The sequence below is a fragment of the Atractosteus spatula genome, chromosome 4, assembly GCF_055471065.1.
Source record: "Atractosteus spatula isolate fAtrSpa1 chromosome 4, fAtrSpa1.hap1, whole genome shotgun sequence".
Lineage (NCBI taxonomy): Eukaryota > Metazoa > Chordata > Actinopteri > Semionotiformes > Lepisosteidae > Atractosteus > Atractosteus spatula.
Genome location: NC_142709.1, coordinates 16,884,871 through 17,020,442, shown reverse-complemented (window position 1 = coordinate 17,020,442; position 135,572 = coordinate 16,884,871). Strand labels below are relative to the sequence as shown.

The following is a 135,572-nucleotide window of genomic DNA, read 5'->3' as shown; positions in this document are numbered from 1 at the left end:
TTGTGAAGATTTTTTTTTCACAATGCCAGAATGTTTTTTCTTTTTTCCATTGTGCTTCTGTACTCTGTGAAAACAGACACTCTGAAAACAGAAAAAAAACACACCAGGAAACATAAGGCACCAGATTTATTTTTATTTTTTTTCACAAGAATCCAGTCACAGAAGATAAGTAAAATGTATAAAGTAAAAGTGGTGACTGTGTATTAAACATACACAATAGGCAATGTCCCAGTTTTTGCCCCCATCATATATTCTTTGCCTGCAATTTGTTCTTAACTTTAAACATTCATCTTGGCTACATACTGTACAAGAACACTGCAACTGTTGGCATCAATCAATTAAACATTTTCTGAATCCTGGGTTTGAGGAATTCCAGCAAAATGTGTTTACTCAATCCAAGTAAATCAAAATCAGTGCACAATTGCTACAGTAACTTCAGTTGTAATATCCTTTTTTATCTCTGGATCCTTTATTAATAAGTGGTTGTACAGAACATACAATGTATCTTTGAAAAGTCTTTACTCACAATTTAAGGAAAAAGTCAATGTCTAGAAAATCATAAAACCATGCGTGAGGTACACTAATGTTCTGCCAGGACAATATTCCTTTTGTTCCTATATTTCTTTATTTGTTTCATTATCAAGCTCAAATCTTTTCTTTATTGGTAATCCTAGTGAATCATATGAGAAATAAAAATAGTAATATTAAGCTACTATTAATATAATTATTTAGTATTAGAGATCAGCACTAGTGTTTTGTTGCAATTTATTATATATTACAAACTGAGCAATCAATAAAATAATATTTTAACATTTAAAAATATTCTTATAATAATATTTATGTGAACACCAGAATTAGTTAGAAGGACTATGGAAAATCTGTAGCATTTGATCTGTGTAGCAAGCAGCAATCTACACTGTCTGATATATTTTTTTAATTGAACAGTAGCTCACATCTGGGAGGCAGACAGACAAAATGTCTCCTTAAAAGACTCCTTATTCTCCGGTATGGTGTAAACTCATTTAAACCTGTTTTTCGTATTTCTTATATCCAAACTTTCCCCAAAAATGTTGACTAACACCTGCAAAGGAAAAACTACAATAACAGGTCCTTTTACTTTATAACATAAAACTCCTTTATTCTTTATCGAGTATTTTTAGCAGATACTGCCGTGGTAAGATTTGACACTTAAGGGGCTTTTTTTCAATTATCTTCTAGAAATTTTGATCAATTATTCAAAATGTAACAAAGCCAATGGCATTACAGATTTCAAAACATTTATTCTATCTCAACTAATCAACACTGCAACTTTCAGATTAAATCATACGTTAAAAACTCTGGTCTCACCAAGTTGACACCAAAAAAATGTGGAAAGTAGCATGCATACATGAAACTTAACAGAAAAATAAAAGGATGGTCAAAGTAGGAGTGAGCATCCTGCCTTGCACTGAAGCAGATATGTCAATGACTCTACAGTTCTTTTTTTTATACAATGTGTCATTCACTCCAGAAAACAGAATTATATGTTTCAGCTCATAACAAAGACTTTGAAACCAATCCCTGCAAAGAAAAAATATCTAGTTGTTTGACTATGATTGGAATATAACACTGAGGGTAAACTGTTTAATTTACCATTTGACTTTTTTTCATTTATTTTATCACTTTAATAAATTATACTTTAACCTCATTGGAAAAAAAATGAGGATAAAACAGAACCAAAATGAGCTAAGTAAATTTTATGTGTATTTATTTAAGCACTGAATTGGAACATGAGTTCCATTTTGCTAGTGTTACTCATTAAATTCATAATTTCATTTGTTTCTTTAAAAGGGATATAACATTTAGTTGTAAGCATTTGGATTGACTGCAGTAAAAAAGGCTGTCCTGATTTCCATGAAGCCCTTTGGAAGAGGCAGCTGGGTTCACTTTGGCAAAGAAAGATTTGGACTCTGAGCCCTGAACTTAAACATGTAGGACAAGGCACACATTTTTGATAAGAGGACTTGTTGCTACTACAGTATTGCACCATGCTTGTACCTGATAAAAATCCAAAATGAACAAAACCCCATTCTTGGAAAAAAGTAGCTGCTGCTTATACACATTTTTTTAAAAGATGTACAGCTTCTACTTCAGCCCCAGAAAATGTAGAAAAAACATTTTCTTTACTTGAAAATGTCCAATACAAGTGAAAACAATTTCTTCAGTTTTTCAATAAATGCTTCTTTGTACTGAATAGGTGAGGAGAAGGTAACAGTCAGCTGTTTTGAACTTGAGTACATCCACAGGCATGTCTGACAATGACACATCTTCCCCTGTGGTGCACTTCAAAGCCGTTTTTCCGCTGGATTTCAGTGGTGAAGGTACTGAATGTTATTCACAGTTGGCTGGACGTTTTCAAGTGTGCTGTGAGACTTCAGGTATGGATAAAACACAACTCAGCATGGACACCTTATGTAAGGGGATTCACTGAGAATCTGGGACTAATCACTTTCCTGAACACAGGCGCTGGTTTGTCAAGACTGAAAACTTACAACAGCACATTCCAGCACATCCCAGCCTCAGTCACATGTCCTACTGAAATTGGAGCAAAACCACATGGGCTCCAGGGAATCTGGGAACTGGAAAGCCATTCATCCTCCACATCAACAGATGCCTCACATGATACCACAGGCTTGGTCCTCACACAAGAACAACCGGCACTGAAGAAGTCATAGCTTATGCCAGTCATGTCCTCACTGTCACAGATAGCAACTGGTCCACCTTTGACCAAGAGTGGTGGGCAATAGTATGGTAGGTCAGACTTTTCTCATATTATTTAATGGGTAGTGCTTTTGTTATTATTACTGACTACCGTCCCTTACTGTGCTCGAAGAAATTGCCTATTGAGCATGACCTGACAGGACAGAGGACACGCTGGGCTTTAGAGCTTGATGTGTATGATTGGGTCATCAAACACAGAAATGGTAAGAGGAATGGAATTGCTGATGCTCTGTCAAACGTTAACCTGACAGTTGCACCGTCGTTAGTATTGACTGTAATGAGCAAACTATAACTAACTACAATGAATCCTCCAAAGTAAAGTACACCAAACCACTACATACAGTAACCGACCGTAAATGTCATCTCAGTTCTTGACTTGTCACAGGCACTGTCATTTGACTTGCTCCAGTGTCAAAAGGATGATGTTACACTATGCACGGTGCAAAAGTGGTTAGTACAAGCAAGGAGACCACCAGTTTGGGCAGTGAAAAAAAGTTCTAATGCTCTTACAGTGTTCTGGCAACAGTTTTACAAATTGCGTTTAGAGAATAACCTGATTTACTGCTGTTAACGTAACCAACCTACGTGCTACAGCTCCTACAAGGAAACCAGACAGTTAACCACCTTGGTTACAGAAAGACACTTCTTCAAGCTCGAGAGCAGTTTTACTGGCCTTTTATGGCTAGGGACATTGGAAACTATTGTCACCACAGTGTAGCATGTCAATCCAGAGCTATGTCAGTAACCAGTATTCTTGCTCCTCTTCAGAAGCCAGTTGACATCTACCATTCCATGAAGTGGCTGCAGATATACAGTAACTGAACTCCCTAAATCACCAGTGGGTACAGGTATGTTCTTGTTATCCAGGACTCTTTTACTAAATATGTGAACCTGTATCCCAAGAAAAACCAGTGTGCCGTCACAGTTGCTCACTTTATTTTTGAGCAATACATAAGTGAGCATGGAGTTCCAGAATACAGTATACATGAATCAAGGATGGCTGTTTGAGGCAGATTTAGTAAAAGAACTGTGCTCTAAGTTAGGAGTAACAAAAACCAGAACATCCTCCTATCATCCAGCAGGTAATGGGTTAATCAATAGATTTAACCAGTTCCCAAAGGACCAGCTGGCCAAATGTCTATATCAACAACATCAGGCTTGGGGTACATTGCTGCGCTCCATTCAGCTTGCCTACAATACAAGCGTACTCGCCAGCACCAGGTATAAGCCATTCTATCTGGCGTATGGTCGTGAGACTTGGTTGCTAGTTCATTTACTGTTTTCTCCTCCAACTGGACTATCATCTACATCTCCAGAAACACCAGCCAAATGTGCTGCATCCATTTGTTGTAAACTTCAGCTCATTTATAAGTCAAGCCAGAAACACCCAAAAGCTGCACATTTAATACAAAAGACCCAGTATGACAAAAGAAAGTAAAGCACCTACCACTTGGGGGAGTTAATTGGGTTGAACGATCCAGCTCATTCTCAGTGTAAAGTGGTGCCACGTTGGAAAGGGCTGTATTGTATCGTACATTTAATACTGTACATCCTGCTGATGTAGATGGGGTTCTGTATGTCATTAGATAGAAAGATCCCCCTGATGGACCTAGCCAAGTAGTTTTAAAACCATTTAAACAACTGTTAAAAATCCTGACACCTACTTACAGTACCCACAAACAAGAATGTCTCCCTCCAACTAAACCTGCCCCAATTCAACTGACCGACAGGGTACCACCCCAGAGTGAAAACCGTGATGTTCAGGTACTGTACCTGTTGCTACCCCTGAGTTGCCTTCAATCATCTTTTCTAGAGTGAAGCAGTGCCACTTTGCTACCAGACATATGAATAATGGACAATCCTTTGTACAATCTGATCAACAGTCTGAGCTTCCAAGGAAATTAGACCAAAGTGCAACCCAGGTAGCATCTCAAAAGGACAATATCTTCTGCTCCCCTGAGAACTCAAGACTGCCTGGTCGCAGGCTGGTTGAATTGCCTGTCCATTTCAGGGATTAGATGATTATATTAAATGAATTTGAAATGAAAACAAAGAATTTCAGTGGTTTCCTGTTAACTGAATAGCAAAAACATGTTCTTTTTCAGCAAGAAAACGTAGCCTGGATAAGGTTGTCCAGAGCCATGTTTGGTTTGTTTATTCTCTATTTGAAAATGTTATCTGTTCTCTTTACAGTGAAAGTAGCTTAATGATACATACTTTTGGTTTATTGAGAGTGGCTGAAATAATAAAAGTAACTGACAGTCAATGTTGTTGATAAGGTGAACACAAGAATATTCTGAAAAGCATCAAGCCATGAAAATGGCTAAAAACTGATATGGTGATATCTGTGCTCATCTGAATGATGTCTTGGGTCTTCGTAAAGTTAAATTCAAAGTTAAAAGTCATCACCTTGTTTACTTTTCTGCTAACTGCATGCTAAAGACATGGTGCTGCGAATGTGGAACAGCTGTTAGGAAATGCATGAGGCCAGGACTTCATCATCATCTGGCTATCCTGCCTTGTTTTTTCCTTCATTACTCCTTCCTGTTCTCCTTCTAAAATGAAAATCTTGAAATCATTTCCTTTTGTGTAATGAGGCCATTGTTGAGTACAGACACTGTAAATATTTGGACAGGACTTTTGTAGTGTAAACTGTGGATTTGAATAATTTAATCACACTGATTTGGATGCTGAGAGTTATTAAAATACTGGAACAATGGGTGTTGTACAGTATCTTTTATATACTGTACCTACTGTAAATAAAAATTAATAGATTATTGGCATTCAGATTATTCACATCTTTAAACCCTTATTTAAAACAAAAAGAAGAAAAAATAAGCAAAAATGAAATGTTTAAAAATGTTGCCTTTTATTTTTCCTAATGGAAGTTGGCAGGTTTCTCATGCTTTCTCATGCAGGACTTTAATATACTGAAAAAGTTTATTCCCGAACATAGTCGGCTCCAAAATAAAATCCATGCCTGTACGCCTGGCGGAGCTCCGTGCCGAGGCCTCGTTTCCTGTTGGGATTGTGGACATAAGTGAAAACTTTGAGTCTTATAGGACAATTCTTGAATAGCACAGTGTAAATATACGTACGTGACGTCTTAATAAATTTGAATGAAGAGGGGAGAGAGTGTGGAGTGGCACCGCCTTCCTTGCAGCAAGAGACTATTCGTTTCTTTCCCTTGACTGGATTTCTTCTGGTTTAACCCCCTACGGGCCGGGTTCCCTGTAAGAAGCCTCGGAATTTCCTAACAAACATCTGCGGGGAAAGTAGTCTCACACCTTGTACAGAACTATTCTGTTTCACCGGCACCATCTTTAGACATTCAGGTAGTAATGATTCCGATTTTTTTTTTGCCATTATGAAAATAATGTCAAACAGAAGTGTAATCGATTCAAGTGATTGGAGAAATGGGAGCTCTGGCATGTCGGCATTTTAACGATGCATTGAGCATTATTGAACACACAAGTTAGCACAGCACCTGTAGCCAGTCTGACTAAAAAAAAATAAGTTGGAATCGCATATGTATATGTCAGCGCTACATAATATCAGTCATGTTTTTCTAATGAGCATGGAGCTGATTTTTTATTTGCATTCAAGGCGAAATATATGTTCGATGCATGCCTGCCGGTGAATACGAAAGTTTTCAACGACGAGTGAAACGATTTAAAAAATGCATAAAATTTTAGGAAGCACGAGTGCGGGGACACTGCTTGCACTGCGTTATGTATTTATAGATCTTTTCTGTAAATGTATTACTGTATGGCGAAATGTCATGTACCGAAGGTACCGAATATCGCAGTTACTGTACCATTGATCAATTTATCATCAATTCCAACTCTTTTTTTTCTCTTTGATTACTATAAGCCTAAGGTAATATAGTAATTACGGCGATTTAAGTTTAATCTGAAGCTGCTGATAGGCAGCTTCGATTTAGGTTGAAGAAAAGGGGAAACGATTTTACTTATTTATTGGGGGAGAATACTTTCATACAGGGCTGTTCCTTCTCTCTCAAAATAACCAAAAAAGTGGCCATTCCAGTTTCAAGAAAATCGGGTGGTTGCATGAGAATCAAACTTGTGATTTTAAAAATCCATTGCGATATATTTGAAGGAAGCACCGTAAGGTCTTAAAGGAGCTTAGACTCATAACTTGACATGAAGCAAATAAAAATATTTTGGCTGCCTCCCATTTTTAAAGCCGGAACCGGAGGCGTACTGAAATGTGAAGAAATTGTGCTTCTGAATGTGAACTTTAACCCTGCGCGTTCTGGTTATTCACGTTATCTGGCTCACTCCATCCATATGATCTGTTAGGTCTCACCAGTGCATGTCCTGACATGCTTTGCTGCAGGAGAAGGACAGGGCTGGAACCGAGAGAGGAAGAAGGAGGACCTCGCACAGAGAGAACAGGAGAAGGAATTCCGTCTTGGCAGATCCCAAAGACTTATAGGGAAGAAAATCTGGGAGAGGAGCGCAGTGCGAGGAGTGTACAGTGAGCTGTACACAACAAGGGGAAAGATAAATGTTAGTGGTAATCAAGTGCTTGCCAGGACTTCCTGGATGAGGTTAAAAGAAGAAACACAGAGTCAGGCGGGACTTTTCCAAAAGCTTTTCTCAAGAGGAGATCAGGAAGATTTTGCCCCAAGAGCACAATTAGGTGTGGCAACTCAAATTCCTTAGTTGTTTGTGATTGCCAGGGGACAGAAGACTCACAGGGATGGGTGTATTCTCTGATTTTTTTTAGTACAGTTTTTATGAGGAATGTCCAGAGAGGTTACATTGCTTGGACAACAAAAAGTGATGCCACAGTGAAAAGCTTGTGAGAATTGTTTCTGGCTCTTCACTTTTAGCAGCCTGTTTTAAAGACGCCTATCCCAGACCCTCTCCTTCCCCAGAAATGGGTACGCCTGTGTGCACCCCTTGCTTCCTTCAGGGATGAGTACCAGTCTTCTGCAGGGTCGGTCCTTCTATTGCCGGGAATGGGCCCTGAACAAGATCCAGCACTGGCTAGAGAGCCGGGCTGTGGGTCGGACTCAGGGGGTCGTGATCACTGGGGGCCCGGGCAGTGGGAAGACTGCCCTGTGCACCGAGCTGCTCTGGCCAACTTCCGAGGCCTGGGCCCGCGCTAACCTGGCATCCCGGTGCCTGGCTGCCCACTTTTGCCAGTGGGAAGACAAAAGGACGGTGTCAGTGTCCGGCTTTATCCTGGGATTGGTGGAGCAGCTCCAGAAGAGCCCCCAGCTCTTGGGCTACAGTGAAAGAGTGGCAGACCCCGCAGTCCAGACAGCTTTGGAGCCACTGCAATGTGAGAGGGACCCCGACGAGGCTTTCAAAAGGTACTATATGCTCAATGAGAAAGTCTTGAAATGATTTAGAATGAATGTTACCATGTTGTGCTAAAGACACAATTTCCCAGTCGGTTGTTGTATATTTAGGAACAGATATACATCACCACATATGTGTTGTGCAAACTTGCCTCTACCGGTAACCCATCCAGTAACAGTTTTACTGTTATTAAGGACCAGTGTGTGTTAGAAATACCCCAACATCAGATGTAGTTTTATTTAACTTTTGATAACGCTAATCAGATATGTGTTCTAAATAGTATTGTTATTTAGTTTTGTTTTCCTTCAGATGAAGTTATTTGCATATATTTTACTAAATGTGTAAGGAAGCATGTATTTTTGCAAAAATGCCCAGGAGGTTAGATTAACTGGTAGAATTCTCTGTCCATCATTCGTCTCACAAAATGTGACTTAAGAAAACCTCTTGATGCACTCTCACATGATAACATGTTCATCATTCAGACTGTAAAACTGCTTGTCAGATTGATGTTTATTTGGCATTTTCTAAGGCTTAACGTGCAGTGACAATGTTTCACGGCTCTTGAAGATCAGAGATTGGTTATTCCCAATGAATGGGCAGAAAAGATTTAAAAATAAATTGAAATGGGCACTTTTGTTTGGATTGGTTTGGAAATACAAATCCAAACTAAGCCATTGTTACTTTAAATGTGTGATAGATTTGTAAGTATTTCTAGTTGTGTAGTGGTTTCTTCAACCTTTACTCTTATCTAACCCTTGCTGACTGAGCTCTAAAATACTTTCTTCATGAAACTGCAGCATCTTAAACATAAAATAATTATTACTTTATATTGTGCTTTCAAAAGCAATAATCAAAATTTGATTGTCAATCGAAGATAGCTAAGCTTCTGAACTCCATAAAATGTGTTTGACTTAACATAAAACTGTAGTGAACTTTCAAATGTTAAGCGTCTCAATATAGAAATGAACTCTTCCTGAACAGCCCTCTCATACTGTATAGGATCAGGAGTAGCTGGTAAGAGAGAACAATTAGCCTAAGTCAGTGGTTTCCGGTACAGCTCCTAAGGGACCTAACTGAGTCCTTAATTACAAGGTACTTGATAGGTATTTGCTATTTGACGTGCACTTTAATAAATGTAATCAGCTTTTATAGTGTATCTTTCAAGTCACAACACAATAAAACAATCAAAAGAGCTATACACAAATTTAACAGAATTAAAAGATTATGTACAAAAGTGAGTATTAAGACAGAATTTGAAAGTGGTGACTTGCAAGATCTGATACAGTAAATACAATCTCCCCGAGCTCAGATCCTCGTATTGAGATCTGATAGAAGAGTCCAAATAATGAGCGGGTGTGTACGGAGTTAGGGGCTTTGAGTGCTGATATAGTCATGACTAAAGATAGGGAGCAGAATTTTGGATTATTTCCTTACACTTACTGTATATAGTGCTTTCAGCTATCAGTGGGGAGGAGAATTGAGTGACAAACCCAATTGATAGATAAGGATTATAAGGTTAGCTTCAGTAGGTTGCCATTTGTGAGTTGGAGTGTGAAATGGCTGCTGAAATCTGATATTGAAATTCACAGGAAGGCCTTGCAAGGACGCTAAAATAGGAGGGATGTGCCCAAGCATTTTACTGTGGTTAAAAGATGCAATTTAAGAACATACAGTATTTGGATATACCAGCAAGCACTGCAATACAGTAATCAAACCTGAAAAAGATGGACTGGACTACTACTTTTCTGTACTGTTCTACTAGAACACTACTAGCTTTTCTGGATTGGATTTGGAGAGATGTGTTTGAATACGCACAATATTAATTAAAACATGAAACCAAACAGGTTTAAGCAGTGGTGGAATGGATAAAAAAATTGGAAAATATTTTGTAACTCAAAAAAACGTTTTCAGGCGTAACTTATTTGCATATAAGTAAGCTTGTAACGTAAGAGAAACTAGCACTCTAGAATCCAAAAGCTGGATAATAATTAATAATAATTGAGCACGCTGGAGTCTAAATCCATTTTTTTTAACAGAGGGGTAATAACTACAAATTTAAGGGCCCTTTTGAATTTCCTTCAGGGCAACAGAGCTTCCCTCATTCAGGTGTGTTCACAATTGGACCTTTGGAGAAGGAAACAATTAACTCATTTTGGGAGACTGACGCCATGCCATGCCTACCTGCATCTGGAAATTGTAAATCAATCACATTTGAACAATTTTTAAGACTGAAACAACGTGGCATGGGCATAGTCATCCAAGCCGAGGAGAGACTGCTTAAAGTTCTGTGCGATGAGCACAGTCAATATCTATTAGTACAAAAGACTGAGCTCAGATGGCATGAAAATTAGCGGACCCAGGATCCCCCAGGAACTGGGCTGAGAACAGTGGCCTATGTTATATGCATCGCTAGAGCCTCGCAAGACCTATTGTGCAATATGAAAGTTTAATCGAGTTTCAAATATGGCAATAAATTGCAGGCAATCCAGTTTTGTTGAAATGAGTTAGAAAAATGCTTCATTTTTTCTGTATTTTTCAGCAAATGTTTCAAACATTTTGTGTTTGAGTTTTATGGAGATCTCCAGCTGAGATGAAATCAGAATTGTCATAGCTAGGATGGACATTATGCGACCCTGAGGATGGTATAGACCACATTCCTGCATTAAATTTACATCTTGAATTCTAAGCCTTTAGCCACTGTTTCTTAGTTTCTCTTGAGTAGAGGCTTTTGTTGGTTCTTAAAAGAGTCACGCAGACCTGATGTTTTTCTGAGCAAGACATATCCCTGTTGTGTCTTGCGACATGGCCTCAGGCTGTCAGTAAACCCCGAGAACACCGACTGATAAGACTGGACACAACACAGGCTGATTGATGGATAAGAATGGACAGAAAAAAAATCCTACCCTACACATTTTTTTTCAGAATCAATACCTAGTTCAATACTTTTTTTTCCTGGAAGATACATTTCAGCTAAAAATGATCTCTTTTGGGTTTAAAATCAGATGCTTATTGTCTGGGGAAGTCTGGAGAACATAGCCTAGACTCATTGCAGTGTACTGTCGTTGTTCACTATATGATACTCAGCACACAAAGGGTTCAAATTCATATTCATTATATGCATCCCCTCAATCTGAGATGAATCCACACCAATTTAAACGGCAAATTAATCGTGGTCCTGAATTGCAATGAGTCTAATTAAAATACACAGAGCAGAACGAAACTGTGCTGAAACGCTCTCCCTTAAGCAATAGGCTATGATAGATATATATATGATATATGACAGTTTAAATCGTGTTTAAAATGGTCGATATTCTGAAATCCTGCACTCCTTGTCAGAGGTTTTCCAGCATCTCTTGGCTGTGTGATATGATCACATTGGCAGTACAGTTCCCGTAGGAGGAGTGAGAGGCGTACCAAGACCTGTAAGGCAGGGTACAACAGCCAAGAATGCTGTGATCTGATAAGATTATTAGTAAGGAATGGTTAAACCTGGCCTCTTGTAACATGTTTAATATACAGTACAGTCAAGTTCAGGATTTTCACAAGTAGGGGTCTTGAGCTTTAGAATTCATGAGGTACTGGAGAACATCACAGTAGATGTGGAGCAAATAAACATTTATTCATCTTCCGTTTCCCCACATACTCTTTTGAGAAAAAACTCTCTTTTCAAAACTTGACAAATCAGTTTAGCAAAAGACAGGAGAAAGATGGCATAGGAATGGCAAAAATAATATATAATGTATGTACATCTTATATGAAATCAAGACAGATTTCTGTTAGAGCAGGTGAATACAGTGTACAGGGAACTATTTCTGTTTCTAATTCTTCTGCCAAAGCAAACACAGCTTAAGAAATGTTGAAGCAAACCTTCTCCTCAGATGTTTGTATCATGATCAGAAGGTAATTAAACAAGGCACCGAAGGGTTTCAAGTTATGTTTATACATTACTCCTTTGTTGGACTTTTTTTCTTTTAAAATAGATTTTATCATTTTTCCCTAGAATAAAAACACATATCTTTCACACCTGTGTTGGAACAGCTACACTGGCTCACAGTAGGTTATAGGATTGAAATGATATTTATTAATTATAGGAATATAATGTCTTGTGTCCACATCTGAAGTAGGGGTTATATTTGCATAAATGAAAAGCAGCACTGTAAGCAGATAATGAGATTTTGGTAAATTAGCTCCTGTTTATTCTACGAAATTAAAGGCCTTTGTGAGGCTGAAGGAAAATTGGGACATACAATTTTGAAAGAACAAAGAAACTATGCATTTTACAGGGCCTGATTACCTAGACTAATTTAAGAATAGTGTTGTATGTTCTGCTGTTTCTACAATTATTTCATTTTGTGTTCATGGGATGGTTTATGTTCATATTACTATATGTTGCATTACAACTTTGTGCCTTTCATGCAGTGTACTTTCTTGTTTTTTATGCAGCACTCAGGTGCACTTAGTTAAAATGCTGCTTGCACAACAGACAAAGATATTTATATATAAATTTTCAGTTTTCTGTTTGCTGCCAAGCCATAAACAAAGTCTGGGTGCTGTACTTCTTTGAGGCAGAATTGCTGTTTTGTTTCTAAACAGATGTACTTTCCTGTGCATGAAAGTTGCCAAACTCGATTTAAGGATCATTGAGAATAAAACGTAGTCCTTTGCAAAGAAAAATATTTAAAATACTGTAAAGAGAAAATACTGCGATAGCCTGGTGTCCCATCCAGAGTGTTTTCCGCCTTGTGTCCATTGCTTGCTGGGATAGTCTTAGGCTTCCCTGTGAGCCTTTATTTTTATAAAGTGGTTAGAAAATGCATGGATGGATGGGAAGATATAATAAAGAGATTCCATTTTTAGAAGTATGTGCCTTAGGTTTTTATTCAAAAATTGCCACCACAGAGGCATTTATTACAAAGGATGACAGTGGGTTCTTCAGTCTTGGAGCATTATACCAGCCTGTCCTTTTTCTATTGTGTTTTACTCTTGGAGCTCAGAGTATGCCCATGTTTACTCACCTTATTAACTTTACTGTACATGTAGGCTGATATGGAGTATTCTTCTCAGTTAAATAGTCTGGTGCCTGACTAATATCGTATAAAGCACTTCATATAATTTAATATAATTTCAATCCTATAACCTACCGTAAGCCAGTGTAGCAGTTCCAACACAGGTGTGAAACATTTTCATTTCAAAACATTTCGCAGTAACAGCAGCATTCAATACAAGCTGTAAATGAGACAGAGCAACATTTGTACCACTGGAAAACAAGAGACCCGAGTTTGAAATGGTTACAAAGTATTAACGCTTTTTTCAGATCTTAAGAAAGTTATCAGTAAATTGTTTAATAAGCGGGTAAGAGCTTAGAACAAAATCAATTTTCTCCCTCCACCCAAGTTTCTCAGGTTGGACTTTAAACTTAAAGTCAAATTATCCAAATTTGTTTCTGTCAATACTTGTTTCAAGATCCTACTATTAAGACCAAACTGCCTTTGCAAATAACTGCGGCATGATTTTAAGACGTCTTAACTTTTAATGTCGGAAACATATTGTAACGCTTACGGCCGACAGGTACTGTGTAAGAGCCGGCGTACCAGAGCAGGTGACGTCACCGCCCTTCCCTGTGATAGCAGGACTACAGCTACTGGGCTGTAGGGAGATCTCTCTTTAGCTCACGGGGCTAGGTCGCTGCAGAGAGACGCGGAAGTCCCGGGTTCGAGCCCCGGACAGTGTGGGGCCGACCTGATGCGGCAAGGGCGCCCGCCTGAGCCCCCGTTGCGTTACAATATCAAATAAAGCTGAAGTAGTCTTGATGTCCCTTGTTTTCTGTTGTGTCATCAGCATAACACTGCATGTTGATTCCATGTTTCAGAATAATCTATTCTACCTAATGAAAACATGTATGAAGAAAATAACAGAGGACAATGAACAGATCCCTGAGGCATAATACATATAATATGAGCCCGTTTTAATGCAGGTCTTTCACAATATGACAAAATACTTTTTGTTGGTTAGGTATTATTTAAACCAATTCAGAACAGTTCTCTATAGGCCCACCTATTCTTTTAGACCATTCAAAAAACATGTATGTTCTACAGTATCAGATGTAGCACAGGATTAAAATAGAAAAAAATTGAAACTGTACACATACATAGGTTATTTGTCACTTTTACCAGAGCAGCCTCTGTGCAGAGTGGATCTGCATGCCTGCATATTTTTAAACATTTTTTCATAAACTCTTGTTTTTCTATTAGATGCCTTCTCAGTTGAGATTTGGTGGTTGTCAACTATGCTTACTGCAGCAATCTTTCACTGGCATGTGGAGAGCTGGCCCTGTGAATCCTTTCTTCCAGAACCTCTTCTTGAGCCATTTGACACTGTAAGCACTGGTTTCTTGCAGGACAGCAGGAGCATTATGTCTCTCAGAGTTAACATACAGTACCAGGCTCTTGACTGTCCAGTCAAGTCACAGAGGTCAATGCAAACCCACCTAATCCAGAAATGCAAAACCTAAGATAAAACTCAGAGATACAGTAGGTGATTTACCCTTAGTCATGTCCTCCTTTTGCTCAGTCAGGGTTATGCACCACCCAGAACGGTGGATGCCATAGGAAACAAACTAGGTAGATCAGACATTAGAGAAACTTTGTTCAGTTTACCCTGTCGTATCAAATATAGGAATTATGGGAATTTAGACTAAAAAAGGCAAAATGTTAATATTATCTGCCCTCAGTCTAACATTAATACCCTCTACCTAAGTGTTTAGTGAACTAAATTAACATACATTTTTACCGTGCCCTGTTTTTCCGAATAAAAAGTTGAGATACATTCATGCTCTTCCTGCAATGCAGAGGACATCACGACAAGTGCACCAGCATGACATCTGATGAAATACAGATACATGATTTCCACTAGTGTTCTCAGGAAGCACCTAATGAAAAGAAGCATATGGAAAGTTAAAAGTGTGGTCTCTGAAATCTTTAACAGTTATTAAATGGCTAGCAGAGATTCCATGCTGACATGTCATTCTCATTCTGTACAAGGAATATACAGTAGCTGTCTTGTGTTCACACCTGAAGTAGAGGTTATATCTAAAGAGTCCTGTCACTCCATTTACAGTGCCAAGCAAACATCTTCACCCCCTACCAATAACGTCACATTTTAATAATATTTTAAAAATACAAATAATTTACACACAATGTTTCAAGTGCCCATGGTAAAAATCATAACCAGGACCCAAAAGCTGAGAGCAGTGGTGTTAACTGACAAGTGCATTTACATGGTTTAGTTCACCAACTCAGGAGTAAAATAAGCTCTTACACAGAGCAACTAATCCTCTCGTTTGTATTTATCGGTGTCAATAAATGGTGTAGTTGGCAGTAGACATTCATATTTTCAGTCTGGACAACTTCCCTACCCACACAGACAAAGGATTTAGCTGCTGTATCCCTGGCCATCAGCCCTCTCCAGACACACCCTATGCTTTAGATCTCTGGGTTTTCTCTCACTGAAATCAGGTGTGTTAAATTATGTTCTAACTCACTGAAGACCTAATCTTTCTCAACCACTTTTGGGCTGTTTTGCCTGGACCATATACAGTATGTTCATAGCTCTAGGTGGTGCAGTGTGATTTCTTAAAATGTCTTTTAGTATGGAAATGGATAGCTTAGGTATTCAGTTTATGTTCCTGCGAGCTGCATACTGTATGTCTGTCGACAAGTCCTGCTGGCTTCTTGAGTGCAGTGTTACAGGAAATCCCATAGCTTCTTAAGCCCTGACTCATAAAGCCACTGAAGAACCGCCCTCCTGCCTGAACAAGACCAGGGGTGGGACCACAGCTCTGATAGGGTGAAAGAGAAACTGTTTTGCAATATTCCTAATTTAATGTCTTGTTTGAAAATCAGATAATCAGACTTGTTATGGCAGAAGTCTGTAATTTCTTAGCTCAGGTGTTTAGTTTTGTCTTATTCTCCTTGTATTGCATTATTGTTATCAAGGTGTATGGAAATCTTTTTAAGTGCTTGGTTTCAAATGTTATTTGAATACGTTGTTTTAGCTTAAAAGATGTATTTAAAAACGCCAAACTGAATGATCGCGTGATTTAAGTATCAGTTCTGATATGATCTGTAGTTAGAATTAATTTATTGACCTGCAGTAGTTATTGGAGGACATCTGCTGTAACTTTTTATTGACACTGTGCAACATTTTATTAAATCCAGGTTAATATTAATATCCAATGGTACAATGCTATACAGTTCGTAATTGGGACACATTATGTAGTACTTGGTATAGGTGCCTGCAGGTAGCACTGGGGCTGGCACTCTTCCTGCAGTGGCACTGACTCCCCTTCACTTGTGATGTGTTCTACTCTTAGGGCCTCTGTAAGGTGACTTTGGCCTTCCTTTCCCCTTAGGGCAGTGCTGCTGCCTCTGCTGGACGTACCCGCTCCATCCCAGACCCTGCTTCTCCTGGTGGATGGTCTCGACTCCGGGTGGATGGAGGTGGCTGGAGATAGCCAGGCTGTGGAGAAGAGCAGCTCCATCGCGGAGCTTCTGTCCAGTCACCAGCAGCTCCTCCCAGGGTGGCTTCTGCTCATCTGCTCCACACGCCGCCAGAACAAAGCAATAAGCAAAATGTTTTCAGGTAGGGGTCCATGGGTCGAAAGCACCTCATGCTTAGTTGTACACATTGAAATATTACTAGAAAGATTTTTGTTTTTGGTTGGGGCAATCTGGAGACAAATGCCAATATTAATGTTTTAGAGAACATGTGTCAAATTGTTAGTCACCCGACTAGTCACTTTTATTCTGTTCTTCTTCAGTCAGGGCAACATTGAATGGAGCTGCAATCTTAGCAGCCCACGATGTACAAAATTAGCCTCCTTTTTTCGAGATGTACATCCCACACAGTCATTACCACTGAATAGCTGATGGCTGGTGTTTCAGTATCTTATCATGTGAAGCAGCTTGCTGTATGAAATACAGTACCTCAGCTCTCCAAGCAAACTATCTTTGGTATTTACTGTTCTTTTAGAACATGACATCTTTGTAAAAGCTAAGTGGGGGGCTAGTAGAAATTAATTCCATGCTAAGAAAGTGTCTATATACCTAAAAATGGCTCAGCAGCTGAAATATTGTGTTTCTTCTTTCTGCTGTTGGAATTATTCTTTACATTTTTCTTTGTTAAAAATGCTACTGCTATTAAATGTTATCATCAAAAAATCAGACTACATAGAAGGTTGAACCGGATCACCTACCTGTAGAGGACCTGGTGCTAAAATTGGTGTTTGGTCTTATCTGTGTAGTGTGCTGTTATGTATTCATTCTGATATCTGCGATGATGGCTGACAATTTTCCTTTCCCTTTTTGCAGGTTTCCGGAAGCTGTGTCTTGATGACCTTCGCAAGGCTCACACTGTGCGAGATGTGCAGCAGTACATCCTGTTGCGGCTGGATAAGGAGGGATCCCTTCGTAGGCATCTCACGCCTGAGACGGCCGACATGCTCAACCAGTTGCACATTAAGAGCAATGGGTGCTTCCTTTTCCTGGAGCGAGTCCTAGATGGGGTGGTGGAGAACTTTGTGGCCATAAGAGAGATTCGAGACATCCCGGGCACACTGAATGGGCTGTACCTGTGGCTCTGCCAGAGGCTTTTCCCCAGAAAGCTTTTCTCCCGGGTGCAACCCATGTTGAATGTCCTACTGGCCACTCCCCATCCCCTTACGCTGAATGAACTTTATACTGCAGTCTGGACAAAAGATATGGATCTAACCCTTCCTGATTTTCAGCACAAACTGGATGCCCTTTCTATGGTCTTGATTGATGGACCCCATGGCACCAAGCTCCTGTTTCATGCCAGCTTTGCTGAGTGGCTGACAGATGTCAAGTATTGCACACAGAAGTACCTCTGCAACCTGGCTGAGGGCCATGCCATGCTTGCTATGTCTCTCACCCTCCGGGGACCACAGCTTTCCTCAGAGGAAGTGTATCGACTTGCCTTTCACTTGGTCAGCTCTAACTTGCATTCAGACAACCTGACTCTTTTGGCATTGTGGATGGTTTGGAATGATGTGCCTTCTTTCACAGGTAATTCCCTGGATCCGGACTCTTTACCCCTTACTGCAGTTCAACAGGAAGTTCTGCAATTGCTAATGAAAACTGGTCTTTGCTCACCTTTGTTCTCAGATTCCAATAATTTGTGCATCGGATGTGTATCAAATGGAAGAGTAATTAGAAAAGCCCTGGAGAGAGAGGACTCTGTTCGAGTTTTATTGGAAAATGGTGCAAGTGTAAACCAGACTGATCCCAGTGATGGACGGTCTTTGCTAGCTAGTGCAGCCCATGCAGGTTCAGCAGATGTGGTGGCCCTACTTCTCTCTAGAGGAGCTGATCCAGAGATCACTGATAACCATGGACAGACACCTTTGACTTTGGCAGCTCGTCAGGGTCATGCCAAGGTGGTGCAGTGCTTGCTGGGGTGGGCCCGATGTGAGAATGGTGCCTTACGAATGATTGACCATGCTGATATTGAAGGCTGGACTGCTCTACGCTCTGCAGCATGGGGTGGCCACGGAGAGGTTGTTCGTCTTCTTCTAGATGCTGGTGCAGATGTGGATGGATGTGACTCCGAGGGACGGACAGCCCTGCGGGCTGCAGCCTGGGGGGGACATGAGGAAATAATCTGTACTTTACTAGATCATGGTGCACAGGTTGACCTCCCAGACCGGGAAAGACGCACTCCTCTCATTGCAGCAGCCTACATGGGTCATCGGGATGCAGTAGAGATATTGTTAGACCATAATGCCCAGGTAGACCTGCGGGACAAAGATGGACGTACAGCCCTGTCAGTGGCTGCCCTGTGTGTGCCCTCAGCTGCTGGACGAGGCTATGGGGACGTAGTGAGTTTGCTTTTAGACCGAGGAGCTGATCCTGGCCACAAGGACCAAGATGGGATGACTCCTTTGCTGCTGGCTGCCTATGAAGGCCACGAGGAGGTGGTGGAGTTGCTTTTAGAAGCTGGTGCAGATGTGGATGAAGGGGCAGGGCTTCATGGTGGTTCTGCTGCAGTGACACCATTGCTTGCTGCTGCCTCTATGGGTCACATTTTGGTAGTGAACATGCTGCTCTTTTGGGGGGCTGCTGTTGATGCTATTGATGGTGAGGGACGCACAGCTCTGAGCCTGGCAGCAACCCGTGGTAGTGTGGAGGTAGTGCGAACACTACTGGACCGTGGGCTGGATGAGAACCACAGAGATGATTTGGGCTGGACTCCCCTGCATGCGGCTGCCTGTGAAGGGCACAGAGGAGTATGTGCAGCCTTAACTGAGCGGGGCAGCATGGCCAGAGTGAATGAGCTAGACAATGATGGGAGAACACCACTCATCTTGGCTGCCCAGGAAGGACACTGTGACACTGTGAAACTGCTGCTTGACAGGCGTTCCCCCATCAGCCACAGGGCTTATGATGGGCATTCTGCACTAAGTGCAGCTGCCCTTGAAAACCACAGAGAAGTGGTGGAACATTTGTTGAGACGAGGAGCTGATCCAGATGTTAGGGATGCTGAAGGCAGGCCTTTGCTTTACCTCCTAGTGCTTGAAGGGTGTCTTGATATGGCATCCCTGTTCCTTGAAAAAGCGAAAGTTCCATTGGAATCTCAAGATGCTGAAGGTAGGACAGCTCTGCATGTGGCTTCTTGGCATGGACAGCTAGAGGCCATCAGGCTGCTTCTTCAACATGGCGCTAATGCGAATGCTCAGGATGTAGAGGGTCGTCCTCCTTTACATTCTGCTGCATGGCAGGGCCATGCAAGTGCTGCAAGCCTCCTTATTGAATCTGGGGGTGCAAATGTGGACCAAACTTGTCACCAGCAAGCAGCCACTGCCCTCTGCATTGCTGCCCAGGAGGGTCACACAGAGGTAGTAGAGGTCTTGTTGGCAAAAGGAGCTAACCCAACCCATGCAGACAAGTATGGACGTACCCCTGTTAAAGTAGCTGGCAAGAGAGGTCATACCAAGATTGTACGACTTTTGGAGAGCTATGGGGCACCACACTATGTGGGATTATTGCCCTCCTCCCCTTGTATGCAGCAGTCAGAGACATGCACCATGAAGACTCAATCCTCTGGGATTACGTCTGCCAGCTCAGGAAGCACAGGAGAAAACTATAGGGATCAAGGGCTGCCTTCTCTTCAGCACAATCAGACAGCCAGCTCCTCGTCCTGTTCTCCTGGATCTACCACTGAAAGGTACAAATCTTTAGTTGCTTCAGAAAACTCTGCCCAGAGCTCCAAGAACTCATCTTCCACTTGCCACTCCCTGGCAACTACACAGACGGTGCCGGTGGATAGCTTGAGCTTCACACAGCAGATCCAGCAGCACTCACTTCCACGGAGCAGAAGCAGGCCCTCCACTGTGGTGTCCCCAAACTCCACACTGCGCAGCAATGGCAACAAACACAAAGTCAGTCCACTTTTACCACAGCCCATTTTTGACTCTGCTGTTCCAGGCAAGCCCATTGTGGTCTCAGGCTCTGTGGTGGCAATGGGAGACTGTCTGAAGCCCAAGATTCCTGCTCCTCCTCAAAAGGCTGAGGGTCTTGGGATGAAAGTCCTGGAAAAGACCCAGAGTCCCCAGCTCACTGGTGGGGGAAAGTGGAACTCTGTCATGGCTTCTCTTGGGGTGACACCTGGGCAAGAAAGTCCTACACGATCCCTAAAGACAAGGGACAGCCCACCTCTTGGATATCCTATCACAGGGAGTCCAACGAAGGGCTCTCAGCAGGAAGAGAGGGATGTTACTCTGAAAACGGCTGAACCCCCTCTCTGCATTCCAGCTGGACCCAGTCCCAGTGCCTTACCAGCTGAGCCTCTGTTTTCCTTAACCACCATGGACCCACAACTACACCTTAAACAAGCCATCAAGCTGCAGTTTGAGGGACCAACTAGTGCTGTGCTCTACAAGAGGGAAACCCCTTTGTAAGGTAAGGAAGGTGGTTGGATGGGGAAAGTTAATGAAAGAAAAAAATTAGAAGATCAGAGATAACCATCTTCAACAGCAACAACACATTTAATATGGCAACTCTTCAAATATAATGTAAAACAAAGCACTTTAAAAGTGAGGCTGAACATTAATGTTCTGATAACACAGGCATTACATTAGATTTCTATGAATATCAATGTTACTGATTTCTTATAGTCCACTCAAACTTTGAGAACAGTAGTTCCTTAAGCAGTATAGCTCTGATGAATTGCTTCAGGAATACAGGTATAGAGTTGAAGTTTGGACTGAGAGAACTGCTTGTCCTTGTAGAATGTGAATCGGAAACAAGCAATTCACAATCCTGGAATTTATTTGCAATAATCCTTATTTAATACTGTACTGCTTTGAACATACAGGTTTCATTATTTCCTTTAAAGGAATGCTAACAACTTAAGAGCATTAACATAAAGATTTCCCCTTGATCTGATTTCTCTGTTGGTTTTGCTGAAAAACAAATTTGCTGTCATGCCTTTTCTCACAGCTGCATTACTTGGAGCAGATATTTTTTTTTGCTATTTTGTATTTTTTTATTTCTAATTTCTGTTTTTTTTAAAAAATAACAAAATGCTCTGTACACTAAAAACGAACCTTGTGTGAATTGTATTTTGGGGTAGGTTTGGGGCAGCCAAGGGTGACAGTTTTTTTGAGAGTGTTTTTTTTTTATATAGGTCAATGTGGGGATGTGGAATGGCTGGAAAACAGTGATTTTAAGACTTCCTGTGAAGAGGAGAGGAAATTACCACTGACATTGTGAGCCTTCTTTTGATAAGCACCCTGAAATACTTCAAAGACCCCATGTTTACATCCTATTATATAGTTGCTACTACTAGCACCTTGTAAAATACAATAATTTGTTCATTTTCAGGTCTCTTAACATTCTAATGAATAGGTAACAGCGCAGCCATCTCTTGATGCTATCCAGGTTGGGATAAGCTGGTTGAACAAGGACAGATCGGAGAGAATTTAAATGTAAGTGCATGGACTCATAAATGGAGGCACACGAATGTACTGTACCTGGCTACAATGAGGGCTTTCTTTTAAACCGGAACTGAATGCAAAAGAAAGTGTTTTTGAACATTAGTAGGGTCAGAAGATTGCCTAGAGCTTGTCCTAACTGGTTCTGAGTATGCCTGTAGGCAAATACAATACAAACAACATGGTATATATTTTACAGGATCCCTGAAGGTTAGAGATGTTGGTGGTTTGGACCAAGATAGGCAAAGGTGACTGCAACACACTAGAGTAGGTCCAGCCTCTGGTCATTATGGTTATATTTCCTATTATGCAGTGTAAATACATGGATGTAGGGGGTTTGTGTACATAGATCCAATTCTGCCACACTACTGTTAAGGAGGACCTGCCACAATGACATACCTGAGAGATGTTCCATGAAGGAGCAGTTAAATGAGCACTTTCTATAAAGCACCAGGCTTTAAGTTGGAAACTGGAGGTAGAGAAGAAACCTGCTGTGGTGTGCTAACTATTTATCAGGAAACATCACCAGTGTGTTTCCACTTCCAGAAAGGTTTGCTGAAAAATGTGCCTGGGTGTAATTGATGGCAGTGTTCAGCAGAGCTGTGTGAAATGACGATTTCATTGTCCCAGTGGCGGAGATCTAGACTGGTGTACTTGACTCTTTAATTTGAATAACAACTGCAAGAATGTCAGCACTGTGTGACTGTATGTGTGGATAAGAGCGGTTCATCTACTGAAAGAGGGTCAGAATTTCTCAAGTCTATATGTTTTCAGAAATACTTTTATTGATCCTAATCAGAAATAAAACAGTTTTAATTGTTTTATTCATTGATTGCAAAGATTAACCTAAAAATCCTGGTACAGGATATTCTAATCTGAATTCAAAAGGAAATCAGTCCATTAATTTTAATTACCTGTAAATCTTTTCTAAGAAATAAATTAGAATCATTTCATGCATCTCTAGTGTTATGCAGTCTGGCAGCTGAATTTCACAAGTTCTCACTGATTGAAGCAATAAAGCTATTGAGATATGTAAAAGGAAATTAAAATATAATTGTAAGTAGTAATTAAAGCTTGTTTTTTAATCTAAGTTGAAATCTACTTCAATACAAGAAGATCTTATAATTCACTTTCCAATTCCAGCAGTCACTGTTGACAGTGTTTTCAGACGCAGTATTGTTTGACTGAAGTGAGCAGATATTTACGTTTGTATCAGAAAGAGTTTAAATGACACTAAAGCAGTATTTAGTCTGGCTGCAGTTTTTTCTGTCAATGTATGCCTTTTAAGAAAAGCAATATCATATATAAATAGTCAGGAGGATTGTCCTGGGGATCTGTAAATCTTTGCTAATTGCATAATACTGTAGTGCAAATTGGAGGGAAAACAACGTCATGTGAAAGCAGGACTTTTCGGCAATTTGTGGTGTGTTTTAAGATTTGAAGGAGTTAAAAATGGATGCTATTCGAGGTTTAAAAGCACTCCGGGACTGAGTCTTGAGATGTTGGAACCTTGCTTTTTAGGATGTGAGAGGTTCTGGGAAGAGGATAGCATCCTTATGGAATTTGACAGTGAGTCTACAGCAGTGTTTAACACTTCAGCACGCGGGAAATATTTTCTTACAGGAGATGGTACCCTATGGCAGAATGAGGTGTCTGAATCATAGAGGATCAACAAGAGTGAATCGGGGGAGTGAATTGCACTACTGTTTAAAGATTACATTGGTTAGCAATGTTTCTCCACATTCACTGGATAAGGTGGCACACAGATTTGAGCTGAACCTGCAGGAGTGAAAACGCCCCACATGCCTGAACACGGGTGGCTCAGATGACACAACTCCTTGTGGTAATAGTAATGGGCAGACAGTGTGGCAGCGAGACAAAGAGTTGTGCTTCTCACCCACCTTCACTCTAGATCCACTAGCCCCTGCCTGGACAGTCGTCTGACTGGTTCTGACTGAGCTTCTCTGGTGAACACAAAAGAGAGAGGGCTGCAGAGCTGTACAGCCGCGACTACCCAGTCTCCACAGTCTCCTCAGCTGCTGCTTTTCCAGCCACACCATCAGTGTGATGAGAATGCGGCCTGGATTGGGCCCAGTCAGGCCAGACTGGAGGGTCACTTAGGAGGGCCTATTAAGTCTGACAGCCAGTTCTCAGTTTGCCTCCCTGTTGCTCACGGGGAGAGCTGAGCAGTTGGTCTTTGGATTGTGGAGGTGCGTGCGTAGTCCTGACTGTTGCCCTGTCTTCACAAGTTTTGCTGCTGTGCAGCAGTGTCTTCGACGCATGAGGGTTTAGTACAAGAGGTTTGTGGGAGGGCAGAGGCCAAGACTGATCCTTGAGTACTGTTTTAAAGCACTGGCATCAGCTCGGGATGGAAAAGATTAAATATTTAACTATACAGTTGTGTTCAAAAGTGTAGGCACCCCTGGTCAAATTATTTTTTTTTTTTCGGTTAAAATCGGCAAATAAATAGTAATTGTGCATTAAAATTAGCAGAATCATGTCACGTTTAAGTTTGAACCATGCAGAGGTTGTGCCAACTTCTTTTCACTTAGAGATTCTCTGAAACATGCAATTTAACCAGGGGTGCCTAGACTTTGGCACACAACTATGAATATATAAATATGTTCCTAAAACCAATTAAACATTAAATTCATATTTTTTTACATAAAACTTAACATTTAATATGTGTACATGATACGGCTGATGTGACCGCCTGTGATGAAGATCACGCAACATAAACTGTACATTACTCTTTGGACTTACTAGGGCACTTTTAATAGAGGCCGGTAAGCCAGGACTCAAATTTCACTTCGCATCTGTTTTTTTACTTGTGATATCATGGGAAGTGCATTAGTCCATGCAGAAAAACGAAAGCTGCAGAACATGAACGTTAGTATTTTCAACAAAACAGCAGGGGCTTTCTGGCAAAAGAATGTTTTGAAAACACCAAACAGAATTTCACTGCAACACATAACACTTTTAAGATATTTTCAATGGGGTGTTATAACATTAAGTATTATCTATGAAACAAATTATATAAAGTAGTTTAAAAACATTTTTCATTAAATGTTATTTGCATCAGATCAAGATTAATATTAAACAGCAGTACAGTTTTGAAGAGCCCCGAAAGGGAAAAATGAATGAGTCTGTGTAGCTGGAGTATAAATAAGGGATGGTGCACAGCATTAATGCAAATTTACCTTTTCCAGTAACATCCATATTTTCAGAAACAAATATAATATTTGTTTTCAGAAACAAGTATGAATGTGGTAGAGAGTTTAGAGAGTTGTTTTAACTTTTTGTTAACCATGGATGGCTTATGCAGTAGATGATCTCATGAGCAATGTCCTTAAATACAATTTTGCCAATGGGGTCTTTTTTGAATATTTTGAATGCCTGTCTTTTCTGGTACTTAATAGTTTTATGTGAAATTAAGTTATAGTGCACTCTTATGAACCACTGTCACCTCTTAGGAATTTAGTTTGATTTCACCAAAGTATTCCTTTTCTAATAAGAGCATGTGCACTTACCTTTTCTAAAAGACACAAATGTATTATTCCAAATTGTTTGTTTTTCACCTTTTGAAAGAATGAGGCTTTTCAAATGTTCTATAACTCTATTTAAAAAACTGCCTTGAATTTTAAATGGGCATATCAGTGTTCTTATTGGAAGACACCTGAAGGCAAGAACACAGACTCCTTGGAGATGAACATGATGAATGAGGTGTAAGTAACTGCACTTTGTCATGGGCTACATACAGTATATGAAACAATATCACAATATCAAGATGAAGTGATAATGTTGTGTCAAGCAAGAAAAACAAGGAAAAGGTTTTTTATTGTTTTAGCTTTGCTTAAAAGTGTATCTAAAGCTTTTGAAAACTAGGAGGTGAAAACTGTTTTTAGGACATTTTGAACTCAGTGAAACACTTAATCTTGTATTTTTTCTTCCATGTCTAAGAAATGTGTTGCCTTTGTAATTGATGCTAACACAGACAAGAGCCATGTTGTGTCATGAAGGGCACTATATAAAATAATGATTAGAATCATAGGTATTGGTCAGAAACCCTGAAAATGGAGATCAAGAGGAAGTGCTACTGAAGCATTATTGCATAAGGCTGTGCACAGGCCTGCATTCCTCAGTTTGAACAGGTAAATCGAAAACAGGTCTGTCCTGTCAGTTGCTTATTCTTTCTATGGGGTGTGTACAGTTTGGGGTTATGATTCTAATGCACATTTCTCTTTTTAAAAGCTACTGTTTGTGTTTACTATTGTACAACACAGAGGTTTGTTATTTTTCTAAAGGGTGCTTAATGTATTCTGCATCAGTGGTGAATTTTGATCATAAATTCTTCTTTTGTAACATGTCGGTGAATATATCATTGACGTACAGTAGTATCTGTTTAAATACTTGTCCAAAGAGAAAATTTGCTAACGTGAAGCACTTTACAAATAAATTAACTTTTCCAAAATTTAAACAAAAATATATTGGCTCTATGATATGTTTCAGGTTTGTTGTATTTATTTTAAATCACCTTTTTGCCGAAAGTACTTGAGTTATTTTTTCAGACTTGTTACTTATTGACTTGTAAATGACAGTGATGACTCTTTGCATACGAGTGGGTCCCACACTGCCAGTCAGGCGGTGTTCTGAGAGACCAGCTCCAGGTCAAGGCCTGAAATGAACGAGTTCTTGCACGGTTTTCTGTAAAGAACCTAGAATGTTATCTGGATTCTAGAGGATGTCTACATTGGATTAAAGTAACTGTGGGTGGTTCATGTTGCACCAGTGATCCAGTATCTGCTTGAACAACACTGTCATTTCAAAGTCATAAGAAACACTGTATACCATACCAGTCACCCACTATGAACAAACACAATGGAAAACTCTGTGAATGTCTTGTTTCATTTTTTTTAATAAAAACTTTTATTGTAAATTATGGAATCTGAAACTTTTTGCTTTGTTTTATCTCTGCATCTGGGTGAAGGTGCTGTGTTTTGAGCTGCAAGGATAGGTCTTCAATAAAAACATTAAATAAAAAAGCTGTCTGGATAGGAGGAACTCCTAATTGAGTGTTTCATGACATTTACATATATCACACACTCCGTTCTCATTTATATGGAGTTTTTAGCAAAGGGCATATCTAGCATTGGTATTTTTAAATGGCATTTAAAAAACATCTCAGATGTAATTTGAGTAAAGCATTGTTATACACATACACAAAGTTTTTGTCACTATGGAGTGTTTGGTTCCTAAGGTGGCTCTCACTAACAAAGGTATTACAGGAATGAGGAGAGGTAATCACACCTTTGTTCTTCAGTTCATAGATTTATTTCATGCAGCAAGGAAATTTAATAAAACTCAAACAGACTATAGTTTGTGGTGTTCCATGTGTTGTATGTGCCAGCTCCTGCTGGCAATATTGCAGATGTACCCCTGGTTAGTGAGCTACAGTCTATATTTTCATAACATCTTTTTTACAGACTTTTAACTTGTGTCCAACAAGAGGAAAAAAGACAATTGAAGATGCCAAATAGTCATCCACAGTGAGGGTCTCGAAACTAATCCAGGGAAATACATCTTTCAAATGACAGTATGTCTGTATAGGTAATGTTTAGCCTTAAATTGTAACTCTCCAACTTAAAAAGGCATTGCAGAAATACAGAATACTTCAATTTGACCTAGATGAGTTACATGGGACGTAAATGTAAGAAAGCTGGAAGATCCTAAGCATCTGCAGGAGCCGAGTTCATTTATATGATTACCTTTATTAGTCTTCTGTTGTATAGGTTTGTTTTGTTGGCCTCTAGAGAAAGGAGGATGCCTCACTTCTAGTCAAAACAGGTGGGATGATCATAATATTCAGGCAAATGAAATTAAAATACAGAACCTGCAGAACAAGTAGGACATGTGTTGCTTATTACTAATTATTACAATGCAAATATTGACTAGACAAATCGAGAAGGCAACAGTAACAGCTGGGTCAAGTTCAATTATCATAAGGGGACCAGAAGCCTTCATAGTATTTAACCCATTGTACTCTTCACTTGTATTTATCTCCTGCTGAAATCGATCAGCAGGAAGAGAAATTTACCCGGCACCTAGCCATTTCCTGAACGTTCCTAGAGTCAGATTCACAACATGAATGAGTAATTTGCTGTAGACAAACCCTACTAGATAAACTTCACCACTGGGCAAACACCAGACAGATGATGTTTAATGTAGACAAGTTCAGGGTTATGGATGCAGGTAGTAAAAACGGAAACTAAATATGAAATAGGATTTACAAAAAGGGCTGAGGTGTTGTGGGGAAACAATTCAAAAGGTAAACAAAATGCTGTAGAATTGAAAGGTTGGAATTTAAATCAAAGCATGTTCATGTTAAAATTGTATAATGCAGGGTAAGGCTTCATTTACAATATTGTGTACAATTGTGCTCAACGTGTTATCAAAGTAATTTTTCTGCTCTAGCCTCCTGGTGCTCAAAGAAGAGTACATTCAGTGGCTTAAGGGAATGTCCTACACTGACACACTGAAGGAACTGAACCTTTTAAGCCTTGAGCAGAGCAGACATTCAAGTATACAAGTATTCAAATATTTAAAGTATTCGTGCAAGTACAAGATACAAATATTCATGTTAATCCTTTGGCTTTGTTTCTAAAGAGAAAAATAACAGAGGACACAAGTGGAAACTACAGTACATAGAAATACTTTTCTGACTAAGAACAGGAGGCACATTGTTGCCCAAAAGCTTGTGGAATTATAGAACAAGCTACACAGCCAAGTTGTTGACCCTGTACCCTGGTTTCTTTCAAGAAGTGGCTTGATGAATCATTGGATAAATTAATGAATAACAACTAAAATGACTAGATCGGGCGGATGGCCTCCCCTCATGCTTTTTGAGTCTGCTCACGGCTTGAGGCAGGCATTTCCTCGCATTTTTGAAACTCACTAAAATGCATTGCATTCAGTCCTTGTGCTGGGGTATCCTGTGTCTACTAATTTTCATTCCAACTGAGTTATTAATTAAGCTATTAAACTATGCTCTTGGGATCTCCAATCTCCTTTATATGAGTCATTTCCAAGAAATGTAATGAGCAAAAATGAGTTTCAGCTTTATCTAAACTTGTTGATCTCCTGCAGCTTTCTAAGCAACTCACTGTTCAATTAGTGATGCATAAAGAGTTCATAATGACACTGAAACACACATAAAAAGTGTTCCAATTGTTGCATGGACCATTCCATTCAACTTCACTGAAACAATAAACCTAAGAAAAGCCAACCTTGGGTCACAAAGTTTATGATAAATTAAAACAGAGCTCTAGAAATTTCAATTAAATGTTTTTTTAATAATACAACTTTCAGCTGTTCATGTCATTAGTATTACTGCTAAAATTTCCTCATCACCATTATACTGTACAGACTAGGTTAATGAAAAGCAGTTAATAATTCCATTCAATCATACAGTTCCTTTAACCCTAGAGGGTCCCAGAGTGCTTTATATACAGTATAGGAGAGAAGACACTTCATCCACTACTGAAGTGCAGCCCCACCTGCATGACACCCAACAGCCATTCTACACCAGCATCCCCACTGCACAGCAGATCACATAAAGAAGTGAGAAATTGCTTCACTAAGTGATTTAAGGGGGACTTTTTTAAAGAAAGCCACTATGTACAATCCCAGAGTGGCACTTAGCCATAACACTGGGAGGGGTGAGTATCCCTACTATTTTAAAAGTACTCTGGGATCTTTAATGATCAAGTAGTCAGGACCTCGGTTAACGTCCCATCCAAAGGAAAGCACCTTCTACCTCACCATACTGAGGCATGGGTAGTAACTGATCTAGAAGGAAAAGCGCTACTTACACATTATCTAGAAAACTCGCAGATTTCTTTAGAGGTTTCCCCGACCTAACCAGCTTCCGAGATCTGACAAGACCAGGCTGCAAGATAGAAGCACTGCTTACAGTTTATCTATTTATAGTTCTGTTAGTAACATTTATCATTTATAATTACAGATTTCAATTTGATTGATGATAAAATTAGGAATCCTTAATTTCAGGGATTTCTTGAAAAGGGATCTTCCACCCCTGTTAGAGGTAAAACAAAGCCAACAACATCCTGGCAGATTTGATGTGCCAACAAAAAGCCTGCAAAAATAATTATTTGTACTGAAAGATCTTGATGCAGTTGTGCATGCTGTCTGCCACCACTAGATGTCCATCTGGCAATAGAGCCAGACCCCTGGGGCTGCTCAGTCCCTCTGTGATGATGGATCTTCCTGTCCCCTGAGAAGGATACAGCAAAACCTTGTGCTCCTTGGCCCAGTCTGCCACAAGTATATCACCGTCTGTGTCGATGCACACTCCCCAGGGGCAGGAGAGCACCGGTCCCAGACCAGCATTAATGCCCAGGATCCTGATGGTGCTCCAGCTGGGATCCAGGACTTTAACACAGGGTGCTCTACTAGTCTCACTTCCCCTCTCCGAGACGGCAACCAACCCTGTGGTCAGGCTGGCTGCCACAAGATATGGTTTACAGAATCCAGGGACCACAGTGCGCTCCAGCTTCCGGCCTGTTTTGGGTTCCAGCTGGAAAGCAGTCAGGGTGCCACGTCGGGTGTCAGCAACTACGAACTCATCCCTTTGATTGACAGCAACCCCCCTTGGGGCCTCTAGCTCATCTCCACCTCCACCGAAGGCCTGCAAGCGACGCCCGTGTCGATTGAAAATGAGAAGAGCACGCTCCGCCGCGCAGCTCAGTGCGATTAGACCCTTTCCATTTACAGCAATGTCAAAATAGTTGTGGTGGCGGCGGGCCGTAGAGCCCTCAGTACCCTGGGTGGACACTTGCTGCAGTATGTTGCCACGTGCATCTGTCACTTGCACCCTGGCATTCCCACAATCCACTACATAAAGCTGGCCCTGGGGCATGGCATGAAGCCCGCTGGGTAGACTAAGTTCTGCCCTCCCAGAGCCAAACTTTCCAAACTGTCTGACCAGGCGCCCTTGCTTCTGTCCTTCTCTGCCTTCTTCTTTAATCACAGTCTGCTCCACCTTATCCCCCTTGCCACCCATTCCTGATCCCTGCTGCTGCTCTCTGGCAGAATGAAAGGCTCTCAACTTTAGCCCTGCACTCCCACGTTTAGAGGGAGCAGATGACACATCTATAACTGACATTGAGACTGACCTAGAAACACGACCAGGACTGTTTTTCGTACTCTGGAAAGAGTGAGTGCTCTTACTTTTAAAGCCAGTGCTACAGAGGTCCTTGGTTTCATTCCCATTCGAAAGCCGTCTGAGAGATGAAGAAGCGCTTGATAAACACTTCCTGTTAACCCGTCTCTGTCCTACCTCGTCTCTCCCTGACCCTTCAATGAGGGGAGGTCCTCTTCTAGACAGATCAAATGTAGATTTTGAAAGGCGCAAGTCTACACCACTGCTGCGAATGGGGATAGTGTAATCTCTAGGGGAACTTACGATGAAAGTGTAAGACGAGTCAATGCTGTCCGCTGGTGAAGCAGGCCTTCCTGTATCTCCATATGCACCAACTGCAGGATCCTCAAGGGACAAACTAACATGTGAGGGGGACCTATATCTGGGAGAGAGATCAAGACAGCTCCGGCTAATTGCAGAATCTCGAATGCCTGTCTTGGGGTCTTGTTCATCTTCAAGACTCTGCTTGGAGCCCCTGTTTGACGACTGTGAGGCTGGCAGACTTTTACTATTTATAGCGAATCCTTGAGTGATTGCATTTTCATTCCAAAAGGTGCTTTCCGCATGTTTTCTTGTCTTGCCTATGTGATCTGGATGGCTTTTACTGGCTGCGGAGAACTCTTTTTGTGTGCTGGATTGAGCACTGTGCTGGTTAGCCATCAAGACCTGATCTTTAGGCGGTCCTGCATACGTTCCCGGATCAGTAGATCCCGGGTGATGTACCACACACTCTAGCGCTCCCTCCTGGCGGGCAGAGGGACAACGGCTAGACAACAGAACAAGAGCTCTGCTGGAATGGGGGCTGCTTTTGATGTGATTACCTTCTGTACCTTTCTCAATTACAGTCTCCTCTTCCCCATTCTCCGATTCCCCATCACTCAGGAAAGCAGGAACAGCCTGAAAGAGGTCTCTCTCTGAATCTAAACTCATTGCCAAGTCACGTTCCCCATCATCAACTTCTAACTCAGGTTTCTGTGAATGAATACGGGAGTCTGCCAGAGAGGACAGGTCTAGGGCAGGAACCTCTGCGAGCTGTGGCATTTGTATACCGCTGTTTGTCTCCTGTTCGTTTTTTATGTCACTGATGAGTTTAGCTTCCTGAGACCCCATTCCGTCACCTGTTTCTGCAACCCTGGGAGAGAGACGAATCTTCCTCACTACTCGTACACCCCCACACTCCGCCACAGATGTCTTAGGAGACCATTCTATGACTTTTTCATCTGCAGTTTTTACCACCGCTCCATTCACTCTCTGCACTCGGTTTTCACCCCCACAGGCTTGTATTTGATTTCGGTTCACCCCTTTGGAGTGACAGCTGTCACCCTGCCCCCTGCTCTGACCCTCATGTGGAGTGCGGAGACGCAGGCTGTGCTCCTGGACCCTGATCTCCCCGAACAGGACCAGCTGATGGGGAGGGGGGTGAAAGCTGACCCTTTTCAGCGAGAAGGGTGGCTCCCAAAGCAGCAGCTCTGAGATCCTGTGCTGGAGATTCTTCTCCAGGTTTGTCCGTCCCCCTCTCTGGATTTGATCACGGAGCTGAGCCAGAGACTGCAGCCTCTCCTCGATGGAGGCCTGGATGGCTTGTGCCGCAGCTGTGTTCTCCTTCTGCAGCTGCTCCAGCTGGAGCCGGGTGTCCCGGTGCTCCTGCCCCACCCTGTCTATCAGTCGCTGCTCTTCCCTCTGGGCTCCCAGCAGGGCACATTCAACAGACCTGGACACATTCTCCATGTCCTGAATCTGCTGTTCCCTCAGGTGCAGAAGTGCCTGTTGACTCCTTTCCAGCTCCAACAGCACCTGGGGGGCCCACATGGGAAGGGCCCCCCCTTGCTCATCAGTTTGCATTGCTCCTCCTGGCGCTTTAGAGAGTACCAGCACTGCTCCACTCTACGGCAATTGTCATTCTTTGCTGCCTGAGAAAAAAATGAGAATGGATTACATCTCAGCTTGCTTTTGCTCAATACAGCATTTTGGATTTTATACTTCTCCCTGCATTTCTTCTACAGCTACTCAAGATACCTCTCCATGTTTTTTTTTCAAGAAACAGCTAAACGAGGTCCCTGGATCAATTGGCTTCTAACTACTGAATGGCCTAGAAAGGCAGCATGACTCCCATTCTCTCCCATTTGCGATTTTTCCCATGATCTGATGTACAGAGAGACACTGACCCTGCAAGATCATTTAAAGTGTATTTCCAGTCATGAACTAGGCACTGATGTACAGTATTGCTGCAGATTTCCTGTCCTCCAGTCCTCCAGTTAAGAAACTAAAGCTGTGATCTACAACTTTTCCCCTCTCTCAAAGAGCTTAGCAAGCCATCTGGACAACATTACTCACGTTCTTACTTACTGTAAATATGGCATAAACGCAAATTAAGCAGAAGAAAGGAAGCAAAGATAAAGGTAAATGAAATCTGATGATTGAAGATGAATGTAATACTTTTTCCCTCCTATTTAAGTGCAGTTACTACTGTATATGACACTATAATAGTCTTCATTTCAAATTTTAATCTTTAGAAATATTCCTAGATTACCTTGGATGTTGCAGCTACAGTATCAACAGATTTAACATAGTAAGACAGTTGACATGAGGACTTTATAAATAAAGATTATATTTTAAAACTGAAAAGCAGACTAGTTCAGCTTGTTTGCTCAACTTCGTGATGCCAGTAAAATAGGATACTTTACAATGTAAATAGATTACACCTCTTAAGGCTATTGAGCAACACAGAGAATGATAACAGCCTCCAGCAGAACCTGATAAAAACAGGGCCTGTAACCCAAGGTGGCAGAATGATCAGAATGAAAAATGTATGAATGGAAGACTGGGAGATGCAATGCAGTGACTAGCCCAGTGTGGCATATTTTACCTGTGAGGAAATGTTTGCATTTGCTGTCAATTCTGTGCCAGGTGTTTTATTGCCATTATATTCTAAGACATGTGGGTTCATTAAAACAGGGCAGGGATCTTTATTTGCCTAAGTAAATACATAATTGCTTTACAGTGCACTGAAAAATAATCCTTACTATATTGCCTTGAGGAATTTATCACCTCATGATAATTCATTTCCTGGCATCTCTGTATAGATTATCTCTATTTAAAATCAGTAAATATATTGATTAGGAAGCTGTCTCATACGTTTAATGGTAAAGTCCAAGTTTTGGGTGAATATGACATGGAAATGAAAAATGCTGGTTTCTCTGTTACACCATTTTCTTATTTATTTAACCAAATGTTGCAATACCTTTATCATCATCAAGACATTTTCTGAACACCACTTGACCTTGGTAAGGGCAGTGGCCACTCACAGCCTGTTCTGACACCCTGGATGAGACCAGTCTATCACTGGTCGCACGCCCACAGGCACCAGAGAAAAAAGCCCGTTAACTAGCTGGTACTGTATGTCTTTGGAAAGCGGGAAGAATTAGAGCACCTGGAAAAACCACAAGACCAAGGAGAAATCAAGCAAATTCCACACAAAGCACCCAGTCTAGAATTAAACCGAGGACCCCCGACCTATGGGATGGGAGTGCTATCCACCGTACTGCTTTATCATCCTGTTTGTTTTTTTTGGCCAGGATGTATTACTGCATATTCTGAGAAAACAAATAGAATGGACAGAAAAGTGACAGTGCTTTTTCCAGAGGTAATCAACCGGTTTTGTTTTGGTATTGGTATTTGGTTACAGAACTTCCAGTTATTTCAAGCAAGCCTTTTTATTTTTTTTAGTACAATTATCTCTATTATTTTATTGTTCGTGACACTTGGGAGAGCTTAAAAGTAAAGCACAGGAAAATTATATTAACAATTAAATAATATTAAAATTATATTACATTCCGGCAATTCCAAAACACACGGAGAAGAGGTAGACAAGCTGCTGATGCACATTAGATTGCAGTTCAGGCTCTACAGTACATTAAAGGGCCATAGCTTCAATCACTGGAAAGCTGCTGATACTTAGACAGAACTATGCTCTTTCTCAGTGGGAGATAATGTGTTCATGAGCAAAGTGTGGGAGTGCTGTTTCTGGAGCTGCTTTGGTTACGGAAAGAGGAATATCGCTCCTGTCTCTTCTAAGTGCAGCAGAACTGACTTCTGTTGGCTGTAGCTAAAAGCTTTTTGAACAGGAAAATAAGAGGGTCATCAGTATAGTATTCAATGAGAAGAATTTAACCACTAGTTAGAGCATTTATTATAGTCAATACACTACAGGTAAATGCTTACATTTTTGTAAACGCTGACATTTCTGATGGTCTACAGAAAATTAAAGGATCGATGTAGTCAGTTTTGAACCATGTTGTTTGTGCGGAATATGCTAGCTTCCTTATGTATTTACTTCAGTACAGAAACAAGACAAGTGACTGATGGGGTGATTAAACAATAGAGGTGAAATTGACAGCAATTGCATAAGCATTTCTTTTGTTTTAATTAAAATATTTTGTTATAAACATTAAGTTATGGAAACCAAGCTTCTCTGTGCTTTGTGTGTTAGATTTTGGCACTGTTGAAAAACTTAAACCTAGATGAATCACAGAATAACGGAATCCGAATGAGTTGGACCTCACATTCCTCACATAGAAAGGAATATCAAGTTGCAGAATCATGGCTAATCATGGCTTACGGTTGCTTTCTCACACACTTCAGCAGAGCACCCACTAGAGACAATTACTGTATTCTTTTTCAAAGAATCAGAGTAAAGAAAACAGATCTGAGAGAAACGTTAGAGAACTGTTATCATACAATGGTGTCAATCACATGTCAAGCAATTAAAATCCTCAAAGTCAACTTCAGAATTTGTAGTGACGCATCAACCAGAGAACACAAGAGAACAAAGAGGTACTTTTTTACACAGAGGATTGTGAGAGTCTGGAACCAACTGCCCAGTAATGTTGTGGAAGCTGATACACGGACTTCTTTCAAGAACAGCTGGACAAAAAGCTTACAAAGGAGAGGAGGCCATCCGGTTTAACTAGCCTGTTCGGTTAGATAATTGAGGATGAGCAACTCAATTAGGTACAGGCAAACAAATGGGAAGATTTGACTCTTGCCTTTGACATTTCATGTTTTTAAGCTACACAACACAAAGGCTCGATTCACCATAAACTGAACTAACAATAAGGATTCTCTGCGATTTTAACTCCCATCAATGACATAAATAAATGCTGATATATGGAAATCATTCTCATAATTGCTCCTGCTGCTGTTCCAGTCTGTCAATGTAGGGTACAATATGATTTCAAGCCACCTGCCATATAGAGCAACACTATTTAAAAAAGATGAATAAACGGAATTAAAGCATTCTGATTGCTGTGTCAGTAAACACTTACAGCAACATATTCAAGCAAAATACTGTAGTTGTAGTATGCAGTCAAAAAGAATTCTACATATAATTTCACCACTACAGTGTACAGTATATACAGCAGAAAGGTCTTAAGCATCAACCAGGGGATTCAAACTTCAAAGACAGACTTCAGAGAGAGGGAAAGAAGTGTGCGTTCCTTTTTGTGTCCGTAATTTTAAAATGAATTATAATTACGAGGTTCTGTTTCTCATTAAAACACTGCATAAGAACATAGAGGTTGAAAACTAGAGACCATTGGGACCATGTAGCTCAGTACTCGTATTTCTCACATTTACGTGACATGAGGAACCCATCCAGCAATTTCTTGAATGAAGCCAGATTATTGACTTCAACAACATGGCTGGGAAGATTGTTCTAACCTGTACCTACAACCATTTGTGTAAAGAAATGCTTCCTGTTCGGAGTATTGGCAACTGCTAACAGAGAATGATGATCATTGTTTTAAACAATGTTTAAACAACATTTTGATAAGTAAAAGGGTTAACAGAACTTTTCAACAATATAATAAAAAGCTTATTTTATTAATCTACAAAAAAATATCTGAATAGCTGAATACTTCTTTTGTTATGCATTTAAATCTAGAACAATGAAGACACTTTTTATTACACTTTTGAAAATTAGGAGAGAAAGTCTTATGTAAAACTTTTACATAAATGCACAGATTTGTTGGTAACAATTTCAATCTGCTTTTGTGTGCCCTTAAAACCTCACTATTTCTGGACCTGTGGACACTAAACAAACACTGATATAAAAGTGGATATATAAAATCTACCTCATAAAAGTAAATGACAAAACATTTCACACCTCCTTTTAACAAAGACAATGGAGACAAATATTTAAAAAAACAATGAAGATCTGAAGGAATGTGTAATATACAATTAACAAGAATATCTTAAATCATACTGTTTAAATGTAATGGGCCCTAATGATGGTGAAATACCATTCTCACCAAAGGGTTCTTGTTATCTTGGAGGTGTTTTGTGAAGCAATCCTTACATAGCAGACACTAACACCCACTCCTCTCTCACATTTCCCTCTTCAATGTTTCATGAGAGGCTACTGTTACTTTGTCACTGTGAGTCCACCAGGTCTGCATCTCATTACCTGTCACTCATGGGGAGCAAGTCCCCGTGATGATGAAGCACCGAGCATGCAGAATGGGACTTGGACAGCTCTGAATGATTTTTAAAGCAAACTGATAAGCATGACCCCCATGACATGACCAGAACTCTTCTCAATAAGCTCGATAAGTGTCTACCCACGTACAGTAAAAAGTCCATTTCAACAGACAAAAAGAAGGACATATTCTGAATGAATTTTAAAGAAAGGCTAGCTGTAGAAAATGTGCAGGGCTAATTCTAAGTTGCAAAATTAAACTAAAAGGCTGCTTTAATTTTATATGGCACCAGCGTGAATCTGTTTCAAAACAGGATCATATCCGTCACAAAATTCTACAATGTGACCCACATGGAAAATGTTATCATTTTCTAATTATTCATAAATGATTGATTATATTATCAATGTATATGGAAGGAATGTTGATATACTATTATTTGTTCAAGCGTTTCTTGTCTGCTTTTAGTAAATGATCTTACCTGTGCGCAGGTATCTTGAGCCTGTACTCTCCCCTGCTGTCACTGGAGCTGCTGCATGCTGCTGAGCTCCGTGCTGAACTGTCACACACTCAGGGCTCACGCTCGTTTGTTAGCACTCGCACGGTTGTCATGGGCAACCAAGCCAGTGTCAGCCCCCCCTGCTGGCTGACAGGTACCTAGCGCACACCTTCACAGCACCCCTGTCTTCTGCTCTCTCACTCACGAGACACAAGCCTGCACATTGGCCTGAAAGGGCACAGAGGTCTTTGAAACTTTTTTCAATCTAACACAGAGAAATTGGGAATAAGAGTCATAACTTGGTGGAGGGATTCAAAACATAGTTCAGATTAAATGAAATGGTCCTGGGTTGGCAATGGCTGACAATAAAACAAATGAATCCCTTGCTTAAAATGACAGTATTGGTTGGTGTACGTAATGTTATAAACATTTTCACAATATCTTAACTATGTGAAACTTTTGACAGTTCTATTAATTGGGTTTCTAATGTAGACTCACCTTAGATAAGGGCATTGGCTACATTGAAGAAAACAATAATAATGGCAATTACCCAGTTGTATTTGGGTATGGACAGGGATATTTGACACTGGGAAATGTCTGATAGCTGAACCTTTATGGCATCATTGTGTTGTCATGCCACACACACAATGATCACAACAACTTATTGCCTACATTCTCATGTAGCTATGGAAACAGAACAATTTGCTTTGACAAGACATCTAAACTCTCCCCCTGCCTAGCTGTAGCCTGTCTTCATCTGTTTCCATACAATGGCCGGCTTAAGGGTCTCACAACTAGATATTAAAGAAGCGGATGATGCTTGGGAGTGTGTAAAGGAAAAGGTAAGGTTATCATGGATAACTTCAGAAAGATGGATGTCATTCAGAGGCCATTATTATGCCTAGAATATCATCAGAATGACACAAAAACAAACAAACACGGTGCTAAGTTGCAGATCAGCTTCTTGCTATGCAATTATAAAAAATAAACAGGTCTTCTTGAACCAAAACAACCAATCAAAACAGTGGGTAGAGCTCTGTACTGATGTGAGGTGAGTACCACACGGCTGCCTTACAAATGTTTGCAGGACGCCTTGGTGGAAGAGCTGACTGTCATGCCGTGCAGTCTGTACTGACTGATCTCCTATTATAAAGTGATTCTACAATACAGTCTTATTAGTTCACACTTGTTTTCATCTATTGTGAATTATGCTATTTTAAACAATGAGGAACTATATGTACAACAAATATATTAATGCAGTCTGAATTTTTACGATTAAAGGAAGAGTCAAGATAAGAGTTTGGAATTATCTAAACATTCCTAGTTACACAGTAGTGGACCTGACAAAGACCCTGTGCTGTTTGTTGCTCTAGGGAATTATATTTGTCCTGTAACAGAAGTACAGTATAAACACCAAAAAGCAAACCTAGCACAGCAACACAAACTGAATGGGCCACATGGCCTCCATCATTTGTAAGCTGTCTTATCACACTGACAGTCTTAAGTGCCCCTGCTATGGCACAATGAGACAACACAGAGCCAGGATTCAGCACAAAGTCCACCCTTTGTCAGTTTACTTGGGGTTTTTTTCAGTCATGAAGCCAAAACTGAACCAAGTCGTGCAGCCACAGTTCAGGACTATGGATCTAGCTGCTCTCTCCAGTGTAATTTCTGGGTCACTGCCTGCTATACCCGATATTACTTCCAGGTCACTGGCTGCTTTCTGGTATTACCTCCAGGTCATTGCCGCACTATATGGCCCCCAGATGGCGCCAGTGCCCTCTCTCCAGGATGCCAAGCTCTACCAGCCCTTCTGTGCCATCGTCGAGCGCTACCACCGGGCTGCTGGCTCCCTGAGGAGGACCCGCCGGCTGTTCCCAGTTGGGCCCCTGGAAGAGCTGCTGCAGGAGCAGCACCAGAGCCTGGTGAAGATGGAGATACAGCACACAGTCCCCGTCAGCACCAACTTCCACTGGGAGGAGGTGGTAAAGGGCATCGGCCACGTGCAGGTGACTATACCCAATATGGAATGGCGGTCAGGCCTGGTCCTCTTGTCCCCTCGCACTATCCCTCTCCGGACTGACCTGCGGTGGTGGAGGTCCGCACAGTGCCTCTATGTGGTGAGTGAGGTGTACTGCAGTTCGTCACTGTGGCTGGGGGTTCGGAGGGACTGGGAACAAGCGGAGCTGCAGTTTAAGGAGGACACCCCCCTGGCCTTCTCCTGCCTGAGGTTTCCTCTGTCCAGCTCAGGGTTCCTGGAGGCCCACACGCTACCGGAAAACGGCCTCCCACACGCTAAGGCACAGTGGGTAAAAACCTTCTGCTCGGAATACGCCTTTCTCCACTCCGACCTGCCTGTGCAGTCCCCCAGCCTGAAAGCCAGACTCTCGCAGATTGTAAGCGACTGTAAGTCCACAGACATTAAAAATCACAAACGTTCGCATAAATCACACGCCCACCATGGAGATGTAATGGTTATGAGGTGTTAAAAGCTTTATGTCCAAAACTGTTGCCACTGAGAGCTTGTACACTTAAAAAATGTCATAGTTTAGAAGTTCCTTTGCTTTTATTACCTTGCTTCCCCCTGGTTTCTCATTGCTTGTAAAATTTAACCTGTCTGTGCTGTAATCAATAATGCTTTTATTATACTTACTGCTCTTTACTTTTCTGTTTCACCACAGCCTGTTGTGTACTCACTCTCCTGACACATCATGGGCATCAGAACTAATAAAAAACTGGCCTAACATAGAGCATACTGCACAGAAGAAATCTGATTTGCTTCAATGAAGTTATTACAACACTGAAAAAGCAGTGTTCATTTTAACTTCATGTTTACTTTAGAAGCCATATGAACATATTCTTTTTTATTTTTCAGTTCATTCTCACCTTTTTAATACATCAGCAGCTTTCAGATTTTCTTCTAAAGAAGCACCACTTGTTATTAATGAATTTTATCTTAATTAACCTTCAATTAGAACACCACACACAACGGATTCAACTGACAAATGCTCCTAATACAGCGCAGAGAACTATATTCCGGGGCAAGGTTAGTTAGATTGTAAATCAATATCTCCAAGCTGTCAAACAACTGCAGTTACAATGTGGGGGCTGCGAAACCTCTTTGAGCTCTGCAGTAGCATCTCTTTTCCACGGGTGCACCAGATTCAAGCCGATGCCGAACCGGTCTATTTGAGCCTGCCCAGTGTGACCTGGGCAACTGTGCTCCACACTCCTGTAGCTGACGGCTATTGATGAAGCACAGGAGAGAAGACCTTGCAGGGTTACGCCAGTTTGCTTCAGCCAAAGAAAGATATGCAGTCATAAACATTTAAAAAACATTTAAAACATTTTTCCTTTTGTTGTGTTTTTTTATGGCATGGCTTCAGGTTTCATCTTATGCTTATTTCAAACTAATTCGCAAATACACCTTCTAATGGTTCTTTGGCAGACCAGGGCTGAGCCTTTTTTTCTATAGTACTTCTAGATTCTTTTTTCTGTGGCGACAGAAGTTAACAAATTCTGCTGTCACATCACAGTGCCCTCTGGCCCAGTTACTACTGAGTCACTTCTAGATTGGTTGTGGGGTTGGAATTTTTAGGGAGCATTTTGGAGGAATTAACACACTGATGAAACAAAAATGCTGTACAGGACCCTGAGGGTGCAGGTGACTCAGTAGAAAAGTCACCTGTCTATTGAATTCTTTCTCTTTCGCTATGTGTGAACCTGCACAGGCCGCCTTTCATTCTCCTGGCACCCTGAGGGCACCGGCAAGGATCAGCGGGACATGGAGGAGCTGCGCTCTGCTTCCAAGCCGCTCCTGTCCGTGTCGGGCGACTCTGATGAGGACGTGGGCTGAACTGGGCAGCCACAACGGGCTCCCAGCTGGTCTCGCCAAGGCTGCCTCTTGTCGAGTGCACACCTGCACAGTGACGAAACGACTAATAAACCAGTGCCCAGTGGGGACTGTTCGGTTGTGTATCTCTTTTTGCAGCAGGAGTCATTTTAAGGGTTTTGGAATTGCTTACCTTCAGAGGTGTGGGAACCAGATACCCAAACAACCCGATGCAGCTGCTGGGTCCGTATTTAAGCCATGGGGATCTGTCCTCCAGTGTCGCTGGGTTATTACATACACTGACATAGTGAGAGTTGAAAAAAAGCATTCAGGGAAGGAAAAACTTTCTCATAAAATAGGTTTTCCAAGGTGATGTTCCTGGAATAAGAAAAATGTGGTGTTTGGAACACAATTATCAGGGATGATTGTCTGTATTGAGCATCCAAACATTCATGGAGCTTGTGTTGAAATTAGTCTTACTTAAAGAGTCATTTTACTGTATGCAGTGCTTCATGGGTGGTACAGTATGTACTGTAAATGTGTACATTTGGTTTTTCCTTTTGAAAAATGACCATGAATATAACATTATTCTAGCTTGATGAATAACCCTTTTCATATCTTTCTAGAGTAGAAACACATTTGCATCCCCATTTGTGTTCTCCAAAACATGAGGAAGGACAGGCTCCAATATTCCTTTTCCCCACTTCAGGAGTCTTAGCCATTGTTCTTAACAGAGTGAATTCTCAGAAGCCTTGTGAACAAAGGCATTTGAGATGATGGGGGATGATTATTATATTACCTTGTGCAAAAGTTTTATTTAAGCCCCAATTCCATATATGTTAGTGGAATCAGCAAATTTACCAGACAACAGACACCCCCCCTCAGCTGTGCAGGTGTCATAGCAAAAAAAAAACACAGTGGGCTGCCTCACACTTTCACAACTTCCTAGTCAAAGTCTTCAGTATATTATAGATGAGCAGTTGTTTGTTGAAGATTACAAAGACAGATTACAGTAAATCAGAATGGACAATATTATTGCCAATTATTGGCATTGCATGCTATTTCCAAATATGAGAAGCACTCTGTATATACTGTACTGTATCTTAGCAACAGCAATGAGCCAATCCTCCCTCTGCTGGTGATGCATTAGTACAACAGGCCACCTATGACAGTCCAAATGTATACAGAGAGAACCTGCAACCTGTTCTATCTATGAAGCTCCTAGGTGAATGGCATACAGATTGCAGATGACAATGTAACAGTGTTGTTTCAACATGGAATGGTACTTGGCTCTCATTTTAATGCTACACTGAACACAAATCACTGAGATTGTGCAGACTTTATTTCCAAAATCCATTGTCAAGCAAGACTGTAAGGAGCTCAGAGGGGGACTGTGGGGCATTCTAGAGCAGAAATCAGAGCAAGCAGAGCGAGCAAAAATGATGACAGACCAGACACGGCACACACTGACATATGCTATACGACAAACCTGACATCTGTCCTGAGAGTCAGCAGGTGTTGTTCATGGGATGAGGGGAAGGAAATGTTCAAGGATTTCGTGGCAGGGCAGATTCTCATACAGTATGTCAATAATCAGGGTCTCTCTGACGATAGCAGCCATTAAGGCATGCCCTCGTATAAATAATCCTATAAATGGTAAATAGCTAACTGTTTTTATCAAGTCATGTTGTAATACTTATACCACTGTGGCTGTGATCAGATGCTCCGACATCACTTCTGAACCTGGCAATCTGCTGACATTCCCCATACAAGAGATCAATTCCTCCAAATTGCTTCCTCATGGAATAAATGGAATAAATAAGCAAGCCATTCTGGGAAGGCTAAATGGGATCTTTCCAAACCGTTTGATGCTGACAGAAGCGGTCAGAATGCAGCTGTCCTGAACGGAATAGCTGATCATTTCTGGAAAGAGTTTGGTGTTAATGTGTAAAGGTATGATGACCAACAAGACTGGTCATAGTCACTACTGCTCTGAAGGTCACAACACCCTACAGTCAGCCCAGAGCCCCCAGAATGAAGTCTGGAAAGACATGCTCTGAGGCTTCCACTGTCTGGGGTGCACTATTCCAAATACGATGAAGAGAATGGAGCAGTACTTTAGATGGCATTTACATTAGTTCATTATACAGAATGAGCTTGATTGGAAATCAAAAGCTTTAAAAAGTATCCAGATATTTCAGGTATTTTTAAAAACAGTTGGGATATGAAAAAAGAAAACTTGCAATCAAACCCACTTTACCTTAAACACAGAGCCAGATTTTAATTATGATAACACAAGCTGAAACGGGTATTAAAATTTACCCCTTATAACGTTTTTTCAACTAAGGTGAGTTTTTCTTATTACAGGTATTAATAAAGAACCAGGTGAAAGTCCACTGCAGGTGATTCTGGGGGAGATAACAGTTTTTAATTAGCTTTAATTGACACATGTCAGGCCAGCCTCACTGTTCCCAGTGTCACGCTGACAGAATGGTAGAGGAAATGAGAGGAAATTCTGGGGGCCACAACAGAACAAAAAAAACCCACCAAACACTTTCAAAGCTGGGAGCAGCGATAGAGACCCACACACAGAATTATTGCTAAGTCAAACATTTATAAATTAATAAAAACATTCCCTTTGTTTCTTACAGCTTTTCACATCAGAATTGTTTAAAATTTTAAATATAAAAATACTTCTAGCAACATTCATTTTTTCTTGTTTTTCTTTTCATTTGTATACATTATTTACAGGTTACACAAAACGCACCGTGAAATGTCAGCATGAGCAGATACATGATCAAGACACCCAGTTGCATAGATTCCAGGAGAAAGACCCCGACCAGCAATTTTAAGAAAAAAACTGCGACTAAAAAAAAAAAATGTGCAAATCAAACCAACAAGCCCAGCTCTCCTTCCCAACAATGCAAGTCTTAACAGTTATGATCACAATTCAGAATGACGCAGCAGTCTGATCCCACAGTGAATCTTGTCTGAACACAAGAAGCAGTGTTGCAGTGTTGTCCTCTCTGGTTTTATGTTTGTGCCCCACTGCAGCTCAGGACAGACAATAAAACCCTTCGAGAGGCTGGAAGGTGCCGAACAGGGAAATATGCAGACAAAGATTAACATTATTCTGATTGGATGTTCTCTCTTTCTACAGCATATCCAATTTGCAAAACAAAGTGATACTACAGGGGTATTATGTACTCCCATTGATAGCTGTAATGGTATGGAGACACGAAACTAAGTATAAGGAGATAAATATGTTCAATTTCGGTTCTCACCGAAAGCATCACCCACCTCCTGGCTTTAATGACAAGAGTCACTGGGCATTACACTGGGAAAATCAAGACTAAACAACCAGGGATGCCCATTCCCTCAGCTCAGACACACCTATAGCACTCTCCCGAACCAAGACTGGACGCCTCTGTAATAGGTTTTTCAGAACCTTCTTTCATCAAAGCATCCTTAATGCTAGTACTCCATTTGTTCTGCCCAGCGCCTGTTTCGCGTGCTTCTAGAACTCAACTGGTCAATGAGACTTCAATAGGACTTCCTGGATTTTAACAGTAACTGGAAGGTGCTCTTGAAACATCTTGTGGTATTACTGAGCTTACTTCCAGGTCTGGTAAGGGGAAAAAATCCAGAAAGCGTAGACTGGTTTTCTGGTATGTCAACCAGTGAAGCCATTGCAGTGTTCTGCCATCTCAATCTATCTTTAATCTATTTGTTCTGTTTGCAAGTCTTTTCTGATACAGTAACCTTGTTTCAGTCGTGGGTGTAACTTAATTTGGACCAGAGGCTTTGGTTTGAAGATGTTACTGGAATTGATCGCCACACCTAGTGCTCTTTTCACATCCCAGGTTCGAGCTGTTTTCTACCACATTTCAATCTGAACTCACTTTACAACTTTCAGACATTTCTATTTCAGATGTGCATTATATACCTGAACAAAATACCAATCCTTAAAATCAAAAGCGGTCAGCCAAACCCAGTCTGAGTGCTGAACAATTTACAATTTGAATTTCACCCGCTGAAAGCTAACAGCACTGTTCCAAAGAAAAAACAATTTCATTTAGGAAATTTGATTGTCGTCATCTTCCTTTTCTTGTGATGTCAGAGAGCAAATCAGAACGATTACAAAGACACCCCTGTCTCCTGATCTGGGGCCACAGAGGACAATAAAATGACAGTAATCCCTTCATTTACAGAAACACAAGTTGCTGATTTTCAAAATACAAAAACTGAGTCAAATTTAAAAATTTAAAGTAAAATTTGTCATGACAGAAACCTGCTTATTCAAAAACCCACATGTACTGTATATTTTAAAATATATACAATACAAAAATGCATGATATGTTTAACTTTATTAAAAAAAACTTTAACCTTTTTTTAATCTTTAACTTCACTCCATGCATTTATTTATATATATATAAGTGTAGCAATGCAAGACATGCACAATGACTTATTAAATGTAAACAAAATAAATCCAGAACCGTCTATTGATCTGCATGTCCAGAATTTTATAATCATGAGCAGCCGACGTTAACGTATTGGTATAAATTCTAACCACCGCAGTAGATGTATAAATAGTTCTTCTAAATACACAAAACATGGAAGAGGCAATACGGTTGGATGCTAAACAGTTTTGCACCGGAGAGGCATCAAGACTTTAGATGTGGTCAAAAGCAAACAAATGACAGAGGACTATGATAAAAGAAAAATCTGTGGTAAGAATCTCTTTTCAGTGCTTGAGCCCCAAGATGTCTGGTGTGTACAGTTTGATAAGAGGTGAAAAGCTAAATGACATTGCAATAGTTTAGGTCTTACAACAGCAATAAAGAAATGTAGTTCAGGTGGGTAGCTGCGTCAGCATGCGTAGTCTGCAAAGGAACAAGTAATACTGTAGGTTTACTCCATGCTTTTATCATTTCGGCTGTGAAGCCTTCTTCAGGTGTGAGCCTCACACCTGAAGAAGGCTTCACAGCCGAAACATTGTGTTTTCTCTCTTCTCTTTTCAGCATGAAGTAAATCTATTACTTGTTCCATAAAGAAATGCAGTATACATTGCATATTATGTGTATATAGTACATCACAGGGCTATGATATTGTTCTGTACAGGCATCCCTACCATTTACAATGATAGAGATTTTGTCCCGCAGAAACATATCCAGTTAATATACAACGGGGATTTAATGTAAGAAGGGTATTTTTTAAAAATGCAACGCTTCCAGAAATTGAGGGTTTTCTGTAGCTGATCACGGACGCCTGCACAAAACAGAACAGAAGTGGAGTGCTGGACAGCGTTCACTGCCAGATCATGCCCGGCTGGTTACAGCACAGCCGTCTGCGAGAAGCCGGATAGACAATGAGACCCTGAGTGAAGCTCAATGAGAGATCCGTGAAAATAATATTTACTGTAAATAGCCATAAAAAAAAACACTGATTGCACACATTTAAAGTCAGCAAAGAAATTGATTCATTTCTAGAATCATTTTTAATATATATATATTTACAGAACCAACAGAAATGTTCTTGCCTTCTCTGGGCAGATCCATACATATGAGTTGTGGGCAGCTAGGGTCACACGGGGGTTTGGTGGAGCAAACAAAGTGTTCCCGTCACAAAGCCCATTTTACCAGGATATACTAATAAGCGTGAAGGAGAAATCTCAGTACGGTAATTGTTCCGTGCATCCATCAGGTTGATTCATGAGCACCTTTCTCTAAACTCCCCAGTACAATCGCCTGTACTTTCAATCCTCTGCATTATAACTGTTCGCAACATTTTACTGTACTGAGTGTCTGGTTAACTGCACCCACCCCCACAGTCTACTGCACATGCTAACTAAAGGAGTGAACGTGTAATCTCCAGAAAACAGCATGGTCCACGGCTTCATGTAAAATCAGTGTGAAAATGTTTGTTTCTTCCTTATTCTGCGGGCTATATTACAGCCAGAGCCACGTACTGCTGCTGGGCTTTAAAACTTTAAAACGAAATCTCTCAAATAAAATATTGCACCTGCAAGCACATAATAACAAGCACTTTATCACAAGCAGTGGGTGACAAGGGAAACAAGCGAACCCATGACTCAAACTTTAATCAGATCATCTGCACTGGCAAACCCATTTCTCTATCCATGCGGCACCAGCAGCATCTTTCCCTTCCTGCCCACGAGAGGAAAACAGGCAGACACGCGTCTCTGATGTCTCCCTCTCGCCCACTGATTCATCAACATCTTCTCGAGAGCATGGCCGTCGCTTACTTTTGGTTGCTTTGGCCTCATTCAAGTCTAGTTCGTATCAATCTGTCTTTACCCTGAGATGCTAAACTACACTTCCCTGGGAAAAACACTACAAGCTATAGTAATAAAGGATGCCAAGCAACGTCCTCTGGGTACCCAGCCTGTTAAATGTACCATTCCAAAAACAGAGTAAGGAATAACAAAGTGAAGCAGAAAAAAACTCTGGGGCAAAATCCTTTCTCCGCATGAACAAGCTTTAACATGTTTAAAAAAAAAGAAAGCAATCTTTGAAAGCTATTGCCCGAGAATGGTTTACGAAAGAGGACATTGAGTTTAACTTTTAATCTAGATGGCCTCTATTAACACTTACGTATCTTGAGTAGATTAATGAAATAGTATAAGACCATTTGATGCTGTTTAACTTTGGGGAAAAATTGCACAAAATAGAGAGAATTAATGTAATCTATTAAATCATTTGATTAAAAAAGCTTTATATTACTCTAACAGTTTTGATTCTGATTAGGAATAAGAAACAGTAGCTCATTAGCATTTTGTCTGATTTACTAGTTTTTTTCACACAATGTGTTAATTAACAAAGCATTGTAAGCAATTCCTCAGGTTGAAGAGCTAATCATGTCTGTGTCATTCTTAACCTTTTCCATAAGAACTCCAAGCCAAATGCTACAACAGCTGTTATGTGCAGCCTCACACATGACATATTCCTTATCCTTATTTCTAGAACTGATTGAGGAGAGCTAACCAAAGACACCATTGATGAAATCAAAGCAACACAGTAATTATAATGGGAAGAAGCCCTGTAAGATCTTCTACGACCAGACTTATCAAGCACTTTACCAAATATACATTACAACGAGCAGGGAATTTTAGAAGGTAAATGAAATGCTAACAAATTGTGAACAGCATTGGCAGCACTGGATTGGAAATCATGTATAGTAAGTGCTGAAAACTACTAATCTCTTCTGGAATAAGTTATAATAATTTCATATAACACATACTGTATGGATCTAAATGCATTACATACAGTTCAGTACAGAAAGAAAGAGGTAAATACAGAGCTCCAAGAGCTCTGTGGAGCTGGCAGATGCAGATTTCAAGGATGTTATCTGTGGAAGCTTGGGACGGACTGAGAGTCTCAAACTGCTTTTGTGACTTGCCCTAAACAAGTGCAACTCTGGATGTTTAATCGCTTGCATTGAGCTGGCACATTAAAGTAAAAGATACTAATTCAAAACGTTTAAACACTGAAACATAAAAGCATTAGCTATCTCTTATACCTTCTGCAGCATAAAAACAGGAATCCTTAAAACATTAAAAGAAAGAAAAGACCTCTAATCGAAACACTGCAATGAAAAAATTGACTGATTTTTTTTTCTCTGTTAACCCATATTGACTGAAATGTCAGGAGTATAATGATGGTCTACGTGGGTGAGGAAAAGAGAAGTCAAGCTGCCAGGGCTGATTTTTGGACATGAGACAGAGCCCTCTTGTAGTTGTTTTAACTGTGGGAAAGCAGAACTCGAAGAGCTGCACCACCCAACGCGTTCACACTGTGGCAGGTTACAAAAGACATTGGCGATTCAAAACCAAGGACATTTGAAGCAATCATTAATTATATTATGTGCTGCACTGTGTACTTGTGAGCCAGAGGATGTGCCAGTGTAGTGCACAATACAATATGGACAAAAACCGTTTCTCTCAAGTGCCTGACCCATTACTTATCTCACCCACATGAGAGCCTGGCACAAGCCTATGCACAAGAACTAATTTCCACATACAACAGGCGTCGACATGCAGACAAGTCAGACCCACAGCACAACTAACAGTTTCTGCTGGTTTTGGCAAATGGCCGACACAGGTGTAAAACCTGCCATTTCAACTTCACAAACGTGGCACTTTGGTTTGCAAGATCACATTTCACTATTCAGAGTAGATAATAAACAGCAACTGAGGAGAATTCCCAAGATGAATATGCATCACCTATGTGATGAGGGTAGTGTCGGCTACAGTGGCTTAAAAACAGGCAAAAGGTGATTATTCCCTTAGTAACACTGACTAGTATAAAAAACAGGGAACATCTGCACAGCAGATGGGTTTGTTTCAGGTTTTATGAACTGTATAGTTGTATACATAATGTGCTATATACATACAGACTAGAAGCTGGATATTTCAAGTTTATTACATTAATTTGTGTAGATTTGTACAGACCAACACACTACACATTAGTAATTTCACAGTTTTTCTGTGCTTCATCAGTAGTAGTGAGAGAGCAGTGCAGCACACAAAACCAGAAACAGATCACCTGCTGTGCAAGAGGAGTCTGATAAGTTGCCCTGGAAACTAAAACATTTCCTTCCCTACTGTGCTAGAGATGAATCAGGTTTACAAAAGCAGAAGATGGGGGAAACAGTCTGAAAATAGTATGTTGGACGGTCTTGTAAAAGACAGCAAGAGAAACAGAAACCAATCTTGACAACAATTTTGACAACTGTCAAAAAGAAGAACAAGAAGGCAGTTAAGGTTTAAATAAAAAATCAAACTTGAAATACCAAAGGTACACAAAGATACAGAAAAAGCACCCATTTGTGTTTTTATAATGGTACAGAACGATTCTCCTGAAACCTTTCCTGACCAGACACATGAACACACTTATATCTGGAAACATGGGAGAAGACAGACAGAAATGGGCTGGTGTCCAGTTGATTTGAGCAGTATTTAATGATTTGTGATCAGGAAGACTGTGTGGCTCTTGCTTGGAATCAGTCCTATGCCACTGATATGTTTCGGTAGTGCTTTTATATTTGAAAACGATTCCTGCAGGACTGGGCAGTGAACCAGTAGGCTCCACTCTGATAAATGTATTCTGATAAACACTGCCTTCCTTCTCAGTGTCACTTCAGGTGTTTCAGTGACAGACGTGGAGGTAATGCAGAGAAGTGACTCTCTTGAGATGGCTGGTTCTATTCCCTGCTCCCAGAATGGGGCGAACCCTTTAGCCTCCTTGAGCTGTCACCTCTGTATTCATGCCCTTCCTTTCCTATCCCACCCCACAACTGATCCCATGCCCCAGCCTCCACAACACACTGGATATGATTTAATTTAAATAGTGCTAACTGGAAGAATTTAGTTCCTACAGTGCCGAGAAAGCTGCAGGACTCTTTATGGATGATAACTTGTGGAGAAAACAGTGTTTATTACACAGTAAGATGTTATTGATGTTCTGCTATCTTTTCCACATTAAAAGCTACAGTACATATATCCATATATACCATACACAGATATACACTATCTATTGGCCAGTTCTGCTCTTTTCTGCCCTGCCTCTTCTGCTGCCCATTCTCGTCACCATCACCCGAGGTCTGAAGCCAAGGAACATCTGGGTTCTGACACCCTTCATTAAGCATATTTCAGATTTTACAACAAAATGCTTTTGTTTCGATTACTGCAGATTGAATTCTCAATGTCGACTGTTTTAACTATTTCTGTAGTTTGTTTTGGTCAGTCAATTAAGGTGACTTAAGGTCGTACTTTCACTGCCAGCTAAATACAGGATAACATACACACTTGTGTTCTGGTAGAGCTGTGTGCAGATCCAGAAGAAGCAAGGACAGGGCTCTTTCCCCTACGAGCAAGACTATTACCACCAGCTATGGTTCTGTTCTTAAAAACCCAGGGGAGAAACAGGGCTGGAGAATCCACAGTTGCGAACATGGGTTTGGTATGCAGCATCACCACCAAGTAGGATAGCTGATCCTGAATCCTGGAACAGACTTCTCAGCTTCAAAATGAATGGCCTGTTAAACATGGGCCTAGAAAACAGTCCAGTTTCATTAGTTTCACTGACATGCTCCACCTTTGGACTCTTCACTTCAACTGACAGCAGCCTCGTGATCTGCTGAGGCTCAGCAGCTTCTTGAATTTTTCCATCCAGTCTTTAGGGGTACGAACCCCTTCTCTCTCCAGAACTCTCCAAATGCTGGATGCAGATTTTCAACGCCTTCTCACAAATCACAAGGCTACCTATTGGCACTTCTGACAGGATCTAGTCTTCAATCCAGAAGTCTCCATTTTCGCAAAGCTAGTGTCACCAACATACAGGTCACCAACACTTTGCAATATGCAAATAGGGGAGTCTAACTCCCATGGGCCTCCGCGCTCAAGGTTTCTCTATGAGCAGCGGGTCAGTCTCTTCTAATCTCTTTGGACACCGCACAAGGACTCAGTGTGGAGAGACTGAACAGTGTTCCCTCAGTATAACAGTCACAGCATGAAAGTGCTCATACTGGAAAGGTCAATGGGTGTGATGTGTAGGATAATAAAGGTTGATTTGAAATGAGAAGGCCATGTGTGTCACAAGTGGACACATTGCTTTTGTGGGTTGGTAATCCTGCAGTTGGCAAGGCATTCCTGTATGTCCCGCCCAACCTGTGTGCACATACACACATATATAAAAACATATATAAACATGAATATGGACGTACAGCTCATATGCGTGGTTATATTTTGATCAAATGCGAGGCATGTGTTCACGGTCTGTGGAGAATTTTATAATGGGGCCATCACTGATGGAATTGTTTTTAAAACGGTAAAGGTTGTACTACTTCTAGTAGAGGTTTTCAGAGGAAGGTATCAAAGTAGTGCCAGTCAGCATTATTCAACTGCTCCCACAGCTCATAGACCATTCACACGTGTGACTTATTTGCTTCTACAGATACTGTTACATACTACTGTACCAAGGGCAGAAATGAACTGCCTTTCTTTACCTGTGTTTGCAACGCAAAGGTATCTTGGTTCATTTTTTTGGATGAGTACTAGACCAGCTGTCTTCATTGTCTTGAAAAAGCACCTTGATAAACATTAGGTGGCAGTAACTGCAAGAATGATATACATTTATCTCTTAATGCAATATTGAACTTTTTTTTTTACTCTGCCTATCTGGAAAATACAATACTGTGTGTTTTGGAATCTTCCTCAATCTTTGTAATAAATATCCCAACACATCGCCAGGTAGAGCGTGGCTAGAATAAGTTATCACATGTATTGTATTTATACAGTTCTAAAACATAGACGTGCCTACTTGATATACACTATAAGAAATATTGAATATTCTATTGTTCCTGTTTATCAGTCAGGATCCAGACAGTGATGTATTAGTGCATATATTATAGAAGAATTTAGTGAAGCTTGTGTGAAGTTTCCTTACAAATGAGGAAATATGTATTTCAAACCAAATAGCTCAATTAGAGAAACTCTGGAGGGAGGCAGGGTGCCATAGGTAGTGACAATACTAGGCCGAAAGGTGTACTATGTACACATTGAGAAGGGACTCATCTGGATGATGTGGGTTATGCAAAGACTTTAACTCTATAAATGGCTGCATGTTTAATGCATTGCCAAAAATTAATGCATTAAATTAATGCAGGTTTCACAAATCTTTATGAAGCTATTGCTTGTGTGGACAACTGTTTAGATATTATTTACAACTCCAATTCCAGATGCATTATTTTTTACAAAAAGTTTTACAGACAACTTTTTTGCCCTTGGTTATTTATAGTCTATTGGCTTTGCATTTGCATATTTAAATAAGAATCATCTTGACCTGCATGTCTATTTAAATGTTTTGTATCAATATCATGTCTGTTCTTTTTTATTCACGTGCAGAATGCACCACAAGACTGAATACAACCCTGACGTGTATCCAACTGATTGTCCTCTCATGATAGTAGCTTCTAATAAAATTGATAACATTTCTGCTTTGGTCATTCTTTCAGTTTGCCTAGGAAACTCCAGGGAGAAAGAGGAAGAGTGCTCATTAAGACTTTGCCACATCCACAGTAACAGAACAAGTACATTGAAAAAAACTTGATGTCTGGTTACTTTCTTTCTTCCATTCTCCATACCAATTCCCTGGGTATTCTTGCATCTACTGCCAAAGCTACCAGGAAATGTGAACATCCTGCAGCATCTGTGTGTATGCCTAAACAAACCAAGACCTTTGCGCTCTTCTCATTTAAACTAATGCAGCAAACTGACGCCAACGCCAAATGGCAAATGACCCCATGCAGCTCATTTCTGAATTGAATGTTGACCTCCCCACTGTTTTCCAGACGAACCAAATCCTGTAGTGCGGACAGGCTATCAGCTGAAAAGGTCAGTTGGAACAGCCCCTGCCCCCTGGTGTCCTCTCTGCTGCCCCCTGGTGTGGATGGCTGGAAGAGCGTCACTCCTCCGTGCCTTGGCTGCGGGGGAAGGGCATGGCTACTGCATGCTCCTGCGCCAGCGCGGCCAGTTCCTTCAGGAACTCGCAGAACACAACCGCACAGTAGACGGCATTCTTCACCCGCAGGGCCTCAGTCTGGCGCTCCACGGAGCTCGCCGCCGAACCCCTGAAGAGGGCACTGTGCAGGACCTGTCCGCCATCCCGGACGTGGGCAAATGCCATCTGGGCTGCCTGGCGGGCCCGGGTCGGGCTGTTGGTGTGGCGAAGGATCAAGTCACCAATAGAGGTTTTCCGGCTTTTAACTATAAGAAACAGACCAAAAGGACAAGACTTGAAACCATGAAATATTAAAAATAAAAAAGGTTCCCAACCGTTGGCACGGCTGACCAGGCTTCCACCGGAGAACCATACCTCCATTTCCAAACTAGAGATCCATACCATTGGAGTTTGGCTCTCAGGGAGGTAACAGTGCACCTCCCTTCTTGGTCTTCAATTTCTTAATGGACGCGCTCTTGGGAGAGTGCACTCAGGGTGGAGGCAAGGCACGTCCATTCTCTATCCAGTTCCTAACCAGTCCTAATCCATCCGGTCTAAACCAGTTTAACCCTCTCGCGACCGAGAGACGACGCTTTACCAACCGCCGAGGGACTCTCTCGAGCAGGGTTTCTCCTTGTCTTTACCTACAGTATATAAAGAGACTGACTAGCGTGAAGTGTGCTGAGCTTCTCCCACATGTACCTGAAGCCCTTCTGCGCAACCATTAGAGCTTAACATGATCCTCCCAACTCCCCAGACAACCAAGAACTCCGCCCCAGCGACAGCTGCCCTGTTCAAGTGGTCAAAACATCAGAAAAACTGAACAAAACAGCAAACATGAATAGGGAGTTTCTCAGCAGGTTTCTCACAGCCTGATTGAGGACTTTCACTTCCCTGTACCTTTTCTATAACTTAAGCCTTGGTAGCAAAAAAAGGGGATTTAAGAAATGATGTCACCACTGAGAGCACGATCCTTTAACTAATTAGCAGTGGTTTTATAGCAGGTGACCGGTACAGATCAGCAGACCTCAGTCCAAATTACAGAACTAGTGCCAACAAAACCTTTTTGGGTCGGTTTGTCTTTTAACAGTGGCTATTGGGGAAAATGTTACACAACAGGTACTATTAATTTAAAGGTTTCTGCTCTAATGTTCAGTTGTCCTATAAGGAAGAAAGTGCTCATGACAATCACTTGCTGGAATCAGATGTTTTGGTACAGCTTGTAGAAGGACAAAGCCAAGGTCAGCAAACTTTTCCATTTTCTTTTGCATTTCCCTCTCACCTAGTGTATCAGACCGGCGCAGGTTTGGCACAGCCACGGGAGAGTCGGCCCAGTCTAGTTTCCCACGCGCCACCAGGTACCTCCTGGCTTTGTGAAGCATGGCTGGGAAGTTGTCCTGAGTTGCCGCAAAAGCTTCAATCCTGTATTTCACTGAGCCCAGGACCTGTGCATGCAACAGAGAGAGCTCATCACGTAAATAGGCTGACAAGATGATGATGGAATTTCACACAACAGGAATAGTATGATAGGAAAATCAAACTGAAAGGTATAACATATAAAAAGACTGAAAGTACTGAAATACTGAAAGAGTAATTCAGAACCGTTCACTGCAAATTCCCATTAAGAAATTAAAACAATAAAATGCATGAAAATATTCATCGTTGTTGTCGTCGTTCACCATCGCCAGTCCACTGTTTGATGAAGGCCTCCCTCGGAATCGAAAATCATGGGAGAGCTGATAGCCATCGGTCAGGCAGAAAAGGTTAAATGAAAAAAAAAAGGCAGAAGAGGAGTACAAAGCACTGCTAAGCAAATGTACTAAAAGCCCCAGGTAGTTTAGAAACCTTTGAACTTGAGGAACGGGTGGGTGTACTGGCCTGGTTGCAGCTAATAAAGCTAACAGGCTTGAACTGGCCTAACGGTTTCAAAATGAGCAGTGAAGAGCAGAAGGATACCAGTGAGCCAGTTTAAACTTTCTGGGCCCACACACAGAGCGTGTGTGCAGAAAACCTGCTGCTCTTTGACCCCTCTTTAAAACTGAAAGAATAGTAAGAAAAGAGGGGTACTGCAGATATCTCCCAAGCCAGCACGATCATAACTCTAAACACTTCATGTCAAAAACTAGAAGGTCCTTCAAAATAAAGCCTGGCCACCACAAACATTTGATCTGTCTCCTTCACAGTGGCTGTGAGCACTCCCTTCAGCCCAGCCAGTTCTAGCCCACAGACCACTGCCCAGCTTGAAAAGCTACTTGAGAGAATCTGTAAAACTGCTTGCAAAGCAAAATGTGGTCATTTTGAAGTTAATAATTTGTTGTATTGTTTTAAAATACAACCAAGACACAAATCAGTTTAATTATAGGGGAGAATCCAAAGATTTTAATTGCATTTGTGCGTGTGCTTTCAAAATATTGACCCACAGTACACACAAAATAAAGATTGCTTAGAGCTAAACATGACTGTGAAAAGAAGAGAAATGATCTGGTGATTTCATTGAAGAAAAAAAAAACTGATTCAATATGAACAGATACACCTTCCGGATATTTAAAATCATTGTTTTTATTTTAGTCAAATGATTACAATCGGCATGCTGTACAGAGCACAGATAAACCAGCCCTACAGCAACAAAGGGTTAAAGAACTGCTGTACAAAAGGAAAACAGCGTAAAATATCAAGACCTTAGCAAGATCCACTGAAAGAAATGAATTTGCCAGATCAGACTGTTCAAGTACCGTTTGTGCCTGCAAGATGACAGCAGTGCATGTGTCATCTCAGCCTTCTGCTGGAACACGGCACAGACACGCAGTCGGGAGGGGATGAGGGGATGTGCTGAAATGAAAAGCTGTGCGAATGGGGGTCCGGGCAGCAGGTCTGTGTAGCGGGAGAGTGGGGCGGAGGGCGTGCAGTGGGTTTCAGGCAGGTCCATACCTGGATAAGCGACTTGACGCTGGGTTGAAAGACCATGTTGGTATTTAGCAGGAAGGAGCGGAGCAGGGGTTGGGGGTAGCAGGCTAACTGTGCTAGAATTCCAGTGAGGAGGACGTTCACGTACAGGGAGTTCTGCAGCATGTTCTCCAGCTTGGCAAACAGCACGGCAACAAAGGGACCTGGGGGAGAAACAGGTGGGGGTGAGGTAGGGGCACTGGCAGGGGGGTTCACGACGGTCGGCAGCTTCAGTTGTAGGAAGAGCGTTCGCTTGCTGAAGACCTGCGCTGAAGCAAGGGTCTTCATTCCAGACAGATCTGGATACAGTGGTTCCCTCTGGCGTTTGAGATTCCCATTAGAAGAAAGGCCTGTAATCTTTAACACAAGGATTACTGAAGTTTTTCTCTTGACAGTCAATTATATTTTCTAGGTGAATTTTTCCTATTCTTTTGGCCTTCTCAATTTTTACATGAAGTTTTACTTTTAAAGAGTATTTCAGTGCTTTTATGCATTTTTCCTCTTTAGGCTAATATAATTGAATCTAATTTATACAATTCTTAAAAAGAGGTTTAAATTTGGTATGACTCAGCAGGGGTTTGAATCTCAACTCACAGAATGTAGAGTGGATACTCTACGTTGTTGCTGAAATCAAAATGACCTCCTGTTTATGATTTGCAAGGTCTCTCTTCAAATTTACATACCTCTAATGAAGTGCTGGTGTACTATTAATCAATAAAAAACACATTACACTATATACAGTACTTCTGTCTGATATTAAGAAATAGAATAACTCTGTCCACTGACATAGAAGCACACAGTTGCTTTCAAATTTTATAAAATACAACACCAAAAGACAGTCACTGCTTCATTTGCTGAAAAGGCACTAACAGCCTCTTCTTGATTCACTGTTTGAGGTAGGATCTTCAGTGTTCTCTTACTCAACCACTACACAATGTAATAACCTACCATTAGAAGCTGGTGGTGCAGCTGCTTATTTTCATTATATGCAAGTGCACCCCAGAGTGGCACCCAGCTGTGCATATCACACTCAGTCACCCACCTGTGTAGGGCTGGCTGACAGGCTGCCCCGGGGCACGTGTTGGGGTGCACAGAGCAGGCCCTGTGCTCTCTGGCTTGGGGTCTGCGAGGTCACCATCAGGGGAAGGAGCTCTCTCCTCGTCGTTCTTGTGAGCGGAAGAGTTAAGGGCGCAGTCTTTGGCACTGCCGGGCTCCTCCACGGCTCTGGAGGCCCTCCTCTTTCTCACCGTCTCCTCCAGCTCCGTCAGCTCCTGGTTGAAAGCCTCAATGCTGATACCTGATCCATTGGCATCTCCCGGTACCCGGTCCAGTAGCTCCTCGATAAGGCTCTCTACCGACTCCAGGCTCTGCCCAGCCACCGTCTGCTCACCAGGAAGAGACTCTTGGCCTTCGCCAGCCTGCATCCCCAATGTGGCCTGACCATGAGGCTGAGACCCCTGAGAAAGAGCCTGTGTCCTCTCTTCATGGCCCTGTGGCCCCTGACCCTGATACAGCCGGTGTGGTTCAGGCGGGCAGACGTCACCCTGGCTTTGGCCTGTGCAGTTCTCTCCGGGGTCAATCCGAACTTTCTTCACCTCCATGCCCCCGTCTTGCCTGTCCCGCGACTCTAACCCCGACTGCCCCGTCCCGTTGAGGAGGGGCTGCTGGCCCTCTGGCCCGGCTGGGAGCCTCTGCACCCTCTGGGCAGGCCCCGGGTGGAGGGAGGGAGGGGTGGCCTCGGGGCCTTCGCGTTGCAGGCTGCGCTTCTTGGTGCGGGGCGTCACGCTAATGCAGTTCTTCCCAAAAGTGATGTCCCACTCCCCGCTGTCGCGCTCGGAGCTCTCCCAGTCCGACCGAGGCCGGCTGGGCGGCCCCTGCTGGCTAGAAAAGTGCTCTGTGAAGATGTTTAAGCCACTGGGTGGAGGAAGGGGAGGCGGCGCACAAACGGGAGAGGGGTCCTCCCCGTCGTAAGGGGCCGACCAATCCCGGCAGGCCCAGGCGCACAGCTCGATGTTCCTGCGCGCGTCCCGGAGGTACTCCAGGTACCCCATCTCCGAGTCGGGCGCCTCCGAGGCCTGGTGCATGGGGCTGTCTGGCGAGAGCGCCCCGCTAGCTCCCCCACTGCGGGGCGACTGAGGAGGCTCCGAACTGCCTCCGCTCTGCTGGCGCCTGAACATCGCCAGGCGGGACGGGGTGCTGGGTTTGGAGACAGGAGACTCCACGCTGGGACTACCCGGGCCTGCAGTCCAAAAGAGGGGAAAAAAAGAGAAGCATGAAGATGAACAGCAAAATGAAAACCGTACTCTGTTGCATGCAGGAAAAGCAACATGTTTACTTGGTGCACAATACCTACTCCGGCTTATTCATTCACAGTGCAACAAACAAACACACATTTAGGATTTGAATTTCCAGTAGCACTTTGCCCCCATTTCCACTCTGCTGTGGTTATACTATACGAAGTGTGTGTTCGCTGCTTATTTTTCAAGTTGTGATTACGAACAGTCAAGGGTAATCTATGTAACCATGGAGATACTGAACTCCTACACAGAGCCTCTGTGTGGACTCTGAACGATGAGTTTGTGAAACATGAGCATTACAAAAGCATACATACATGACAGCCAGCTATATATAACTGGCTCAAAATACAACCTCTTAAATAAGGAACCAACTTGCTTATTTCTGTGAAGTTCAGGATATATTATAGTAATTTAACAACTGCAAAAATTGTCACTATTTACATGGTTCATGTACAGTATATACAGACAATTTAAATAAATAAGTCGACACTGAGGATGTGCTAGACCACTCCTAAGAACATAAATTGTTTTGTTCCTCCTCTTATGTTAACTACAGTGTTTCTTTTTTAGGACCAATGTTCTAAAACAGTTTTTAAAAGCTTTTTCTATTTGTTGCTGAAGAACAGTCTTTATTGCAGAAGGTCTAGAAACTGGAAACCTAAACATTTAAGGGGGAATACGCTTCTATCTTTGAAAATCCTCATACCCCTGAATATACCTCACCTTTGGCCCAGAATGTGGAATCTTCCTCCCGGTCACTAGGGGGCAATGTATCGAATCGGCAGCACTCTGGGATGAGAGACAGGAACTTATCTGCCGATTTGCCATAGAGATCTGGCTCTCTAATGGCACGCCGCTGGCTCAGCATGACGTGTGTGCAGGGCAGCAGGTACCTGTCGAAAACCAGCAAGCAATTCTCCCTTTTAACCCCTAACTCAGAATCATCTGCTGATAGAAGGCCATCATGTACTGAGTCCTGTTCTGTCCTGTTCCCATGTATTTATTAAAGGGAAGGCGTTTTCTTTTTACATGCATATGTATTTTTGAATCTCACGGCTGTTAGATTCAAAACTATTTGATGTTAATGCCCAAAAAAAAGAATCAATGCTCAACACTTTAGGAATACCTTTGTGTTATTTACTTGCTAATAAATAACAGACTTATCCAAGACAACTCAGAGAATATGTATGCAATAAGGTAAAATCAATATATTTGCTAAAATAATAATAAGGTTAACTAAAAATCAAATGGCAATGCAAGTGCCATGTAAACAAAAAAATAATAATTAAAACTGCGTACAGATAGTCGGGATACACAGCAGTAAGCTTATTTGGTATGTTTACAGTGTAAACAGCCAACTGCATTTCCAGTTTGAGAATTAAAAGCATTAGTGCAAAACAGTGTAAGAGCAGCTGAGGGATGAGGCTGAGATCACAGGTACCGACAGTGAAAGACAGTCTCTCCGCTTTCTGTGGGAATTACTCCTCCATTGAGGGGTGAGGACTGGGAGAGAGAGAGAGGGTGGGTGCAGAAAGTCTGGCAGCAGTTGAGAAGTGGAGAGGCGAAAGCTGAGTAGACCTAGAGAGGAGCCTGAAGAAAGCAGCAGCAGAGTGATGGAGACACCAGCGGGCAGAATTCACCTGGAGGTTTTTTCTGCCTGTGTTACAGGTCTTAAGACCGTACAATTTACGCACCTTTCAGTTACACGGCAACTGCCAGAAACACATCTGCCACATAAATCGAAAAAAAGGTCAACCTGAACTGTCATAGTTACTTCCTTTGCTGTGCCAATACCTGAGAACGAGCTGCAGCATCAGGTCTTCGCAGTTGAAGGACAGCAGCGTCCGGAAGAGACTCAGTGAGACCATGCACAGCTTCCAAGAACAGACAGAGAGACTATCAGTCACAAAATGTACATAATCATAGGGGTCCGGCCGAAAGCACGCTCAGCTTCTGCACAGAATGTGGCACATCACCTTTCGCACTGAGGCGAGTAACAAGTAACACAACAACGATCAGAAAACAATCGGCCTGACATTTTTTTTTTTAATCAGGCAGTGAATTAAAAAAAACAGGGCTTCCACTGATGATGTTCGCACAGATGTAAGATGTAACTGTATGGTTTTAATTTATCTGTCACTTTTTAATGTGTGGGAAATCCCATAATTCCAAAACAATAACAAAGAATCAAAATGCTTCACCCTCGTAGCCATGAAAGAGGTCACAGCTGAAGACCCTGCTGAGCGAGACCTTGCCTTTAGTGATTGAGGTTATAAATTGAACTCTGGAGTCAAGGCTTTTTGCTACATTCTGTACAGCTATTAATATATCATACAGGCTAAAGCAAACAGCTACCTCTTTCTTCAGTGCTATAACAAAAGTAAAGTTTCAGTATTTCCTGTTTAACCTTGGCAAGGCAATGTCTTTATACTACTAGATTCTCTTTCACTATCCTCATTCGCCCTCCACAAATCAAAAATTCTTCTTTCAACGACTTATGTGGATTCGGCTGGAGCTCTCCACTCACCCGTGAGTTGGAGCTGATCCTGGTGAGCAGCGTGTCCAGGATGGTGTCGTTGTCGTGCCGATGCAGCAGGATGAAGCGCAGGAAGGTCTTGATGAGGGCCGTCTCCGTGATGCTGCGCAGGAAGAGGTCTAGGTAGGCAGTGCTGGCGATCATCTCCTCCACTGAGGACTGTGGCGAGAGAGGAGGATCAGAGCTGGTCCCTACCGCACCCTTACCTCTGCTAACACTGTGCCCCTGGGGTTCATGGTGCCTTGCCTCAGAAAGAGACCAGTTGAGGCTGTGCTTGAAGACACTGGGCTCAACTGAGCAGAGACACTACAGAGCGATTCCCAAGGAGTCTGTGAAGGGCTGAGCCCGGTTTCATAAGCAGGTGAACACCTGGTAATACGTTCAAACTGGAAAAAGTATTTTTGTGTTTCAAAGCATGCTACTTAAACAAAGCACAGCAGGAAACATTCTAAATTATTTTTTCTGTGAGTCTTAAAGGTTGGAAGCAATGTGTGGAAGCAGAGATGTCTGTAAAGTCTCTTCTAAGCTTTTACAGCCTTTTACACTTCCATTAGCCTTTGGAACAGTGGCAAGATCATGTGTCACTGTGAGTGAACATGAACTCATGTATGTGACAAATTCATGTCACTACCATATGTGCTATGATTTGGAAGCATACTCATTTATAAACCGGTATGTGTAGCGTATAAATGAATGGATACCTTATGAAGCGCAGGCCCCATTACAGGGACTAGGAATCCGTTGTGGACATAATCCACCAGCTGGCTCTTCACCAGAGGATGAGACACCTGCAAAGAGAAGGCAAGCATTGACCATAAAAATAATCAAATAAACGTTGGATGACTCCCTGTCACCAGCCACCACCAACTTCCAACACTCAGCTCTACTGTGTGGCAAGAAATCATAGCAATGATTGAAAAACCTAGCTTTATTTCATGAGCAAATACACCTGAAAGTACAGGTGCTTAACATCATAAATAAGGCCTTATACTCACCACACTTATCAGCCACTAGGGGTAGTATCTGATTTTCTTTTGTGTCTTGAGACACTGATTTTTGTTCTAGCTTTTGGTAAATGTGCCTTTCCAATAAAAGAAGATGAAAGAGCAAGCAAAACTGCTGCTAGGACATTACCCCGATGACAAGACGTCTGCCAAAGCCTACAGCAGATGTGCCCACTGGATCCCCTCCCTCCCCCTTCACCTGTATGACAGCATTGCAGAACTCCAGCGAGTTCATGAACAGAACGAGAGACGAGACTCCGATCCAGTCTTCCCTCCTCAGCGCGTGCCAGTCATCTCCGCGCACTTCGATCTTGCGGGGCAGGGAAGAGTACAGAGCACTCAGGCCAGTAGCCAGCACCTATTGGAGGGATCAAAGACACGCATTAGAAACCCAGGTGGGTTTCCTTTGGGATAAACCACTCTTTAGTTCAGCTGCCAAACCACAGCTCTGTGCAAAGATAAATGGGAGACAGCATGTTGCAGGGACGCAAATTCAAGTTCCCCAACAAGTAAGAATTGGGCATTACAATAAAAATATAGGCGGTCTGGATTGGGAAACAATCACAAGATGAAACAAGTTTAAGTCCACCTCGGCTGAAATGAGATACAAAATAGTAATTTCTTTCATGTTACTGTTCAGTCTGGCATAAACACAGACTGCCTGTCTCCTTGAACAGTAGTTGTTAAATGTTTGCAGAGACAACTTTTCAAATTTTTTTACAAGTACACAGAGCAGAGATTACAGTCTAACAAAAATGCACAAATTAAAAAATCATTCAGTTAAAAAAAAACAACTAATAGTGTTTTTCATCTCAGTTGAATCATCTGGAAGTATTTTATGTGTGATGAAGTGTCAGGACTATAATAACTTTCTTACAAGTTAACAGGTTTGACATATTCACATACTCACAATTGTATACACAGCATTTAACTCAAAAAGATAAGGGAACATTATATCAATGTATTGTAAATCTGAAAATCAAACTAAAAAACAGACATAATGGTTAAATGAAAGAATCAAATCAGAGGTTAATGTCTGAAAATTAAAAAGAAAAAAAATCTTTTGCCTGTGGAATTTCTTCAGGAATGGGAAGACTCTTCAGTGTCTTTTCTCAGTCTTTTTTTTTTTACTTTCCAGCACATAATTAACCTCTACTCGATCCTTTGCAGCTGCTGACCCAGTTCCTTACCAGAACCGCTCAGAAAATATACATCGCATATATATATATATTAATATATCATGACATTATTTTGCAATGACAGTGTACACTGATCTTATATGATGTCCTCTTAGGGGACATCAATTTAATCAATACATTCAACGATGAATCTTTGAACATGAGGCTCTAAAGTAGAGTTTTTATGTGAATGCAAGAGATCACTGTACATCTTAAACTCCATTGTGAATGGATTTCAAAAAGCTCAGATGCCAGGGATGACACATAGTTCAAAGGCATAGGCTTTCTCTCCGGCTCTAGACTAGGAAAGGAATCACACCTAGCAAAACAGACATTTTGAAAAAGTGACAACAAAAACACTCACTGAGGGCAGCAAGACGACGAGTCTTGTTAATGAACAACCTGAGAAGTCAAAGCCGAGGTAAGTTGGAACAAAGGATTAATGGTTTAAAATAGAATTACAAACACTTTTCAGAAATCAGTTAGGCTGGTCAAAACTAATGACTGACGTGTACAGTACTTCACCTAAAATCATTGTTTAAACAAAGTTTTAAAGTAAAAATACTATTATTTTTTCGGCTGATCCCTTTACGCCAAGCAACTTAGAGTTGTACCCATTTACACTACAGCAACCTGAACAAAGGGTACAACTTGCTCAAGGATACAACAGCAGTGTGTCATCCGAGATTCGAACCCTCAACCTCAGTTATAAATTCAGAACCATGACCAGTCTTCCACACTTCCTGCTTATCACACCGATAGAAAAACTAAGGAAATGTGAAATTTCAGAGGTTTAACAGCCATGCAAAGACATTAGAAAAACAAAATATAAAGAACCGATATACCTAAGAAATATCCTAGATGGCGCCTCTACATCACTCATGTAAGTAGGTCAGACACCAGCTCATAAATACTTTAATGAGGAATGGGACTGCTCCCCAGACAGAGGAGTCTGCAAGAACCAAAACCAATGCGCAGCAGAAATCCAAGACATTCACAGACAACACCACACCAATACTGTGCATGCCTCAATATGAAAAGTATGTTAGTGCTCCTAGATGCTTTTCTGAAACACTGAAACAGTCTTTTTATATACCAGCCAGCTTCAGTAATGTACCAGAAATATTATCAGGGTGGTGAAGCTTTAAGAGCACATTGCACATGAGCACAAGTGCCTTCATTCTTCAGTGGGGGGGGTGGGGGGATGTCTCTACAGTGTGAGCACTTTAATGAAAAATATGGGCCACATAGCACTGCCTCATTGCTTAATGCAGTGTAAGCTAAACCAGTAAAGACCGCCCACCTCCCACCCCGGCTGTGTTAAGAGCCCAGTGGGTAGACTCTCGGCAGCTGGGGGCTTGCCTTGCTACAATGAACTCGGCTTGCCAGCCCTATGGCTTGGCAGTGCTCTTAAAGGCTGCTTTGGACAGGACAGGGCACGTTTCACAGGTAGTGTGTGCTGTTGTTAACCCAGCAGGAAGTAACACGCCTAATCGAGCAAGCAGCATTCCTCTGGTGGGCCTGTTGGAGAGGCTCCAAAGCCCCCATCAGCATGGCCAGAGGGGTCACTCCCTTTCTGAACATGAGCTGTAAAAGCTCAAGCACATGGCCGAAGTGGGCAGCACGCATGCAGGTCGTCAAGTTCTGTCCACATGCCACTGTCCAGGGTGACAACAGCTGTCCACCCGGGGATTAACATTCCCAGTCTTTTGCAACTGTTGTGTAAGCGCGCATGCCGACAGCAGACGTTTGAAGAGTGACGCAGCATTCCCTCATTTTGGAGTCCCAGCATCGTGCAACCACTTTCCTCAATGGAAAAAAATGGAAGAATTTCTTGATCTGCAAACACAGTGTGGCCAAGACCACCTAGTTACAGAACGCGCAGACCCCCAAGGCACAACAATGGCACTGCTGTGAGTCATGTGCTACTTTATATTTTGACTAACAGGTGCAACTTAATATTGTGAAGGCTCTGCAGGGATGAGATGAATGGCAGGTGCAGGAGAAGCAAGCTGACTGGGATAAGTGAAGCAGGTGGGGTCTAGAAAAAACACCCAGAACAAGCCTGTGATTCAGCTTCTCACACCACTCAGCCCACACAGACGAAACAAGTGACTCGAAACTCCAGGCAATTACTCATTCATATACATACTATGTATATGTAGAGCATCAGATTGACACAGCAGCACACAGGGTTGCAATGGGAAACGTCTTGGTTTCTTATTACTATATCACTTTTTGACATGCATCTGAGTAGTGCAGAAATTACTGTAACAAAATATAAAGGTTCTCTTTTACATAACTAGCATTTCAACAATGAGTAGTGGGTAGCTGCATCAGCATGCGTAGGCTGCAAAGGAACAAGTAATAGGTTTATTCCATGCTGAAAAAAAAGAAGAAAGAAAACACAACATTTTGGCCGTAGAGCCTTCTTCAGGTGTGAGCACACACCTGAAACGTTGCGTTTTCTTTCTTCTTTTTTTCAGCATGGAATAAACCTATTACTTGTTCCATTTCAACAATGGGTTTTTGACCTGGGAAGTGACAATTGTAAAGGAGAAAAGCATGGGCGATCTGCCTCCCCTCCCTGTGATAGGGCTGGCAAAGGGAGATCTGCCTTCCCTCCCTGTGATAGGGCTGGCAAAGGGAGATCTGCCTTCCCTCCCTGTGATAGGGCTGGCAAAGCGAGATCTGCCTTCCCTCCCTGTTATAGGGCTGGCAATGGGAGACCTGCCTTCCCTCCCTGTGATCCAGGGAGATCCAGCCGCAGAGGGTTAAGGCTGATGAATGGAAAACAATCAATACTCCAATAAGTGACCTTTGCTCTGTAGTTTCTAAACACCTAAATGATATCTGGATTTACTGCTATAAACTCTGCTGTAAATCACACTTTTCACTGCTGTATGTTTATTGCTCAACTGTACCTGCTTTCATGTTGGAAAGCATGAAAGAGGAGAGGTTGTTTAGCCCTTACATTGAAGCTTGATGTTCCCAAAACTCCTGTCAGATGTGACGAAGAAAACAATCATTTATTTCTAACCTGTGCAGGATAACAACCTAAAAAAAAGCCAGTTGGTTATAAAACACACAATAGCATTTCCATTTGAGTAGTCTCCAGTTGTCAACCATCGTGCACGATTCAACGAGCTTCCAAGTCCAGGAGTAATTTTGTTCTGTCTTACACAGAAGGCAGCGAGCAGGGTTTCACCAGCTCACACAAGAGGTGACTGAATTCTTCAGCTAGTTTCATGATGCTGTCTTTCAGCACTGGCCAAAACTGACCCGACCTTTTCACTTACAAAGCCAAAAATACAGTAAGTATGGCGTTAGGCAGAAGAATGATTATTTCCATGCAACATATTCTTGGTGGTTATTTAAGATGGGCTGATGTGCAAAATCAATGTCAAGTCTTTGAAAATGGGAAAAGAAACAGATCCCTTAGTGCTACTAGATTTCAGGATTATCTGCCATCTTTTAATATGCTATATTGCTACAATACATGGCTTGATGTCAAAATGGAGAACCTGCTTTTATAATTGAGTTTTAATAGAAATTCAACAGAAATATTTCTAGAAGAAATCTACAAAATTCTCTTTAAACTCAGTATCGTTTTGCTACACTGCTTTATTTGTATGTTAAAATAGCTTAACTCTTTTATGACATCAGTTGATCGCTGTCTGAATGTCTTGAAATAATTTTTTGTTCTCCTGCCTTTTCAATAGTTTTGTACCTTTAACCTGGTTACATGTTTACTGAAACATGAAGACTGACCATAAAGTTCACAACTGTTTCGGGAAGAAAGGGTGAAATAAAAGGCCCGTTGTTTAAAGTTCAGCTGCGGACTTCCATTTTCTCTGAGTGTAATGCCTAAAGTTGTGAACCTGTAATTAGGAAGAACAACAGAGAACTCATCAGAGCCCATTGTACATCTGAAGTCACTAGTTTCACTTCAACTTCCTACAGAAGTGGCAAAGACAACAGAAAGCTTTTATATCTAAAGAGCAAGATAACAAAATCCACTTCTGATTTTTTTTTTCATAAACACTGCAGTTCAAATAAAATCTACTGAGCCAAAGACCAGATGCGCTGTGAACCCCATTTTCTCTGTCTGCTAGATGTTCCCAATAAGAGGGATGGCCTACAAAGAATCCCTCCCTCTCTGTTTGCAATTCAGTGAACGCGCTACGCTGTGGAAAATTCCTGTGGACACCATACAAAAAACACGCTTTTGTTTTCTGCTTCTTTTACCAAAACAGCAGATGTGTAACAGAACTGACCGACAAGCCGCCAGCGAGTTCTCAGGATTCTGTGACAATTCCTGCATTCTCTGGTGATTAACTGACCATCTCACAGAAATGCTCACCAGCGTTACTGGCAAAAGCCCAAACCCCTTGTTGTCTGTAAACCCACGTATCAGACACAGCTCATGCTCTGTGCTGACATTCAACCAGCAGCGCTCACCGGACAGAAGTAGGAGTTCTCCACGATGTACTTCGCCACAGCCTGGTTGCCGGCGGAGGTGGCCATGACCAGGAGCAGCGCGTCGCGAGCCTGCTGCCCGATGGCGCCGTCACGGTGGATGAAGGGGACGAGCAGCGAGAAGATGAGCAGGTTGGTGGGGCCCTGCTGGGGCGCGGTGTGGAAGAGGAGCTCCAGCACAGAGGGCTCGCGGGCCATGCACGCGCACACCTGGTTCAGCAGCAGCACCAGGCTGCCTTCCACGGCCGGCGAGCCGAGCTGGGGGTCGGCGCAGGCGCTCAGGAGGGACAGGAGGGGCTGCAGCACCGGCTTGTGGCGCAGCAGGGGCTGCTGGGACTGCCCGATCAGCATCTCGAAAAGCTTGAGCAGCGCCCCCTGGCTGTCGGAGTCCAAGCCGCGCCGCAGGTGCCACTGCACCAGCCGCTCCAGGATGTTCTCGGACACCACCAGCTCCAGGATGGGCCCCATGCCCCCTTGCTCGCTCGGACGCTCGTCCGCCAGCAGGCACAGCATCTGGTCTGTGTTGTTCCGCACAGCTGTCAGCTCGTCTGCCGCACCCGTTATAGAGGCCTCTCGCTGCTCCAAGATCCAGGACACCTGGCAGGAAACGGCATGCACGCAATTACTCAGGGCAAAAGCACCACTGACTGGAGCACGTCAACAACAATACCTATCCAATAATACAGGGAACAGAGAATACAGGCCTTGTGGCCCATCTAGCCTTTATGGTTACTAGTATTTAAACAGTCTAGGATCCCACCAAAAGAAAGAACACAGGATATCAGTTTCAACGACATGGCAAGGTTGCTTGTTCCAGACTCCCACAACCCTTTATGTAGAAAACAGCTTCCTGTTAACAGTTTTAAATGGGCTTCCTTGCTGTTTCCAGTTGTGTCCTCTGGTTCGCATTTCACTGCTAATTCTAATGAATTCAGTTCAGCTTGTCATAATAAATATTAAAAAATAGAATATTAGTAAATAATATTCTAAATGAGGTGTTACTAGCACACTGTACATTTTAACATAATAGCCGTCGTTTTAAATTCTACACTCTTGACTATATAACCATTATACATCCTATTTAACATTATTTCCCTTTTTATTGCCTCACCAATTAATCTAAAAGATATAAATAATGTGTTTACATAAACACAGACGTCTTTTCCATATGTGGCATTTTAAAGCTCAGTGTTTCTAAATTTATATTTGTAGTTTGTTTCTGCTACTTGTGTGCAACACCCGACACCTGTCTTCATTAAAAGTCATCTGCCGGATGTTTGCCCAGTCCTAGAATTTTGTCCAAAATCTTTCTGAAGATTTACTAGTCCTACTAAAGGATTGTTGGTATCTAGTTTAGTAAGCAGAGACAAACTGCTGGAATGTTACAGAATTACAGACACTCTAGATGTCTGCACATCTGTGAACAAAGAAGTGACATCTGGATGCTTTTCTTCCTGAACTGGGTGCTGGAAGTAATCACACATATTCTTAATTATCTTAATTATCTGCACAAACGTCTTCTCAATTACTTAACAAATGCATAACAAACTGGCAGTTAATGCATCTCCATAAAAAACAACAGAAGTCTTAGTTGAGCAGCATCTTGAAAACTGTATAAAAATATTGTGTCAAAATATTTTTAGAAAGAAATGATTCATCCATTCATTTTCAAAACGTTGGTCACGTAAGGCAAGGGGTTGTGGACAACTCAAGTCCGTCCCAAGAGCACAGGACATAAGGCGGAACAGGGCCATGTTATGGCCAATTCAGACACAACAATTAATCCAGCCGCCATGTCTCTGGCCCCTGAAGGGCACTCCATCCTCATCTGGAATTGAATCCAGGACCGAGGAGACCTATGAGGCAGCAGTTCTACCTGCCACACATGTTGCATCCCCACATGATTCATTATATATCAGGCATTTTGCATTTCAGACTGGCTGCCTTGTACAAGAGTTCAAAGAAAGTCACAAAAGTATCATGAACCGTTGGTTCATCTAAGGAGTTCTTTCACTACTGACTCACCTGCCGCCAGTGGTTCTGAAACACCATCAGACAGGTCTCTGGGTCAGCTGTGACAGGGCTCGATGGCACTGGATTCCGACTGGCCCGATTCCCGGGTCCTCGTGGGTTTAAGCGGCTCAGCCAGCTCATCCTGTCTACCAAGGTCAGAGTTCAGGGGTCAGGGGTAAGGCACATGGAATGGGGGGGGTGAAAGGTCACAGCCAAGGGTGAGTAGGGGGGGGGAAACCAGGGGGATAGGAGGGAGGAAGGGAGGGGAAGAAGGGGAGGGGAAGGGGAAACTCAGTAGAACCCAAGAGGCAGTCTTTATTCCCACGTGAAGCAAACTTCTTCAGAGACCCCGCACAACACAGCCTCTTCTCCTCAGTTAGGGCTCCCCTGCGCTGACCTAACAAGTCTCCCTGTTGACACTGTCATCCAGTCTGCAGCCAAGGCAGCTCCATGTAAGACCACAAGCCTGCAAAACACAGCAAACGACTCCAGTTAAGGACCCAGGGGCTTGCGTAATCCACTGTTAAAGAGAAACTGAATCACGTTTTCATTCATTTTTTTAAACCTTGCTAACGGCATGGAGCACTGTGAGGGCCTGTTTAAACTTACTTCATGTGTAGTGACACATTCATTTATTTAAAAAAAAGCATCTGTAAGAGTGCCTTGGTACAACCAAAATGAAAACTAGGGTGCGGTTCATATTTGCTCATTTTTCCTTGTTCTAGTCACTCTGCAAGATGTTTTTCAATCACAAAAAAATATCTATGAACAAAAGAATTAGTAGGGCAAACATTAGACACAAAGAAAGCCAAAGACAGTACTATTAAGAAATGAAAGACATTTGCACCTCAACGCCTTTTTTAAGTAAACAGATGAACACCTTCTACCTTGTTGGAAACATCAGAATCTGGCAATCTAAAATACATTCTTTCCTTAGAAATGTACAAGAGGTCTCTGGTGATTAAAACCCACACTGGAACTGTTCCCTTCTAAGGTTAGAGAACAACTGTGATTGCTTCAGTAACTTGTGAAACATGCTGGCCTAACGCCAACAAGAATGAAGTGACATTCACAGGATTATGAGTAACTCTTCCTCTAGCTCTCTATCCATAGTGACTGCAGGCATGTTTTGAGGAAGGACAAATGGAACATGTACAGTAACATTTAAGAGCCTTAAAACTTAAAACGTTCAGTATACTGCCAGCTAAATTACCCCCTGTTGAAAACTGAAACGGCAACCCTCTACTTTGTTACCTAACCACACACAGTTCTAGTTTAAAATCATACTGTTTTTGTTTTCCACTGTTTCCAAATAAAACTGAAGCAATACAGCCTCTTTGCTTTCAAAATGGGGCTGATGCTGTGAGCCAGGGGCTATGGCCACTCTCAATTAGCTGATACGTTCTGCACCAAAGCCCGAGGGACCAACCGGTTTCAGATCCATGCTGCCCAACAGACACGCCCACCTCGGGAGAGAAGACAGGTGACTCACAGCTCAGCAGACCGAGGACTGCCGAAATGAGAGCAATCAGATGGAAAAAAGTCCCAACACATCCCAAAGCAGACAGTGATCTTCTGTGTGAGAGAGAAGCCCAGTGACTAAAGCGTCTCCTATCAAGACAGTGTCTCTGGCTGTTAGCATCATCTTTCGGACCTGCGTGGCTGATAATAAGCCAAAATATTCCATTTCTAACAATGCTCCTTTCTCTAAACAGAGCTGAATATGCAGAATTCAATGTAGCCTGTTATATAATTACTTTGTAGCTCTAACAAACAGCAATTAAAGTTTTTCTGCCCTGATTAAACCAGTCATTACAATAACACATAGTAATGACTAGGAAATATTTTTGCTACATAACACACAGAAAGTGAAGTGTATGCTTCTAGTCCAGGCTTATGCATTTATTAAATAAAATCACCTGTTTTTTCAGAAAATCATTCTGTCATTAAAAGTGTCCCATGCTATACTTACTGGTCCTATACATGAAAAAACAAGCATCCAACTATAACAGCTCAGGTCTCCTAGACAGATAACTAATCTTCTGTTACACAACACCAAAAATGACTATGTGCATTTTTCATTCAGGAAAAAGTAATATTACTTATATCTTTGAAAGGAAAGAACAAGAGGGAACCACATCATGCTTAAAAAAATATTTTTCTCTAGAAAAAGAATGCTGTTTGAGGACACCATCACGGAACTGGATGCTGGTTGACAGGCTAACTACTGAGTTTGTACCGTTTGTGACATTATGGCCAGTTTGGAAAAATCAAACTTCTAATATTATGCAAAGTCTTTGGGCCTTGCTTTTTTAACAATAAAATATGACATAAAATGGGCCTCCTTTTTTGCAGTTAATTCCTATGGCAGTAAACAGTGTCTCAGTTAAACTTCATTTTCAAGTGTACTATACGTCATTACAATCTGAGAACTAAAAACAGCTACAGGCTGATCTGAGAAGTACCATTCCTTTACAGTGTGATCCAGCAAAGGTAGTCTTCATTCATTCAGCACTCACAATATAAAAGGAAGTTGATGTTCCTGGTTTCAAATTGTTTCTCATTCTTCATGACCAGTGTCCACTGGCCTCTCTGCTCACATATTCTTCATGACCCAGTGTCCACTGGCCTCTCTGCTCACATATTCTTCATGACCCAGTGGCCACTGGCCTCTCTGCTCACATATTCTTCATGACCCAGTGTCCACTGGCCTCTCTGCTCACACATTCTCCATGACCCAGTGTCCACTGGCCTCTCTGCTCACATATTCTTCATGACCCAGGCCATGAAGTCCACTGGCCTCCGTGGTCATATATTCTGACCAGTGTCTGTTTGTCTCTCCTTGTGGTGAGTTTGAAAAACTATAACACCCATCTTACACGAACCTCATCTTTGTGATGGTGAGAAATGCTGTACAATGCAAATGCTGGATGCCCTTAACAGGACGTACTGCCTAAAGATGGAAAGATGGAAAAGATGGAAAGATAGAAACAGGGTGACAACAGCAGCCTCAGAAAATGAGTCAAGGTGAACTGGTGGTGGCAAAGCGAAGACAGAGCATCAGTTCGTCTTGACGGTGACATGCAGCTCAGATGGCAGGGCCCATAATGTTTAGTGTACTTGTGGAAAGCTTAGGTCTCAGACACTCTGGCTCTTCCTTTACTGGGATATGCTCAGTCTTGAATGGATAAGACGTCGAGTCAGGATGTCTGACACTCCTTTGTAACAGCCGGTGAAAGAAAGGAAAAAGACAGTGACTCAACAGGCACAAATGGGTGGAAACTAGATCGCATTTCTAAGTTCCAGTCCTGACTTGCTATCATTGTACATTTCTTGCACCATTCCCAACCAACCAAGCTCACTGCCAACGAGCAGGCACAACACTTCCCACGATCAGAAGATCATTAAATCTTGCTTATTCTAATCGTGCTGCTAGAATCCATACCTGGCAAAGAAACTAGAAGAGAGATCAACTCGTGCACTAAATCTGAATTTTCCAACGCATCCTGCTTGTCATTAACAGTACAGGAAGTCCCATCTTCTGTTACAGTTTTTAACAGGTTCTAAGACACATCTGACTATTTAAAATAAGTTCACAAGAAGCCACAACTGCATGAAAGCATGTCTGGGCTAATCACTTCATTAGGAGTGACAGAACAGTCACATATTCATACACAGAGCAGTGTTACATTTGTTGAGGCACAATGCCAAAAGAAAGTTGACATGCACTAACATTAACACTCGGAAGGTGTAATGGATAAGCACAACATTATGCACCTTGACAGCTGGGTACTGTCTTGTAGGCACCCCCAGCCATAGCAAAGACTGGAACTCAGTTATAATGTTACAACTGTGGGTTTGCACCTCATATGTACTGTATGTGACGTCTATAAAATGAGTGTGTGGGAAGTAGTGGCACCCTTTATCTCTTCCATCTAGAACTGACAGCAGGAAGACTGCCAGAGTATCTTCCGGTAACATTCATTTTCTCCTGGTGCTACTTGCTTAGATGTGCTATTTTGTAATGCAGGAATCCAGACTCATCACTCTACCTGGATGTGGTTAATAACCATCTCCTTGTGCACTGTCCCTCGTTCTGCACCAACGTGCTGTGGCACTGCCAGTTTAGGACACGAAACATGAGCCTATGCCAGTGGTAAGGCATTCTGGGACAGCTATATAAGTAAGCTGCTGTTTCAGCACCCACATGAAATGTAAATAAGGAACAGCAGCAGGCATGAAAACTGGGTAGCGCAATATTCCAAAATGTGCGCAGCTCATTAAATCCAGTTTTTCTCCCTCGACTCTACAGAACGAGCAGCTTCGAGCTGGAGGCCACAGAAAATTAATATTTATCATAATAGCCTCACTCACAAATATGTAAGTCCTTATTATCATTCCTCTGAGCAGAATCCCTATTAACACCAGCACCCTGTTTATCCCTGGTGAGGAAGATTCTCCGCAATGAATAATTAAAATTGAACATTGTCAGTGGTAAAGTAAACATCATTAATTAGTCAAAAGATTTTTATTCAGCAATTATCTAGTGTCAGAATAGCCCCTGTAAAAAAAATGCTAGATTACACTTTCTTAATTTCTATTTTGTAAAATGTCACAGATTGGTAACGCTGGCCACTTCTTTGATGTGGTGCTTGTTCAGCCTTACTGGCAAAATACAGACATCACTGGAGTAAAAAAAAAAACTTCTACAAAGATCAGGTCAAAATTAGTCCATATGCAGCCTTTCAAGGTTATTCCTTGTCTGTATTAAAACAACTTACTCTTTAAACCAAAAGCAGCTAGTTCTATATCTGAGGTCACAGCCAAAATAGTTTGGAGGACCCTGTGTGCCAAAGCGGACCTCAAATTTTGGCCGAATTCTTTGGCTATGTTTTTCCAAGAAAATCTAAGATGGTCCAGTGTGGAGCTGTAAGAGACATTAAATGACACACTTGGGGAATTATGGTTAAAAAGCAAGCAGCTGTATAAATACCGTCTCATACATCACCGTGATGCTATGCATTTACGTAATATGCCTGTAATTGTTATTTTCATTGTTCAGCTCCTACAGTCAAGACGTGCTGAAGATGTGCTCCGGTGGAGGTCTGACGATGAGCTGCTCATGGTGGAAACGCACAGTGTCTGAGCCCGAGCACCCCTGTGACTGCAAATCACCTCTCAAACATCAGTACCTTGGAGGTGCTGGAGGAACACCTGCATCCTGCCGTCTCGAAAGCCACGCCAGTGTACTTCAGGACATCAGAACGGCTACAAATGAGAAGAGGCCACATTCTCACCAAGCTTAATTACTCCTACAGTATTAATGTCACAGAAGCAGACCAGTACTGTTCCCAGGCATACAGGGATACAAACCCCTTGTACTCAATACTCAATACTTTTTTTATGTCACTCTACACTACATATTTTTACAGATTTGTAACTGGGATAAACTTAACTTGAACAAAAGAATCAGTTAATATTAAAAAACAAAGTTTAAACATGTTACTTCAACAGCTCTACCAAATGAAGGTGATGTACTGCCCTTCACTTTTTACACAAATATATGTATTTGAAAACAATATTGAGTTATAGCAAGACAAAAACTTTATGGTAGTAATTAAATACTGTGACATATATTTACAGTAACACAAACGTACCTTAAACTGAAGTGCTGTAACTTCAAAACACTCACCTTTTAATTATAGTGCAATTGTTCATTACATCAGCTAATGTTGAAAATGAGCAAGCAGGCAATTACATAGCACTGCAGAAGTTTACTAACAGCTCCAAAACCACAGCATTAACAAGCACTTTACTTACACTGATAGGCAGCGAAACTAACAATGTCAATGCTAACCTAAATCAGACCAATGGTCACTTTTACTGCATAAACATACTGTGTACCTTGAAAAACGTATTTCAGTGACTGACAATTTTTCTGACAAGCAGGAAATCGTTATTCTGTTCTTCCATAATTCTTTGCACTTTTAATGAAGAACACAACATCCTCTGGCTGTCTAGCCGTGATTTTACTCTAAATCAGTCTTTTGCACAGTGGCTAGAATTCTGAATTCTAAAATTCTAAAATTCATTTATTCCTGATTTAAAACACAGTGTAGCAAGTATCCAGGAACATGGCTGCCCATCCTATTTTGTTTTTAAACAACAGTAATTGTAATAACAACACTTGTAATAACACAAACTGCACAATTCTGATTTCAAGTGTAGTTTGATATGCTAATAAAAAATTAATCATCAAGACTTAGTAGTCTGAAAAATTAAATGTGCACTGCAAAGTGATAGCCACCTGAAACAAACCAATTCACATAACAACAGGACACGTGCAATATCTGCTACCATAATGTACCATGTTGTACATTAAGCCTTTCAGTAAACAACTAATCTAACTCAGCAGTCACAGTTAATTCTACCTTACTGGAGAAATGTGGATAACTGCTGTGCTGAAACCAGGCAATCAGTATTGCTGCTTTATGTGCTATATGTGCTATCCTCTGCTATTGGGAGAGTTTTTCAAGTTTTCTCTAAAACAAGTCAAAGAAGGTTGTTCATCATTATAAGCCTGTTACCTTATCTATTTATTACCAAACATATAATTCTTTATGCAACATGAAACACAACATTACCAAAATATCTTGTGCATTTCTTTCATTTGAAAAAAAATATTTTGCCAAAGTACTGATTTTTATTTTTACAGCTAAAGATAAACAGAAAGATTACAAATCAGAGGAGAACCTTCATTTAATTTAGCCCATTTGGTAGTTAGTATCTAATTGATCCCAGAATTGTGTCCAGTAAATGCATTTTGTTGCTGAAATGGACATTTCTGGTTTGTAAACTTTCTTCTATTCTAGGGAAAAACCTCTTAAACATACTCTAAGAGGCAGTTGTTAAAAATAACTCTTGCATCTACAATACTTGATCATGTTACAAAGCAATTAAGCAAACGTCATCCTTCGATTATGAAACAATTACCAGTACAGTATGTCATGGTACTGGTATCCTTTACCTGAATTCATTCCTTTCTGTACGAGACAAGTTTATGATTCATATTCCTGCTGGTTAAGTAACACTTGATTTCATTATGAAATGAGAAATGTTACAAGGAGGCATTAGAAGAAGCCAGTCAATATCGGCTTTGATTGCTGTCCATAAAACACACAACACAAAATGAGTACGACCACTCTGCAAATTGTGCTTGGTTTGCAGTTGCCCACTAGGAGGGAGATGAAGTGCTTTGAAATCACCTAATATACATCCAGGAACCCTAGAGGGATCGCAAAGTGCCTTATATTAAAATATGAATTTTTGATGATGAACGGAGAGAATGCTCTCTTGCACTGGAACTAGTAGCACACGTCCAAGGTTTCTGAAGTATTGCTTCTCAGTAATAAAACAGCACCAAGTCATTAACAACCATTAGCTGATCCCAGCTGTAATTCCCTGCCTGGTTCATGACTGAACAACAAGAGCTGACCTCACCAGAATCATTCCTACACTGCATCGGAGACTGAGTGCCCTTTAACCTGCACTTCAATTAAAACAACTTCACTCTGTCTGTTACCTAGAAGCTGTATCTACAAAAGAGAGTACACCACTGTGACAGGAATAGTACACCGCTGTTTGAGAAGGTGGGACTGTAGTTCAGTTCACCTGCAGCAAAGGCTGTGTGTGATACAGTAGTGAGAATGAACTACTGAGATTAGTGGAATAGTGCAATAAAATACGTTCTGGAAAAAAGGAATAATGCCCTCAAGACATAAAGCCATTCTCTATTTTCTACATAAACGTGGCTGTTAATAGCCAAACATATACAGTATACACTACTCCCTCTTTAAATTAATTATTTATGAGCAATTGCTAAAACAAAAACTACATACAGATAATTATTTTTGTTATACGAGGAACTCTCATGCTAATACGAGCTCCAAGTGTGTTGCTCTTCCTTCCATTTTTACTTTCCACTCCTCCTGGCTGATGTGGTCTTAACAGAAATTGAAAAGGTATTATACCAGTTGCGTAGATACTATAGTATAATGTTTTGAATGTGCAATTTGTAATAAAATAATATTGTTTAAGAAATTTTAACATTTTATACAAGTTTGATGTTCTTGGTTTTACAGTTACAGATGTATAATAAACAAGATTTATTAACATCATAATTTTTGTTGAGTAAGAAATTTGGTTCACGTGTACTATGGAGATCGTGCAAATCTTCATTCTCCACCTTACTGCATCATAACAGATTTAAACTAACAGCTTGCATAAAAAGAAATGTTGATAAATCTTACTTGTTGTAACATACTGTATACTGTACTAAGCCTTTTATGATGCTAAATCATTTAAATACATTAGAAAAGTACCTAAACCCACCCGGCTTATGGCCAATTACAAATACTTTGGAATGAACTGGGGGCTTTTCATGTATTGTATTATAATGGGAACTTAGTGTGGCTTTTATGAGTTTTCACCTATAGTATATGCAGAAAATTTGGAACCAAATTATGCTTGTGTAGTGAGGGACGAGTGCAGAGAACAGTCCATTCATCACTGGAAAACTGAAGGGTTTAAGTGTCTCTTAAACTGTGAAATGCATGAGGGAAAAGGTGAAATCCGCGAAAGTGAGTGTTATATTCTAAGTCCAACTTTTCAATAGACATTACATACATAAACACATCTGTGTCATGACCCAGAATTGTTCACTTGCCTGCTGGGAGAGTTTACTAGAGAGCTTTGGCCTACAATGTCCATCAACACAAGAACAACCTCTCATTACAAGACGTTTTTCAGATAAAGACATTTGTCCAAACTGAACTAGCAAAAGGGACCACTGTACTGTATTTAAAGGTCCTCTTACATGCACATTCTGAACCTGATATACAGTACCCCACCCAGTAAAACGGTGGGGCTGTCTGATTTTAAAAACCTGCCTCCTGAATATTGCTCTGCATTAGACTATAGTACAGGGTCAAGCCATTATCTCTGATTGTGCTTCAGCCTGCTCCATTTTGATGTTGGTGTTTTGTCATAGACATACAGTATTACAGTAACCCTTTGCCAGGGCTAATGCAGTACAGTACTATACATGAAAGAGAGCAAAATGTCAACTACGTAATAATATACAGTATTAAAGGTCCATTTGTAATGCTGTTCAGATAAAATGCCTGTAGCACAGAAACAGGATCCTGCAATTTTTCACTGATGGTGCCAGAGACACATGCATGATAACTGATAACTCTGCATGATAATGAAAAATGAAACAAACATCCCAAATCCAGTCCGTATAGTTTGGGATCCAGCAGAGTTCCCTTCAGTGAGAAACGGCTCATCATCTGGGTGGAGTGTTAACCTGATTCAATTAGAGTGTGTCTAGTCCAGTTTGTTCCCTCAATCCATTCACAATGTCAGGAGATCTCAGGGTCCAGAGTTAGGAGACCCTTGTCTTCAGTACACTTCAACAGCAAAGTTATTTAAAACAGCTTACCTGAATACCCCTTCAGCCTTATATTTAAAACCCCATTTTCAGGTTTTCTTTTTGGGAGAAGAGAGGGGTGTCAGGAAGTCAAAAGATCACTCCATCATGCCTTGTGATTAAGATGAAGCGACAGCTTTGCACATGGTCCCCTTCTGTTTGGCAGTCAGCTCCTGGAAACAAAACTGAAGTGAGTTATTTTTAAAGCATATAAAATCCTTCCCACCTTACTTTCAAGAGTGGTAACAGTACTCTGGTTTTACTGAAAGCTGTGCACTACTGCTGTCAATTGTACAGCCTTCCAGTTTCAATTTCTTCCTTAGAAAAGATGAAATATAGACTACAGTGATGCACTATTTTGAGATTTGTGTTACAAGTGTATGAATCTTTACTATAGACTGGAGAACCTATAACCTTGTGATTTCTGACACGTAGCTGTATACTGTACATACTGAAGACTACATAAACAATATACCTTGGATACTTTCTAAAATTACTGACAGTAATTTAAAGTTCTTGTAAAAAGTTTTTTTTGGCTGAAAACAGTACAAAACTACTACAGTACTTCTCAAAACAGTTACCAAGAAACACAGCTCATATGATCCTGATTTAATCCTGTTAAGAGTCAGGAAAATATTTAGTGGCAAATCAGTTTTTTTAACAGATATCAAGCCTGATCCCAGGCAGTCAACGTCGAAAACTCATATGAAATTGCCTTGTTTGGTTTTCTTCCTGCCAAATTAATCTCAGTTTACAAGCCAGGCTAAAATAAAAACTTTTTTTTTCTGCCAGTACAGTGAAACAATTTCTCAATGCACAAATTCATCAACTGCAATAAGCAACATTCAAGAAAAATTCTTCAAAAACCAAAATATACCCAACTCGAATCGCCAAAAATACACATTCCAGTACAGATACACTTTGATTTTTATTAACAACAACTTCTAATAGTTCTTATAGTGCCTTTCTGGATATATCTTTTTACCATCAATTAATAAGAAAACAAGCCAAGTTACACACATATACACAAATGAGTACAAAAAATAGAAAGCTAGTGTATAAGAGTTTTAAGATGATTTTAAGTTTCAGATGAAACACAGGTTTGAGCAGGGAGCTGCATCAGTATGCACTGGTGGCAAAGTAAAAAGAAGAGCTGTTTATATGCTGAAAAGTAGGAAGTGGAAACACAACCCTTCAGCTATTTAGCGTTCCTCAGGTACGAGCTCACGAAACAGACACAGTTTTCTAAGGCTGGTCCAGCAATTGATTGGCCATTGAGGAAGCTCAGGGCAGCCCAATCACAAGTCTCTTAGCCAACAATTCTAGCGCCATCTCCCAGTATAGCACAGGGCTTTAATGTGATATATGACCTGAAAACTGCTGCAACTATAAAAAGGCACACACAATCAGAAGGGATAAATAAAGCATGCTAGTGGGACGATAATATTGAAATTCTGCTTACTCACACACTGTAAGCACATTTCAGCACATACGTGAGAAAATAAAGCAGATGTATTTCCCTCTGGGCCTGGGCTAAGAAGGATGCTGTCAGGTCAATTTCACACTTGGCTTTGGATGCAGACGATAGTCTTGACAGGCAGGGGATGCACATATATATATGCGCATATATATATTTATACACTCACGAAATGCTGTGCCTGTGAAAGTCATTCTATCATCAAAGCTGAGTTTTTGGAGCAACACGTACTGTAGCCTTTCACCTCTTGTGCAGGTCCATTAGGAAAGTACAATTACTGCCCACCAGAACAGACATTAACATGGGTACCAATTGCCTTTTGTATTCACACATCTACTGATTATCACTTTGCTCAGAAGGGAAAGGAGCATAGGTAACTGGCTTATAGTGATGTACTATGATACTGTATGGACACATATAATAAGCTATTATTTGGAAGTACCAAAAGAAGCCATGTTCAAACAATAAATAGGCAGCACAAGTCAAGTTACTTTCAGGCTAACTTTGCTCTCTACTTTGTTAAACACATCGGGAAATTACTACTGACAGTATATCCCAGATCCCAAGTCTACAACAAGAAACCAGGAGAGCTCCAGGGGCATCAGTCATCCTGACTGATTTTTGGTGTAACCGTCATCAGTCACAAACAAATCAAGGAACGTATAACCTAGGACAGCTTTCTAGGAGGAGAAGTTAAAGAACTTCCCAAAGGAAAATGCATGGTGAGTAAGGACATAAAGAGAAACAAAGGGGAAAACAAGACAGAAGACCGGGTAATTAAGAAATGGTACCTCAATGTCTAGAGTATTAGAAACATAACACAGGAATTAGAAGCTATTGCATTATCAGGAAATTATTATATCATTGGGATCACAGAAACATGGTTAATGGAAAATGATTGAGATGAATGTAACATTAATGGATAACACACTGTTCCGGAGAGCCAGGAAAGGTAGGAGATGTATCGTTAAATATCAAAAAGAATATTCAGGTTCAGGAACTAAAACAAAAGGATACAAGGTTGAATCTATATGGGTTAGACTCATTAAAAACATTACTAAGGTAGTGTAATAGAACATCAAATGCAGATAGCCGATTAGAATTCCATTGTAATAAGAATTTATGCATAAAGGAATAAGTGGGTAGACATGGTGAAAGACTGCTTTCTTACCAGTCTGTTGAAACACGTACAAATAGAAATGTTGGTAATGATCTCATCTTTTAAACAATCAAAACAGAGTGAGGAAAAGAGAGATGAGAAAAACACCAGAAAATGTAACCATGGTCAGCTCTGAAGTAAATATTTTTTATCAATATGTACAGCGCCCTTAGGTTTGAAAAGGTGCTTTATAAATAAAAGTAGCTACTGTATAATAATAATACAGACTGAATCCAACACAGACATGTCAGAAAAGGAGACTTTATAGGAATACCTCAATAGAACTGGGAAAGGATGAATATGGAAGCAGTGGAGAAGGGTTAGTAATGCTTCAAACAGATGAATCTGCAGCTGGACAAAGTTCCGTATTAAAAGAATAGACAGATGTGTATCAGGTACGAGAAGCACTCAGGATTAGTAAATCCCAGGGGCCTGAAATGTTTTTTTTTAGTCTTGAATGGAAAAAAAATGTGAGGGGACCTAATACAAGTCTAAAAATTAAAGGCCACGATAAAGTCAACCGAATAGACCTCTTCAGAATAAACCGTGAAACACGAACCAGAGTTTCATACCAAGTTAAAACCATGTGGAAGTGCATTTAAAACTGAGAACAGGAGGCACTTCTTTACACAAAGGGTTGTGATTGACTACTAACTACTATCAAAGTTAGCAGTTGAATAACCTCCCCTTATCTGTTACCATTCTTACGCTCACAGGAAACAAACAACACTCCTTGCCGTACAGTATTTTACAATTATTTATCCTACAAGCTCCTGCAAGATATGAGCTGACAGAAGTTGTATATTTTTAACTTGCTACCTTATTTTTAGTAAACTTGAACGTGAATGTATTTCCTGCTTCATCAGCACAGTCTGTACACGAGTCAACATCTCTGCTCAACTTAAGCATAAATTGCTATGCAACGACTATCTTTTTTTCCCATAGAACTCTTTAATGTCTGCAATGCTGCTTACTGCACCTCAGCTGTGTACTTCCAAAAGAGGTGAGAAATTATCTTTAAAACATTCCTAATGCTAATAACTAAGAATGCTCTCTTCACCAAAAAAAGCTGATTTACCCCCCCCCCCCAAAAAAAAACCTACATCTTACCATATCTACACTTTAAAATAACTTCTTTATCCAAAAGCCAGGCCAAAAATGGTCTTCAAACCATGGATGCGACTTGTATAACAGGCAGAGCCTCCAGAAAGACTTCCAATAACCAAACTACGTGTGAGAGCTGCAACAAAACCCACCTCCTCTTTTAAATGTGACTGCATTAGACAAAGATGGGACAATCCATCATGATGAAATATCAGAGCTATAAGTCAGACAAGCTTAGAGAGAAGATCTGGTCCTGGGCAGTCAACTGTTACAGTACCACCTCACCTCAGACCACCAAACACATTTGCTCCTCTGGAAAACCTGAAAGCTCAGGACAGCAGCTCCCAAGATACTAACATCTGAGATACTGCAGTTACCAGTCACAACAATCAAAATCAATACCTTTGTCACTAGATACAGAGAAGTGGTAGCTCTCCGAGACGTTGTTCTCAAGAACATCAGAAGTGAGATATGCACTGAAGACCAATATACAACATTTAGAGACAAATGACAAGACACACTTTCCAGAATAAACTAATTTAAAGGCCTTGGACACAGACTGAAAGGCAAGACCAAACTCATAGTTTTCACAGGGGTCCTGTCTGTACCATTCAAAGTTAAATCGTCAACACAGCTGCTCAGACTGAGGTCAAGGTGTACTGAGGAGCGCTTCAGCCATCTCAAACCAAAAACTTTCCATTGGCAAAAATTAACTATACAGACAAGATTACGTGCGAGTTATACAGTTAGTTTTGGTCAAGAACCTATAAGGAAACTCAAGAAGATTAATCTACAATGAAAGGGGAAAGCATCCAAAGAAAATCTACAAGGAATAAACTATTGTAAAGTCAAAAAGAGAAACCAGCAGAAAAAGCAAAGCAGCAGTAGAGAATCACAGTACAGGAGCTGGAGCCTAAGCCAGAAAGCAACCGGCACAGGACATGATGCACCCTGAATGCAATGCCAGTTCATTACGAGCCACAAACAGACACAAACCCACCAAGACCAGGTTTTCTACAGAAGACAATTAAACTACCCTAATATCTCTTGGGACTGTGGGAGGAAACTGGAGCATGTGGAGAAAACTCATGTAAACATGGGGAAAACATACCAACTCTGTGCAGGCAGCACCCTAGGAACTGAACCCAGGACCCAAGCGCTGCAAGGCAGCAGTTCCAGCCGCTGCGCTCTTCTACTTAAATGCCAGGAGAATTAGAAAAACGCGCAAGAGACAGACTACACCAGCAGATAATTATGATACGTTCCAAGCACAGGAATAAACCTATCACTTATACCTGTACTTGCAGACATTTTTTCAAAGCTAGCATCAGGGAAATAAGCAACTAGCGACCAAATGGCCTCCTTTCACTTGTAAACCTTTGTGTGTTCTTGCAAATTCTAAAAGCAGGCTATGAAGAAATGAGACAGATTAAGAGACGTCAAATGGAATAGATAAAGAATGAGCAGAAATTAAATGGAAACAGTTTGTGCTTGACGAACAGAACACATTTATCCTCAAAATAATCCAAGGCTGGAAAACTGTGGCCCGAATAGTAATACATAAGTAATGAAAAATATTAGGAGAAAGAAGGCACTTACTGAAATGATGTAAAACGAACAGGATTTAAAGACAAAGAGTACAATAAATTGCAAGAACAGGTAAAAAAGGATATGAAAAGGGCCAGGACAGGGGGAGAAGAGTACAGAGCAACAAATAAAGTACAAATATCTTCATCGGTATTACAACAACAAAAGGAAAATAAAAGATGAAGTAAAATAAATCTGGGACAATCAGTGGATACTTCTAGATGAAGATAGGGAAATGGCTGATGTATTCAATAAATGATTAACAACAAAAGGAACAGACAAGGCTGAGAAAAGAAAGTTGTGTAATAAACAGTATTGACATAGACAAGTCAGAAGTGTTATAGGTATTAAAGACACTTAAGATAAATAGATCGCTGAAGACTGATGATCTATATATTGTAAGATACGGATAGTGCACACTGACTGCAAAAGTGGTCTGTATTGACCATGTTTGAAATAATTATAGATCAGTATGTGTTACTTCTTCTACATATAAGGTTATGGACACCATAATTATATCTAAACTAATGGATGAGTCTGGATGGTGTTAGTTTTTTGAGATTATAACTGATAATATAAAATATAATCTGTACTGCATAATGTTTTGCAGGTCAAAACAGAAACTCACATAAAAAATTATGGTAAGAGCTTTCAGTAACTTAATTCGGGGTTTCCCTTTACTCCTGAATTGTGTATGTAGAGAGCTAAAGAGCACTGTATAATGATTGTTGATTTTCTGACCTTTCAAATGTGTGTAACTCATTTCTTCACAGGGTTTGAACCACTCTTAGCAATTACTGTAAACCATTATTTACATTGCAAACCACGGATGAATTTATGTATTAATCATACACCAAGATGACTAGAGCTCTAAATCTGGTACTGCAGGGAGACATCACCTAGCAATGCAAATCACTGAAGACATCGCCACACCCAGACAGGAAAGGCTGAGAGATTTACAATTCACATAGAGCCCATATGATCTTTAGTCTTTCAAACACTCTGAAGCTCTTACCACTGCTTTGTAGTCTCTCTTCCCTCTCCATTTGCTGTGGTATATCCAGCTCTACCAAAACTCTAAAAAGACACAGTGAACAGGCAGCAGAACAGTCCTGTACACAGGGTGTGGATGTTCACCAAATGACCAATCAGTGCCAGGAAAACGCAGGAGGTGGGGCAAATGGTAAAACTGGCAGGAGAGGCGGGTGTGCAAAAGGTTGCCCCTCCCCCCCCCTACTAAACCAAGATCAAATTTGCTGAGCAATGCAGGGCAAGAAGCAAGCTCATACAGTACCTCAGATCAGACTTTAGACAAGACGACAAGCAATGATGAGCTCACGAGCAAAGCAAGAAAAAGGTCCCATATTTGCAGATTCTTTCCAGAGACACTGGGGTTTTGAGTGATCAGGTGGAAGTGAAGATCTAGAACAGCAAGATTTAGAACCTCAGACTTTATGATAGCAATACATTGCGCTAGCAGCAGGCACTCTGACCACAGGAGTTATATTAGAATCTAGGCGGGTTAAAGTGGAAAACAGAAACTTCTAAAGGCTTAACAAGAAGTCACACAGTATAATGAGACCAGAAAGGCATGGAGCAAAGGTGATGTTATATTACTCTGAGATTTCAATTTCTGACTCAGAAATCGGGATATTGTGATGTGTGAAGGAGAACAGAGGAGCTGAAAATGACAGGACTGGAAATTATCAGCATTTACTTCTTATTCCAATCTGTCAAATGACCTACTGGGGAAGAAGTTCTTCTCAACCTAATCTTTTTAAACAACAAGGCAATGATAGAGCCAATGGTAAACTGTGCCTGTTACACACTGCCGATGTACACTTTAACCCTCAATCATAGCCAGAGTTTAACACTATAGTTTTATGGTTTGAAAAGCAGAGTGTAAAGGAATGAGGTGGAGCTTACAGGCCCTGCACTGGGAATAGGTGGATACAGAGTCTAGTGCTATATTATAACACAACGACTGCTGCCAAGGACCAGATGTTCATGCTGGAATGACATGTGATCAGTGCAACCCCATGAAGACAGAATCAACACTGAAGGACTGCAGCAGAAAGGAGCCCCGCGCTGGCACTCTTGCAGTGGAGACTTCCGTCATGAACAGCTCTAGACCACAAACGTCTCGATAATCACCGAACTGCAGGGCAAAAGGAAATAAAACATCACAGCACACAAACGATGATAAGCAGCCATCACTCCTCTAGACTGAGAAAAACAGCTAATCCACACTCTGTAGGGTTCAGTTGTACTGGAGATGTCAAGCTATTTTCTCTGGATAGCTCCGACAGTTCGGAAAAAGGGACTGAAAGCATGGAATTAAATATCAGGAATATTACATCCACTATCTCTGACATGACTCTGAGCACGACAGGGTCTCGTTAGACATGCGGCCAGCATCAGTTTGCTCTGAGATTTCCCCTTCTACCTTTACACCCTTAGATTTCATGAATCATAAACCCAGGCCATTTTATACTGACAGTAATAAGTAGCCAGCTCATTATCACAGAAAACTGTCCCATACACTACTCCCTGATTGATAAATAGAATACATAACGCTAACTAGTATAACAATGACCTGCTCTTTTATACACCTCATCACCAGAAAGATGTATTAGTGCAATGAAATGGAAAGCTCACCAATAAAGCAAATGCTTTTATAGTCACGTTTAAATTACACATTTTTCATTTCTAGTGAGAAACACTAAAATTCTATGCATTTCTGTTAAAATCATGATTCTAAAATAATGCAATGCTTCAGCTCCATAAAAATGTCATTTCATACCATCCTCAGGCACCGTGAAAACATCATATTTTTACAGTTCATCAGGACAAGATTATTGCAATAAACTTCTAATAGACTGAACAAGCACAAAGTAAATGAATGTATGATTGTTGTAAAATGAAAGCGATTTAAAGAATCCTGCTTTCCATCTTAAAGGAAGGATATGTGCACTTTGAAGAATCTTATAAGAATGCAACAGCACATACAGTGGAATTTGATATTCTTCAGGGAAGGCATATTTGTGCCAAACTAACATTTAAGAGCCTGCAATATTTTATTGTGAAATAAGAACAGGACATTCACCGTGAATGCCATGGGTAAAGATGAGCTTCCATTCAGATGTGTCTTGCTGCATTAAATTCTAATTTGTTCCGTTTACCTGCTGTGCAAAGAAGAAAATTGTCATTTTTAGAAGTTCATAACTATGCGGGAGGCTCAGATTCCTATAATTACAGTGACATTGTGATCACAATTCCACATAACATTACCTGAGCATCATGCTTAGAGCAATGTACATTAACAAGGCCAATGATTGCAGCCAAGAGCTAAATGATTTGGACTGCAATCACCAGAAATGTGTGGCTGTACACTAATCTGCTATGTGTTCTGCAGTACTTCCGCCAAATTTCTGCCATTTCAAACAATGGTCTGTTTGCAAGTACACAGTATTTTACCACTTTGAAGACTGAGCTCGTCAGATCTCTGAAGCTAAAAGGGCTGGCTTTGGCCAGCAAACAGAACTATCTACGGAAAATCACTTAACTGCTGGAAGTCTAGAAGGCACAAGTCGGGAGGCGGCTCTCTTCCTGATGGGTACGAATTTCGCAAACAATTCCTCAGCGTGCTGACTGGACGCATTAAGATGCACGTTAAACTGAGGTCCTGTCACCACACTGGACAAACGAGTTGCCCAACAGTCAAAACGCAAGTCTCCCAGTTACAAGCAGAGTGTCTTCGGCCCAGCTCGAAGCCCAGGCTGCAGCTGTGACTGTGCTGGAGTGTAGCCTTCCTCCCTAACATAACAGTGGCACATTTGCCTCTGCAGGGAGCTCAGTTGCAGATCTACTGTGAAGGGCTCTGAGATCCAGGCTGTCATGAAAGGCACTATATATGCACCACGAGCTGTTGTCAGTTTTGGAGCATAACAGAAACAGGCAGTAATCAGAAGCCCAATTGTTACATCAAATTGTTGATATAAGATAAGATAAGCCATATACAATTTCTTGCATAAGGAATTTGTCTTTTCACATACCCCAGCTTGCTCTCCATGAAACACACAGACAGGGAGAGAAGTGTGGGGTCAGAGCACAGGGTCAGCCATTTATACAGCGCCCCTGGAGCAGCTGGGGTTAAGGGCCTTGCTCAGGGGCCCAACGGAGTAGGCCGCTGGATTTGAACCGGCAACCTTCTAGCCACAGGCACAGATCCTTAGCCACAGAGCCACCACTCCGCTCACTGTCACTGTTCTGACAGAAGTAAAGGAAGTGGTTTATATTTTGTGATAAAACCAACAGAAGTACAGAATTAACATTAACTGTGAATACCAGAAACAGAGAGCTGGTTGATACGAGACAGTTTAGATTGCTGGGGCTGTAGACTTATTCAGGTTAGGAATCTCTCCATTTAACCTGACAAAGAAACGAAACATCGCAAAGGGTCACAGTCCACACGTTGTACACTTTTTCACAGCTAGTGTGTCAGATCTAAAGCCACACAGATGCCTTCATTCCCCTTCCCCTGACATTGCACAAATATAACGTTGTCACCGTTGGTTCAGTTCAATCAAGGGCAGTCTGATCTTGACGCAGAGATTCAGCAGTTACCACAGACCTAAAGCCACCCCAAAAAAGTTGGGCTCTGATGTTGTCAGCTCAGGTGCTCAAGTGCTGTTCTTTGTAATTTTCCTTGTTAGTCCGCCAACTGAAATGGAACTGAAGTCGCCATCTCAGAGCTTCAGTATGAACTGTTACATTTTTTTTTCGTAAACGTGAAGCAAAAACGACAGTGGCACTTTTGGGTTTCATTATAAAATAATCTCGTCGTTAAACAATACAGTAAATCAGTTTCCATCTGAAAAACCCATCCTACGGCACCAAGCAGCACACAACACTTAAATGAACACAAGCAGGCTGCGGGGATGTTTATACATACAGCTGTACAATACTTTACATAACACTACTACTGTGTACAAACAGCGGGTGGACTTGTCTAGGGCAAACCCGTATCGAATTCTCCTCCCCAAAATTTTCTGACTTCGCTAACCGTTCTTACTGCCATCATCATAATACTATTTTTTACGATTAACAGTAACGAGACTGATAACTTTTGCAGTCATGTCCCAATATTCTAGAATCTCGTGTAGTGCACACAAAATCCATGTGATGAGCCACAGTATTTTAATAATAAGAATGCATATGCGCTTGTGATTTCTCACAGGAATGTTTCTCCTGTAACATATTCTTCTCACACATAAAATATTAACCATCTGGAATGAACTATATTTGGCCAAAGCTGCGCATCCATTCGAAGAGGTCGGTTTGCACCATTTGCAAATGGATCTTTACAATAATATGCATGCAGGTTAATATTTGCAAACGATGTATCCAACACTGACCTCAAGGAATGTTCATTATCCCCGTTCCAGAACTGTCACCGACAATCACTCACCCGTCATGACAATGGACGGGAATTCCTGTGCGCGATTTGCCCCGTTTTCCTCGCAGGTCGCACGAGTGGCACACAAACTGTTCTATGCAAAATGCCACAGTGGACCGTGTACTCACCTGGTGGATTTGCAGTGTTTTCCGTTTATTTTCTGCCACCTTGATTTCCCTTGGCACTGTGCATAACAGAACACTCTCCTGTCAAGTGTCCCCGGTCCCAGTCTCCGATGCACAACCGCTCACCCCAAATCCACCGACCTGGCACGCTGTTATCAGTGTCTGTCTTTCAGATTTTCCTGAATACTCCACTAACGTTCCTGATTCAAGATCACCCTCCTCTAGCAGCCATCTTACTCCAATTCCTCACTCACACCCTCACGTAGGGCGTTGTGACGTCCTCCGAGAACGCAGCTCCACGCAGCGCGTCTCCCTCCACCCTTCAAGAAGCGGAGCAAGGGGATGTTTACTTTGTAGGAGCCTCTTGCAGAAATTCTGCATTATCCGTGAGCGTTATGTCTCACACTTTCCGTGTTTCAGATTATTCTTTCCGACTATGGAGGCGAAACAGGTCGCTGCTTTGTGCTGCTGAGACTGTAAAGAGGCACCGTGTGTTTCCAAAGGCGCCATTGCAAAGAACGCAAACAAAATTAAAATATTTCAAGCAAACGAATTACACGTTTCATCGATTGAAAACGGGGGTTCATTTAGCTTCTGGGGATTTTAAATATATTGTTAAAAGCCAGGGAGTGATTTTATTGTTTTCTGAAAGTAGACTTTTAATCTACAATAGCAATAAAAAATACCTAAATACATTTGCTTTTGTTCTTCCTGAACTCCGAGGGGCAGAAGTGTGGAGTACTAGTTGTGGGTCCAGACATGTTCTTCCCCCAAACTGTCAGATTACTGAACTCTTTCCCTACCACTGATTCACACTGATGTTTTTTTTTTCTCACCGCCCGTCTTTTTTTAAGTTGTATGTTATTTAACTTGTTGCTGCTGCTATTTTGTGTTTTATGTTTTTGGTGATTCCTTTAATGTCTTTGTATTGGAGCATACATGCAAATAAGCATTTCATTGCACCTGTGCAAATAAATAAACTGAACTGAACAAAACCCATGTGAAACACAGCTGTAAGCCCTGAACAAGGTATTTTACGCACAGTAAATTCCCTGCTGTATAAATGCATCTGCAGGTTCTAATTGAAAATGATCATTTGTTCTTGATTGACTAAATTGAAATCACCCCCACTCAACCCCTTCATCTAAGTGCTGATAGTATCACATCACTATATCTCAAAGTGAAGGTAATCAAAAGCGCATTGGTGAAAGAAAATACTGAGGCAAAAAAAAGTTCAGAGAAGTCAAGAAATTCTAAATAGAAAAAGTGTTTTAAAACGGCTTTTGTAGACAAATGAGCACGGAGAGGCATATACAGTCTCAGGTAGAGTATCAAAGAGTTTAGGAGCATTCCTGTTTAAAGCCCTTTCACCCTGTATTCTGTATGATGTTTTGGTATGGGGGCACACAGCAAGGCAGAACCGAAAGAGCATAGGAAGGAAGGAACCTACTGTATATGAAACTGGAAGCCAATGCAGGGAGTCTGGGACAGGAGTGATATTCATGTGGGGCATACATGAATGAAGCTTGTCGGCAGTGCACTTAGAAGTACCAGTAAGCAGCGCATTACAGTGATCCAACCTGGAAAAAACAAGGACAGGGAGTAGTTTCTCAGCATGTAACAGGACGGGACAGGTTATAAATAGGCAATATTACACATGTCAGAGCAGGACACCTTTGTAATATTTTCTGTGTTAAGCCTCGATAGGTAAACTTCATCTCTTTCACCACTGATGACTATCCTAAAGACATCCATGTTGTGTAGTCTGTGTGGTGACCCCAGAGACACCAGCTTTGTCTTGTCACTATTTAGCTGGAAAAAGAAGTGTGTGAGTAGTGATACCTACTGTACCTCTGTATCTGCCAAGGTGCTTTATAAGTTCAGTCAGGTACTCTAAGCCAATGCATTTATTAGTTTTGACATAAGACTGTGTCTTACATTTGCCTGTGATGGTAATATAGTGAAGTGGGATAATTTCATATTGCTCTTTTCCCAAATCATATTGGACATTTAGCAGTGTGCCCATCATGATTAAAATCAAAAGCTAATAATCGAAGAAATCTCACACCTGAAGAAGGCTCCACAACCGAAACGTTGTGTTTTCTTTCTTCTTTTTTTCAGCATGGAATAAACCTATTACTTGTTCCTTTGCAGCCTACGCATGCTGACGCAGCTCCCCACCTGAACTACTACTTGTTAACAGTAATGTTTACTTGGGCTCAGAAGAAAAAGGGATTCGAGTTTTGCTTACTTCTCCCTTTACTGAAAAAGCAATAAATCATATTTGTACAGACTTTGTTCAGTTACAGACTGCAGCTCCTGGGGGAATAGGCTATGCTCCTGCTGCTGGTGGGGAAGCCACTCCCTTCAGCCCCAATCTGGCCGCTACCTGAGGATGTGCACGTGCTGCAGACACTCCCAGTACAAAAGTCTTGTGTCTTTGACTCCAGTATTGTTAGTAGAGTACATTCGTCAATTCTCAAGGCCCAATATCACCAGCAGCTGTTCTCATTTTTCTACACAGGTCAATATAGGAAACTCTACCTAAGTATTACACTTTGTAATCTTATAGTTATGCAGTTTATAGCAGAGGTTTCCAATACCAGTCCCGGGGTACCCCTGTGTTCACTGGTTTTTGTTTCAGCAGATCTCTAAATCACTAGTGCAAGTTGATTAATCCACCTGCTTGTCTAGGCTTCTGGCTAACTTGTTTTGTGAGTTTCAGAAACAGCCTACTTCAAGGGTAATGTTTCTAGTGTGATAATGCGTGAGGTTTGGCCATGCTTTTATCCTCCGGCGTACACTTTCTTAACTCCCTTTCGAGGTACAGTAGAGTGCCAGTGTGGAATCGATCCACCGAAAGTATGCCAGATAGAGAAATGGGACCAGCTCGATACAAAGGAGAAAAATTATTCTTGTTACTGAAAAAGATTCAGCGCCTAAGCTGTAGAGCACTCTGTGAGGTTCTGCCATGAATGCCACACCAGCTGTATGACCATATCACCCTGCAACTCACAACTGGCAACTCACTGAAGCTAAGCAGGTGTGAGCCTGGTTAGCACCTGGATGGGAGACTTGCTGGAGCAAAAACTAAGGTTGCTGCTGGAAGAGGTGTTAGTGGGGCCAGCAGGGGGTGCTCACCCTGCAGTTTATGTGGGTCCTAATGCCCCTGTATAGTGACAGTTACACTATACTTTAAAAAAAAAAAAAGGCGCCATCCTTCAGATGAGACGTAAAACTGAGGTCCTGACTCTCTGTGGTCATTAAAAGTCCCAGGGCATTTCTCGAAAAGAATAGGGGTGTAACCCCGGCATCCTGGTCAAATTTCCCATTTTCATTACTTCATTACTCTGTTCTCCTCCCCACTAAATAGCTGGTATGTGAGCATTCTTGTGCACTATGGCTGCTATCGCATTATCCAGGTGGATGCTGCACATCGGTGGTGGTAGAGGGGAGTCCCCATTATCTGTAAAGCACTTTGAGTGGAGTGTCCAGAAAAGCGCTACATACTGTAAGTGTAAGCAATTATTATTATTATTATTATTAATACAAGGTTCTCAATTAGGGACACCCGTGTTGTTAATAAGAATGTAAAGATCCTCTAGTGGTGAACAGCGGTATCACAATAAGAAAAGTGAATTTTCGCAGCTGTGTCACACCAGCAACCTCAGCATACAGAATGTTAAGCAAACCCTCCTCAATGTAAGCTCAATATGCTCGCCCTAAAAAAAGATCACCCTTATTTCTGAATAAACAGCTATTAATAGTTGCCCTGTCTTGTCTTACTGTTGCCTGCTTTTACCATGATCAAACAGAACGGGAAGAGTTGCTTTTCATTAACTTTATCTTCATAGGTGATCAACTTACAGTATGGAGAACAGACACAGTAATCACTCCCACAGTGAGATTTTAAGGCAACACACCTTACCTGAAATTCAGCAACCGTTATAGAAATTATAAATACACCCCAGATAAAAAAAAAATATTTGCCTGCAACTAAAGATTCAGCTGGAGCAAAAAATAGAAAACACTGTGGTCCACCAGGACTGGAGTTCACATTGGAAAGGGTTCATACTGAAAGTAATAGTACCTATTATCCTTAAAACCAGCAGACAGAATTATTGCTAATTCCAAAAACGGGCTAAATGGCACCCTCAAAGGTTTGAAACCTTACTTACAGCATGTTCCTTTGTATGTTCAGTAATGTTTTTTTAGAATATTTACCTCTGAGACTGAAAAACTTCAATTTTAAATTATGTATGAGGAATCTACCGGAGAACCAATACACTCAAGGAAATAGCAACCTCCTCTGAACATGAGACACTCTGGTCTCAGAGATAAAAATGTGAAGTGTTTGCATGCACAGGGTAGAAGTGAGAAAGAAATTTAAATTTGATTCAAATAGAAGCTCCCGAATGCAAATCCCATCCGCCACAGACATATTTAGCATTCGGCCTCTGCTACGAAAACTGCATTTCACAGGTGAGACACATCTCCTGCTATCGTTCTAAGAACAGAACAGTATCACCAAGAGACAGTCAAAGAGACTGTATCACTTCTGTCTGGCAATAATAATGCCAGCAATATCTTATATTTGCCCAATGTCCAGTGAAATTCAGGAAAAACGAGAAGGCTGAAGATATCATGGAACACTATGAGCATGAAATAAAAACTTTCTACACACAGTGGGTCCAGTGATAAGCTTGACTGAACTACCAAAGATTGCTAGCTGTATAAAATTGATAATATTTTGTATATTATTGTCATAATGGGAATGTTAATGATAAAGCCTTAATATACAAAGATACTAAACCAACCAAAACAGTCAGGAAAATCTTCAATAAGATGATTGCCTGTCCAAAAATTGCCTGTCTCTTAGTTAAGCTTAAAAAGTTAAATGCCTAGCCCTTCGTAATGTTAATTCTTTAACAAACACATTCTTAATCAATATTTTTATGTTTGTCTTAAATTTGGATTTTTATTCTTGAAGGAGAAGTGGCTCTTTTCTGATGACAACAGGATGACTTCCTTCGGACATCTGAAATTGTGGTAGAAAAGGCCATGTAGAATGATTTTGATGTGTAAGACGTTGTAGAGCAAGCTTTGAAATAACTCTGGATAATCATATGAAACCACAACAATTCTTGCTTTCTTTAATGCAGGGGGGGTCACCTGTAGTTACAGTATTTTCGAATGGGTGCTTTGACAATAAAATGGCCAGAATTTATAAAAGCAAGTGCTTCATTTTGTAATGAATGGGAATAGAAATGTATTCAACACTTATAACATAAAGACCCGCTCCCAATTAAATACAGAAAAGTTTAGGTGAATTTTGCATGTTGTTTTTTAAGGTTACAGAAACAATACTTCAGAAACAATGTTTAAATGTTTTTTGGAATATGATGTTATCTAGATTTGAAATATTTGTGAGTGAGTAATTAGTTAAATAAAAAGATATTTGATTAACTGATTGCTTGTGTTTTGCTGCCACATTTTATTCATATCTGGCACCATGTTACAGAACACTCCAACACTCTTGGACAGCATGGACATGCAGGATATTGTAGGGCCAAATGTAGAAGAAAGCTTACAGTTTAACTGAAATTCAATTCAATTCAGTGAATATCAATTCAAAATCTTCAGGAGCTGAAAAGTGAGGGTTATGGTAATACAAGAGGGAGTCATGAACTACAGTTTGTTTGGTACAGTTTGGTGCCAGATCACTGGTATTTCACTAACAGGATGGTTATTATATTATCCCTTGAGGTTGGGTTATTGTTTGCAGACTTGCAGTTTTTAATGCCGTGCCAATTCTGGGCCACTGTATTTTGTAGATTTCACATCTTGTCTTTAAGAACTGTCATTTTAAAACCTATACAGGTAGGACACGGATATGCAGTCCATTTCATCCACAGTTATTACCAACCTCTTCCATTTTCTTAGTGACACGGAATAATTATTTTGCCCAGGAGAACATTGGGGTTAGTTTAATGAGCCCCAGAGCCACACATCAAGGTAAGTTCACAAACAACTATTGGCTCACAAGTTCACAAGTCATGAGGGAATACTACCTGCCTGCCAGGTGAGAAACTGCTACCATGGAAACCGCTTCTGCCTTATCCATCTCAACAGGATCTGAAGTATGTGGCAGGAGAGCTCTGTATGGGGGAGTATATTGGAGTACTGATCATAGCCACACTGAGGAACCCTGGCAAGAGCCCTCTTTAAGACACAGGTGGAAACGTGAGACTGGAAGCTCAGAGCAGTAACATTCGGCGGAGAAGACTGCAGGGACAATGAATCGCTGGTCTGGGCTTCTCAGGTGGCACCGTGGACAGATGAAGGAGGGCATGAAGAAAGAGGAGGAGAAAGATGGAAAGAGGGCAGCTGAAGTCAAACACCGACTGAAGTTAGTGTTTTTATTTGTCAAAAATGTGTAGGGAAACCTGTGTGGCCCTTTGTATTTGCAACAGCAAACGAAGATATGTGTCTTTTCAGTTTCTCTCCGGCAAGGCTAGTTTGAGTTCTTTGCATCTAGAGGCATGCTATCGATCTAATTTTAACAGAACAGCATTTGTGAAGGAGGAATTTGTTTGAGTATATTTGGTGTGGGTTATATATTTCCCTGCTTCTCTCTTCTACCTCAGAAGCTGGAAGGATGTGGTAGTAGACCCTTCCAGTGATGCCTATTTCACCTGGATCCAGGTCATGATCATCCCTGTGTTGTACAACTGGGTTATCATCATTTGCAGGTAGGAAACCAAATGCTTAATCAGTATAATAAGGAAATGCATTTTTTATATTAACAGTATAATGATTGCAAAGGTTGCAAATATTTAAAATACATTTAAAATGATTGTGCTAGAATCAATCTGACAGAGAAGACAGTAACTAGGAGCTTCCATGACGATAGTAGACTTATATACAGTCGCACTTTGCAAATTTTATGTTTTGGCAACAAAGCCACAGCTGTATGAGCTCAACCAAAGTGGGCAGGGGATTGGGCAGAAAACCCTGAAGTCAGGGGGTGTTTAGCTAGATGATATTTTACGGACATGGAACAGGGGATAAAACTCATACTCCGGAGGTAAGTACACTGTTTACACATGGTGACTCGAATGTCCAGCATTGTGAAGGGCCTCTCACATCTGACTGCAGGAACCCTCTACCCCTCTACTACAGTGATCTCTAGCCATGGGCACAATTGTTAAAAGGGCATTTCCTCACAGATGAAGAAGAGGAAATTTAAATAAAGGAGAAATATATCAAGAAATGCTGGAAGACTAAACACAAAACTGAACACTGTTTTTAAATGCAGTTTTTGATTTGAAGCTGCATTTTGGTTGGAAACTACAATGCTGTGCATTTGTGACTTTTCCTTTAGCAAATGCAGTAAGATTTCTGAAACAGCAGCAGCCCATTTTTATACCATACAGATCTGTGCATGGTGTGGTGAAGCAGCACGATTTTGGAGTTTCCTGACTTCTTGCACTCTATGAGTCAGTCACTGGAGGCTAGGAAAGCAGTTGTAAGATTTTAGTGTACTAAGACATTTGTTAGATACTTTTACATACAGTAACTTATTTCCTAATGCTGACTTCCTCTGTTTTGTTACAGGACATGTTTCGTGGCAGTACAGAATGACCACCTGGCTGTGTGGCTTACCCTGGATTACCTATCTGACCTGTTCTACATAGCTGATGTCATTTTCAAGTTTCACACTGGTATGCTCCACTTCAAGTCATGTTTCAACAGTCTTCTGATTAGTGCCTGTACTGTGTACAGTCCTGTGAATTCTCCCACCACTCAGCCAAGTGAAAACACTGATGTGCCCAAGAACAGACAGAGTGGGAAATACTATAGTATGATGCTTTATAAGAACAAATCAGAAATCATTTTTTACAAATAAATATCAATATTAAGAATTAGACAACTGAGATAAAATAATGTTATCCCAAGTGTCTGACCTTGTGAGGCGGAAGATCCCTGGTTCAGGTCTGGGCTGCATCACCAGCTGATCGCTGATGGGCTTTCTAAGGCCCAGGGTTCAAGTCTACCAGGGTGTTCTTGGTGTAGTGAGCAGCAGTATCTGCCTTGGCTCTGCATGCTGAAGGTGTGTTTACGTAACTTACACTAGTGCACAAATATATAGTTTGCCTTGATTATGAGAACAATAAAATAATAGCTCAAAAAGGAAATTGTGACAAGTCTTGCCCTTTCCTCAAAGGGCTCAAAGGACCTGCATTCAATGAGTAAGTGGCCATGCTCAATGACTAACAAAGTAAAGTATAGGAGGCTTTATTACAGCATTCATCTACAAGTATGCTTATTATGACAAAAAACCTCTTAACAAACCTTTCAATCTCTTCCTTCCACACACACACTCACACTCACACACACACCACACACACACACACCCTCGCATGGCTTTTTTTAACCACTACTAATCAGGTCCATTTGAGATTGTGGAATTTAGTGCTTCACCAATCATTTAATAATTATATTAACAATCATGGAACCCATCTACAGGTGTTAGAAGGCTTTTAACGACCCCTAGTGTCAGGTTGGCTGTTATTACAGTCCCTTCACATGCCTGCCAGAAAATATTCTTATAATTCTTAATTAGGAGAATCGAACCAAGAGTAAGCAGAATCTTCTGTTTCACTGTAAAAACAGCACCTGAAAAAAAAACTGTCCCTTCCCAACAATCAAAATGATCAGTTTTTTAAAAATACATTTAAAATGATCCTCTTCCCTTGGAGGTAGAGGTGCAGGGAGTTGTACAATTAGGTGGTGTTTTTATACTGTATATGAAGAAAGATTTTTTCCTTTTACTACTTGCCATGCAACCCCTGAATCTCTTGGAGACAAAATGTGGTTTACAGAAACACTTCCAAGACATTAGCAGTTTTAGGGTGCAGTCTATGAAAGGACTTCTGTCATGTAGAATCCATCGTTACCTCTCAGACCTGTGTGTTTGTTAGTTTGCAGTAAGGTTGGTCCACCTTTGAGGAGATGAGTGAAAGCTGATTTCTAGGGGGTCAGGACTCAAGATTTGTAACCAATACAGAACCTTAATAGATCTTTCTAAATAATTTGTAAAGTGTAGTTTATTCACTTGTAATTAATTGTGGTAAATTAATATTTGTGTTTTAGGATTGTGCCTCCTCATTCACCATCTGGCTTGCCTTGGAAAGAAAGACACCATGTTACCTGCTTTGTCCATTTTCATTCCTGAACATAGGAGGCATCTTATCTAGGATTTTAATTTGATGTCAGGATTTTTTTTACATTAATACATTTTTACATTAATACAGTACTTCGCGCCTCATATGTTGTAACATTGTATGCATTAAAATCAATTTCCATTAAAATCATGCATATGCATAAATTAAGATAACTGGACCTGACAGTTTGTGACAATGTTTCTGTTTGCATTTGCAGGGTTCCTGGAACAGGGCATTCTGGTCACTGATCACAGGCGGCTCAGAAAGAGGTACCTCACCTCCTCACAATTCTTCTACGATGTGCTGTCCCTCCTCCCAACAGACCTACTGTACCTGCGCCTGGGCCTCAACTACCCGATGGTGCGCGTGAACCGCTTCCTGCGATCGTCCCGAATCTCAGAGGCATTTGACCGCATGGAGACACGTACTTCCTACCCCAACACTTTCCGTATCGCCAAGCTGATGCTCTACATCTTTGTGTTGATGCACTGGAATGCCTGCCTCTACTTTGCCCTGTCTTCTTACATTGGGTTTGGGGCAGACCGTTGGGTGTACCCCAATACGTCTATCCCTGGGTATGACTCTGTACGACGGCAGTACTTCTACAGCTTCTGGTTCACAGCACTGATCTTCACCACCGTGGGCGACAACCCCATGCCTGAGAGGGAGGAGGAGTACCTCTTCGCCACCATGGATTTGCTCATTGCTGTGCTGGTCTTTGCCTCCATCGTGGGAAATGTGGGGACAGTGATCATCAACCTTCAGAGCCGGGACAATGTCTTCTTCCCAAACCATGAGCTGGTTAACAGCTACCTTCGCTCACAACGTGTCAGCAAGGACCTCAAGCAACGGGTGAACAACTGGTACCAGCACCTCCACATCAACAAGAAGATAACGCGTGAGAACGAGATTATGCGGCACCTGCCTAACAGGCTCCGGACCGAGATTGCTGTCAGCGTGCACCTGGGCACCCTGAGCAAGGTGACCATCTTCCAGAACTGTGAGAAGAGCCTACTGGAGGAGCTGGTGCTGAAGCTGCAGCCCCAGGTCTACAGCCCAGGGGAGTACGTCTGCAAGAAAGGTGACGTGGGTCATGAGATGTACATCATCAAGGAGGGGAAGCTGGCTGTGGTGGCAGATGACGGAGTCACGCAGTTCGCAGTGCTTGGGGAAGGGAACTTCTTCGGAGAGATTAGCATCCTCAACATCAAAGGTAAAATGCAATGAACTGAATATTTTGGGTAGTTTCTTATTTAAAACCAAGGGAAGAGACCAGAAGGTTTGTTATACAGGACTCGGGAATGTTCCAACTATCTCTTTCCTAGCGTTAATCCCGCATCAGCAGGGTCCGCTTGTCAGCACACCAGTCTCCATTTGGTGGTTTGAACCAAATCTTTGAGCTGACGTTGCCATTAACTGCGACTGAGAAATACTCCAACCTGCCGTCGGAGTCGGGGGGGAGAACAAAGTAATGTAGCCAATTCATAGAGGGGGATTATTAGGAGGCATGGGAAATTTGGCCAGGATGCCGGGGTTACACCCCTACTCTTTTCAAGAAACACCCTGGGATTTTTAATGACCACAGAGAGTCAGGACCTCGGTTTTACGGCTCATAGGGAATGTTCCAACAATGGTGGTAATTTAAAAAATATATATTTCTTTGGCATTTTATAGATAAGCATATTAGTTTTTAAATTCAGCTAATCATGTAGTTATAATTATTAAGTAGTGCAGTACAGCATTAATACAGAGACAAGGAAGACAAAAAACAGGAAGACAGAGAGGGAATGGAGAGAAACAGAGGAGTCAGAAGACACAGAGAAGGAGAGGGAGAAGGAACACCATCTCCCCCCACTTCCTCTAAGTTTATGCCATGTGAAACAACCTTGCTCTGATCAGTCTTGGAGACCATATTCATGCTAAGTAATCTGAACATTATTATAAACATCTTGCTATCTTTTTTGATTATAGGAAATTTCCTATATTATGGAATCTTCAGGCTAAAGACGTTCTTTCCTAGTTTTTTATTCATTTTTAGAGGAGAGAGATTGGTACTCATTTGTTTCTGGACAACCATGTTGTAGGAAGGGAGAATTATTTCTTTTAGGATACGATTATTTGGATTGGACGATTATTTTTTGTCTTTTTGGCCAGATTAGGTTTTTCATAGTGTATTTAGATTACAGGGTTGGAGTTCTGGGTTTCTAGCTCAGTAGGAAGTGCTGTAGGCCTCTGGAATGTATAGATTGTCAATAGCTTTATTTTTTGTAACTATTGTGTGTGGTGTGAAGTTGTGTTTAAAATATTATAATTAATAAATTTATTATTTTATCACCAGTTCTTTTTTAGAGAATAAGAACATATAAATACAGTATGTTTATATCACCATTTTGTCATTTAAGATTATATTCTGTGTATTTGTAACCTTGATATTTCACATGTATTTTGTACAAGCACAGGTATTTAAGATGCAGAGCTGGCAGAGTTGCAAGGTAATAGTTTTTAAATAACGTTACCCTTCACCTTGCACAGCAGAGCTAGTGCTCTTTGTTGTCATACTAAGGAAATGCCATGGGGCCAAAATACTGTAATGCATCTAGAAGCACTGCTTTCAAACACATATCCTAATACATTACAGCTGCCTTTGTAATTTCCAACACAGGCAACAAGTCTGGAAACAGGAGGACAGCTAACATCAGGAGCATTGGGCACTCAGACCTGTTCTCACTGTCCAAGGAAGATCTGACTGGGGTTTTAATTGACTTCCCTGATGCCAAGCGGTTGCTGGAGGAGAAAGGCCGGCAGATCCTGATGAAAATGGGAATGCTGGAGGAAAATAGTGCAGCCAATGCGGAGAGCAAGGAAAAGGTGATGAAGAAAAGGGTGGACCGCATTGAGGACAACCTGGATGATATGCAGACCAAGCTGGCCAGGCTGATGGCGGAGCTGGAGTCCAACGCACACAAGCTAAAGGCCCGTATCGACCAGCTGGAGAAGGAGACCGAGCAGTGGGAGCCAGGAGAAGGGGAGGGGGATATGGAGGAAGACATGGGAGACAATGACAACAATGAGGAGGAGGAGGAAGAGATGAAGAGGGAAGGGAGTGCAAAACAGGTGGCAGGAGGGAATCCACAACTCAGTGAAAATGAGCAGGAAAAAGAAAAAGACAGCAAGGGGGAAGAAGGAAGTAAAAATGATGTCAGTGTAGAGAGAGAAGGGGGTGAAGGGGGACCAGAAGAGGAAGAGTCTGGCAAGTCAGCGGAAAAGGAGAAAAGCAGTGAACCTGAGCAAGGAGGTAGAGCTGGGAATATGGAGATGGTTGGGAAAGCGAGAAAGGAAGGTGGTGAGGAAGGAGAGAGGTGAAAGTATTGATAATCGAGTTTTCAGCTGTATCTAACGTGTCTAAGTGTCTGTGTAGAATACTTCAGCTGTCCAGTCTATGGAAATCTGCATTCAGGTCCAGGTATTAAGAAATGTACTTTGGAATAATTATTTAAAACCGTAAGTGGGCATCTCAGAATTGTAATGTACACTTTCATTTTCAAGATTAAGGTATTATTGTGGATGTTACTAGGGTGAAAATCCTAAACCTTAAAGTTGGCTTGAGATTACAGTGCAATTAAAACCAGAAAAACACAGTCACAAAAACTGAATTAGTTCCTGTTCTCTTCTCTGTTAACACAACAGTTCACCTCTTAATAATCAGCCTTAATAGATCATTGATCATCATCTCTCATCTATGTTGTCAGCAATCATAACAGTGTTTCCTGATGATAGTGAATTCTTTTTATTGATTTATTTTAGACATTTCACATTGAAAGAGACACAGGGAAACAAGTTTTGTCATCTAACAATGTTGCTTGTATTGGGATGCATTTTTCAGAAAATTGTGATAGTGTTAGGTTTTTCTGCTCTTCTCTTTCAAAAGAAAGGACAGGGTTTCGAAAGTTATATCAATGAAGTCATGAGTGGGCATTGAGAAAGTGGAGGAGGTGAGAGTTTAAATTCCATGGTGCGATACCAATATAGAACTCGCCAGAGAAGGAGATAAAGAAGTAATGAAGGAATGGATTGTGTGCCAGTCTCAGTCAGCAGACAATTTTCCACTGATACTTTGGCTTCCTCTAGTGGTTGCTTCCTTGTCATTGCAATCTCTCCAACGCAACCTGTCACACTTTCTGCATCGAAGCTCTCATTTAAAGCACAGTTAAAGCACTATAGACTGGTCGATGCCACTTCAAGAAAAACCATAGTGAGCAAAAGAGCACGATAATGCAACACAGTATACAAAAGTATTCTTTTGAATATATTGTGAATACGTTTAAGAAGCCGAAGCAAGATGCAAAGTTTAATATTTGAAATATGGAATTGCAATTGATTTTCAGTTGTTGTTCAGTGTAACGACAATACATTTTTCATTTTCCACATTATTATCAATAATTATTCTAAGACAACGACTGTTAGATTTGAGAAACGAAACCGCAGACGATCCATGTAGGATTGTCTGGCCTGTAAAATGTTGTTGCTTTTATCTGCCTCCTCACAGCTGAAGTGCCGATACGCTCAGTGTTATGACCTGAGGTTTCTGCTGCAGTAGAGCTGGCAGTTAGAAAATAATCATGAAGATGGAGCAAGATGATGTGTCAATCTTTGTGAGGAGTCGTGACTCATGGTCTCCCAGCTCGAGGCCTGTCTTTGACACTCTGTGTTTGGCTGTAATGTCTTCCCGCCAGATTAGATTAGATTGCTTGGCTGTGATATGCATGAACATCACATCTTTATCTTTAAAAGTCTTTATCATTTGAATAAAAAGAGCAAAACTGGAACACAATTCGCTTAATAAGAACGCAATTAAGATACAAAATCCACAACACCAACAGAACACTAGGTGGAGACATATGCCAAGTTTTTTAATAAATGTATGTGTCTTGCAACCTAAGAAAAGGTTGTGGCTCATGTTCGTTGCTTGATCATGGAAACAAAACTGTCTGTTAAGGAACGGTTTAGGGGTTAGAGTGAGGTTTGTTTATGAAATTGAACGTATTGCACTGCTGAAGATCTCCAGCTCTCTGCAGCTCCTGCTCAGTCTGCAGGCTTTCTTAAGATACTGTGAAGGGAAAATAAAGATCTGCACCCTCTTTCATGGTTGTTTGATCTATTTTACAATTTACCAACATAAAATGATTAATAATAGATAATAGAAAATATTTTCTCAGAGTCTGCTATGAAAAATGTTGTTAAAGTGTTAAAGAAACTGGATTGTGATTTTATGTAATGCTATGAACATTAGCATCACCTAATGGTGGTAATTACATATACAGGAACAAGTAATAGGTTTATTCCATGCTGAAAAAAAGAAGAAAGAGAACACAATGTTTCGGCTGTGGAGCCTTCTTCACCTGAAGAAGGCTCCACGGCCGAAACGTTTGCAGCCTACGCATGCTGACGCAGCTACCCACCTGAACTATTACATATACAGTACTTTTCTCATAAACAGAAAATGAGTAAATTGTTCAAATCTTAGTAAAATCTAACTAATGGCACACTTTTCACATGTAAATGGTTACAATACTTCTTTTGGTGGGAAGAAGTTTCAGTCTGTTCTCAGAATGTTCTCAGGCAAACCAGGACAAATATGGAACTTGTGACAAAGTAGATGCTTGGAAGACTGACAAAGGCTAAACTAGTTACAGTCTTAGTGCAGGAATGAGCCCTGAGCATTCTGGGTCCCCTTTATAGACCTACTGGCGTGAGTGGAGAAAGATGACGTGAGATCTCTTTTTTAGAGAGAGTCTGATAAACATAACCTTTCTGTGCTTTTGTTTTACAAGTATCTTTTAATGGTTTAAATTGTTCAGTTTGCTCTAGCTGATCGATGTAGCAGATCCTTTAATAACCTTTTACGTAGTTACAGTACATGTTTTTAAACATACAGGACTCTCTCTCAGTTTTGACTAGCACTTATATAAGTATCTCATATAATACAATTCACATACCATATAATAGAACAATAATATGTGAAATTATGTAACAATAATAAAAAAATGATATCTAATAAAATTATAAACTGTGAAACTCTTCTTTTTTGGTAATGTATATTCCTTCTAAAAAAACAAACTATTTCTATCTCTTTTACTTCTAATATTCCCTAAAGTACAGTGTCTGTAAATGTACAATGTACAATGTCTGAACATGTCCTGCGGTCCAATCATCTCCTCTAAAACATGCAATTTCTATTTTCAGACAATCAGTGAAAAAGTCTGAATAAGTATGTTACTACTTCAGTTAAGACTTAAGGAAAACAGCTGAGAGGGACTTCAGAAGCTGAGAAGTTCTTCAAATGAAAAGACAGAGATTCCTGGAACCAACCAGAGAAATCCTCTTCTGGGATGAGTTTTTCTACCTTGATGCTCCAGTTTTCTGGACACTGAGCAGCTGCTGAGCACTGGTCTGTGTGCATTGGTTTGTATGAATGGGTCTGTGTTCACAGATCAGTGTTCAAAGGTCTGTGTGCACTGGTCTGACACTGGCCTGCTTGCTGAGGAGGGCAATATTAAATGTCCAGCTTCTTGTTACTGGTTACTTATTTTTATGTACGATCTCTTCTGAAACTTAATTTAGATTTCCTGAGAACAGCTTGATAGTTTTAGTCTTCAAGTGAAGTACTTTATGAGAAATCTTCAGACTTTCCACTGATTTTTTTTAGTTTTCTCAATATCATTTCAAATGTTTTAACAGAAAAACCTAAGCTGATCTGTTGTTATCTGCTATCGGCCCATCACGTTGAAAACAATGTACTGTACCACTCCATCAGTTCTCACACATTGGTGTCCATGTACTTGGCGGAAGGCCTGCTTCATTTGATGAATAAAAGCCCTACTGCTGTGGATGAATAAGCCTGCAGTGCTTTCCGGAAGTTGCCAACTTTGGAATGAACTGCCCACCGGGACCTCTGCTGAGGTTCATGAAATAGCAGCAATTTAGGAAGAAATTGAGGGAAGCAATGTGTTTTTTAATCCAGGTCTTTCCCCATCCCTTGACCATTACCCATCCGGCCACCTTATCAAACCACAGTATAAATGGTCAAATCCTTTTGCTGCAGCTGTTTGCGGATTGCAACAATCGGCAACTGTTGGGTGTTCTGTTTTTTTTTTTGTCAATCCCAGATACAGTTCATGCCAGAGAATGGTCAGATCCTAACGTTAATTGATGAAGAAAAACAATGTGAAGATTGCCGCCATTGTCCTAATCAAAATTACAGGTGGAGGTCCTCATCAGATACATCCTCCCTGACTGTGTGGAAAGGGATGAGCACCTACGCAACTAAACTCTGACAATAATCAGACTTTCCTTCAATTTCAGTTTTCTCAATATCAGTTCAAATGTCTTACCAAAAAAAATGAAATGAAGACTGATTTGTTATGGCTCAGCCAATAATGGATCTCACTCAGGGTATACCTGAAGCTCAGACAGCTCTGGCTCACTCCTGGGCTGTATCATGAGCCAGCTATGGATTCAATTCTCAAGCAGAGGGCTGAGCACATCTGAAAGCACACCACTGGAGGTGTGCAGGCATCCTCAGCTCAGAGGTGTGATAACCTCCGTGATGTGCTTGCTGGGATTGAAAGATGCAAATGATGGCCTGGCAATCAGAACGACTGTATTATGGCTCCTTGGTTTGTTTTCAAGGTGGAGCACCTGTCCAAATGGAGTTTGCATATTCACCCCATTTCTAGGCGTTTTTTTGCTGGATGCTCTGGTATTTTCCCATCTTCCAAAAACACACGTTTGAGTTTATTAACTACAATAAATGTGTCTGTTCAAGTGCAGTTTCAAGGGAAATATCCTATTGGGTGTGTTTGCTCCCAGTACAACACCACAACTACCAAACAGAGCCAAAATTAACTCACTTATCCAAATACCTCCTCTCATATGTGGTCTTTTCAGTGCTTTGATGCTCTGGCTCAAAAATACGTGTGCCAGAGGAGTGCTCACACACAGTGCACGTGCAACGGGAGTGCTCACACACAGTGAAAGCGTCAGAGATGTAAGGTCCCATTGTCAGTGGAATCAGGCACACAAAACTCTAGCTGTGAACTGAAACTAATAAAGAGAAATGACTGGATGAGATCCTCAGGTCAGTCAGTTACCGAAAACCCAAATGAGATATTTGGACCAAGTGTCCTCCTTTCATTTGTCTCTGTTCTCTTGTTCTTGTGATTGTGCTCAAGTAGTGAAGTCTGCAGACCAGCTAGAAAGAGCTGTAGATGGACTTTGCAATTTCTAAATAAAGGATAAATAAATTAATTTTAATAGCAAATTACAAGCATAAAATAAAATCTGAAACAGAAAAAAAAATATTTAAAAATGTGATTTTGAAGCAATTTGATGTCTAGTTATTGACTTTTCACATTTAAATTTAATCTCAAACTAGTTTATTCTATGCCAACAGTGTCCAGGAGATGGTACAGAAGGAGCATTGTGTCTACTGTAGGTCTATTTTAAAGCAACAGCACCAGACAAGATGGGTGAATCTGATACATTTCTACAGCTAAGCCAGGAATGAGCAGGCTTGTCTTAAAACCTTTGGATAGATCTTCCCTCCAGGTGCCAGGACTGGACACCCCTGATTTTTTCTGTCTTATGCAAAAGGCATAAGGAAAACGGTGCACCAAAGAACACCTGAGTGAGAGCTGGCTGACCATTAAGGTGTGTACAGGAGCCATGTGTTGCTCTACTGTGTGTTTTAGTCTGGTGAGATGTGGGAGGAGGAATCTTGGTCTCACAGAAAGGCCATAAAGACTTTAAAACAGTTACAAACAGGAGGAGGCTATTTGGCCCATGTAGTCTGTGAAACACTTGGGGGAGATCCTGGGATTAATTCAATACTAACTACCAAACGAACTAGAAGGACCCAGTGACCTCCTCTCATTTGAAACACTTTTTGTCGTTATGCCCACTGAACCTTTGTTATTTTACCTATACAAGCGTATTTGTGTACAATGGTAAAAACTGTAATGTTTACACGATGAAGTATGATGCAGGGAAACTGTAACTGGAATAGCTAGAGAAACAGTGTTAGCCTACTGTGGTAATCGTTCCTAAGAAAGCGTTAGAAACTTTGCACGCTTAGTACACATATTTCTCCTGCACACTGACCATCCTCAGTAATGTATTACATACCGAATTTCCAAGGCTGATGACCGTGAACTAATGTATCATTCACAGCTGCAATGGCTTGCAATTAAATTAAACACATTCAGAACACTAATGAAATAATTAATCCTGATCAGGAATGACTTCTGGCACGTTTTTTCCCCTCATGTCTGAGAATGATTTTGCATCATAAAATATTTTATTTTTTGGCTAGTGACAATGTTGTCACTTAAAACATAACACGTTTTTCATGGTTCTCTGGACTTTGAAACTGGTGCAATAATGCAATATAAGTTTGTCTAATTAATTTACCTCACACTTAATTGTGAGACAGATGTGAGCGTACTTTTTAGGGGGGAGTAAGCTGTTAAGGTAACTGCAGTATCTGTCTATTTAAAGAATTTTGTTAACAGCTAGCAGTTCCATAGTAGTGTAACATATATAATTGCATTGTTCTTATAATGCTTGAATTTTGAAATATGGTGCAATTTTTACATATTGATTGACATGTCAGCGATTGTTCTACAGTAAAAAAAAATCAGTTGTGATGCATTTTAAATGCAATGAACACAGATTTTCCATTTTTTTCTGCATTTTTATGACTCCTTGGTCAGATGTAAGGGCCTTAGCAATGTCTAATTCCTCCACAGACAAGCCAGTATGGGAACCGCACTGCTTCTGTTCTGTCAGAGATGTGCTGCCAAGTCCTGGGAACTGAACTGTCCTCTTCATCGTCAGCGGATGTGCTTCAGCGATTGAGTGCTCGGTCGAGACAGAAGCTCTAGCACAAGGAACAGCTTTGGGAATCGCAGTGGCCATCTTCACCAGAGTTAGGCACGGTATCTAGAATCATCTTATCATGTGCTATAGCATTAGTGCTATTTGTTTTGATAAAAAAAACACACATATTTAAGTCCCATGCAAAACGGAGCTTGGTCAGATCAGTATCCCAGCACGCCCCAGCACCAAGCAGCACCAAGTTCATCAGTGTAGTGTATATGTCCACAATATAAAAAACCCATACTGGTAAGGGAATGGTGCTGGGAAAACTGCCGAATGGCAAAGGTGTCTGTCCCAGTTGGAAGCACTGTGTAACCGTGTGTAGCAACAGTATCCTGTAAAACTATCTTACTGTTTCTTTTTGTTGGGTGGAAGCAGTGATAAAGGGCCTTCAGCCCTGAGTGATGTACAGTAAGTGAAGCCCAGCTGGTAGGATGGTGGAAGTAACATTAGCGAAGGAGATTCTGAGCAGTTTATTTTAAAAGAAATGTGACGAATCATCAGCTGTTTCTGACATTTCTGCTCTGCAATTTGTATTTAAAAAAGTAAAGCAGGACTGCATACTAATACTAAGCCGTGTCTTAAAAATTGTAATTTAAATTTAGATGTAATGATCGCATTCACGCATACTGTATACGGTTCAATATTGTCTAAAACAGTCTTCTTACAACAGATCTTGTTATATAACAAATTCTTAAACGAAAGCTAGAAAATACCCATGTTATATACTAACACAACTCCGTGACAGATTTGAGATGAATTAATTGAACATCTTTTTTAAATGAACAATGTCAAAATTTTGCCTTTACAAAAATAATCAAAATCATCATGTCAAGAGTGACCCACAAAAGCTTTCGAATGTGAATACAATTTTATTTTCTTCATGACGTAATCCATTATCATCTGACTTAAAAGCATGTTTTGCTTTTAACTCACCTTTTTAACAGGTGATAACATCAAAAGCTAATTTAGTCAGAGTGCATTTGATGTCCATTAGCACAGATGATCAAGAGGCAGAGATAGTCTGGACTTTCTGCCTGACTGGGGACTGTTAGCAAATGGAGCAAGATGCCACTCTGCTCAATGTGCACTGGGGTGACTGTCACAGTTGGCAGGTCAGCACATCACACTTTACTGATAAAAACACACAGGACCTAATATAAGGGTGTAGTAATTCTATCTCACGAAGAAATGCAGACTATTAAGAGACAATTGTTCCTATTTAAAAAAAAAATCCACATGTTTAATGCCACATTCATCTTTGAAAACGTTTTAACATTACTGGCTTTTGTTTGTTTGTCCAAGTTGACATGGAACACAGCAAGCTGGTTTGCTACAAGAATTGTAATTGATATTTCTGGGCTGATAATCATGCATTCTATTCAACCAAAACACAGCTGAGCACTACAGAGCAGCTCTAAAACATTTGGATTTTTTTACATGGTAATCAGCAATTACTCCTTCACATTTTGTGCAATTGTGTAATGATTAGACTGGAATGTGTTCACCTTTTGCTCACTAGAACAACCTTTCCTGGACTACTACTATAGTCTTTGGGTCAGAAAAAGTAATATTATTTTGTTTGCTATGAGTGAGTACGCTTGTTTAATTATTAGTTGCTGACCACTTTTATTGCAGTTAAGGCTTAAGGTCAGAGGTAAATATAAACTTTTTAGAAAGGCTAACCATACCTCTCCATAATCCCCAGGCAATTTGGAGAGAAGACGGGGTCCTACATTTTCCTCAAATTGCAGTAAATAAACATCTAAGGTATTACACATCTGCCAAGATGAATACTGAATAATAACTGCCAGTACATGAGAAATGAGAAACAATGTTCATTCAGTATGATTGTGAAAAGTAAAATAGCTGATCAAAGTGACTTGTTTTTCATGTCCTCCAAAATACCAGATTTGTAATTATCCTCCTGCTCATTTCAGTTGCTCTGTGTCTGGTGGATGTATGAATCGTGCAAGAGCCTGATCAAGAAGCCTGGTTCTCAGGTATATTCAGATTGTGTAACCTTAAAACGTATTTGGGCAGTAACTTACTTATGTACCTGGATGCACTGAATCATTTATGATTCTTAGATTAGAACTATAGTACAGTATGTGAAACATTGTGCCAATTATTATTTTATGTCTTCCATTCTTTGCTGTAGGACAAGATCAAAAGAAAGATTACAAATGAAAGAAGTTCTATCTAGTTTTTAGCAGGATTTTCATTGGTGAATCAAAAATACTTGTTATCTTGATCCTAAGCTTTAGAGAATTTGTCACAGGTTCAAGAATCTTCAATGCATATGTCTTCTCTAGTATTAGGTCTCATCTCTTAAGGTCAGATTATTTTATTTACACTGCTTCCAGTCTGATAAGAGATCTTTGCAGGAACCAAAGGAGATACAGATTAGATAAAAGTGTCTTCCAGAAAAGAATCTCAGATATGGTTGAAACAAATCTGGCGAGTGTCAGGCATTTGTGTGGTTCAAACCCAGACATAACAGAGAATGACTTTTGACAAGACAGCACATCTAAACTAGCAGATGGAAATATACAAGTCAAAGACTGGTTGGAGTTCACAGCTAAGGGAAGTTGTGCTGTCCTGCTGTTTCTGTTGTGTTTTGGTTCTAATGTTGACAGTTCTCTATCAAAGCTGTTGGGCATGATGTACCTGTGACTGTCACGTGTGATGAGTGATATACCTGTGATTGTCATATGTGGTGTGTTATATACTGTACATGTGATTGTTGTGTGTGGTGTGTGATGTACATGTGATTGTCATGTGTGATATTCATGAGATTGTTGTGTGAAGCAGTTTAGCTAATTACAAGTTGTGATTTATAACAGTTATAGAAATATGCTTTTTCAAAAATTAAATGTAAAATTAGAGTAACATACTCACTCTAATACTAAAGACATATATAGATATTACAATATTACAGATCAAAACTAATAATTAAGTTTGATTAGGGAGTGACAGAGCCCAAAATTGCCATGCTTTGAAATACTTCTTGTATTGATGCGCCTAAAGCTTAGTCTCTGCATTCATGAATATCAAACATATATGTTACCTATGTATTCAATGTATTAAAATGTATTCAACTTTTGTACAGAGAAAATAAACTGCTTTCTTAATTTAGAGTTGTTTGACTATAGAAACTAATTAGTAGAGTCTTTCAGTGTTGGATTTCCTACAGGATGTAAATAGTGTATCAATGTAAACTCCCAAGTCTTTTTCATAAATAGCCTCTTCTAGTTCAGTGTTTCCCATTTTGTATTTATATTTTATATTTTTACTACCTGCATGCAATTCCCTGCACTTTTCTATATTAAACATAATCTGCCAGGAGTTTTCCCAGTTGTGAATTTTATCCAAATCTTTTTTAATTTCATTTGCTCTGTCTACGGCATTTGCTAATCCTCCTGTACATACAGTGTTGATAATCGTTATACTTTGGTATCATCTGCAAACGTGACCAATTTGTAGTCAAACTTAACATTGATTTGAGGAGATTGCTTTTCCCACTGGGCTCTATGAGTTCTGTTTCTCTTTCATCCCATAGTCAGTAACGGTTGCCCTGTAAACAACCACCCTCACATACGACTACTTGAACACCCACACCTGACAGAACCAACTTCACACAGCCACCCCCAGACTAGATCAGAATGAGGACACTGGAGCTTTATTCTATTTTAATAGAGCAATGGTAATGTTTATTCTTTTGTAATAATTATAAGTTATAAACATGGACAGAAGTGGAAGACAGATCAATACACGTTTTACAATTATTTTGAGCTGTGTGTGCTCACAACACAGAGAAGCTGCCACGGACAAACCTAGCCCAGCTCCATTTTACCAGCGCAAAGTTTAAACTCATCAAGGATATTTGGCCAATGGATTGCTGAGTATACTGTAACTTCATTATTCACATTCTAATTCTCAAGAGTTGAATAATCATTCCAAATGCATGTTTGATGGTCAGTTCACAATAGTAAACGCATATTTACTTGTGTCTGAGAATATATATATGATTTATTTATATGAGACTGACAGAACCTTCGAGCTAGACTGTAACATGTTATAGTTGATGCATATTTAACTCTGAAGTTTTTAACTGATCTTTGTAATCCCTGAGTGAATGATCAGCATTCCATATCACAGCAGATCATTTCACAGATACTGTATATTCTATTATTTTGTTGCTTGTTATGCATATTTTTGTTATATGATTAATTGTATATTGTATATTTAGAATTCATGTTTGGGACTGTGAATTATTATGTTTGATTGGTTCCTAAAAGTCGTCTATGACACGTCCTCTACAGCTAGAGGGCACTCCTACTCTGTCCTGTCCCTAGTTTCCTGTGCTTTGCTGTCCTTCTGGTGTCAATATATTATATATATATATTTCCAGGTAACTCTTTCCTCTTCGCTCATCATTGATGAGCACCAAGTCGCCCCACGTCCGTGGCCTGAGGGCATTGGTTTCTACAGGACTCCTGAACTGCTGAGCCCGGGCTAACCCCCGTCCCGCTGCTACACATACGGTCTTTTTTCACACTTCTGTCATTCTACGGTTTGTCCCTCCGTGACAGTCTAGTACTCTTACAATTTACTGTCACAATTTATGATTGTTAAAGCAAATTTAAGCGCTCATCTCCTACGATAGTATGTTTTATATTTAATTGTTTGCTGAATAATGTGTTTTGCGAAATAAAATGTTTTGTGCAATTCATTTATGTCTTATGTTTTTTAATACATTTTGTTAATGAATCCATCTTTCCTCTCTGGTCTTTAAAATTATTTCCCAGACAGTAATGCCAAGCAAAGAGCACAATCTTTACCATAATAGTTACTGAAGAGAAAGATTGAGCATTTTAATCAAGTGGTCTTCAGCCTACCTTTGTCAGTCTATGGTATTAATGGATATTTTCTGTTTGTTGTAAAATGTATTGAATTAAGACTACTTTAGTGTATCGCAGCACTCCACGCTAATTGCCTACTTGAAAATCTTCTGTAACAGAGGTTTGTTTGTTGCTTTTTATAAGAACATAAGAAAAATATAAATGAGAGCTGGCCATTCAGCCCATCTAGCCCATATGGTAGTTAGCTGCCTGTTGGATCTCATCCAGCTGTTTCTTGAAAGAAGCCAGGGTATTGGCTTGAACAACATCATTGGATAGCTTGTCCCATACTCCCAGAACCCATTGATGTTAAGAAGTGCCCACTGCTCTCAGTTTTCAATTCACTTCCATGTAGTTTCCACTTGTTTCTGTCAAGGATGTCGGAAGGGACAAACCATGGAGAGGCAGGAGAGCGGAAAAAGACCCATATGCGTAGCGGCGGAACAGGGGATTAGCCCAGGCTCAGCAGTTCAGGAGTCGTATAGAAACCAATGCCCTCAGGCAGCGGACATGGGGTGAACTGGATGCTAGGCGGGTCTCAGGACATCCAAACGTCAATGCTGAGCGAAGGTGAATCCGTGACCCGGAAATATATAGCCCCAGAGAGAGAGATACCGGAGGGAGAGCAAAGCACAGGAAACTAGGGACAGAACAGAGTAGGAGCGCCCTCTGGCTGCAGAGGGCGTGACAGTTTCCTCTGGTTCATGTTTGAGCTTTGGTTCTGACAAACTCCATGGGATTAACTTTGCGGACTTGAATCATGCGCCTTCATAGTCTCAGTTTAAGACTAAAAGTTTTTACTGCTTGTAGCCTGTTAGTGTGACTCATTTAGTATGGAAATTATACAAAACATTCTAAAAGAGGATACTAAATTACTTGTGAATTAGACATTTTAGCATGGCATCTCCTGTTTTTGAATTCCACATGTTTATGCCCTAACATTCTATTTACCTTTTGTATTGCTTTCCCACATAGTCTAACATTTAAAAATGTTGCGTCAATATCAATACTACTGTAGGGTATGTCTTTTTCATACGTAGTAACAGTTATAAATGAGAGATCAGCCCAGCCCATTTGATAGCTGGTAGCTAATTGATCCAAGGATCCATCCAGCAATTAAGATAATAAAAAAAATTTTGTATGACCAATAATTGATTTCAGTTACTAACCATGTATTTATTAACTATCTAATCAATTATTACAAAAAGTACCCCTTAAAACCAGATTACTACATTGATGTTCTCTTCATAAATTATAAACTATAATGGATTTGTTTATACATTAATTTGCAGTTTCTAAATGGAACTCTTATTGGTATCGGTTATGTCCTATGAATTAAAAAATCATCAGTGTTTATACTGCTAAAGCAATACTTACGTATTGAGTTCTGGAATGCGCTACTTCTATTAACTTGTGCATTTCATCTTATTCAGATCAACAACCAAGCCTGATAAATTTGGTATGTATGTTTCCAAATGTTTCTGAAAGATTGTAATTAGGGTTTGTGAGAAAAGTGTTTAAATGAGGTAATTACAGTGTTACTGGAAGGGTTCATTTTGGTTCAGTTACATCAGACAGTTAGACATACAGTACTGTGGTCTTGGAGCCACATTTCAAAAACTCAGAAAACTCAGAGAAATTTATGTTGTGTATGTTTTTAGAAGATGTTAATTGATGATGGTCTGTACATGTTTTAAATCATATTACATAAACTTGTAGTCAAATTCTGCCAAACACGAAATGTATCAGGTGAAATGGACAAACATTTTATTCAGTCTCTTTCTTTTAAATCTTTGTGCTCATGGAACTCTATAATGTACAAGCAACTCCAGGGCCTGCCCTCAGCCATAATCAACTCTGGTGTCTAAAGCTTTCTGTACACCACAAATGTCAGACTCATTTCTTTTCAAAGTCAAATTAGGATTCCCACTCCAGTAGTTTTTTTTACAAAGATTGCCCTTTCATTCATACAGTATGACACCTGTCTTGGATGAGAGTTGTTGTATTGAGTTATGAGGTATCGACTTGAGAGATATCATCTCCATTCCTTTTATTAACATCATCAATAATCCTATTATTGTACAGTACATTGCAGTATTCAATAAATAAAAGAATCATCATGTAAGGAACTACACTAGAAAGAAGAAGTTGCATTGCTTAAGGGTTTTATTTTATTTTTAAAGTTCAGCAAACAATGTATTTGCAGGAGCTTCCTAGCATGTGTTGCGGTGTCTTAAGGTCTTCATTGGCAGTGTGCAGCACTGTTGATTGATGTCCATTCATACACAGCTGCAATTGCAACTCTTTCCCACCTCTATTTGACAGCAGATCAGACTGATCTACGTAAAGCTTTCAGGTTCCTGGAAAAAGCCTGTCTGTTGTCAAAGTACTTCAGCATCCCCAACACTGATGTAGGCAGAGGCTGTTCCTTTTTCCAAATTAGAGAAAAAAAGTACAATTCCTTTTGAATTTCAGTCCATTGAGGATCAGCATGGATTTGGCAACTCTAAAGGACTCTGAGGTGGCTGAGATACTGGACACAATGTAAAGGCCAATAATTATTTTAAAAGTATTGAAATCAAATGCAGGTAATTAAGACAATAGTCTGCAATTAGTGGCAGAACCTGATAAGATGCTCTTGGTGGAAGAAAAAGATTCTGAGAACGGGATATCTGTGTACATGTCCTTGTCCGTCTTCTTCAGGGTCGTTACAGAGTGAATGTAATGAAAAAAATATTTTTAATATACAACATTCACACTTCATTTTTTTTTCCAGTATCAATATAAAAAGAGCAGACAGTGAAAGAGATCAAGGACAATGGAAGACCTTGGATACGGTGAGAAGGCTGTGCAGAATCATTTTATTGTACGGACAAACACTGGTCAGTCCGCTGATTGAGTCAGATTCTCAAGATTGTTCTAGAAGCCCTGGTGCAGTACGGTCTCACTGTGCCAGTCACATGATCAGTGGCCTTCATAAGACAGCAGCAGAGGGGCATAAATACATTTGATTGCTTCAGCAAATGAAATAAGAGACCAAACCAGACTTTGGAAGGAAAACTGGTGAAATTGTATTTTAAGGGACACCACTGACTGCATCAATACATTATCATATATATTTTCTATGCTAATAACTGCTAGTTAGCTAAAACCTTGCTATTTATACAATATTCTATTTGTATATGTATTTATTTTCCTTTCGTTTGTTTGATAATATAACTTATCTGCCCTGCCACTCTAAGAAGAAAGAAAGAGTTACAGAAATAATGTAAATAAATAATAATCATGGTGCAACATACATAAACATGAGTAGCAGCAAGCTAAACCTATGAATATTATGTCTGCTATTCATAAAACAATTAATAGAACACTGTATTTCTTTATCAACAAGGCCTGATTTTACAGAGCCAAGATGATTTAAGTTGTATCTTAAGATTATGATTTTAATTTTGGTCAGTCTCTTCTTGCTTACTGTATATCCTGATTTTGTGAGGTGGTAGCTGTTAGAAATGTTAAATTGTTAGAAACACCCACCCACTTCCTTCCTCCCAGAAGACCTCATATTTTGGCGAGAATTTGCCTAGTGTTCATGGTCATACAGTTCAGGTGGGTAGCATGCGTAGGCTGCAAAGGAACAAGTAATAGGTTTATTCCATGCTGAAAAAAAGAAGAAAGAAAACACAATGTCATGGAGTCTTCTTCACACCTTCTTCACACTATACAGTGCTTTCTTCCCTCTCTTGTAGTGTAGTGCATCGTTGAAATTATTCAGGGCAGTGCTGGTCTATGCAGGTATGTTCGCAGCACTACGTCCTGCCTGACACACGCTTGCGAGCAGCTCAACTCTGTGTTATGGCTCTTGTTCCAGCCAGTTTGCTCTGTCCATCTGGGATGTTATTAATTAACCTATCAGTCCACCAGTGACAGGGCCTTAGTCTGCTGACCTTCTCTGTCACTGAGGTAATTTATTTTCCATGGCATATTAGGTATTTTCTTTTTTTATGAGGTTCGCCATCTTCTATCATATTGCCTGCTCAAAATTAAGCACACAAAAATTCGCCCATGTCTCCAATGAAACAGATGTGTCTGGTGGTGGGTGTGCATTTCTGTGCCTCAGTTTTCATATGACTGATTATTGCTATTGTTTGTCTGTCAGAAACTATTGTAAATTATATATATTTGTTACAAATACTGTCTTTATTGGTCTGCCTGTTCAGCTGCTGATCCATCTGTCCAGCTGCCTAAAACCATCCTAAAATTAAATAAACTCAGTGCTGCCCTGTCCCCTGTGACAAAGACTAATGGCATCAATAGCTACTGTAAAACGAATAACAAGATTCATGCCAAAAGGGGTATATATTTTACTGCTATTCAGGGCTTTGTAATCTGTTTACTCAGTGTCACCATAAACATCTAATTGTACTCCTTAAATAGTTTTGGGGCCATTACCATCAGAATCTGACTTGCAATGGGTAGAAGCAATCGGAATCATTTTAACCCTGCTCACCTTTATCCTGGAAAGCACTTAAACGGTTTTGAGCCACGTGGGTGTAATTATAGCGGCACTGACCGGGATGGTCAGAAGCAGTGATGAGGAATGGCCTCAGGTCCTGATTTCCTATGGAAGAACGAGATTGCTAACCTGAGCTGGAAGGAACCCCTTTATCATGTACTCAACAGCGTACAACTGGAATGTGTGAGAAGCTCCCCAGTCAGTGTGGTGCTTGATGTGAACACAACCTAACTTTTGAAATTGCAGTAGTGGCCAGATTTGAAATAATATTTATCCATATTGCGCTCAATGAATGCACAGTGTCAGTTCGTCCACTTTAAACATGTCCAGGAATACACACCTCCTGTGTTGTTGTTTTTTTTTGCCAGGTCTCTCCAAAATTAACATGACCAGCTCTGAGATCATGTATTTTATTTATTTCTAGTCATTCCTGGGGTAAGACATGAAAATCCAAAGAGTTCATGAATGCTGAAAAAAGATGTATGTATAGGAGATTCAAGATACCTCTGGTGAAAAATTAGAAATCTGCAACTTCAGACCAATGATCAGACATTACAGTAGACTCACGTTTTACATGGTAGTTAGGTTCCTGACATAGCGTGTATAATCAAACCCCCCCTTAGACCCTCCTATTGCCCTTCCTTTTTAAGTAAAGCGTGTATTAGTATATAGTTTATTATTAATATGGTAATACAGCAAATACAGTACTGTACAGTTAATAACCTCTACTTTGTTAGACATTTGAAGAAGAGTTGACTAAGCTGCATTGACAGTAAATGGGATAACAAACTGGCAAATCAGTTACTGAAAATAAAAGTATAAATCCTCTGTTTGTGAAGGACTGCTTAATTACTTTGAAAATAAAAATAAAGCCAAAATTATCCTCAGAATTAAATAGTCAAGTTAGATTAGTGGGAATGGTAATGAAGTCATTTTCTTCAATTAGGGTTTTATTATGACCATAATACATATGAATATATTCAACAGGTATGTTTGATCTTTAGTCTTGCTATCATAAATAGTTAATTGAAAACTGTAATATTTCCAGCCTCTTTTGTAATTACCTTGCTTAATCCCTTTCATCAAAATCCAACTTAGTTCAGTTTTGACTAACTTTAGACCCATGTCCAGCCTTCCTGTGCTGGGAAATGTCAAGAAACATCATTCAAAAAGGTTGCATTATGTTATAAAACAGTTGAATAAGTTTTACTCACAGGAAAGAAAATGCCCTGGTTACACAAACAGATTATTTTCTTTTGAGTTCTAGTCCAAATGCTCTTTATACTCTGGCTCTTTTGGACCTTAGTGATGCTTTTGATATTGGAATGAGTTGACCAGGTACACTAGTTTTAAAATTGTTTAGATCCAACTTTTCAGCATTAAAGGTTTATTAAGTCTTTTATCTGTGCATTTTTTAACATTTTGAGGGATTTGTTTTCACCTCTGTCATTGTTCATTTTGCTTTGAATCATTTGTATTTTTTAACTACCTCTTTATTATGTTTGAGATGCTTTGACATTGTGGCATGAAAGGCACTATATACAGTTTGTATGGGAAATGATCCAGAGCTGTCCGATCAAGAGCCTGTTCAGCTGTGTATTGTGTTTAATTAATAATCATCTTATCCTGCTAGTTTTTGTTCATGTGTGTTCGCAGAGACATACACTTCATGCTGTTAAATTAACAGGAGGAAGAATTTAATTTTGATTTTTCATTCTATGGCACATACACACAAAGACATATTATGTCAAAAACACACCATGTTTCTTTATGTCACAAATCCAAGTAATTAAGATCTTTCTAGTTTTCTTCTTCTAGCAGTCTAGCAGGTGAGTGGTTTTTGAAGCTGAAGAAATTAGTGGGCTGGTTTCACATAACCATGCAATAGGCCCACTATGATGTTATATTCAATTAATTTTTGTGCAGTCACTCATAATTTTCTATACTCCATAACACCAATTTACACAGTATAATATTATAGAAACAATAACAAAACAAAATGAGCTGGAACACCAAGAAGTGAGCAGATGGGTTTTAATTGCCTTTTTGGAGCGAGCCAAGGAGTCAATTTTACAGGTCTCCAGGGGAAAGGGTTTTTCAAAGTGCAGGTGCATTTGTTTTGATCAGAAATAGCCTAAAGGAACAATCCGGAAAAAAATCATCAGCTCACATTAGGAAAGAATTTTTACAGAAGTACGATTTCTTTATCAGCAAGAATGAGGTGCATGTGTAGATTCGTGTTCTGTGAAACAAGATAAAAATAAATATGCTAGAAGCAGTGAGAAGTATTAAAATGTTAGAAGATATCAGAAGGAAGTATAGAAATGTACTTCTCAATGCTATTTTTTACAATGAAGAAATACCATACCTATAATGAATTATAATTGTGAAGCCAAAACCTGTGTGACACCATTTTTAAAAACAAGTCCAATCATAAAATAATCGTAGTTTTCATCCTCTGTGTATAAAGTTCAACGCTCAGTTTCAGACAAGAACATAGGCACTGTAGTTCAGGAATGATGCTGATCACTAAGATGTGGAACACTCTTTATTCAACATTGATTCTGTATTTGTCAATGACACTTTTCCTAAATTTATTGAACTCTCAGTGCTAGCAGTTGGCACCCAAGAGTTTTTGGTCTGTAGACACAAGATGTCGATAGCTCTGTCTGTATGTGTACTGTACAACTTATCTGACATGAGACCAGTAGGATTCAACTTAAGATAGAAAACTTAAAATAGGCTACTTAATATGAGAGCTTCAAAAAATGAGCACAGGCAAGAAAACAGTATGATTTAATTGATGGAAAATGGACAAATAAACAATAACGAAAAACACAACTGAGGCCAACTAAATTGAATAAAGCACATTTCACAAAGCGATTTAAAAATGTATCAGTGTTGATAGAAACAAGTGAAGGTTTACTCCACGCTGAAAACAGAAAAAAAGAAACACAATGTTTCGGGCGTGGAGCCTTCTCACACCCGAAGAAGGCTCCGCACTCGTATCGTTGTCTTTTTTTTTCTTCTCTTTTCGGCATGGAATAAACCTTCACTTGTTCCTTTGCAGTCTATGCATGCTGACGCTGCTACCTACGTGAACTCCTTAATGTTGATAGAATATAATAATCTTAAATTTTACAACGCTGAAAAAAAAGAAAGAACAATGTAATGATTAAAAAGAGACACGTTTAGAAGTCTTGTGGGCTAAAATACACGCAAGTTTCGAATTAATCCCAGCACTGCCTTTGTTTGCGCTGGATTGGATGCCACCACGCGATGGCAGTAGAAGGGCACGAAATGTATGAGATCACCGTTATGGAGACCGAAGTGACATCAAAAATGGCAATGCAAGGCAGTCTCTTCAGCGCGCAGAATGCACAGCTTTTTGGCGTTTTCATTCTTCTCAACAACAACAAATGCTTAATATAAAGCGCCTGGCATACACCATGAGTGAAAATATTTTGCTAGAGTGTTTTTTTTGTTGTTGTTGCCTTTCCAATAAACAGATTGTATCTTTCTTAGAAACACCAGACCTCCTGTTTTTATTCTCGACAGAAGCTACTGTATGCTGCAGTGCAATGAGCGTCAACAAGCTAAAACACGAAACACTTTACACTGGTACCTTTTACACACTGATTGCTGTACAGCTGGGCAACAGCAGAGCCAAGAACGAGCAAGACAAAATCACAAAGCAACAGGAGAAACTGAAGAACGAAGCATCCTTTTTGCGGCAGTGTCAAAACTGGTGATAGAACATAACCCGACATGTCAAGAAAAGGTCGCCGACCTTAGCTGCATACATGTAAAAGTCAACAGGTTTGGGGATCTGTTTTAGCATACAGGTCTCAGTGGTATACTGTAGAATGTGATCATTCCTTTTAACATCCTTTATTTAAAAACATTCCTAAGACTGGGCCTTTTTTTTTTAAGAAAGCAACGGTTTAGTGCTTTAACAATTGAAAAAAAGTTCATATATAGAATTTTAATTGAGGTCATGTTAGTTTGAAGATTGATAAATATTACCATTTGTGGGCCAGCTTGGTGGAAGCAAGGTGGAAGACAGGAAATAACAATCTGTGAAATAAACACATTGCATTACATCTTACATTTTTACCAACTTGTCAATTCAAATTCAAATTTCTACTCTTAGGACTGGACCTCCTTTTTAAAATTCTGCTAAAATATTCCCAGTAATTCCATTATAGTAAAAAAAAAATCCAAATGAGCACATTGCAAACAAATACATTTTCATTAGTCAATACATGTACCGCCGGGTTCTATCAGACAAATAAATCTCTGCCCATCTTCATGATTTTTTTTAAAAAAAAAGCTTTGATTTAGCTGGCAGCTGTGACACAAGGTTACCTAGCAACAGGTCGTGCCCTGATGAAATGCATGAGGTTTGTGAGTACCTCATACCGGTCTGAGAGCGAAAGAGAGGAGAAAAGAGCACATTCTGCAGAAGTGAACACTGACGGTTTCACAAAATTGTTTTAAAGATATTCATGATCTCCGTGGCAGGGGGAACGGGACATTGGCTAAACCTCCTGCCCATCCTGCACAGGAGTGTCAGTCCAGGGACACACACATCATTCCATGCTCTGATCACAGCTTTCACTCTCTGTGTACTCCACGCCTATTGTAATTTGAAGTCTTGCATTAAAAATCAAAACCTCCATGCAGGCGTTGCACAACCCAAGAAGACAGAGAGGTGGAATCTAGTCCTCTTTTGTAGTGTAACCTTTTCTTCCTTTTTTATTTCGACCCAAAAATAACCCATGAAAGGGGAAATAAATCCCAACCTCATTTCGCAGAGTGGAACAATGACATTTGTGCAGCCGATGAAAGAGAGTTTAAACTTAAATATACTTATGGTTTCTCTAATCCACTGTTTAGCCTGGCTTATAAATTGCAACAGAGCCCTTCAGGCTGTTGGTCAGCATCTGATAAATGGACTCTCCTCAGAAGACAGAGGCTGCTGGCTTCTCCTCAGGCATCCCGGTTAGGGCTCTTATATACAGTGCTTGCGCATTACTGTCATTTATAAAATTAAAGAATGACATATGACCATAAAAATAACTCAGGAAGTGGCCGAGCAGACATCTATAATGATAATAAAGTCCACCTTTGCCAACAATTATGTCTAGTGACATGGCTAATTGTGACAGGAACTGTTGATACTGCAGCACAATTTCCTCATCCCGTCTCCAACTCCAAACACACCTCTATTCTGATTCACTGTTAGCTGCTCCCGATGTATTAGTTATCCAAATGTTTTCTCAATGTCGCATGATGAGTTGTGCCATGATGTGGCATTCATCTTCTCTAATTCAGGCCCATGTGCTGTGTATGTACACAATGTCTAAATCAAACCCTCTTCCATTGTCGGCTAAACTTGTGCAACCTTTCATTCGCCACGTTTGCCCCGAGGGAGCCATGCAGCTGCATGTTTTGCACACGACTGAGGTGCGCCCTGCTCAGACTGGCAAACAGTTGCCCATTGGATATCATGCTGGCTGTTCCCTTAACCTTTGTTTTTCGTTGTTTAAGCCCCAGACAATAGGCATATTAATAGACAGTATGTACATGTAGTAAAAGTGCTTGTTGTTCTTTCAAAAACAGATGCTTCATCCGAACTGAGAAACATTTTGTTTTTCTCAGAAACTGAAGGTTCCTGCTGTTGCAGCTTCTGTAGCTGGAAAGTACATTTCTTTTACAAAACAGAATCATAGCCGCAAATAAAGAAATGTGGCATTGGACTTGTAATGAAGATGTTTTAGAAGAAAAAGAACAATTTGGGTTCTGTACAAATATAATTCATATCTTATCCTGTTACACTTCCATCTAAGCCCCACTGACCCCCTTCAGAGAGCACAGCTGTGTTAAATGACCAGGCATAGTGTTGGTGAAACACAGACTTGCCTGCTGTGCCCTGCATCCAGCCTGACACAAGCGGTCAGACAGAAAGCTCATACGTATGCTACACATGGGTTTTCTGTCACCTTATGAAACTTACCAGTTGGCAGTTTGTGTCCACTGTGTCCAGTGCTGGGTCAACTGTGAGACTCCAGGCAAGATGGCAGGGCAACATGTGATAGCCTTGGACACCAGGGCACAGCAAGCCCTCGTATACTGTATGTTCTGGATGAAAACCAGAGAAACTACAGCCGTCAGAAGGTGATTTGGATCTGACAGGACAGCAGAGTCCATGAGGGAGAAGGTGGAGGAGCTAGAGAGCAGATGTAGAGTTTTTGGAACCCTCTTGGCAGGGTTTTTCGACCTGCTAGCTGTCTACCCAAGGCATTCAAAGCTTGTCCACAAGCGCTCTTTCCCAAAGAACACTGACACCAGGCCTGCACCGCAAGAGCTGGGGTGGACCACTGTGGGTGAACTGTGTGACGGTGCTCCACTGGGAATGGCAATGGGCAGCCAGAGGGGCAGCAGTGGAAGATCTCAGCTCCAGTGGACAGTGTGTGCTGCCCCTGCAGCTGGGAGACTTTGACTGCCGGTCGACACCATTGGGTCTCATTCTCACCTAAGGGGTCTGGTAAATGCATGAGTTGGACTAAAAAAGCTGTTGTTCTTCATAAATCAACGCTGCCTCAGTTACCTCTTGCTTATTACAAACTGTTCCAAAATATAGACATACTGTACCTTTGTACACATACATCCAATTACCTTAAAATGGCTAAGATGTGCGATGGGGTGGGGGGTGGGGGGGTAGTTAGTACTGACTTAATACTTAATAATCTTAAACAAATTATTATTTGACTAAATGTATGTGTTAAATGATAGATGTGCATAACGAGAAACAAATTTGTTAACTATGAATGATAGAGGAATATATAAGGTATAGCAGCCTCCTGGGTGGCTGTTGGAATACAGTGCTGAGAGGGACCACAGCTAATTCTCTCATCTGCTCTGAACCTCTGGTACTGGGCAGGGCTGTCTGTGATGTGTTAAAAGACGATCGTGTCAAAGGTGGGCAGGAGGAGGAGACTTGCCTTCACTTTCTCATTCTCCCCTGTGTGCAGTTGGAGGATTCAGAGCTGTGAGCCAAAATATGAAAAATGCTCAACTGTCTGTGCTAAATCGGGTGGGTGTAAAGGAAATGGTTTGTGATCCTTACAGTAATTACAATGCATATTTAAATGCATGTAAAAATAACCAGTATATTTAGATGTTATTGTTAATACCTTATGCAAAGTAAAAATAAAGCAAGAGATACGTGTCTATTAAATTAATAAGTCCTCTTTCAAGGACCCTGCACATTAAAACATAGTTGAATATCCTGATACTGATGTGAAACTGAAAGGGGACAAAGTCACATTAATATTTTTTCCAGTAACTAATATCAACAATAAGGTAATTGGAACACTTACCTCATTCCACAGTGAGGACATAAGGTATTCGCTTACAGTCCCAGCTACATTCTCCTTTCAATAAGCATTTATCTTCTCCTGGCTGTACCTATTTTGTAACCTTTATACTTGCCTTAGCAGTTTTCTTCATGTATAAAGGAGCAGTTCAATTTTTAAGGGATTGATAGAAGTCTTACAGTCTTCTGAACTGGGTGCTGTAGCTATGTTTTGTTACTTTCATGTAATTAATAAACCAAGATAAAACCTAAATAAAAGGTGCTGTATGAAAACAGAATGGGCAGATGGACGGATCGACTCAACCAACATACAGTAATCCATCATCAATGTGGTCTGGAGAGATTTCCCCTTGCAATTGCAGTAGGTGTGTCACACAAAACTATCAGACTTTTCTACCTGGCTGTCGCAAGTTTCTGGTGTGTCTTGGATCAAGCATTGCTTGATTAATCTTGAGCCATAGGTGAAACAGGACTTAGATAACAAAGTTCTCTAAATGCTCTTTAAACACGCCCACTATTGTTGTTTCCATCACACACTTTCAGTTCACCAGCTTCTTTCACTTGTTACCAATGAAAAGAGAAATTGGATTGTTCCAATCTGCACAGATGTCCACAGCATACGCTCTTTAATTCAACAATCAGACGCATAATAGGCTCTTCTCTTATCGTCCAGAAGGGACGTTCTTCTCATTAGACCAGTTTTGTTGCTGCTTTCTCATAAACCCAACTCTTTCAGATCCAGCAAAGTGGGCTTTTGTCTTCCAGCAGGGTCTCGTACTAAATCAGGGCTTTTGTTAGTCTATCAACAAGCTCATCTTCCTGATCATTATCTTCTCAGATCATTGAGAAAACACCCCCAGTGGAGGGTAGGGGCAAGGGGGCAAAGTCTATTCATTTCCCATGTGCTACTGTGACATTTTAGAAAATCTTAGTCCAAGCACTATTTTGTCACTGGAATATGTGCTACTTTTTTGACTAAGATCTAACCTAAGATGGACAATTTACTGTAGGCTGAATATTATAATAACAACAATAATAGCTATAATAAGGCTCATTCTCAATTATATCTAGCACTCTGGTATTTTGCTTACTAAATTGTTCACTAAACTAAACTAGTTTGCTAACTAAACAGTGGGTTTACTAGATGTGTGGAAAGGAGAAAAAGAGATGCAAGTCAAAGGAAAGAAAAAAAATGACAGACACATAGTTTGGTTAATGTCTCCTGAAAATGCAAATGAGGGAAATATGTGGTAAGCATTTTCATACTACAGCAATGGAACTCCAACATCCATGGTGCATCCAATTGAATGCAAAAAGTAAAGCACTCTATACATTTTTCTGTATACAGTGCATTCAGACATAGAAAATCCCAGTACCATCTTGGCCAGCTTTGCCTCCTGCCAAAGGTACAGCAAGCACCTTCTGGGATGAACCTAGGCAGTGACATAACTATTAATTTATTTGACTGCCAACATTACACTGTAGGACATGCATCTGCACAGTGGGACTCTTTGCTGAAAGCAGTTGAATGAGCTACCATGCTCAAAGGTACAGCAGCACATTGACTTGAACCTACAATGTTTGAATTTCATGACTTTAAACTTTCAGCCCAGCACACTGCACTGCTACCCCATGAGCTGTCACTGAATTCGGAAGCTGCTGTCTTTTGATGCAATTAGATCAGATAAGATCGCTTTATTGGCCATATTCAATTTCCATGAGACACACAGACAGGGAGAGAAGCGTGGGGTCAGAGCACAGCTTCAGCCATTTATACGGCGCCCCTGGAGTAGTTGGGGTTAAGGGCCTTGCTCAGGGGCCCAACGGAGTAGGATTCCTCTGCAGGAAACGAACCGGCAACCATCCAGCCACAGGTGCAGATCCTTAGCCAGAGAGCAAATTGTACATCCAGGGCATCCTATTAGAAAGTCATTTGATCTCTGAAGTGGGGCTAAACTTAAATGCTGCTGATTTGTGAAGCACTGATCCATTCTCAGGTAGTCCCAAGTAAAGGTGATCATCGTCAATTAGAAATTTGTTTTGTCATTTCTATTTCAGGCTTCATTGTAAACCATTGGCAGTCATATGCCAGTACAACCTCAATTTTCATTAAAAGCACGGTGTTTTTTAAACCTGGCTTATGTTGGCAAATCATTTACATCTTCTAGACAATGTGGGGAAGCAATAAAAATAAAAAGAGTAAACAGGTTGCTATGATATTTGGCTAAAAACGTAGAATTTAGTCAAATCTTAAAATTCAGTTCAAGGAATATTACATTAAAACTGTACCATGCAACAGGAAGACATAATTCTCACTGCAAAATATGCTTTTGTAATGTGGTCACCAGAATTGTACTCGATATTCTAAATGGTGCTCTACAATCAGTTGGGAGAAGAGCAACTAGTTATATTACCAGGCTTAAATGAATGTCCTACACTGACAGGCTAAAACTGAACATTTACAGTGTTGAACATGGGATATAATAAGTAGACGTGATTAGAAGTCTCAAAGTCCTAAAAAGCATTCACAAAGTGAATCTGAAGGATGTCAAAATTAACAGTGAAACACAAACCACAGGACACAATTGAAGGTTACAAAGAAGTGGATTTGATGAGAGTCACTTTAGTTCCCAAAGGGTTGTGGGAGCCTGGAACAAGCTGCCCAACCATGTTGATAAAGCTGACATCCTGATTTCTTTGCAAGAAACAGTTGGTTGAGATCTTTGAATCAATTAACTATTTTCAAATCAAACTAAAATGACCAAAAGGTCTCTTGTCATTTGTAACTTATTTTTTATTCTTTGAATTTTCCAAACTGAATGTGGTGTTTTAATTCATCAGTTGAATTCAAATTAGTTTCTGAATAAAACTGATACTGTAGACTGTGCTTAACCAAGTGAAGTACAGTTTGGATTTAGGGGAAATAATCCACATGGATAGGATTAAAAAATAAATTACACATGATATATTTTGAAATAATTAACTAATTTCTCTGAAAGCTTCTTCTTTTAAAGTTTCAAAGTACGCTCATTTTGTTGTTTGTCAGCAACATCAAGAAGGATTATTTCAAAATGCTTTTGGTGGTTTTCACTAGACAATCTGAAAGAGAGGAGGTTTGGTTTAGAAGGTCACTCTATGAAAAGATCTTGTCTTCTACAGGAAGATTGTCTATCCCCTAATTTATATAGCATTTCTTCTCTTTGCTCTTATTCATTTAGTCCTTTTCAAAGAAACAAAGAATGAAAGAATCAAATCAGTTACCTCAAGCTTGACAGCTCAGTTTTTCATACTGTTTGAGAGCCGTAGATGCAAGCCTGCCTGTTAAAAGCCTTTGACAAATAACTTCCGGCATTTGTATTGAAATAATTCATACCACCACGGGCAAGAAGCAAAGGGATTTGATGTTTACATTTTGTCATTTAATGGTTACAAACTATGGCCATGAGCACTTCAACAAGCCCCCCATTGTATATCACTCTGGTCGCTCATGCATTATTACTTACAAGCCTTCCCAGCCTGTGAAACTGCGCACTGTGCACACACTTGATGTCATTAATCCAGGGGACATGGCTTCTTTCAGGAAACAGGGTGGAGAGGAGTCGCTTGGCATTGGCCTGCCTTGTGTATTGCCCGGGGTTAACCTTCTTTAGAACTGAAATATTAATACAAGGCAACTGCATGAAGGCTTAGAGCAGCTGTATAACACCTGCCTCAAATCATACCCAGTCCTGTCTCCAAAACACTGCAAGGGCAAACAACAAAGGAGCTGGAGAGGAGAAGAGACAGGTTAATGTTTTAATTACTAGAGTGCAGAGACTGTTTTATATGCAAATGAACACATCAGCGATATCAATCATTGTATTGTATGTGCAGCAATGCCAAGATTTCATTTCCTACTTGATAAGGAGTTCTTCATGAAATGTTTGACTCCAGAAATGGATCTCAGATGTTCCCCAGAACCGTTCTCAGCTTTTGTTTTATTAAGGTTGCTTTCAAACAAAGTTACCTCAACCAGATCTAAAGTCTTTCAGGTATGTGATTAAGTAAGTGGACAGGTTTTGCAGTAATAAGCTCAGAACTGTGAATACCCATGAAAGAAAATGTTTTATGTTTATTTTATTTAAGATGAAATAAGTGAAATTCATTTGGAAAAAAAACATAACTCAGGGGTTGGGTGGGTTTCAGATGGGTTTAGGGTATCGTTGGGTTGCACAATAATAATTCATGATAATTCTTTGCATTTATATAACACTTTTCCTCCCAATGGTTTTCAGATTTCTTTCCCAACAGGAGGGGATCCACTTTTTTTTTTACCAAAGTGCAGCCCTAGCTGGGTGGCAATACAGTCACCCCATGTGTCACCCCACTGCATAGATGATCAGGAGAGGAACGAGAAATTTGCTTCAGGGATTTCAGGAAGGCCAGACTGTAAGTTCAGGAAGAAATTGGGCCAGGACAAAAAACCACACCTCTACTCTTATTAACAGTTTCCTGGGATCTTTCACGAGGAAGCAGTCAGGACCTCTGTTAATCATCTCACCTGCAGTAAATGATGGTATGTGAACAGAAGAGGCTGTGGAGTAACATCTCATATGAGAAGTACAGGCAGAAGTACTACAACCAGATAGAAAAAGCTCTCTGAACATTTATGATTGAGTGAAAAGAGGTCACGAAACTAAGGGGTAGGGGTGTGATATTGCAATAAGAATGACTATATTGTATATGCAGAAAGAGCAAAGTGATAATAGCGGACGATCTTCTACACATGGGCCAGGGCAGGCCAAAGGGGTCCACAAACACTGAAGTGCTAAGTGATGTATTTACTCTCTTAGTGCGCCAACAGGAGAACATATCTTCCTTGATTAAATCACTGGAAATAATTAGTAAGAGAGCTTAATAAGAATGGTCAAAGTAAAAGAGCTACTGAAACATTAAGACTCTAATATTCATCACATTTATTGTCGCTGGTGTACTTTTCAAAACTGAGTGGGCAGAGCATAAAACAATGGATTACAATATTAGAGGGAATGAATTAGAATTTAAGAGAAGCAGGTGAAGTGATTTAGATATGGAATCTGTAGAGCATGCATGGTTACAATTCTCAAGCCCCCTTCCTGAAGGACCTCATGTCGTCTGGATTTTGAGTAGTAAATAGAATAGTTAGCCTATTTTTTATATATCAAAGGTAAATAGGGTTTTTACAGTTAATTACATAAGAAATGCACTTTATTAAATGTTCAGTTACCCATTAAAATACCTAAGAGCTTGGCTCGAACTATTGCAATTCAATAATGAAATCCATTATGTATCTAAGAACGTGGTTGGAACACAAGCCACAGGACACTGGGCTCTCCAGGAACTGAGCTAGAGAGTCCTGGTGTAGAGACAAGATATGCAGACAAAACCTAAACTGAAAATAAAAAATAAACAAGGGCTAGAACATTTTGGCATAAATGTTTCATGGATTACTTAAGGTAAATGTGGAGTGGGTATATACAGTACAAAGATCAAAGAGCACGCACAGCCCAGAGAATGCTGTAAGTTCAACCCATGAAAACTGTTAGAAGAGCATATACTGTAGAAAGAGTTTAACAATGGGGACTAAATAGTTTCATCACTACTGTATATACAGAAGATGTGTAAGATCACTAATGGAAGAAGTAAAGTAGTTAAGAGATAAACTATGTTACCGATAGGAGATTGTGGTGATTATTTCGCACATAATTTTATGAATAAAACTAAAATTCTACAGGACAATAATAGTATTTATTGTATAGAACCTTTAAAATGAATAAACTCATAGCCCTTAAAAAACAGTCCCACTCAATTTATTTTAGACCTCTGTTTAATAGAGGATGAGTTGTTAAAGGGACAAAGTGATGTTACACAACACCCATCTCCTGGGTCAGACAGTATTTGCCCACTTTTACTCAAATAAATGAGAGGTATTTCATGTGGACTCTCATTCTCTCATTTTTTTGGTGGGGGTGGGGGGGACTGTGGGACTTTAAACAGCAGTTATGCCTGCTGACAGGAAAATACAGCATCCTTTCATTAGAAATGAGTCAAACTTTAACCAGCAAATCACACACTAGTCGGTTATGTGTAAGATTTTGAGGGGAAATGATAAAATCCAAAGTGTAAGCATCTGTCACAATGGACTTAGAATACAAGGATCTTCTGTAACTAACCTGCTAGGTTTGTGTGAGAAGGTACTGCATCTGCTGTGAATAATTTTAAGGCAAATGACATTGTATACCTGCATTTTCCCAATGATTTTGATAAATAAAGGACAAAGCCGCAAATTAAAAGTTTAATAATTCAGGTTAGCATATGTACATGGATAGAAAAATTGAAGAAAAAGGAGAAAATAGAAGTTCTGATCAGGTTCGTTTCAGGATCCTTACTCATTCTGAGGTGTAGACTCTGGTAGAGGAAATAAACTCAATTTCTGTATGACAGAAAGGTAAGTGATTATCAAGTATAGCTCAGTTTTTCCCAGCTCTTAATCTGCTGGACAGCCGACCTCCAGGACCAGAACCAGGCAACCATGGCTTAGGTACAATTTAGAAGGTACCTGACAAATGATTTAATAAGTGCTAGAGCCAGATACAGCTTGCAGGTGGTGGTGTATAAATCAGATGGATGTTTGACATTGCTAATCATTAGCATACACTAAATATTTGAAATTACATATTGTATATCTTAAAGAGAAGACATTTTAGATCATGATGTGAATTGTCAGGACTTGAAAATTCTCCTTGTCCCACCTGTTTTTAACTATTTTATTTCATTCAGCAAACAACCGAATATTCGTAAATGACTGACTTTCAAGTACTGACTTTGATACTATGTTATTAAAAATGACTGACTTTCATTCATCCCTGTTAATTTAGGTGGTGTAGAGATTTTCCTATGCAAGGCGTGACAAGAAACAAAGATGCAGGTGCCCAAGGCATTGAGAAAATTGTGTGCAGGTTGTGGGAGAGACCCAATATAATGGCAATTATGTTATGAATTTAGCTTGAACAGTGGACAGAGTTCCCCTACTCCACCCCAATATACAGTGCAATCAAGATAATGTTAGGCTGCTTCTAGGGAGAACACTTCTCTCTGAACTCTCATTAATTTTTATTTCTTTTTGTTTTTGGCATTCAACTTTTTTCTCAGTTGTTATCATAGTTGTGTGAAGAGCAGAGCAAGACCAAAAATAGAATGTTAGCATTAGAGATGACATTAGTGATGTTTGTTCATTCGTAATCTGGGCCATAATCCACTTTAATCCTTTACTGAACACAGCCTCTAGTAAACAGAATTTGACACCTCACAAAATCTGCAGTAATGAGCTCACATCAAAAGCCCTAAATCTTGGAGCACAAGCGTGGGACATTGATTTCCATACAAAATTGATTTTTTTTCTTTTGTTCCGTTGTTAAGTGTTACATGTGATATATAAACATCATTTATACCTGTATATGAGATCTATATATTTGTGAGATACGAATATGTTAGTAAAAATTTGCCATGCAGTTTGGTTTGTAACCTATGCTCTCACGAAATTAAAAAACGCAGCGAGCATTAGACTTGCTTGTTAAGTTTTAAGAGCCCGCATACGTAGTCTGTGTCTGTTGCATGTCAGATGTAATTCAGTATTTTGGAGAAAAGAAGTAGACCCCGGTAAACCACATTGCTGTCCTCTTGAACGTAACTTCATGTCTGCACTGCATTTTTAGCTTCTGCATGATTTTGTGATTGTCATTGGCCAACCCGTCCCCCCTCCCCCCAAAAAAAATGTCTTTTATTTTCATGCCGTGGCTATTATTCCCTGGCTATGACACTCCATCAGATCCCTGGTATCTTGTAATTCATCTCTGAAATTTGTCTTTGTCTTCTGTGATACAGTTCTCCAGTCCTGAGCCACCCCTCTGTTCAAGTGGTGTCCATCTGTCATCACTTCTGGGCGCCAGATGTCCCAGCCAGTGCCACTTGCTTCTTTTGGTTTCCTCCACCTCGTCTGCTTCTCCTCCGCCAGCCTGGCGATGTCAGGCGAGTGCCCCGCTCTCTCCTTCACGTGCTCCTGCGCTCCAGCTTACAGGTACTCCTCTTACCACGAATAGGAAA

The 135,572-nt window shown here is 40.6% G+C and overlaps 5 protein-coding genes across 8 annotated transcripts; 3 read left to right on the top strand and 2 right to left on the bottom strand.

The window, feature by feature from the left end:
• The first annotated feature begins 5,958 nt into the window (after positions 1–5,958).
• Positions 5,959–27,031, top strand: ankrd50l (ankyrin repeat domain 50-like). The gene is made up of 5 exons (XM_088914899.1): positions 5,959–6,095; positions 7,083–8,104; positions 16,504–16,733; positions 17,462–21,067; positions 21,795–27,031. The coding sequence occupies exons 2-4, from the start codon at positions 7,704–7,706 to the stop codon at positions 21,064–21,066; spliced, it is 4,236 nt and encodes a 1,411-aa protein (XP_088771025.1). The 5' UTR covers positions 5,959–6,095; positions 7,083–7,703; the 3' UTR covers position 21,067; positions 21,795–27,031.
• Positions 27,032–29,429: 2,398 nt separating this feature from the next.
• On the bottom strand, positions 29,430–33,160 carry LOC148835948 (uncharacterized). Its single transcript, XM_088914365.1, has one exon. It carries the CDS (start codon positions 33,158–33,160, stop codon positions 30,266–30,268), a length of 2,895 nt encoding a protein of 964 aa, XP_088770491.1. The 3' UTR covers positions 29,430–30,265.
• Positions 33,161–39,060: 5,900 nt separating this feature from the next.
• Positions 39,061–42,146, top strand: LOC148835947 (uncharacterized protein C11orf42-like). The gene is made up of 3 exons (XM_088914898.1): positions 39,061–39,132; positions 40,030–40,696; positions 42,022–42,146. The coding sequence occupies exons 1-3, from the start codon at positions 39,061–39,063 to the stop codon at positions 42,144–42,146; spliced, it is 864 nt and encodes a 287-aa protein (XP_088771024.1).
• Positions 42,147–44,528: 2,382 nt separating this feature from the next.
• Positions 44,529–91,755, bottom strand: fhip1b (FHF complex subunit HOOK interacting protein 1B). 4 transcript variants are annotated; one of them, XM_088913958.1, is made up of 14 exons: positions 91,494–91,755; positions 80,593–80,753; positions 76,283–76,358; positions 71,103–71,556; positions 69,060–69,674; positions 63,620–63,778; positions 63,118–63,204; positions 62,408–62,575; positions 61,675–61,754; positions 60,604–60,773; positions 58,626–59,822; positions 57,569–57,747; positions 55,923–56,085; positions 44,529–54,906 (listed from the first exon to the last, which is right to left on the bottom strand). In XM_088913958.1, exons 4-14 carry the CDS (start codon positions 71,229–71,231, stop codon positions 54,605–54,607), a joined length of 3,249 nt encoding a protein of 1,082 aa, XP_088770084.1. In that variant the 5' UTR covers positions 71,232–71,556; positions 76,283–76,358; positions 80,593–80,753; positions 91,494–91,755; the 3' UTR covers positions 44,529–54,604. The 4 variants fall into 4 exon arrangements, with proteins under 4 accessions (XP_088770084.1, XP_088770085.1, XP_088770086.1 ...); XM_088913959.1 differs by having other exon boundaries at positions 80,593–80,765; positions 91,494–91,732; XM_088913960.1 differs by lacking the exon at positions 76,283–76,358 and having other exon boundaries at positions 91,494–91,732.
• A 6,094-nt stretch (positions 91,756–97,849) lies between these two features.
• cnga4 (cyclic nucleotide gated channel subunit alpha 4) lies at positions 97,850–104,080 on the top strand. The gene is made up of 5 exons (XM_088913108.1): positions 97,850–97,899; positions 98,138–98,242; positions 99,108–99,214; positions 100,935–101,930; positions 103,380–104,080. Exons 2-5 carry the CDS (start codon positions 98,199–98,201, stop codon positions 104,078–104,080), a joined length of 1,848 nt encoding a protein of 615 aa, XP_088769234.1. The 5' UTR covers positions 97,850–97,899; positions 98,138–98,198.
• The last annotated feature ends 31,492 nt before the right edge of the window (positions 104,081–135,572 follow it).

Excerpts from the sequence above, each read along its gene's own strand:
- ankrd50l (XM_088914899.1), top strand. The coding sequence starts at position 7,704 with ATGAGTACCAGTCTTCTGCAGGGTCGGTCCTTCTATTGCCGGGAATGG. Across the intron at positions 8,105-16,503 it reads CCCGACGAGGCTTTCAAAAG|GGCAGTGCTGCTGCCTCTGC; the intron begins GTACTATATGCT and ends CTTTCCCCTTAG. Across the intron at positions 16,734-17,461 it reads AATAAGCAAAATGTTTTCAG|GTTTCCGGAAGCTGTGTCTT; the intron begins GTAGGGGTCCAT and ends CCCTTTTTGCAG.
- LOC148835948 (XM_088914365.1), bottom strand. The coding sequence starts at position 33,160 with ATGCAAACTGATGAGCAAGGGGGGGCCCTTCCCATGTGGGCCCCCCAG.
- LOC148835947 (XM_088914898.1), top strand. The coding sequence starts at position 39,061 with ATGGCCGGCTTAAGGGTCTCACAACTAGATATTAAAGAAGCGGATGAT. Across the intron at positions 39,133-40,029 it reads GGGAGTGTGTAAAGGAAAAG|GTCATTGCCGCACTATATGG; the intron begins GTAAGGTTATCA and ends TATTACCTCCAG. Across the intron at positions 40,697-42,021 it reads CTCGCAGATTGTAAGCGACT|GCCGCCTTTCATTCTCCTGG; the intron begins GTAAGTCCACAG and ends GAACCTGCACAG.
- fhip1b (XM_088913958.1), bottom strand. The coding sequence starts at position 71,231 with ATGAGCTGGCTGAGCCGCTTAAACCCACGAGGACCCGGGAATCGGGCC. Across the intron at positions 63,205-63,619 it reads TCTGCAATGCTGTCATACAG|GTGTCTCATCCTCTGGTGAA; the intron begins GTGAAGGGGGAG and ends TTCTCTTTGCAG. Across the intron at positions 57,748-58,625 it reads TGTCAGCCAGCCCTACACAG|GTCCCTTTGTTGCCGTGCTG; the intron begins GTGGGTGACTGA and ends TTTCTCCCCCAG.
- cnga4 (XM_088913108.1), top strand. The coding sequence starts at position 98,199 with ATGATCATCCCTGTGTTGTACAACTGGGTTATCATCATTTGCAG. Across the intron at positions 98,243-99,107 it reads TGGGTTATCATCATTTGCAG|GACATGTTTCGTGGCAGTAC; the intron begins GTAGGAAACCAA and ends GTTTTGTTACAG. Across the intron at positions 101,931-103,379 it reads TAGCATCCTCAACATCAAAG|GCAACAAGTCTGGAAACAGG; the intron begins GTAAAATGCAAT and ends TTTCCAACACAG.